Raw genomic sequence first — 144,179 nt, 5'->3', positions numbered from 1 at the left:
TAGAAATCTAACCCTGCCATCCCCAGAGCCCATCTCCAGACAGTTGGGATGGGGCTGCTCCCTGGCAGCCTGCAGCTGGGTCGTTTTCTCTTGACAAACTAAAGCGAACAAACCAAAGGGACGTGAGCAGCAGCCTTTTCCTCTGCGCCCGGCTGCTTGGGAATAGGTGGACATGAAGCAGGAGCTGCAGCTGCTCCTTCGCTGGCTGCTTTGCTCTGCACCCATCCTTCTTCCTCAGCAGCAACAAGCAGGCGCCGCCTCCGCAGGAGCATGTGGCTGTCACAGCTCAGTGGTTTCTGCTGCTTGAGCAGTAAGTTGGGCTTCACAAAGATGAATGAATCCAGGATGCATAAACAGGGGAATCTCAAGTAGGAGCAGAGAGGTCATTTGACCTCTGTTTTTGGCACCAGTGGGACTGCTGCTGGAATCCTCTGCTCACAGTTCTAGGAGGATGTTGATAAATTGGAGAAGGCTCAGAAGAGTTGTGAGCAGTGTTCCCTCTATATTTTTTTCATTCTATGCGCAGAATAAATTTTCTTATGTGCACTGAGACATGTGCAGAAGTGCACCATCATGCAGCTGGCTGTGGGTGCTCTGCTAATCAGCTGGGTGGCATCTGAATCCCACTTGGGTGGCCACCCAAGTGCTCAGTTTACAGGGAACACTGGTCATAAGACTGATTAAATTATTAGAAAACTCGCCATGTCATAGCAGAATCAAGGAGCACACACAACGTAGTCTGCAAAAGAGAAGGCTAAGGAGTGGTTTGATTAAAGTCTATGAACAGCTGGACGGGGAACATATTTAATAATCCACCCTTCAATCTAGCAGGGAAAGGTGTAACATGCTCTAACAGCTGGAAGTTGAAGATAGACAAATTCAGGGAGGAAATAGGGCATGTATTTTTATCAGTGAGGGTAATCAGATATAGGTCGAATCTCTCTGATTCAGTACCCTCAGGATCTGACCAGTGGCGGACGAGAGAATTTGCCAGACCGTGGGAGGTCAATATTATCTAGCACATTACCAGCACCTCCACTGCTTACAGGGCTCTTAGAAGACATTTAGGGGTAAATTACAGTTAAATAACAGCACAGAACACTGAAAGCCAAGACTGGTGGCTGGAAACAAACTTTATGGGACCGTGGGAAACTTGTCCATGATAAGTGGTCGTCCAGCTGACTAAAATCATGACAGATTATGGATGTTGCTAGATGACAGCGTTCCAGATTAGAGAGGTTCAACCTGTACTGGACACATTTACCGAGGGTTGTGATGGATTCCTTATCGCTACCAATTTTTAATGCAAGACCTGTTTTCCTATTTGCTCTAGGACTTCTTCTGGGGGAGATCTCTGACCTGGGCTATCCAGGAGGTCACAACCGTCCATCAGGGCCTTGGAATCTATGCCTGACACAAGGACGAGTTTGTAGCAGGGTATGAAAGAGGTATTGCTGAGGAAGCGCGAGGGGCCATGCCAGGGCCAGAGGGATTAGGGAAAAAAATCCTGGCCCGCCTATGCTACTTGATCTGTTCTGGTGGGACCCACCACTCAGAAGCTGAGGGGGTTGTTCTGCTCCATGAGTAGGCCCCAGCCTGGCTTTGCAGGGCCTGTCAGTATTGGCTGCAGTGAGATGGAGATTTCCTCTCCGTGCTAATTCAATCCTTGGCCTCCCTGCACCGATCAACCAACTGGCTCCACCCTGGTGGGTCTTCCATCTTCTGGTGACGGGGGCAGCTGGCTCCGTGTTCATTCCGTCCCGGCACTTCCCATGCGGCTCATCTGGTGACTGCTCACAGTTCGGTGGTGGTCTCATCTGATGTCCGTGTTCCTATGGCTATTGGCTGAACGCCATCTGTGGTCCTGCTGCCACGCACACTGTCTCCTTGGCAGACTAGTCAAGGCGGTTGAGCTCTAATGACTTCAATGATCATGCAAGTTTTCTCTTCTGAGTGCAATAAGAACCCCAACCCTACCCTCCCTGCTCCGTCTGGCAGATCCATGTGCTTCCGCAGATGTCTTCCTTTTAAGGGTCGGATCGTTAATTACTCATACCGCTTTTTAAGGGTGTGTAGCTCCATGCACACGCTCTGAGCTCAGAAGGGTTAACCTGGGCCTTTGAGGCGTAAAAAAGAAAGGAAGAGATTGATGATGGGAAAAGCTCATTTTCTTTCCACTGATTTCCATGTAAGCGCCTCTTGCAGCAATTTTTAATTCTTTCTTTTTTTTTTTTTCTTAAAGTAAGGCTTTGGCTGACAGCAGCTGTTCCCCTGTCAGCGATGACAAGTGGAGGGGAAGCGTTGGGATGAACTGGAGGGAGCGGTAGAAGGAACTTTAATGAAGAGCAGTGGAGTCGCAATGGCTTGTTAGTTTCAAGATCAGCTGGACTGGAAATGGGGACATGTGGGAAACAGGGTCAGGGGAAGAGAGAAGAGGAAATCAGCTATCTCAGGACCAGGGGAAGCATGAGGGAGCTTTCGGCTGCAGCACCTCGGTAGCAGTTCTGCAGACATTTGGAATCCTGTGTAAGTCGTGCCATTAGCTGGGCTATCTGTCTGCAGGAACAGGATGCACGGGTAACTTCTTGGAGGTACGTGCTCCCACCTGTACACTAGCGTAGACGGAAAGGAACCTAAGATACTGCAGACTTGCATTCACATAACTGAGTCCAGAATATAGTCCGGTGGCTGCACCTCCCACTTCAGGTGTCAGTATATTTGGGTAGGCTGTGAAATAACTGTTGACTGCGTCCATCTTGGAAGCATAGCAGATCCCAGTCATCACACCACTGGGTGCTGGTCTGGAGGGTTTGGTGGAGGGACAGTGAGATGTTTCGTGGGAGGTGCCTCAAACTTGATATGACTGAGTGCATCAGTGGACTCCTATTTTATAAACAGCATCTGTCTGCGTATTGGTTTCACCTAGTCTCTGAGAACTTAGCTGGGGAAGGTGTTCCCTTCCATTTCTTCTTTATTTCGAGTGGCGTAACCTTCAGCCCAGTGAAATCTCTCTCTCTCTCTCTCCACCCTCCTCATCCTCTTTCATGGCCAAACCTTAGTCACAAAGGCATCTATTTCACTCACCGAATCCTAGAATCACAGAATACTAGAACTTGAAGGGGCCTCAAGGGGCCATCGTCTCCAGCCCCCTCCCCTCACAGAAGGACCAAACACAATCTGTATCATCTGTGTTCAATATTTATCCAGCCTGTTCTTAAATATCGCCATGGATGGAGATTCTATAACCACCCTGGGAAATTTATTTCAGTACTTAATCACCTGACAGGAAATTTTCCTCATGTCCAACGTAAACCTCCCTTGCTGCAATTTAAGTCCATTGCTTCTCGTCCTACCCTCAGAAGCCAAAGAAAATAATTTTTCTCCCTCCTCCTTGTAACACCCTTTTAAGTACTTGAAAGCTGTTGTCATATCCCCTCTCAGCCTCCTCTTTTCCAGGCTAAACAAGCCCAATTCCTTTAATCTTCTCTCATACGTCATATTTTCTAGATCTTTAACTGAGGGCCAGCAGGCATCCTGTTGTCATGATAAATACCCCAGGGGAGGCATGTTGCATATCAATGGACAACTACTAACTCATTGATCATTCATATTCTCGTGTGATGGATGTATGAAATAAACCCAATATGGGCTGTAGAAACACATGCTGCAGCTGTGTTCTTAAAACGTAGGCCCCTGACATACCTGGTCTGGACAAAGAATGGGATTCCATCTGCTCAAATGTGTCCCCACGGGGTGACCAGAGACAAAGAAATGCACATTTGCATGGTAGGTAAACAAAGCATTTACCTGAGTAGGTGGGAAAAGACAAATACTTAATACTACTGGGGAGGGAGGAAGCTGCAGACCCAGGGACCCTTCCTGCCTCTTAGGGCTGGATCAGTGAACTTTGGGAAGATGTAAGGTGACAGAGACAGCCATTTTTATATCCATCACTTGAGGCACCAAAGAGCCCAGAGCCCTGGAAATCACAGAATGACGGGTCTTTCAGCCAAAGGGGTTGAAGTCTCTGAGTATAGGGGAGAAATTGGCTCAGGCAGTGACTGCAACGTGTATTTTTTCTTGTGTTTGCTTGTCAAACTTTCTATCTTGATTTCTCTGATTTGCTCACCTTGATCATTTTTTTCTGATTTGCCCACCTTGATTACTGTTTTTGGTTCTCTGTGCCTTAAATATGGAGTCTCTTCTGGTCTGGCTATGGGCTGAAGAAGTGGGTCTGTCTCAGGAAAGCTCATTACCTAATAAATTATTTTGTTAGTCTTTAAAGTGCTACTGGACTGCTTTTTTGTTTTGATAGTATATAGACTAGCACGGCTCCCTCTCTGTTTCTATCTTGATTTGTTATTCTTATAGCTCTTAAACATACAATTTTTGGCTTTAAAAATACCCTGTTCTACTTTCCCTAAGTGGGGACAGGGATAGCTCAGTGGTTTGAGCATTACCCTGCTAAACTCAAGGCTGTAAGCTCAGTCCCTCAGGAGACCATTTAGGGCTCTAGGGCAAATAGATTTAAAAAAGAAGCAGGGGGGTGCTTGTTTCTGCCAACTGGGCTCAGTGACCTCCTGAGGTCCTCCCCAGTACTATAAACCAATTCAGAGTCCTGATCCCATCAGGGTGCTAATTAATTAAGGTAACAAGCTGCTGGGTACAAGCGGTAATGAACATAGTAACTTTTGTAAGTGCCCAATAAAGGGGCTGGATGCTGCAAAGCAGAAGATCTGGGAGAAATTCACAACTGGGGAGCTGTTGGGGTCACACTGCAAAAAGTAATGAGGCTGGATGAGGGCTGTTGGTGTGAGGGACAGGAGCCCTGCATTTCATGCACCTTCTGTTTCAGGCCAAGTGGTGACAGCCCCAGGAGGGGGTGTGTTGAAACTCCAAAATGTCCCACTGTCTCTTATGACAGCAATGAAGCCTCCTTCCTCCCAGAGGCTGTCTCTATCACTCCACCCTCCTCTTCCTCAGATGTCAGTGTAGCTGAGTGTCTTCTATGGGGTTGGTTCTCAGGTGCCTTTCTCTCATCACTTCAGCCTGGGACTGTTAATTCCAGCTACACACCCATCTGGTCAACTGGGCCGTCAGGCTAAACTTTTCATCCCAACCTCCCTTTTCTTCCTTTGAGTAGTACACTATGAAAAAGGCCTCACTGGTGATCTGCTAAATGAACCAGTTGAGCATCCTGCTTTCATGCTGGGTTTCTGAGCTCACTCAAGTTACTGTCTCTGCTGCTGGAAAAGAGCCTCCAGGGATGGGGGTCAGCCGCTGGGCTGACCTGGAGCGGGGTATCTCTGCCCAACTGTGCATATGGCTAGAAACAAGAGAGTCTTTACTTAGCAGGAGAGCTTGGCCTGTGGCAGGTGTGCGCTAGTCTGAGTTCTCTCTACCATAGCTCTTAGTCCACCCTGCCCATCCTTATGCATTAAAAATGATTTGCCGAGTCTTGGTGACTTGGCCAGACCTACGCATCACCTGCAGCACAGAGGACAACAGGTGTTGCTTACCCAGACCTCTGCTGTGACGCAAACCACTGCGGTGCTCAGCTGGACCAGGTTTGCTTGCAGTCCTCTCTCTGCCATTCCCAAAGTGGCAGAGGAAAGAGAACACGCTGAGTAACAGAAGCCCACTCTAGACCAGAGCTCCCAGCAGCCACCACCAGACATTACAGTTCACTCATAGGAGTGGTAGAGCAGAGACTGTGGTCTGGGTCCCCTTCCATTCAGGAGATTTGTACAGGCCAGGGCCATGTGAACAGTCTTTGTCCTCTGCTACTTTCCTGTCTGGGAGCTGTGGCTAAGAAGTCTCCTCCCTACCCAGGGGTGGTTTCTCCTGCCCTGGGCCACCTGCTTCACAACCCTTCCTCAAGGCCTGAGCTGGATTCCAAGGCCAGGAGATCGCTGTGAGCATCAAGTGTGATCTCCTGTGTCACAGAGATATGCTGAGCTCATGGAGCTGGAAGGGACTTTAGAGGGCACCGAGGCTAGCCCCTTACACTCGCAACAGGACTGATCACCATCTCCAGCAGGTTTTTTTTTTTTTAAATCTATTTGCCCCAGCTCCCTAAATGGCTTCCTCAAGGATTGAGCACACAACCCTGGGATTAGCAGGCCAATGCTCAAACGCCTGAGCTCTCGCTCTGGTCTATCCCCTTCCCACACCAGAGACCAACCAACCTCCAAGCCTGGGAAGGGGAAGGGCCAAGGACAATACCTGTAGTGCTGGGCCCTCACCCCCCGTCACTCGCTCACAGCCAGGCGTAGCCATAGCAGCACTACTGTGGCCTTTCAAAGGGGCCCAGAGCTGGGCATCTGCCCCCCTTTGCCCTCCCACCCAACTGGCAGGCCTGCCCAGAGCAGATCTCTTAGGAAATGCGTCCATTTCTGATTTTAAAACAGTCAGTCATGGAGAAGCCATCACAACCCCCTGGAAATTGTTCCAAAGGCTAATCCCGTCGTTCAAAACATGCCCCTTATTATCGGTCTGAATGTGTCGAGCTTCAGCTACCAGCCACTGAAGCACGTTACACCTCTCTCTTCCTTGATGGAAGAGCTTGTTCTTAAATCTCAACAGGGGGACCAAACACGGCATCGCGTTGGAAGAAGTCATCCCTTCACCGTCTCTTTGTTATGTCAAACAGACTCAGCCCCTTGGCATACCTCGCAGGTGCAGTGGGGCAGGGCTGCTTGAGCCACAGCTGCTGTTTACCCCTTCCTGTGCGGTGTGGGATTTGCATTGCCCCCTCGCACCCCATAAGTCCTCAGTGGGAAAGTGGACAAGGGCAACGATGTGGAGTAGCATGCATGTGATAACTTCTGGGCTATCAGGCCTCCTTTGCTGGTCTCCGAGGCATTGCACCAATCGAAAATTATCCAGCCACAGGTAATGAGGAGGTCATGGAACCAATGCACGAAGGCTCATAGTCAAGTGCATTAACAATTAGGTTTTAACGATTGTGTCTGCATGTGGCCTTGGTTCTGCGAGTCTTTGCACAGCGTGAACCAAGGAGCACATGGGCTGCCATGCTCCGCTGCAACCCTGAGTGACAGCTACACTGGGGAAATGAGAACCTTAAACACAAAGCACAGCCCTACCCATGGAGGCAACGGTCCTCCTGCCATGGAAGGCAGTGGGAAATTACACAAAATGAGGGATCTAAGTTAGCTGTTACCATTCAATGAAGAGATCTTGGAGTCATTGAGGCTACCTCTCTGAAAAGGAAAAGAGTAGGTTGGGTATTAGGAAAAACTACTTCACCAGGAGGGTGGTGAAGTGCTGGAATGCGTTGCCTAGAGAGGTGGTGGATTCTCCATCCCTCGAGGTTTTAAAGTCCCAGCTTGACAAGGTCCTGGCAGGGATGACTTAGTTGGGGTTGATCCTGCTTTAGTCAGGGGGCTGGACTAGATGACCTCCTGAGGTTCCTTCCAGCCCTGTGATTCTATGAAAATACCAGCTCCCTGAGTTGCAGCAGTCCAAAAAAAGCTAATAGACTGTTCGGAGCCCTTAGGAAAAGGATAAGTAATAGGACAGTAAGTACCATAATGCCACTATATAAGTCCAAGGTGTGCACAAAGCTTGAGTATTGCGAGTAGCTGTGGTCACCCTATCTCAAAAAAGATACATTCAACTTGGAAAAGGTGCAGAGATCAGCAACAACAATGATTAGGGAGATGGAAGAGATTCCATACCAGGAGGAGAGATTAAAACAAGATTAAAAAGCTCAGAAAAGAGATGACTAAGAGGGAGATGACAAGGTCTATAAAATCATGCCTGGTGTGGAGATAGTGAATAAGGAAGTGTTATTAGCTCCTTTAGATAACACAAGAACCACGGGTCACCTGATGAAATGAAAAGCAGCACACTGAAAGCAAACAAAGTAAAGTACTTCTTTGTTCAACACCATCAGCCTGTGGCTCTCTTTGCCAGGGGATTTTGTGAAGGCCAGAAATATACCTGAGCTCAAAAAGAACGACATAAGTTCATGGAGGGTAAGTCCGTCAACGGTGCAACCTCGTCCTCCCAGTGTTCCTAATCTTCCAATTGCCAAAAGCTGGGACTCAGCTACAGGGGGTGTATCACTCAAAGAACCTGGTTTTGTTCAGTCCATCAGAAGTATGTGGCACTGGCTGTCATCAAAGGCAGGATACTGGGCTAGGTGGGCTGTTGAAGCGCTGTGATGGGTTACCTAGGAAGGTGGTAGAATCTCCATCCATAGAGGTTTTAAAGCCCGGCTTGCCAAAGCCCTAGCTGGGACCATTTCATAGGAGTTGGTCCTGCTTCAAGCAGGAGGTTAAACTAGATGGCCTCCTGACATCTCTTCCAGCCCTAATCTTCTGTGAGACACATACCTCCATGTGGTCCTCCACATATAAAAATGGCACAGAGCTTCCATCTGCTGCTGGGAATCATGTTCTCCTGGCACGTGCTAGGCTGCAGGTCAGGCCACAGAGCTTCCATCATGAAGAGACACAAGAGATGTGTTTTCTTTCAGCTACTTCAATTCACGGCCAGGTTTGGCTGTTGCCAGCGCAGGTAATAGTCATGCAGCACAGTGCCCCCCGAGCAGAACTTTGTAATACGTTTTTAGCATTCTAGCAATCTGGGCGTGAGCGACATGGTGGCAACGCTGCCGAGTTCTAATGACTGCAGAATCTGGGCCCTTGCATTTCCTGTTCTGCACATCACTCCTGGTGCCCGTTCTCACAGAAGCCTGACTGTCTGCTCACGCGCACGCACAGCCCTACTCGCCAAAGTCGTGCCATGCAACACATAAGACAACCTGGCCCAGGCCCTGTTCAGGAAACGACAGAACAGTGCAAGTGAAACGTAAGACCCAACACCAGCCTGTCTCCCCAAGCTCATTATGAATCCTGACCTAGCTTCAGAGTTAAAATAATTCAGGAGCTTCTTCCCCCAGTGCAACAAGAAGACCTGTGGCACCTTATAGACTAACAGAAATTTTGGAGCATAAGCTTTTGTGGGCAAAGACCCGCTTATGCTCCAAAATTTCTGTTAGTCTATAAGGTGCCACAGGACTTCTTGTTGTTTTTGAAGATACAGATTAACACGGCTCCCTCTCTCATACTTGTATCCCAGTACGTTGTATGTTCACAGGTCTCTGCCTCCCAGCTTCTGCAAATACTGAAAGAGAAGGGCTAGAAAGCCAAGAGGAAGCCCCTGATGGTGAGACTTTTCCATTCAGAAGAAGCAGGAGAAAGAAATCCCAACAGTTCTGGGGAAGCACCCATGAGGCTGAGGTCAGACTGTGGCACCCGGCTGTCCCTTCCTCCTCAAAAGGCCCCATTGCTTTTGGGCGGCTACTTGCAGAGTGAGCCAGGGTAAATCTTTCCATTGCTCAGAGTTGTCCGTTCAGTTGCAGGCTGTCTAAGCCTGTTCTGAAGCCCATTGAAGTCACTGGGAATCTCTGTTGAACTGAGCAGGCTTTGGCTTAGGCCCCCAGCCCCCAGCTGATTGAAGGGGAAACAATTCAGGCAGAATTATTTGCATGTGCAGCTTTGTATCAGCAAAAGTGAGAGGGCGGGCAGAGGGCGGGCTGAAGGCCAGGCCATAAATCTGCGGAGCTGCATGTAGAGCATTCAGTGAATGATACTGGCTGCTTGTTCAGGGGGCAACAGAGGGAAAGAGTCCAATGATAGAATAAAGGAGAAGCTTAAACTTGAGATTCTCTTTGCCCTGTGCTGGGAGATGCAACTTGGCAGCCTCGAAGGATTAAGATCAAGGCATTCAACAGACATCCAGAGGCCCCTAGGGTGACCAGGGGCATGAATCCGCATGAGCCTTGCACTGGTCACATCCATTTCTGGGCTCGGCGGGGTGGGGGCTCAGGAAGCCAGTGCAACACGTGCCGTAGAGCTTTTGGGCTCTGCCAGGAGCTCCGAATTGCAGCACAGCTCCCTGATGTGGCTGTGCCATGGCAGTGAGGATGGTGCCAGATGTACCTCCAAAATGGCTGGGAGAGTGTTGCCTGGCCTGGGCAGAAAGGTGTATTAGCTCCGCTCAAGCTAGCATGCCACAAATAGCAATGAGGCCCTGCAGCTCAGGCATACGGCCAGGGGCTTGGGCCGGCTGGTGCTCAGGCATCTAACCCTGTCTGCCGCTTGTACCACTGCTGTTTTTAGCACTCTGTCTTGGGCAGAGCTAGCACCATCTGTCTGCTCACACTGTCCCAACTGCAGCGTAGACGTCGTTGTAGGACGGCTGAGCTGGAACAGCTGCTTCCAAACACACAGTGGAGAGGTGCTTCCAGAACACAGCACAGCTGCGATGGACCCCACATGGTCAGGGGGAACCCGAGAGCGTTCCCTTTGGGATCGTCCGACTCAAAGGAAGCTGAATTAGATGTTTCTACCAAAGAGTATTTGCCCTTCTTGCTCGCAGTGCCACCTACGGGCATACTTAGGCCTTGTCTACGTGGCAAAGTTGCAGTGGCTTCACTGGGGTCTCGTTCACACACATTGCATAGTGATTTAAGTACATTAGGGTGACCCCATATTGTGGACACAGTTCTAGTGATCTATAAATGAATGGTGCTGTAGCTTGAGTGAAACCAGTTATGCCAGTATGATCACTTCTATATTGGGATAAGTATGTGCACCTGAGGGATTCAGTTTCTAAACCACGACAGTTCAGTCAATCCAAAAGCTGTAGAGAAGAGCCCTCCAGGTGAGACTGGAAGCCTCTTCGCTTAAACTAGTGTAAACTGCCCTGTGGATTTTCCTAGTTAGGCTCTGTTGCATTTTAGGTTCAACTCAACAGGAAGAGTGAAATCCATCACTCAAACTGAAATAGGAGCATCCAGGCTGGGGTATGTGCAGATTTAAGTGAAGCTGGTGCAATTTCCTCATGTGGCCAAGACCTTAGCTGTTTGGACTTGGTTGGCCTTCTCCTGCTTGGAACAATGACTCCTCCAGCAAATTCATCCAGCGCTTACACGCCTGAAAACCCCCTGTCTGTAGATTACCCAAATGTGACAGAGATTACCCAGCTGAAACAGGAGCAGGAGGAATAGTAGTGATTCCCACACGTCCAAATTCCTGGTGGATGCGTATGCCCATGCTGATTTCCTCTCTCTCTCTGCTGCCTGTCCCTGCTAAGGGATGGTGAGGCAAAGAGCTGATTTCCTCACGGAGACTGGTGTGGAACACCTGAGGTTTGCAATAAGAATAACTGACTCACCGGGGAAAGACAGTGCCCAGTCACCACACAGTGCATTCAGCTGATGTCCCCACAGCTGGGCTTCTGTGTTAGTCAGGCCCTTGGGGGGAGTTAAAAGTCACCTTTTCTGAAAAAAAAAGCAGTTTTTTGTGAATACTGAAGTTCCAGTCGTGGATAGGGACTGAGCAGATATTATTCTACCTTTCTCCTTCAGTTTGTCGCTCTGTCCCAGGGAAGCTCAGTACATCTGTCCGTCAACATTTCCCAAATCAACCTGCCGGGCCTTTGTGACTTCATATCCTGTCGTCAAACCAGAGAGCTCTGGCTCCACGAGTGTCCTGTGCAGTTTTGCAGCCAGCTGGATCTGAGCACTGTATGAAGACGGTGTGTTTTGAATTTAGGAGTGTGGTACCAATAGCATCCACCAAGGTCCCTGTTTGACAGCTAAAGCAGCAATGATGCTGGCCCTTGAAGGGGCCGGGCCTGTCAGCGTTCACTTGGCCAGGATTGCAGCACTACATTAAGAGTCAGATAGGGAAGAGGAGGTCACAAATGACCAAGGCACATGGTCTGTCCCCAGGCTTTCGTTTCCTCAGCTGGCAGGAACTCAGACAGATGTTCTCAGCTCCTGGCATGTCGGAAGCAAGATTTGTTGAATCTCCCAGATAGGAACCACCCTTAGAGATGTGGATCTCAGAGTATCTCAACCCCACCATGTTTAGAGGCCTTCATGTGTGATTGCAGGAACATCTTCCAGGCCTGTTGCAGCAGGCAACCACCTCCTGAAGAGTCTGCTTGCGAATCAGGGTTGGAGGTATGGTGGCCAATGAAGAGCCATCCTTGAACAAACAGCAGATTCAGACATATGCATGAAGGTCTTGAGGACTCCCTTTCTGAGGGCAGCCATAGCTAAAGAGCCTGAGCCTGTCTGGGGGAAGTAGAATCCTGTGGCCTGAGGCACATTCTGGCTTCACAGGGAAGTTCTTAGTCAAGTTTCATGTTGATAATGAAACCAGATGGCAAGGGCTGTCTCGAAGTGAGTGGGGGCACGCTAGGGAAAGCTCACACTGCCCTGGGGAGAGGCGAACAGTTTGTGGGAAGACCCCTAAAGACTGGGAAGGGCCTTGAATCCAGATGAGAAGAGGAGGTCAGTGGTGGAACAGAGATGTTGGAAGTGGTCCCCCGGGTCAGACTGCTTGTGCTTTGAACCCAGCATCCTTCCTCTGGCTGTGCTTGAGAACAAAAGCTCTATGCAAAGCCATGAGCATGTAGCAATGATATTTACTGGTACAGCGGTAGCACCTAGGAGACACAGTCATGGACTGCAGTTCCTCTTTGTGAAGTGCTGCACAAACAGCACATAGCAAAGAGACAGCCTCGGCTTGCAGTCTGGTCTGTAGCCAGATGAAATAACTATGCACATGGAATGAAGCCCAGTCGCGTGCCTTTAGTTCCTTTAAGCTCCATTACCCAGCAGAACAGGCAGCAGGGCCCGATCCTGAAGGGGGCTTAGCAATATCAGAGGGCTCGCCTCCCAGGTGAGGCTGAGAGGCAGCCTGATATTCCATCTGAGGGAAGGGGAGAGCCTTTCCCACTTTGCAGCATCGGCCCCAGGCCTCAGCACTAGCTGTACGGTGGCAAACCCCAGAGGGGACACGTTAACTCTATCGTTAGCGAGACTTGCTGCTTTCTGTCATCCCTTTACTGCTGCCATCTTCCCCTGGCTCTTAGCCCAGACCTCCATTTTGCTTACGCTCACACCCTTCTAACACCTCCCCTGCCCTCTTCTTGGTGTCCCAGGACCCCTCTCACAGACCTTCTCTGTGGGAAAGGGGTTCTCCAGAGAAGAGCTCCGAAAGTCACCTCCTCTGGCTGATGAGTCTCACCCTCAGTGAGTGAGGAAGGACGGAGCCAGCCGCTCAGCTAAATTGCCCTCTCCAGCACATTTGCTGCCCTTTTCATTTTGTTTCAGGGTGGAATTGTATTTTGCTTTTTTTGGAAGGAAAAAAATATACCCGTCAGCATGAGAACACGGCTGTGGTCATTTAAAAAGGAACTGAGCTCACATTTCCCGACATCATCAATGCCACGGAAAGGACAAGGCAAGCTCGGGGGAACCACTGGGGAATGCCAGAGGAGTATTTCAGAGGCAGGAGGAGGAGGGCTACAGGGCTGACAAATCAAGGTCAGTGTGCTCTGGAGCTAGTATTCAGCCATCCTCGTTAAGGACAGATGGAGCCCAGCAGCATCAGTGGGGTTAGGGAAGGTCCGGATCCTGGGATCCCAGGAAGTTAAATATATAAAGCTAGATTCTCAGCTGGTGTAAACTGGCATTGCTCGATGGACGGCAGTTGAGCCACAATGATCTACACCAGCAAAGGACTTGGCCCGTATGGACCGGAGTCCTGGGAAGCTGCCTAATCCGAAACACGGCGTCCAGAAGCCATGAGCAGCGTTGGGAGGGTGGGGTGTCAGGATGCCTCCTGTCCAGGAGCTGGTGAGCAGATCCTGATGTTCACCGACTTCTGCATTCTCCCAGCTCAGCTTCCACGACACTGCATGGTCCTGAACTTCTTTGGGTGGGTTACACCTGGGATGCAGTGAGGGTGCCCGGTCTCCTCAGGCTGTTGTGACATGAACAGCGTGTTCCTTGCAGGACGGAAAGCCTTTGGGTTAGGCCCCTGCTATGCAGATAACGGGGGGAGTATGGAAACATCCTTCCTGACCACAAGGCAAAGGCAGAACAGTAGCAGGTTGTCTGTGGGTGACAGGGCATGTCACTCACTGCGTGGCCGGCACCTCCTCTATTCCCTCTGGCACAAAGATCGGAGCCCCTGATGGGGCTGCGCCCCATCGCGCCGTCTCGCTCTCTGGTCGGCATTTGCTCTCACAGCTGGAGCTGCAGCATTCTCCTCACGATTCAGCGCCCCCCGCCAGCGTTTCTGCCTCCAGGGGTACAAAGTTGCCTCTTCAGCCGCCTGAGGCAGTCTGCCCCTTTGCTGCTTCAGACGCCACTCCTGCAGGGGCTGGCTGGGAACGCAGACGCACCTTCTGCTCTGGGTCCCAGTCCAAGGCAGTTCTGGGCTTTACTCTCCCAACCCTCACTTCTTCCCTGCACTGCTTCCTGCCCCACCTCGTTCTCCCTCCGCAGGCCCCAAGCCCTCTTCCCAGGGAGTCTCTGCTGCCCTTGTCTGTTGCCAGCTTCCTGGTTTTATAGGCCCCACCTTTTCCTTCTCAGCTGGCCCCCCTTGCGATCAATTGCTGCTCCCTGGCAATTCTTCCAGGTGCAGCCTGCGGAGTTAACAGGGATCACCTTAACCCCTTCCTGTCCTATGTGGGGTGGACGCCCCATCACAATGTGCCACTACGGCTCTCAACAGGTTACCAAAACCTAAGGGAGACTTTTATCTACAGAAGCTGAGACCCATGCAGCTGGAGCAAGATGCATTCAGTTGCAGATCCAGCTGGGCGTCTGGGTGTGCACCACAGCAATAGCAATGAAGTCCTAGGTGAATATGGAGCTAAGATTCAAGACCTCTAACTTCTCCCAGGTCTGCTGGGAAACCAGCCTTCCTTCGAGGCTTATGGCTGGTCTGTTTCTGAGTCCAGACACAATCCTGGAAGAGGCAGCATTATCCAAGGTTTCCTGAGACACCATATCTCAGCGGGTTTACTCACCTGAGGCTCCCATTCCTCAGCGATGGAGAACCTGCTCCCTGGGGAAGGGCCGGGGCGGGTTGATAGTCACACTCAGGTGATATTCATGTCAGAGGGCCTTGCCGCTGGATGACAGCCAGGGCTGTGAATACGACCATCACCTGGATCAGAATCTGGGGCTTGCTCCCTCTCTGCTCCCCCATCCAGAGTGGGGTGCAGCTCTGCCCAGGCAGCGAGCGCCACGCTCCCTTGCTTGGGGCTGGATCCTCACTCTTTCCTTAGGGCGCCCTTCCTTGGTGACTGCAGACTGCTTCCCTCTCCAGCCAGCACCATCCACTGTCCTTTGTCCCTGCTCCTCCCCTCATGTCCCCCCCTCCCCTGCAGCTCTTGCTCAGCTGTCCTCTCCCTGCTGGAGCTTGTCCACGCTTCCAAAAAACTGCAAACTTGCAAAGTCTGGGGGGAAAAAAGCAAAAGCAACGGAAACTGCCCAGCAGTGTCCTTCACGCTCCTGGCGGGGAAGGGGCGGGGGGAGCAGAGCTAATTAAAACCCTGCGGGCGCGAGCAAGGTGGGGGCCAGCAGTAGTTGCTGCTAATCCATAACTCCTACCTCTGGATCCAGCAGGAGGCAGCGCGTTCAGACACGTGCCTATTCAAACACACACAGGCAGCAGGTCCCTTAAGAGGCAGCCTGCAATGCCCACCTAGACGGTGACACGGCTGTGGGGGGGAAGCCAACCCTTCCCCCCTTCTGCTGTGGGGCAGGTGTGTAGCAAGAGCATCTCTGTGGAGCTAGCTCAGTGAATGCAAGACCACCCGCTCCAACAACCCCTGTAGATGTGGGTAGCATGGTTCCAGGAAGGCAAGGGGAGCTGCAGGCTAGGGCTGATAGATAAGCTGCTGTGCAGCCCCATAAGCCACCTTGCCCCTGAGCTGGTACACAGCAGACTCCATTGCACAGCAGCTTGCAGGAGAAGGTCCTTTCCCCATGGCCCAACCCCAAATGTTGATGCTTGACCTTGGCCTGGTTTGAATGGAGCTGGCCCAGGGTTGGATGAAACCAGTTCTGGTTCCCTTGTTCTATCCTGGTCCCTGGAGGCAGGGTCCTGGAGTGCAGGATGGCTCTTTGCATTACGGGTAGCAGCCTAGCTGCTCCAGCAGAATCTCAAGGGGTGACAGATGGAGGTAGGCTGGTCTTCTCCTCATAGCTAATCTGATCCCGGGCGGTGGGGGCTGGTTCTTCCATGGGCTCTGTGGTAGGTTACACTTTTGTGTCACTCCTTGGGGAGAGGGTGGCCACCAGCTGTGTGCCAGAGGTCCCTTCCTGGAGCACAGCCTTGCTGAGGATGTCCTGGAAGCTGGAGGACAGCTCTCCAACAGTGCAGGTCAGGGCAATGATCTGAGTGCTCCTGCAGCCCACAGCAGGCAGAGTCTAGGGCTTCAGAAATGCAAGAGAAAACACCAGCCCTTGTCATTTCTGAGAGCCTGGGGCTGTCAAGGCCCTCGAGCATCCCTGCCTCCTAGAGCGGGGCAGTTCTGAGTGCCAGCCCTACCCTTTCCAATTGTCATCCCAGCCGGAGCCTGCCCACTCCAGCTTTAACAACCTCAGCACCCCAGGGCTGGTTGAGCTCAACGGGTGGAGGTCATTATCTCCATCCTGACTGACGTGTAGATCAGCCCCTCCAGAATGTTTCCCTTGGGCTCTGGGCTAACTGCCTACACAGTGCAGTTCTGGCTCAGTCCAGGTGTGTGCCTATCTTCTGCAAAGCTCACACCTGGGCTGGACTCCCTGTACCTGACTACCTCATCTCAACTGCCTCTTAGACTTTTCAGCTGCAGATGTTTGCCTCTGGCAGTTTTAGTGTGATCTGCACATTTTTATCGTTTTAAGGTATGCAACACCGGTAGCAATAAAATACAGAAACCATCACTCCTGATATGTCGTGTTCTGCTGGGAGGCGAAGTACGAGAGACACCCAACCTACAGCTATAGGTGCTCTAAGTAGGTATTCAACTAAAATCATAACTATGCTATCCCAAAGTAATAGAACAATAAATTCCACGGATGCACTTCAGTGTGTCTGGAAGCCCAAAGTGGTTTGACGCCATGCCACCTGCAGGGAAGCAAGAACCTGATCCTATGAGATGCTGTATGACCTTGATCCAGAGCTCTGTGAGTTCATGGAAGTCTTTCCGTGGAAGCCTCTTTAATTCCTTCACTATGTGCGGGGGGTAAATCAGGAACATGCAGAGGCAGGGAAAGCTGGTTGGGGTCCTTTCGACAAAACCTCTTTTTTGGCCCAAAGAAGGCACGTGAGCCTGAAGGAATGCTTGTCTTTTGGTCAAACGTTGTAGGAGGTTTTATCAGGGAAACAGAAATGGCCAGTTTTTCTAACTTTAAGTAAGTATTTATGGGTTTTGGAAATGAAGTGTTGTTACTAAAGATGGGTTTTGAAAAGCCAAGAGCTGTTGGTTACTTTTTTCAATTAAAAAAAGTAAATCTGGTTTTCCACAAACCCCATAAAGCCATGTAAAAAGTCTCCCCAGATCTGCCTGACCACCTTTAGAACCAAGCCCCTTGTATTATTTTGAGGGTGCCGTGAAAGTCACAGGTTCCACAATTTTCTGTACTTCTCTGTTAAAAAGTAGTAAATCACGGATCCAATTACCTCCTCTGACAGGAACGTGCCAAGGCTCCAGCAGCAGATGTCCCCTGCTGTCCTTCTTGGCAGGGTATGAATAGCTTCTACTGCTGTCAGCATTCACCCACCATGGGGCCTGGGAAGTCTCACCAGCAGCAAAGAGTGACGGTGGTGCTGTTCAGGGAGCTACTGAAGCCAAGGAACAAGTGTACTTTGGGGGTGTGGAGCTGCTCCCTGCTGTCCCTTCAGAAGCTGGGCAGCGAATAGCACCTAAGGTGAGGGGTGGGAGTGGGGCTGTGACAACGCAGCTGAGGGGGTAACAGCTATTTGGGGAGACCTAGAAACGGGATATTTAGGAGAACTCCCCGTGGTGAAATCCATGTCACAGAATCACAGAATCACAGGGCTGGAAGGGACCTCAGGAGGTCATCTAGTCCAGCCCCCTGCTTCAAGCAGGATCAACCCCCACTAACCTTGTCCAGCTGGGACCTAAAAACCTCAAGGGATGGAGAATCCACCACCTCTCTAGGCAACGCATTCCAATGCTTCACCACCCGCCTGGTGAAGTAGTTTTTCCTAATATCTAACCTATACCTCTCCCTCTTCAATTTCAGACCATTGCTGCTTGTTCTGCCATCTGACACCACTGAGAACAATTTCTCACCCTCCTCTTTAGAGCTCCCCTTCAGGAAGTTGAAGGCTGCTATTAAATCACCTCTAAGTCTTCTCTTTTGTAAACTAAACAAGCCCAAATCCCTCAGTCTCTCCTCATAGGCCTTGTGCTCCAGACCCTTAATCATTTTTGTTGCCTTCGCTGAACCTGCCCCAGCAAATTCACATCCTTTTTATACTGGGGGGCCCAAAACTGGACACAATATTCCAGATGTGGCCTCACCAGTGCTGAAAAAAGAGGAATAACTTCTCTAGATCTGCTCGAAATGCTCCTCCTAATGCACCCCAGTATGCCGTTAGCTTTCTTGGCTGCAAGGGCACACTGTTTACTCATATCCAGCCTTTCATCCACCATAACCCCTAGGTCCCTTTCCATCGTACTGCTGCTGAGCCAGTCGGTCCCCAGCCTGTAACAATGTTTGGGATTCTTCTGCCCCAGGTGCAGGACTCTACACTTCTCCTTTTGAACTGCATTAGATTTCTTTCGGCTCAGTCCTCCAATTTATCCATGTCCTGAGCTGGCATCACAGGGAGAAAATTGGACTTACTTTTCATTTTCTTAGATTGCGTCTCAGCTGATGCCTGATTTCAGAAGGACTAAATATCGCCTCCTTGGCTAAACATTGCCTCTCTGCAGCTTCTGGGGTGGAGGCCCCCAGTTAGCAAGAACACCGTGAGTCATTTGCAGGCTTTTTGTTCAAAGTCACACTGTGTGCTAGTGGCTAGGATGGACTATGAGAACAAGAAACGAGTTCAGAAAGCCATTCTGGAGCTGGAGCGCAAGCAAAGAAAACGAGAATAATTCTACCAGAAACCGAAATCGTGACATTTTCACTCCTTCACAGCACCGCATGTGCATGATTAATTTGCTTCAGGATTTCCAAAAGTAACTCTTCCTGCGACTCAAAACTCTACTTAAAAGCTACAGGCCAAAGAAGAGGGTCTGGTTTGGGCTAAGCTAAAGAAAGAGGTTAAATTGGGGATTATTTGGGAATTTTAGTGGCGATTTGAACCACGGGGCTGTAGCTACAGTAGCATTAAACCTTTTATCTTCCTTTAGCTATTTATATTTTAACTCAGTGATGCATGATGGGATACAGTAGCATTTAAGGCCCTGTAGAAAATTGTATTCTATTGTATCAGAATACCTAAGATGTGTAGACAACCTCCTGCAGCTGGTTGCTCAGATACCAGAGAGAGAGAGAGAGAGAGAGAGATGATGCACCATTCTCCTTTATTATGTTTTAATGGCTCACAGAAAAATACCAAGCAAAATTATTTGTCTGGTTAAATATCATGACTAAAAATCCCTCCCTTTCCATGACTGTATATATTTTTTTAAATCTAAATACAGCTCTCGCTTTCTGTGCATTTCTGGAGTAAATCCACCGAAGTTCCTTTCCATTTCCACAGGAGCAGCTGAGAGCTGGCTGTAGATCCTTATTTATTTATTAAGATTGAGTGTGTTTGAGATTCGCTCTTGCGGGAGGAAACTTTGTCGATATTTTTGTGCTCAGTTAAAGAGGGGCTCATTGTTGGGCGATGAGCCTGAGAGACCAAAGGGAACAGAGCCAGCTTGCAGAGGGACGGCTGTAGTCCGTTTGCATGCTGCAATCCTGCAGCGCCTTTGCAGAGAGTGGCAGCTTCAGCTCTAGTTGACCGGGTGTCTCTGGCGTGTGCAGCCTTTGATGCAAGAGCTGCTGCCAACTCAAGAGCGGGGCCAGTGGATTAAAATAGTGTCGACATTACCAATCTTACTCATGACTGCAGCTGGAGTTAACCTCACTTGGCAGGGGAGCAGAAACCTTTGTGTTTTTTCTTTAAAGTGCCAGTTTCTGTCTCAGCTTCCCAGCTGCTTGGGCCCCAGTGACAGCTCTGTCAAAGGCTCTGCACCGCAGCTGAACCTGGCACACGCTGACGCTGCCCACTTTCGCCCAGATCTGCTGGGCCACACACAGAGATGGTGAGGCACGCTCAAGTCAATAGCCTACCAGGGTATGCCAAGCTAGGCCCCAGCCTCGCTAAGTACAGGCTGTTTTGGAACCATGCACTCCAACAGGTAGGACACGGGACTTTGCTACTGGCTTACTTTGGTGACTGTGGTTAAGTCACAGCCCTGCTCTGTGCCTCAGTTTCCCCATTTTCAGAAGGGAGCTAGTGGCACTTATTTCCCTTTGTAAAGTGATTTAAGAGCCATGGATGAGAATTAAGTATCCAAACTATTTTAAAGAGTATTCTAATCTATGAGTACATCCAGCTTAACCTTTAAGAGCAGTTACATCCCCTTTCTCTATAAGTGTCACTTTTATATTGCATGGTAAAGGAGGACTTGTGACCTCAGGAGGTTGGTCTATTCTGCGAAAAAAAGCCCATGGCATGAGCCTTGGAGTTTGGGGCAGCAGACCCAGGCCAGCCACAGGTCTTTTATTGCAATGCAGCTGTATCCAGCATTTCCAGGCCTGCACTTCAGTGTCTACACCGCATGGCAAATGCTAAGCTTACAGTTGTTTGACCCAGGTCTCACAGCTGTGTTGATGCATCCATTGTGCACTGCACACAGTTTCTAACCGGGTTTGCAGCTTCAGCTGTGTCCACACTGAAGAGTGACAAGGCTTTGACTTACATGTGCTCTGGATTCCGGTCCAGGGATCCTCAGCTCAACAGTTCTGGGCTTTTCTCTCCGCTCCTTCTCAGGGCCACTTCCTACCACACCTGGCTCCCCTTCCCGCTCTCTGGGTGCACTTACTCCAACAGCCTCCTCCCTGGGAGTGACCAGTGGCTGCCTTCTCTGGTCAGCTTCCTGGCTATAAAGCACCACACCTGCACAGGTGAGCCACCTCCACCTTATTAGCCATCTCCAGCCTAAAGCTCCCCTGTTGGAGCTTAACTAGCTGATTGAGCCCACCTGGCCCAGTTCAGGTCTCACAGGGCCAGTGCGGGGAGGACCCAGGTCCTGCGTGCTCACTGCCCTACGTCCGACTGATTTCTGTGGGGACAGAAGGGGGACTTGGGCTCAACCCTGGATCACAGCCCACGCTGCGTATGCAGAGTAGAACTCACTGGGCACTAGCAGGTTGAGAAATCATCCATCCCCACCTGACCCATTCACCTTTAAATTAACAAAGCCAACCCCCTTCCCCACCCCCTGCCTCGCGAGCGTGTTTCAGATTGACCGTCACAACCGTCACAGCCCCGCAGTGTTGCATTCTGACTCACACCACAGAGACACTTCTCTGCCGCCTTAGGAGCTCAGAGAACTTTTCTGAACATTAATAAACATCAGGCGTCAAAATCTGGGCACCTAAATTCATGTCAGTACCTAAATAAGCAGCCTGATTTTCAGCCCCTGCTGAAGAAAAGACATCTCAGCTTCACAGACATTTTACCTAGTCCCTTGAGATAGAATTTGTGTTGGATTCACAACCCCCTTAAGCACAGTTGAAGATTCCCACCCGCCATGCATAGTGCACTGTAAGGCTAGGTCTTGACGGCAGGTTTCTGCAGACAGAAGTTTTGTCAACAGAGCGCGCGTCCAGACTGCAGATCTGTAGGTAGAGATCTGCCGGTTGGGAGCATTCTGTCAACATCCCTGTACACCTCTCTCCACGAGAAAGAAGGGAAGTCTCAACAAAGGGTTTTCTTTTTTCCCAACATTTGGCCCTGCGTGGACCGGCCAAATGTTGGGAAATCCTCTCCCGATGGAACTGTCAGCAAAAGATATGCAAATGCGTTGCACAATTTGCATATCTTTTGCCGATGGTTCTCGGCAATCTAGACATAGCCTAGGCGTATGTTCTTAGTAGATAACTTGATGAAGATTCCTTGTGTATTTCTTCCTCTGAAGCTCATAGCTGAACTTCCCACCCCAGGAAGGGGGGGTGATGAACTGGGATGACTCACCCATGTCAGACCCCCTCTCCGCCTTCCCACACCAGGTCACTCCCAGCCAGTTGCGGTCAGAAGTTGGGTTTGATTCACTTGGGTTTTTTTTCCGCACTTTTTGCTGAACTCATGAAATAAAGATGACACTGAGACTGGCCAAGCTGCAGCGCTGGATAGTTTGTAGATGGAGCTCCAGTGGGAGATTGATGCGCTCTCCCTCCCCGAGCCAGGAAGGCTGACTTGGTGATGTGCTCGGCCGGGCGTGAGGAGGCCTTGTTATGGACGGAGAGGTCCTGTGGGCCCTCACGCTGCTGCTGGGAGGCAGCTCGGCTGAGAGATCATGCCCTCATCTGCCCTTTCATCTGCATTGCTAGGTACTGGGGATTTGGGGCTGCTCCTGTTGTTAACCCTGCACGACTCCTGGCCTCCTGGTCTTTGAGCTCGGTTCTGGGACCCTTCTGTGGCCTTTTAGTGGTGGTTTTCAGGCTGCTGTTGAAGGACTATGGTTTTGGTTGCGGGTAGGCCTGTGCACAGACTGAAGGTCCCACCCCTCCCCGCCTTCCGTCTCTGTTGGCTTCCTCACCCTTATTCCTTCCTACCCAGAATGCCTGCCCCCTGAGCAGGGCATCCGAGCCACTGGGGTGGGGCTAGCCAGTTACAGAGAGGTGTCTGAATTGTTTTTCCACCCTTGCAGAACACCCTTCGTGATGAGGAGTGCAGACAGAACACTGTGCCCACCTCCGTCACTGGAGGAGGTGAGCCATTCTTAAACACCAGTACCGGCCCACTGTGGAGCGGGTCAGGAGTCTTCTCCCTACTATACTGGTGAAGAAATGGAGGCACCAAACTGCCTTGCCCTATTTCGCTCTGGTGGGGTCAGGAGTAGAACAGAGGAGTCCTGACTCCTAGGCTCACACTGGATCAGCCGCCCCACTCCTAGATTTGGCCCTTGTGCAAACCCACTGGCTTCTAGGCAGTCACCCAAATTCAAATGAGACTCAAGATGAAATAAGATCTAGGGGATAGGGCACTAGCCTGAGACTTGAAAGCACCAGCTTCAATTCCCAGCTCTGCCATGGTCTTCCTGAGCCACCTTGGACCAGTCACTTAGCCACTCGGTAAGTCAGTTTCACTATCTCTAAAATGGTAATGACAGCCCTGTGGCACAGGGGATGAAAGTGGGAGGACCTCAGACACTAGGGTGATGTGGGGAGGGCTCTATAAGGACCTAAGAAAGAAGATCTCAATCCCATGGAGTTTGGAAGTTAGATGAATTTCTAGTTCTGTCCCCTTTGCATGGTTCCTCACCTCACCATCCCTTACTGCCGCCACCGGGGCACTGTCCTGCTATTGCTAATATCCTGACTATATTCCCAGCTCTCAATGCGAATCTGTTGCAGGGAAAGGAGAAAGTGGCAGTAAGGTGCATTGAATGGCCTGCACCCAACATGGCAGGAAACATTTCACTTCATTCCATGGTGCTAATGCCATACTTGTCTCTGTACTTGTCTATGGCCAATTCCTGCTCTACAACTACTACTGTATGTGACCCAAGGCACACAACTGAAGCTACGCGAATAACAACTGGAGTTGACATAACCTTGGTTGAGTTACTGAGGCATCTCCACCGTGCTGTGTCAACAGGAGACACTCACCTGCTGACTTACCGAACTCTTCTCATCCGGAATAGAGAACTGGAGTCAACTGGACAGTGACCTGTGGTTGATTTGTTAGGTCTTCACTATACCCACTAAATTGATCCCTGGTGCACTGATGTTTGGAATGCTGGTGGATGTGGACACCTAACCTTAGTCCCATTCATTACATGGGACAGCCATTAATTTTCTAGGCATAGGAGATCGCACATTGGTTTTATGTGGCTCTGCTGATGTCTTACCTATGGCTGCATGCACCAGCTTTCTGATCTCTAGGATGGGCCTTTTGGGCCATAGCCCCAAATATATATGTACGGAAAGAGATTTGGTGCAACAGAGTATTGGCACATCCATATTTCTCTATAACTCGGGGATTGAGCTGTCGAAATGTCATCCATCAGCCCTCTTGTAGGCTTGGACGGAGCCGTTCCAGCTGCTTTCCCCCAGCTTGCGCAATAGCTGCAAAAGCGTGCATGCTCTTAATCAACCCCATCTCATCAAATTAAATTCCAGAGCTGCTGGACCGAAGCTTAAGGAGTTATGTTAAGGGGGGCAAGGGGCGGGGGAAGGAGAACTCCAGCCCTTATGAAAGATTTATTCCTTCTGCCTGGAAAGCCCAGCACTTCCCCCCTGCCCAGGATCCGTGTAATTTTCCATGTCAACTTCTTCTGGGGTATTTTTCTTTCACCTTCTAATCCTTGTGCTCGTTACACCTTCCGCACGGGAAACAAAACCAAAAATAAATAAAAGCTCAAGCACCAGTGAATGCAGAGCGCTTACTCAGTCAGATCTCTGTGTTTTAATCATAATCACTCCAAACACAAAAAGCAGGAATGACAAAGCCAGCAGCCCAATCCTGCCGACTAAGTTATTTTTTCCCCCTCTCGCTCCCTCTGGTCTGAACACTTCTGTAAATTGCTGGTTTGGTTCCTTGGCCTCTAGAGACGGTCAGCTGAAAAAGGGAGCTCTTTATGCTTTACTCTTGCTCATTTTTATGTCTCCTTGCTTTGTTGAAATCTGTCGTGGGGGGTCATCTCTGCAGATGGAGCCCGACTCTGTGGCCTGGCTGATGCTCTTTTCTCTCACAGGAACCAGAGATGAGGGGTGAGCAGTAAATGTTGGAGGCAGCCAGGGGCTCCTGGACAAGGTGTGGGGGCGGGGGGGGGCGGGAGTGGCTCTGTGCTCCCAAAAGAGTCAGGGCCTCAGGTGGAAGGTGTGGGGCTGAGGGCAGCCAGCCCCTCCACTCTGGCCAGGCTGCAGAGCTCCCCTCCAGCCCTCAGAGCTGCCTGGTGTGTGCAATGCTCCACTGGGCTCCAACCACTATTGCAATAGCCATAGTGACATCCAAGAACCCCAGAACCCTTTGAACCACCAGGCCCCAGGGAAACTGCTCCCTTTGCTACACTCTTCGGTGAACGCGGGAGCAGCTCGGAGATGTGGAAACCCAGAAAACGTAAGATCCAATTAAAGCAGCTGGTTGGCCCCCGGAGAGAGAGAGCCAGACCTAAGAACTTACCTTGAGCCTCTCATTTCAAAACAAGTTATGGTCTAGAAGAGCCTGTGAGATTGGGCAGTGGAGCGTTCGCTCCATAAGTCACATTTCATAACACAACAAGGGCCGCATATCAGGTCCAGACTTTGGCAGGAAGTTTAGCCCCCAGATCAAGGACTCAGTGTTACAACTCTCACGCATTTCACAATGACTATCCCAAATGGTATTCTCCTGGTGGATGGAGCACGGGTTCCTCACTGCATCCTGGGCATGAATCGAGGAGGACATTTTAGGTCTGGGGTAATGTCAGCATTACCAGTTATCTGATGCAGATCCATCTGTGGACTGCAGACATTTGGGCTAATTCACCTTCCAGCTGGGGTTGAAATCTGGGTGTAGAGCAAAAGATAAGTGCCTTTGCTGGTTTCACGTTCTTGTCTTGGGTTGACATTTGTCTGCTTCACCAAAAAGCTCCGTGTTTGTCGTGACTGGAAGTATCCAAGAAGCAGGAGCCATTAACATGCCAACAGTGATGCTGCAGGGCAGGACCGAGATGAGAGTGATGGGAGAGGATTTCCAAATCTGGAATTGCTGAGGCGGTTGCAAGCTGGAGTTGTTGTGTGTTAGGAAACGTGGTACAACCAGAGCAGCTGGGGATGCTGCGAGTCAGGACTGAAGGGAACTAACAGAGCTGGGAAGGGTGGGGTGGGGGTTAGATACAGGAGGAGAACAATAGGAATGTGTGCACGTCATGACTGAGGACCACTAGCTCAGCGGTGTCGGGGGAGCTTGGACTCGTAAAGCTGGGGCGCCACTCATCAGTAATGAGCTGCCTTGAGGTTCAGTTGTAAGGTGAGAGAAGGGTGTGAATGAAACTGCTCTGCAGTAAGGGAAATATGAAAATCATAGCAATGAGAATTAGGGCCTGGAAGACTCCCTCTCCTGGAAGTTGTGAAGAGCAGAGTGCCTGAGACCTCAGCCCCTTGTGATGCAGAAAGTACATTCTCTGGCTTTCTCTTGAAACCTCAATGAAGAGGAAACCAGCTCCTAGGGAGACAGGGATAGGGAAGCTTCCACAACCTTGTTTGTTACTGATTACATCCTCTGTCTTCACGCTGTCTTTGGAAGAGGAACTAGAAGTTGGTCTGAAAAGTCAGGCTGTACTTTTGAGGACAGCAACCATGAAGCCCTCCAAACATTACATGGCACTCAGAAAAGCATATGCTTTACTTATTGTTCTTTCATAAATTAATTATCTTTATCTGTTGGCAACTGTTCCTTCCCTAAAAGCAATTCCTGGAAATTGAAGTGTTGTGTGTGACCACAGTCATCAAAAGGTGCCAAATACAGTAGTTTGGCCATTACTCCATTGCCAGAATGACTCTGCACTGAGTGACCAAAACTGTTCTCTCTGCAGGAGTAGATGGCAAGAGAGGCCATGGATGTCTAGCATTGATAGAATATGGGATACGAACCCATCCAGGCAGCCCCCCACAAGCTCAAATGTTGGCCCATGATGGATATGGGTGGCGCTGCTCCCACTCCTGTCCCAGCCCTACTCAACTGTGGTGCCAGAAAGAGAGATGATGACAATGATGAATTATGACGAATTGGAGGACTGGCCCAGAAGAAATCTAATGAGGTTCCACAAGGACTGAGGTCTACAGCCTGCAGCTCTGCAGCCACATGCAGCTCCTCAAGGACTTCTTTGTGGTTCCCAGCTCTATAATTGCAAAGTGAAAGGAAAAAAAACCCCACTCCTCATTATTTTGATAAACAGTGAACACCTAAAAGCCCAACAATGAACAACTCATATCTAAATACCAAACGGTATGTCATCTCAAAACGTTGGGCAACTCTCACTCTATAGCTACGTCTACACGTGAAGCCTACATCGAAATAGCTTATTTCGACGAGTAACGTCTACACGTCCTCCAGGGCTGGCAACGTCGATGTTCAACTTCGACGTTGCGCGGCACCACATCGAAATAGGCGCTGCGAGGGAACGTCTACATGCCAAAGTAGCACACATTGAAATAAGGGTGCCAGGCACAGCTGCAGACAGGGTCACAGGGCGGACTCAACAGCAAGCCGCTCCCTTAAAGGGCCCCTCCCAGACACAGTTGCACTAAACAACACAAGATACACAGAGCTGACAACTGGTTGCAGACCCTGTGCCTGCAGCATGGATCCCCAGCTGCCGCAGCAGCAGCCAGAAGCCCTGGGCTAAGGGCTGCTGCCCACGGTGACCATAGAGCCCCGCAGGGGCTCGAGAGAGAGCGTCTCTCAACCCCTCAGCTGATGGTCGCCATGGCGGACCCCGCTATTTCGAAGTTGCGGGATGCGCAACGACTACACGGTCCCTACTTCGACGTTGAACATCGAAGTAGGGCGCTATTCCTATCCCCTCATGGGGTTAGCGACTTCGACGTCTCGCCACCTAACGTCGAAGTTAACTTCGAAATAGCGCCCGGCGCGTGTAGCCGTGACGGGCGCTATTTCGAAGTTAGTGCCGCTACTTTGAAGTAGCGTGCACGTGTAGACACGGCTTATATGTACAGTGCATTGTGGGATATCACACTGTATTCATGTTTCGATCATGTTGATAATAAAGGAAAGGAAAAGGAAGCTTGCAGCATTCCTGCTGCCACAGGCAACGCGCGTTTTAAGAAAGAAAACTGAAATCAATCATGAAGTAAAATTGGCATAATTAAAATAGGTTCAGGAGTGAAAGTCAAGAAGACAGACACATAAGTAACATGCGAGGAAATAGAATATGTCAAAAGTTTGTGACCATCCTGCAGTAAACACATATCGCATTACAAATCACTGTGTGTGCACTGATCAGAGTTACAAAAAGTAGGGTTTGACATTATTTTAGAAGGACTGTCTTGTAGTCACATGCATTGTGGCTCTTGAATTATTGAGTTTTTAACTGAATTCAGAAAAAAATGGCTCTTCTTGCTATTTTGGTTGATGACCCTGAACAAGGACAAGTGCAGAGTCCTGCACGTGGGACTGAGGTATCCCAAGCATTGTTACAGGCTGAGGACGAACTGGCTAAGTAGCAGTGCAGCAGAAAAGGACGTGGGGATTACTGTGGATGAGAGGCTGGATATGAGTCAACAGTGTGCCCTTGTAGCCAAGAAGGCTAGTATCATATTGGGGTGCATAAGGAGGAGCATTTCCAGCAGATCTGGAGAAGTAGTTATTCCCCTCTATTCGGCACGGTGAGGCCACATCTGCAGCATTGCATCCAGTTCTGCCCACCCCCGCACTCCATAGAGAAAGACTGTGGATGCATTGGAGAGGGTCCAGCAGAGAGCAACAAAAATGGCTAGGGGGCTAGCGCACATGACCTACGAGGAGAGGTTGAGGGATTTGGGCTTATTTAGTTTGCAGAAGAGAAGAGTGAAGGGCGATTTGATAGCAGCCTTCAGCTTCCTGAAGGGGGGTTCTAGGGAGGAGGGAGAGTGGCGTTCTCAGTTGTGATAGATGGCAGAACAAGGAACAATGGTCTCAAGTTATAATAAGGGACGTCTAGGTTGGATATTAGGAAAAAACATTTTACTAGGAGAGTGGTGAAGCATGGGAGTGGGTTACCTAGAGTGGTGGTGGAATCTCCATCCCTAGAGGTATTAAAGTCCTGGCTTGACAAAGCCCTTGCTAGGAAGATTTAGTTGGGGTTGTTCCTGCTTTGGGAAGAGGGCTGGACTTGATGACCTCCTGAGGTCCCTTCCAGCCCAAGGATTCCATGAGTCTATGAAATACCGGCCAGGCTCATGTGAATTATTGCACGTCCTTTCCATAAAGGATAGTTCTGCTCTGCATAATGCACTGTGTTTTTTCTTTTTCAATAGGACAATGAACTAGGTGTTGGAAATAAGTCTTGCTAAGTGCTGAAGACTGCAATACCATTGAGACTGCCCAGTGCCCTGTGCTTGGAGCTCCAATGTTATTAGCACTAACAGCAAATAACACGATATGCTAATTCACGAGACCCTGATGTTACGTATAAAGACAGACCATGGGCACAGCTCAATAAATGGCTCAGTCAATACCAGGAGTCTCTGCTGTCCCCTTGCTCGCAGAAAGGGTTAAGGGGAGGTGTTCTAACATGTATAGACTGTGGCAGACAGCTGGAGTAAACAACCTACATGCCACCTACCGTGTTTCATACCATTTGTTCTCTCTCCTTCTCAAACCACCTCCTCTTGTACTGAACTGTGACGTGTCTGTGCTACCTGTTTTGGATATTTATTTATACACCTAATGCCTAGAACACTAGCAGCAACTTTGACAAGTTCATGTACTGAACAGTGAGCCCTTCCTTTAACACATGGCCTGACTTTGCAGCCTCTGGTTCCAGCAGGAATTTTTGCCCCAGACTCCCATACTCCTGGCTCTCTCTCTACTTCATGAAGGTCCCTCCTCCTCCAAGATTAGGATCTTTGTTAGTGTCATGGAGGCCAAACAGCTGGACAGACCCAACACTGATTTGATGATTTTTATACGAGCAAACACACACAGACTCCTACCACGTAAACCACTAACACAGTACGTTCTCCTGTGACATCTGCATGCTTGTTCTGGGTCTCCCACTCACATCCTTTGCAAACTGTCCTCACCAGTTACTGTGAACCAGTGAAGAGTTTGTAAAGAGCGGGCTTCATACTCCTAACTGGTGTCCCCTTGCATCTTTAATTACTGCATGCACACTTTGGATCCTTGCCTTCTATATGTCCCAAAGCTGGGTACCATCAACAGGCTTCCATTCACCCTGCCGAACAGGTCCTCAGAAGGTGGTGACAGGCTAGCAGAGGAATGGAGGAAGACACCCATTTATTCATACTAAGTGATTGATTTGGCACTTCTATTGCCACTACACTTCTATTAGATGGAAGTGCGGGCTAGTGCACAGGGAACCAGACTAGAAGCCAAGAGAGGTAGTGTGAAATCAAGGATCAAAGAAACTCAATGGCAAAAGCTGTCTTTGATGTCAGTGGAATCAAGGTTTCACCCCAGCTTCTGTTACTAACGGTGCCAACAGGTGACCTTGGTCAAATCACTTATCCTCTGTGTGGCTTCATTTTCCTTCCTGCCCATTAGCTCTCATCTATTTCGAGGGAATGCTCTTCAGAGCAGTGAGTGTCTCTCACCTGCTGTTTACACAGGGCCTAGAACAGTGGGGTCCTGTGCTCAGCTGGGGCCTCCACTTCCTACCACAGTATACAAATTAAACAACAGCAAGAATACTAACATAGCCACAAAGCGCCTTCTCATCTGGAAGCCCCAGCCACCCCTTGGCTAACCGAATGGAGGGGAAGACCCTCACCCAGGAGCTCTTTTTTCAGGGACTCTGAGACAATTATGAAGACATTAAGACGGCCGACCCGGTGTGCCAGGCATGGAATCATAGGATTGCAAGGGACCTCAGGAGGTCATCTAGTCCAGTTCCCTGCATTCATGGTAAGATTAAGCATTATCAAGACATCTTTCATAAGTGCATATTATTAACTCCTTGTTCAGTCAGGTGGGGAAGATCTCAGCAGGGTGAATCCAGTATCAGTGAAAGGTGCCAAATTCCTGTATCCACAGTACAAGCAGAGCTGGGGTAGTCAGCATGGGAGCTTTCACCCTACTTTTCCCCACCAGTGTGTCTCAGCCCTGCCTTGAAGACATTTTTTCAAATCTTTGTTGTTCAAGCCACCAAAGAGGGTGCTGCTTCACGCCAGCTGAGAATGGCACTTTTGCAGAGAGGGGAAGCTAGCAAAGAACCCAATACAGTCCCACCAACTCCCTTCCCACAGATTGGTTTGGCTGGACTAGATTTTTAATTAGTAAATATCGATAACCACCAATGGCCAAATATTTCCATCCATAACAACTGAAATTTACAGATAAGAAAAATAAGGCAAACACATGTGGGGACTTACCGAATGCTGATTTAAGGATATTAACTTTCTCTATTTTGACCTGGGAGGGGTTGACAATTTGTGTGTTGAATGTTATCGAGGTTTGAAGTTTGTCTCAACACCTGCAGCCATTAAATCATTGTTATCTGAGGGCCCCCCACCATCTGACCATATCCTCACAATTTCCCACAACTGTGAAAATTTTAATTGATCACAAATTTGAAAATGCCTAGCTATAAACATGGATGTTATCTGTCAAAGTTATGAACTAATTAAAAATCAAGGCCAACTAATGGGATATTGGTCCATCTGCAGGTGGGACTCACACAGACATTAATGAAGTCTGCATTACCTTGACTGCCATTCTTAGGTGACGGCAGAAGACTCCAGCCCCTATTTGTTTCAATCAGTTATGGTCACTGTCCTCCTTTCTTCCTGCCACGCACTTAAGAAAATTAATCATTTAATTAAAAATTGTCAAGGAAAAGCACAAGTTGGCTTACGTAATGAATTTCTTCACCAGCTTTGTCTCTAGTTGCAAAGAACTGAATCAATTACGGTCACCCGCCATCCATTCATCTACATTAGTGGGTTTATTTGTTTCCTGTTCCAGCGCAAGTTTTTTTCCTACTGTGGTTGCTAAAGTGACGCCAGGGGATTTTTTAACAGTTCAGCCGCTGTGTTCCACTGAGCTCCCTTGGCTCCAACGCTTCCTGAGCAATAAAGGATAATAGACCCTGCCTGTAACTAGTTGGTGAGTGTTTTGTGCACACACCAATGGCTGGCTCTAGCCCATGTCAAACTTCCGCTCAACACCTTGAAGGGGCAATTGTCCTTAATGTCCTTTCAGAGATTACGGACCCAATTCTCAGACCCTCTTTGGTGTCCCAAAGCTGCTGGAAAGAGGATCTCCAGAGGAGCCAGGGCTGCTGTATCAGAACAATCTCCCACCTTGGCACTGGCCGTGGGGTCACACTTGCCAGAAAGTGGACAAAATAGCCTGGAATATCCCTGGCTGCTCTACCTCGTGCCAGGGACTGACCCACCCCCCAGATGACCACAGAACTGGGAGAGGAGGAAAAGAGACACCTTTATCTCCCTCCCATCCAGTCTGTCTTTAGCTTCCATAAGCAGAGGGCTGAAAGTTGTTGAGAGGAAGGAAGGGTGGACCACAGGGGCAGGGAAGGAGAAGACTTTCAAAAAAGCCTTAAGAGAACTGGGAAAGGAAGTGGCTGGAGATTTGGGCAGAGGGCAAAGCACAGCTTTTCAGTCTGGAGGGCCTTCTTTTCAGGGACAGGAGAACAAAGCCAGGTCTCTGTGAGGAGCCCAGAGAGTGCCTTACTCCTTTGTAAGAGGCACAGTGAGGAGGCTGCTCAGGGTCTGAACCCACCCCAGTGAACTCCATAAGAACTTTGCCATGGGCTTCAATGGAGCCAGGGCTGGACCCAGCGTCCTTTAATGTTGAAAGGTCGAGTGCCCAGAAAACAAAGACTACAGAGATGTCCCCATCACCTGCGAGTAACTGGTTGTCTGTAGCCAACTCCTCTGCTAACCCTCTGTTGCACCCCAATGTTCTGTTCCCTTTCAATATTCTTTTTTTTTGTCTCTCCACGTCTCTTCCCCTCCCGTCCGGCACTGCCTCTTTAGTACAACTCTCCTTGTTTCCTCCACCTGCCTTTCCGCTGCAGGAGGGAATCTCTTTCTCTCTCTCCAGCCAGGTAGTATCCTTTTTCCTTGAGAACCTAGCCTGGCCACCCAGACCCAATGCTTCTGCGGGCTGTGTTCTCTCTGCTCCTCACAGACACCTGCAGGGAGTGAGCTGGGTTAACCACCCTGAAACTGTAGGGGATTCTCAGGTTAATTTGCAAAATTAAGTTCAGACTCAGCAGCTGCTGCTGCTCTTTCAAGGGGGAAAGAAAATGCTGACGGTAACAGCTGCCCGCGTGATTTATGAGCGCTCCGGGAGCTGCCGGCAAACTGTGGAGAGCTGCGCATGGAGAAGGGGATTTTCCTGAGGAACGGTCGCTCTGTGTGTGTTTGGGGGGAAAGACAAGGTGGAGTTTTTATTAGCGGATGTAGGGGGAAATTCCCTGAGCACTGAGAAACTCCATCTGCCCTCCTGTCTGTCTGCTCCTCCTCCACTGTTGACTTAGAAGGGGATGCAGCCAGGAGGAGAAATCCCTGGGGCCGGTGTGACATCTTTTGAGAGCTTGGAACAATGCTGACCCACAAAGCAGTGTCCCCCACCTCTCAATGCTGCAGAGAAGATGGAGGGTTAAATGGGGGGTTTCAGACCCCCCCCCGCACACAAAGTGACTGTGTAGGCAGTCAGCACAGGAAGGGTGAATACCAGGGACTCTCCCATTCCTTCCATCACCTCAGTGCTCCAACCTGCTTCATAGATAACCCATTAAATCGACTGAATTCTATTCACATCGCATTCAGATGGCAACACCAGCTGGCAGCCTTGTTCCAGGACAGCTCTGGAAGGTTTTTCTTCAAGCTCAGGAGCAGTGAGTGTGCTGCAGAGGCTGATTTGGCCGGGCAGGTTCATTAGCAGGTGTGATGGGTTTGTGGGACTATAGTTCTTTGGACTTCCCCTCCTTTTGTGTCATCTGTGGGATAGGAGCAGCCCTAGAAGACGTGTGCTAGGAATGTGCCTTGTGTGCAGACTGCCTGGTGTGCCTTCCCTGTGCATGTGCCGAGGTTGGGCCCTGCTACTTTGCCTGCTGCCATCTAATAGGCTAAAGCGTCCAGTGAATTGCTCCAGGAATCAGAAGACTTGGGTTTGAGGCCCCTCTCTGCTTCCTTTCTTGTCTGTTGAGAGTGTAAGCGCTCTGACTCTATGTATGCACAGCACATTGAGGCCTCTGCTGTCCTATGAACAGTATTGTCAGTTGAAACTAACTGAAAATTTCAGCGTGTGCACTTACAAAATGGAGACTTCCAGCTCTGTGATCTTTTGTTCAGTTAACAATTACACTTCTTCATTCATTGATTGGTCTGGAGGCTTGTCCCCTGTGAGCTTTCAAATGTAATGATCAGCTCTTCCTGTATAATACACAGGTGAATAGGGGAAGGAAGCTCATGGTCATACCCTGGTTGCAGCAGCAGCAGCATCTACAGCCATTGAAAAATTAATAGTCCTGCCCATTGTTGGCATATTGCTACCTCAGGAGTACCTGTCCCGTTGCCTGGGGCGGCTCTGTAGCAGTTCTGCCTCAGAGTTTCCCCTCAGTGTGCTTTTCCAGCCACCATGTCTTGCTGCAGTGAGTTGGCCCTCAGCTAATTCATTAAATAAACACCCACCCCTTCCAGAGTACCCAGCTCCAAAAATGAACTCAGAATCAAGGCTCTTCTACCCACCTCTGGCTGGACCCAGATCCTCCTACGTCAGACCTACCCTCTCTTGTTCACTGCAGTCTTTTCCACCTGGCAGAGGATACTACCTAGCTGCGATAGTTGAGGCAGCTCCTCAGTGATTGCTGTCCCACACTGCTTTCTCAGAACTCTCTCACCTACAGACAGTTTCTCTTTTAGCCTCGTGACACAAGTTACCCTGAATTGCTCATTGTGACTCATTCTCCCCTTGAGAGAAGATGAGTTAATTTTGCCCTAGGTAGACTGGGCCCACCTCCTCTTAAGGGAGTCAGCTACCCCCTGCCATCCTCCATAAATTATTAATTTTGTCTTAAAAACCATGAGAGGATTACAAATTAATAAACGTTGGGTCTTTTTTTTTTTTTTTTGCTGTCTCATGTTTGAGCCTTTAGGCATCACATTTTCCAAGTGAGGGCTAGAAATGTACTCTTTTGTTTCTAAATGGAACCTGAGACTCTGATGTCTCCAAATGACTCCAGGAGCTGGGGCTTTAAGAGCATTTAAATTAATGTGAGCACCATGCTAAAGTCACAAGAACTGGCAGCATTGATTTAGAATCATAGACTCATAGAAATCTGGGGCTGGAAGGGACCTCAGGAGGTCAGTGAGTCCAGCCCCCTGCCTAAAGCAGGATCAACCCCATCTAAATCATCCCAGCCAGGGCTTTATCAAGCCAGGACTTAAAAACCTCTAGGGATGGAGGTTCTACTACCTCCCTAGGTAACGCATTCCAGTGCGTCACCACCCCTCTGGGGAAATAGTTTTTCCTAATACCCAACCTACAACTCTCCTTCTGTAACTTCAGACCATTGCTCCTTGTTTAAAGGTGGCTGTTTTCACTTCTGCATAATGGCTGAACGAATTTTGCTCAAACTTTGCAGAAAAAGCAAAAATATCTTTAGGTTGAGCAATGAAAACGAGACAATGTTGGCCCCTAAGGAGAATTCTTAGCGGATGTCTCAGTAAAATCATAACAACCGTGTTTTGCTCCCAAAGTAAACAGCATCATAGTGTCCTCATGATCTGTCTGTTCCCAGCTGTGTCCTAGCATCCTGCTCTGTAACTCAGGGTTCAGCAGATGGAGCCAGCCAACAGGGGCTCCCTTGGTAGTTGCAGGCTGGAAAAGGAACATCTTTCGAATGTGGTTTGTGAAGGACATCCAGGTGCAATAGGGAAGATGTTCCACATCAGAAGTGGATGTGGCAGTATCATCAGATTGCTGGCTTTCTACCTCCTCTGACTGTCTGTGAATCAACCAGAGAATAAATAATAAACAGAGAAACTGCCTGTGGTTTGATGAGCCCAGCTCTTTTGATGAAATATGCACCCCTTTGCAACAATTGTATCCTGCATATGAAAAGCGATCCATTGGAATTGTTGTCAGAATTCACCGATCTCTAGAAAGCGAGGATTCTGGGGGGGAAATGTGTGCAAATACTCCTCTCTATTCTGCGCTGATTAGGTCTCGACTGGAGTACTGTACCCAGTTCTGGGTGCCACATTTCAAGAAAGATGCAGAGAAATTGGAGGACCAGAGAAGAGCAACACGAATGATGAAAGGTCTAGAGAACATGAGCTATGAGGGAAGACTGAAAGAACTGGGCTTGTTTAGTTTGGAAAAGAGAAGGCTGACAGGGGATGTGATAGCAGTTTTCAAGTACTTAAAAGAGGGTTACAAGAAGGAAGGAGAAAATTGTTCTCCTGGGCCTTTGAGGACAGGACAAGGAGCAATGGGCTTAAACTCCAGCAAGGGAGGTTTAGGCTGGACATTAGGAAAAACTTCCTAACTGTCAGGGTGTTTAAACACTGGAATAAATTAGCTAGAGAGGTTGTGGAATCTCCATCTCTGGAAATTTTTAAGAGCAGATTAGCTAGATACCGATTGGTGATAGTCTAGACAGTGCTTGGTCCTGCTGAGAGGGCAGGGAAATGGACTCGATGAACTCTCAAGGTCCCTTCCAGTGCTAGTGTTGTATGATTCTATAGCTGCATCTACACATGCACGCTACTTCGAAGTAGCGGCACCAACTTCGAAATAGCGCCCGTCACGGCTACACGCGTCGGGCGCTATTTCGAAGTTAACTTCGACGTTAGGCGGCGAGACGTCGAAGTCGCTAACCTCATGAGGAGATAGGAATAGCGCCCTACTTCGACGTTCAACGTCGAAGTAGGGACCGTGTAGACGATCCGCGTCCCGCAACGTCGAAATTGCTGGGTCCTCCATGGCGGCCATCAGCTGGGGGGTTGAGAGATGCTCTCACTCCAGCCCCTGCGGGGCTCTATGGTCACCGGGGGCAGCAGCCCTTAGCCCAGGGCTTCTGGCTGCTTCTGCGGCAGCTGGGGATCTATGCTGCAGGCACAGGGTCTGCAACCAGTTGTTGGCTCTGTGTATCTTGTGTTGTTTAGTGCAACTGTGTCTGGGAGGGGCCCTTTAAGGGAGCGGCTTGCTGTTGAGTCCGCCCTGTGACCCTGTCTGCAGCTGTGCCTGGCATCCCTATTTCGATGTGTGCTACTTTGACGTGTAGACGTTCCCTCGCTGCGCCTATTTTGATGTTGGGCTGAGCAACGTCGAAGTTGAACATCGACGTTGCCGGCCCTGGAGGACGTGTAGATGTTATTCATCGAAATAGACTATTTCGATGTTGGCTGCACGTGTAGACGTAGCCTATGTGTTTGTGTTTGAGGGTGGAGACCACAGTGCTACACTATTGGATCTACCCCAGCTGATGTCTTCTCTGGATCTACCCCATCATTGACATGAGCTGGGGTGGTTGCAAAGCACACAAATACACTGGCGTGTTATGCAGGTCATTCTAAAACAAGGCCGGTGAATGCTTCACTCCACACCTGTGACAATTCCCACCCCCCACCATGCTCTATGAAAATAGGCTTATGAATATAAACATGCATCACTTGGAGGTGCTTTGGACCAAATACCTTACGTAAGCTATCAGCTTTAATCTTATAACCTGCTCGATCTGAATGTCCTATTGTCGTGCATATATCATTCTTTTATGTGAAGTTTGAAGTTGGAAATACGAAATGTAAATCTGTTCATCTGTGCTAATGAGGGTCGTTACTGCCCCCCGCCCCACCGAACTCTCATGATGGAGTGATCAGCTCAACAACTTGTAAACAGCTTTGCTTGTCCTGTAAGTCTGGAAGGTGGCTCGTGCTAGACAGATGTATGACCATACCACCTGGCCCAAGCCATTTTCATCCAGTGTTTTTTCTTGGGGGTGGGAGGTCAGCGGGGGACTGCAGATTATAGATCAAGTTTCTTGCCCTACGGGGAAGTCTATTTAAGCAATGGGAAGCTATCAGTTTGATCTTCAGCCTGCTGTGGAATTTGCCTGACACACCTGAAGAGGAAACAAAGAACTATGAGAGCCTGTTGACCCAAATCAGAGAAAACAGCTCCGGTTTGAAGATTTTACCTGACATGAGAACAGCTCTTTAGGGTAAGAACCTGAATGCAATCAGTCCCGCAGGGAAGTTTAGTAAATTGCATCACATGCTTTATTATCCGGCAGCCCTAAGGAACGGGGATCATAGAATCACAGAATCATAGAACACTAGGACTGGAAGGGATCTTGAGAGGCGATGGAGTCCAGCCCCTTGCCCCAATGGCAGGACCAAGTACTATCTAAACCATCCCTGATAGATGTCTGTCTAACCTGTTCTTAAATATCTCCAGCCATGGAGATTCCACAACCTCCCTTGGCAATTTATTCCACTGTTTGACCGCCCTGACAGTCAGGAACTTTTTCCTAATGTCCAACCTAAACCTCCCTTGCTGCAGTTTAAGCCCGTTGCCTCTTGTTCTATCCTCAGAGGCTAAGGAGAACAAGTTTCCTCCTTCCTCATTATGACACCCTTTTAGATACCTGAAAACCGCTATCATGTCTCCCCTCAATCTTCTCTTTTCCAAACTAAACAAGCCCAATTCTTTCAACCTTTTTTCGTTGGTCACATTCTCTAGACCTTTAATCATTCTTGTTGCTCTTTTCTGGACCCTCTCTAGTTTCTCCACATCTTTTTTGAACTGCGGTGCCCAGAACTGGACACAATACTCCAGCTGAGGCCTAACCAGCGCAGGATAGAGCGGGAGAATGACTTCTCGTGTCTTGTTCACAACACACCTGTTAATGCATCGCAGAATCATGTTTGCTTGTTTTGCAACAGCATCACACTGTTGACTCATATTTAGCTTGTGGTCCACTATAATCCCTAGATCCCTTTCTGCTGTAGTCACTCCTAGACAGTCTCTCCCCATTCTGTATGTGTGAAACTGATTGTTCCTTCCTAAGTCGAGCACTTTGCATTTGTCCTTATTAAACTTCATCCCGTTTGCCTCAGACCATTTCTCCAATTTATCCAGATGTTGGATAATAAAATGTGCTGGTTGTTGGAGCTGGGGCTGGCATCTGGCTCTGCTCTATTCCCTTCCAGCCCAGGGAAGCAGGCATCTAGTCCTGCTCCACTGGCCCCAGCCCACCTGCTTTGCTGACCCTGCCTGGGTAACCGGCTTTATGGCAGTCACAGCAGCTGTTCCCAGCCAGGTAATGTGCTGCTTAACCGAATGCGCCTGTTATCCAGCTGCCGGATAACTTGTCTTTTACTGTACTTTGATCTGTCTGTTTTCACTCATAATCACTTAAATCCTACTGTTTATGCTTAATAAAAACTCTTTTTTGGTTTATGATCAAGCCCAATGTAAGTAATTGTTACCTGATGGGGCGGGGGGAGGGGGGACCACTGTGCGTATGTCCCTGTCAGTGCTACATGAATGGGGCCTCCCTGATGAGCCCTCTCTATGGAAAACGTTTGCACATACAGACAAATTGATGAAGGATATTTGGTTTCCTGGGTGCTGTGCCTTAGCACTGCCTCCTTTCAGTGTCTGGAAGTGGGCCAATGCCTGCAGTGCTCTGCAGGAGGGTGGTAGCCTCAACACTGTGCCATCTCAGGGGGAGACCAGAGGAGATGGCCCAGCAAGACAGAGTGATGGGGAGTCTTAGAGAACATGGTGGGTGTCTGTGGCTTGATCAGCACAATGGAGAACATCACAAGGGCTCTTCTGTTATCCCACTTCATCACACCACCACATGGGCTACGTCTACACGTGAAGCCAACATCGAAATAGCTTATTTTGATGTAGCAACATCGAAATAGGCTATTTCGATGAATAACGTCTACACGTCCTCCAGGGCTGGCAACGTCGATGTTCAACTTCGACGTTGCGCGGCACCACATCGAAATAGGCGCAGCGAGGGAACGTCTACATGCCACAGTAGCACACATCGAAATAAGGGTGCCAGGCACAGCTGCAGACAGGGTCACAGGGCGGACTCAACAGCCAGCCGCTCCCTTAAAGGGCCCCTCCCAGACACACTTGCACTAAACAACACAAGATACACAGAGCCAACAACTGGTTGCAGACCCTGTGCCTGCAGCATGGATCCCCCGCTGCCGCAGAAGCAGCCAGAAGCCCTGGGCTAAGGGCTGCTGCCCACGGTGACCATAGAGCCCCGCAGGGGCTGGAGAGAGAGCATCTCTCAACCCCCCAGCTGATGGCCGCCATGGAGGACCTGGCAATTTCGACGTTGCGGGACGCGGATCGTCTACACGGTCCCTACTTCGACGTTGAACGTCGAAGTAGGGCACTATTCCGATCCCCTCATGAGGTTAGCGACTTCGACGTCACGCCACCTAAGGTCGAAGTTAACTTCGAAATAGCGCCCGAAGCGTGTAGCCGCGACGGGCGCTATTTCGAAGTTAGTGCCGCTACTTCGAAGTAGTGTGCACATGTAGACACAGCTATGGTGTTCTGCTCAGACCAGGATTCTGAACTCATATGGGCAGTGTCCATTTTTCCTGAGTGTGTGTACAGCCCCTGACACAGTGCCTGTCCCTCCTTCTGTGTGCCTGGGACCTTTGAGCACTACTACACTGTACATTAGAAAAAGTTATTCTTAAAAGGCATTTGTGGAGTGTTTGAATATTATCAGTATTTTGTTTCACAGAGCTCCCACTGGAATGCCAGATGAGAAGACAAATAAGGCAAGAAAAGTTTTAGACCAAGATGTAAACCAGAAAAGGACTGACTGGTTTCTTTGAGCGAGTTGTGCCTGTAACTTCCAGGAAGGTGGAGGTGTCTGGGCACAAGGAACTTGCTCTTCAATCTATTCTAATCCATGGCTGCTAATAAAGTGTTAGCTCTTTTATCAGAGCAGGAATGCATGCATTTCTGAAACCCATTGGGTGACGCTGGTGAACCAGTCTGGACTCTGTTGGCTCCAGCCAGACATTTGGTAAAGTAAGACCCAAAGGGGCACTAGAAAGTATGTGTGAGACTGTATGAAATAATGGTACGTGCATTCAGCCCGAAATGTAGGAGGTTGACCCATCCCCAAACTAGCCTGAATGCATCACGTCCATCTTCTATCCAACTCTAAGGAAGGAGTTAAGATGAGACGTGTGTTGTCATGCTGACTGTACCACCGCAATGCAGAATCCCTACAGGATCCAGGTGGGGCACGGAATGACCCAAGGCGTGGTGGTTTTAATCATCTACAACGATGACAATTGTTCTGAGACAGCGCTGGGTGTTGTGGTCATCATGAGGGCCCTGGATTATCCCGGGTGGTTGCTGGTGAACTTCGTCCAGCTGTCTGCTTTCTAGATTTATTGTGTGAGTTGGGATTGGAGCTGGGGTAATGGGTCATTTTCCTCCAGCCCTAGACAGAGGATTATGATGGTCTCATCGCCTGTTTGTTATCTGTAGATCCAGAGACCATTGAGAACGTGGCTTGGACAATATTGATATGATGAAGTAGACACACCTAGAGGAAAAGGCCACCATTTTTCCCACCATTTGAGTTTGCAAACATAGAGCAACGCTGGGCCTGAAGCTGCCACTGGATGATGATAAAAGCAGCAGTGGCAAGGAAGGCTTTTTTGTCTCTGTCTGGCTCAGAGATGGGTTTCTTTTGGAAGTGGGCCTTGCTTCCGCCTTTGTCACTGCAATGTGCTGAATGCGGGGCTGCCCCTTAAATCAATCCATTAACCAAAGCTGGCATGGAAGGCAATCTCGTTATAGGTGAGTGGCAAATGTTTCTGAAAGCATGTGACCCCAGTGGCCTGGGACCCGCACTGGGGTTCACAGCGTCAATGGTATTCAGATGCTTAACTCCCATTGATTTCAAGTCTACGTGCCTAAATGCCTTGGAAGATCGCAGGCCGGTTGCCTGTAAGTGGAATTATGAATCATAGAATGCTAGGACTGGAAGGGACCTTGAGTGGTCACTGAGTCCAGCCCTCTTTCCACATGGCAGGACCAAGTACTGTCTAGACCATCCCTGATAGACACTTTCCTAGCCTGTTCTTAAATATCTCCAGAGATGGAGATTCCAAAACCTCCCTAGGCAATTTATTCTAGTGTTTGACCTCCCTGACAGTTAGGAACTTTTTCCTAATGTCCAACCTAAACCTCTCTTGCTGCAGTTTAAGCCCATTGCTTCTTGTTCTATCCTCAGAGGCCAAGAAGAACAACTTTTCTCCGTCCTCCTTATGACATCCTTTTAGATACCTGAAAAGCACTATCATGTCCCCCCTTAATCTTCTTTTTTCCAAACTAAACAAGACCAAGTCTTTCAGTCTTTCTTCATAGGTCATGTTCTCTAGACCTTTGATCACTCTTTTTGCTCTTTCTGGACCCTTTCCAATTTCTCCACATCTTTCTTGAAATGTGGTGCCCAGAACTGGACACAATACTCCAACTGAGGCCGAAGCAGCGCAGAGTAGAGTGGAAGAATGACTTTTCATGTCTTGTTCAAGCTGGAAGAGGCCTGGAATCTGATTCTTTAGGAGAAGCCTGTCGCCTGTGCTGATTTCTGTAGAAGTGGGTCTGTGGAGATCTCTAAGCTGAAGACTCGTGTTACAAAAAACAGGGAACCATCAGCAGCTGTTTCCTTCAATGGGCTCTCACCTAGAATTCGTCCTTCCCTTGGCCTGAAATAGCCTAGACATGCTGGCTTTCAGGGCATGCGGCAAAGGGAAGGAGGGGTGAAATAAGGCCTGACACTGTGTCTGCGGAGGGGAGGGAGATTACCCTGATGGGCTGTGTGCCAAAAGTTGTCAGTCCCTGTGTTAGTGAAGAAAAGAAACATATCCAGAATGTAGGTTCTTCTTCAGCTTAGCCAATAATAAGATTTATCCCACTTTCCAATAAGTGTGGGGCATAAACTTCTTTACTTGTGTATCAATTTCTCAGCCACAGCTGCTCTTCCAACCACCATTCTGGGAATGGGAAATGTGACAGTCTGCAGGATTTTGCCTGTTGCAGACACGAAGAAGGAAGGGAAAGAAGTAGGGCCAAACTGTTAAAAGCCGCAGCCCGGGCTGCCTATGCAAATCTCTTGTGCGTGCATGCAAATTGACTCGTATGTGCACAGAGCAGGTAATAACTGGTCTGGTGTGTGTCTGTAAGTGCAGGGAGCCCAGACACAGCTTAGGCAGCATCTTCTAAGGAATGGAATTTGGCTGTGTAATGCTTTTGTTCCTTCTTGAAGAACAAAGGGCTGCTGTGAGAATAAGGTGTTGACTGATGGCAAAATCTTTGTGTGGGTCTGGCATAATCTATCATGCTTTGCCTGATAAGCTCCTACTGACTCACCACCCACTGGGTGAGAGCCAGCCGCTAGCCTTCCCTCTGGGTGAAGAGCTAAATTAAATAAATAATGACATAGATAGTGAAGGGTTTGAGAGCCCTTTACAAACGAAAAATAGATTTAGATATAGAGGAACGCATGAAAGGGCACAAAGCTTTGCAGTGTGCCCGGCTTCCAATGAAAGTCACTGGAATCAGGCGACAAAGCCTGATTTCTGCCTTTGAAAATCTCCCCTGTAAAGGACTCACAAAAGAGTCACTTCATCTGCCACCGACATGCAGTAACATCGGGGAGAGGGAGGCGCCCGCTGTTTGAGCGATGTATGGTGAGTTTCTGTTACGGTTAAAAGACCGAAAATGAAGACAGATCCTATATCCAAGACAAAGTGGAAGGGGATGATGGCTAACACTACAGCTGTCCAAACAGATTTAGGGAGAAGAGTTTTTCACTGGAAAATGCTGTTATGTCAAAATCAAAGTGTTTCACAAGACAGTGTCAGTTTCATTTTAGAAGCATTGAATCATTTTGACGTTCTCATTTCATTCCAGTAATGTCAACATGCTTTGGTTCGATAAGGTAAAAAGCATTTTGTTCCAGCTTCATCATTTCCATTCATTGCGTTCTGACTTTTTGTCATATTGAAATATTTGAATATTACATAACTAATTTTTGTTTTTTATATTAAGCCCTGCTATTATCAGAACAAAACATTTTACCTTATGAAAATAACACAATCTGACATTATTAAAATGAGGTGTTTTGATGTTTCTGATTTTTTTTTTTTTAATTTCAATTCCGTGGTACGTTTTTGAAATTTCAGCTTTTTCCTTCCGATTAAGAATCAGAACAAATTTTGAAGCATCCAGGATGGAAATTTCATTTTACCACCAACTCTAGACGGGTTAGAAAGTTTGGTTGCAACGAGACGAGAGCACTGGTGCTAATCCCTTTACTCTTTACGATCATAGCCGAGTGGGAAACTGATTTTAAACTCCCTCCAAAAACTTAACCACTCTCTCCTCTTTCTGAAATGAAAATTAGCTACTTTCCTCTCTCCTCCACCTCATATTTCTCCTCTGTGTAATCGATTGGTCCCAACCTTTTCCACATCATTGCCTCACATTACAACCCAAAATGCTATGGGATCCCCGTTGCATTAGCCACAAGTAAGGAGACCCTTGAAATTTACCTGAAGACCCAGAAGTGTCAGCCTATCCAGCTGAGAAGCCATGTATCAAAATCTGTCCAATCTATATATCTGATGTTCTTTACTGCTATATTAAAGCCTTATATCCTGCAATGAGTTCTGCATCGTTGTGGTGCACTGATGGTGTATCCCATGTGGAGCTCATGATAAGACCAGGACCAGTTTGCCCACAATCCCATTACACCTCCATGAAATGCGATCATCATACTTAAGGGCTGGTGTGAACTTTCCACCACTTGGCACCCAGAATTGACCCAGGACCCAGGAGACAATAAACTTCAAAGCATTGGAGGGGGCCAAAGGGACTAAAGAGACTATGGTGTTTCCTATGAAAAACTTTCCACTGGGGTTAGATGCTCATAGACCTCCCTGTCTAGATACCCCACACACCTCAGTCTCCCCTGGCTAGTGACTGTCCAGAATCTGATGGCAACCCCATGAGATGTGATCCCTGTGAAAGTAGGAAAGCATGATTTTGAATACTGAGCAGTCGAGAGAGCTGAAAGAAGAGGGGTTGGCCAACAGTTAAACTCAGGCAAATTTCTCTCTCTAAAATAACCTGAAGGCAGGATGAGAAGACAGAGCTTTCCAGGGAGTCTAAGGAGTGACGAGGTGGCAGGAATCATAACTGAAATTCAAAGCAACCGGGGGTTTAATGGCTACTCTGGTTTCCTCTCCCTGTTTTCCTCCAATGTTGGCAATGAGGCCATCTTCTTCTGGCAGCTGCTACGCAGTTGCCATTTTTAAAGGCAACCAAATATCTCCTTATCTTTCTGATCCTCCACTGGGCTGCAACTATCCCTTTAGCTTGAATCAGTCTTCCAGCGCATCTACCAGAGAGTCCTGTAGGGACGAGACTTTTGATGAAGACTAAAATGTTTGGATGACAAATTTTCCATTCAATTTAAGGGGAACTGGAAAGCTAGGTCTCCTGGATGGCTTTGAAAAATCTCAGTCTCAGGTGACAACGTTGTGGGTGTGTCAGGGTGTTGGCGTGTGCAGGAGGCAGAGAAAAAAAGAGAAGGAGGAACAAAAAAAGAGAGGCGCCAGGAGAACATGTAACATAAACAAGTCTGTCACACCGACCTTAGCACAGTAGATGGCATTTCCATTCAGCCGCAAATTACTCTCCCAGCAAAGAGCAGGATTTTGATGCCTTGAAATATGGGGATTTTCGAAGAGCTCATGAAGAAATGCAAAAGTTTAATTGTCACATTTGAAAAAAATAAGGTAATGACTATATTACAGTATTTGTACGCAGTGAAAAATCCAACCAAGGGGTGGGGAATGACCCCCCAAAACCTCCCCCCCAAAAGAATTATACACACCGTTAGCTGAATGAAAAAGCATTTCCAAGTAGCAGTCAGTGCTTAACAGAAGAGCAAGAATTGTGTTTTACATTGTGTGGCTTGACTATAGCTTCAAATGTGATTCTTCCTCAGCTTTAACTGGGTCCACTCAGAGCATGACCAAGGACAGCATCCTCAGTGACCTGGTGTCTCCCTGATCCCGAAGCGGGTTATAAATAGCAAACATTTCTTGCTCTGCCAGTCTGGCCTTTAACCTGTGGCCTTCAAATCTCTAAGCTGCCCAGAAGTGAGGGCTGTATCTCCAGCTAAAGAACCTCAATCTCCCAAGTGCTCTGACAGCCTCTTTCCAAACCTGTAGTCACTGGTGGCATCTGCTTTCCTCTTTTCACTGTTTCTGATGCTTCACAATGGTCACTCAGGGCTGACATTATGGTTCCTAGTGCCCCGAGCTGCCAGTAGGACACAGCAAGAAATCAGGCTGTAAGAGGCCTCCTCATCCAGGCCCGCAGCTGCCACAGATGAAGGGCTGGGGGTAATTCTGGTAGTCTGAGTGACTTAGAACCGCTACAGAAACTGAACCCTGAATGCTTAAGAAGACCCCACTCCCACAAAAGCGCAAGGTCGTAGGGTCTTAGATATGTAGTTGGCCATGAGTCAGATCTTCTGGGTGACTTACAGAGACAAGCAACCCTCTTTGTCTCCCTAACTTTGCTCTCTAAGTTATGCTGCAATATCCCTTCCTCCTGCACCACAGCGGTTCCCTCCTCAGCTACCTCTCTCTGCTAGACTTGGGCTCAAAGGCAACTTTTCCAAAAGAGCCCGAAGATAGGTGGGAACCATCAGTCCCATTGGCTGTCAGTGTGAACTAACCACTTGAATACCTTTGAAAATCTGGGCCTTAGTTCTAGTCACTTTTGAAAATACAACATGAGTCCCTGATGGCCTGCCCCAAAAGCCAATGTTAGTATCTCACAAGCTATAGTGGAAGAATTGGGCCCTAGGTTTTACTCTACTCATGTTTCTCCTTCATGCTAGGGCAATTTAGAAATCCTATGTTCTCCCAATCTGCATTTTCCACTTCTGGACTCTGACTCCAATTCAACAAAGCATTTAAGCATATGTATACCTTTAAGAATGTGTTTAAATCCCAGTTAAGTCAGTGGGAGTTACACACCTGGTTAAAGATATGTTAATGGAATGTGCTTAAAGTTAAGCATGTGCTTAAGAGCCTGCTGAATAGAGATGGTTTGCTGAACTGATGCTGCTATTGCAAATCTAGCCTAAAGACAGAGCCTGTAAACTGAAACCTGTTTCAAACCAATGGGTGGGGAAAATGAAACATTTCTCCTTATCAGGCTATACTTTAAAAGTATTATTTCTGGTCTGGGTAAGAAAAAAAAATGAGAAAGAGTCCTAACCAATTAATAATTAACAACTTTCAAGTACAGTTATGTCCACATACATTGTCATTTGTTAAAAAAAGAATAATTTTTTTAGTGTTTTAACACTTTTTTTTCCAAAAAGAGAAGAAATTGATGTACACATTACATAATTTTGGCACTGTTATGATCATTTTTAAAAACACTTTTTGTTAATATTTATCATGGTTTGTACAAAACTGTAAACTATTTTCAAGTTTTTTTTTTCACTTTTTTCCGTCAACTTTCAAAAACTGTCACTTTAGAAGAAAAAAAGGGAACAAAGTAAAAACCAAACACAACCCATCCGCCCTGGGGAAAAAACAAAACGAAATGGAGACAGTTTTTGAAAGGACACACGGCGTGATTGGTGAGTGAGCCCTCCCTGACAAAGTCATTTCATGCTGCAAAATGTTTATTCTCAATGGCACTCCAAACAGGAAATGCATTCCTGAAGACAGGAAGTGCCCGCCTACCAATCACGCTGTCTCACCTGTAGAGTAGACAAAGATGGCTCTTTAGGTCATTTTATTTTATTTCTGTGTTGTTGTTTTTCCTTTTTTTTTCTCCTTTTTCCCCACTTTTATTACAAAATTTTCTACATCTAAATCGTTTTGCTAGAAACATTATTTTCTTTTTCCATTTGTTTCGTTTACATTTGTTAAAGCAGAATTCACTTTTGTGAAAAAAAGACAAGGATCAAGGTCTCATTTCATGCAGAAAATGCAAATTAAAGGTAATAAAATGGGTGTGGAGTTTCCTTTTTCATTGTTTTGTTAGGTTGGGTTTTATTTTTTTGGTTTTTTTGTTTTCTTTTTTTAAAGGGTTTTTTTTTTCAACACTGTACAGGATGCAATGCAGCCACGCAGAGTAGGTATTGATGGTCCATAGCAGTCCCTGCGATAATATACACTGATATGTCATGACTACACCATTGGTCTCCCTGTCTTTTTGTTGGTGGTGGTGGTAGGTGGTTTGCCTGAATTTCTGACCACACAGGATGTTCCCCAGTTACGCATGATGTTGCCGCTTCTCTAGCTTTGAGAAGAAGTTGGATGGGTGGAGTCTGAAAGAGAAACACATTGGCATGCGAGTCCTATAGAGTCCTCGGAAGGATGTCCTGGCCTCTTACAGTCCAAAGACCAACTGGTGCCACCACTGTGGCAAATCTTTCCATTTTCTGCTTGTATATCCTGGAGGAAGGTCTCTCCACACAGCGAGCTCAGCCCCGACTGGACTTTTGTCCTCATTTAGAAGCTCTGGGCCCCTGGGGCCAATGGGAGTAGCGACCCATTTTAACGTCTGCAAAATGGTGTGATTCTACACAATGATACAATATCATGACGTGCCAGGCAATGGAAAGTTGTTACCATGGAGTGTGCAATGCCCTCCAACAAGCACACCAGGAGAGTCACATGTACTTGCCAATGGGGTCTGATTTTCCTGGCATTTTCCTGACCCTAACTTTTGGCCCGAGTCGCTCAGACACCAGGGCTTAACAGTTTTGACTACAGTTTTTTCCTTCTAGCCTCTCTGTCTTGCTGTACATTTGCACTGCACCCACCACTGGGAACCCTGATCAGGGCCATTGTGATGGTTGTGGGGTTGCTCATAAATGCCTCTCTTGGATTTTGATCCTGCAGTACGCTGAGTGCTCTGGCCCCGAGCCAGCAAAATGCTTTAGCCCATATAAATTTTAAGCACGCAAGTAGCATCAGAAATTTTAAGCAGGCGAGTAGCATTAGTGATGCTTGCAGCTAAGCATGTGCTTACGTGGTTTGCTCGATCAGGGACAGAGCGCTGTGCGCCCCGCAGGATGCAGTGCTCGCTGCTTCTAGAGTCTCCCATCAGTTCCCCTTGCTGAGTCCTTTTCTGCCGCAGGATGCGGCAGGGAGCAGCCTCAGGGAACAGAAATTGCTGGGAGGAAAAGGCGACAACCCCCATCACAGCAGCCACCTCATTGCCCCTTTTCCCTCACCATCATCAAAGGTGGTTGCTTTCCCAGGCAGGGGGGGGAGAGAGAGAGAGAGAGAGAGAGAGAGAGAGAGAGAGAGAGCGCGCGAGGAGGCATGTGGGGAAGGAGGGTAAGGGAAACAAGGGGAAATGGCACAGAGTGGGGTTAGCATAGGAATGAGATGACCTGGCTCCTGCTGGGCAGAAGAAGAAGAGACACCCTGGGGCAGAGGAAGGTGGAGGCATGGTGAAAGATGGCAGAGAAGGTGGACATAAGGTCCCAGGCAAGGACTGACAGGAGGAAGAAGGAAAATAAGTGACTTGTGGAGTTTTCAGGGAGGGATCTACTCTGCTTCTGCTCCATGAAGATGTCAGCAGGCAGGAGCAGCGTCCTCGACCTTCCCCAACACACAGAACAGGGCTGGATATGCTCTTAGAGTGCCCCCGCCCCCAGTACAACATGGACAGCTAGGGAGAAGCCAGGATAGACTGCACAATGGCTGACTGTGCAGGAGACGGTCCAAAGACCTGCTGCAAGACTCTTGGTTCAGAGATGTACTCACGGTAAAGTCCAACACCACTCTTAGACTCATCCAAAATCTGAAGCCCAGGCCCTGGTTTGGCAGAGGTACTACTTTGGCTTGGTAGCCTCATGCCCTAGTGAGGACATTTCATTATGTACTGGTGCAGTGTTGTTATGATGGAACAGCCGGTTGGAGCTTAAGCAGGTAGAAAGAGAAATGAGGAGAGGTCCCTCTACTTCCAGCAGAAGAGGACCAGATTGAGTGTCTCCCTGCCCCATATTTGAACCCCTCGATTCAGGGCATCCTTGACGAAGAGGATACCCGGTGGCTTAGGAAATGCTGTCTCAGTTTTCAGGCCCTGATGACAAAGATATCCCTCTAAAAAGGAACTAGGAGCCACACAAGTGTCCTGCTGCTGGTGGCCCCGTGCTTTCCAAAGTGCCAGCTCTGCTGGACTCTTGTCCCAGGGAAAATGTTCGCAGTGTTGGCAACTATGTCAGCACTTCGGGTCTGGACCAGATGCACCTCGTTACTGTGGCCGCACAGCTCCTGCGTGACACGTCATGATGTGGCGTGAGGCTCTCAATGAGGCAGTCGGACATGAACTCATGTCACTAGGGCTGGTCATCTTTACAGACAAGGGGGTTTCTGTTTGCACCCTCACCCTCAGCACTTTAGCACGGGAGTACCCTCCTTAGGAACAGCCATTCTTTCAGCAACTGTCAGCTCTGCACATGCAAGGACTGCGCAGCTCTGCTAACAGCAAGAGGACAAGGATGGCAAAGAGAGACGACAAAATCCACGGAACCCCAATGGACCGCTCCCGCCTAGGGCATTGCCACAGAGGGTGTGCTGGGGGGCGCCCTGCAGGGTGGACAGGGATGGGGGCACCATGTCTGGGTGTGAGAAGGACAGAGCCAGCCCCTCCCAATGTGGGGCAGAGAAGAGCTTAGAGATCAGAGAGAGGAACGTCTCTGGCTAGTGGAAGAAGTTGGTGAATTTCCTTAACAACTCCCACCAAGAGTGGGTGAGCCCCCTCTCCAGCACCCAGGCAATATCTGCATGTTAGCACGTCAAGCCATGTTGTTTTCTCCTTGATTAATAACTCTCCAGGCTCCAGTGCCAAGCACAAGCTATGTTTAATCTGCTTTTCACACCTGCTCAGGCTCCCAACAGCCCAGGAGAGCCAGCCCTTGGCTCACCCTCTGCCTGACTACAGTCAGTGCTAGCAAAATGCACCTGAACCCAACAGCCGACCCAGTGGGGCAGCCAGCAGACCTGGTGCAGCGAATGATGGAACCTGCTAGGGTACTTGGGACAGGGAAGCCAACATCAGTTCTTCTGCTTGGGTGGGCTGCCCCTGAACAGGGGCACCAGATAGAGCCTGGAAATAAAATGCGAACGGGGCTATTATTTAACCCTTGGGCTGCCACACATCATCCGTCTGGCTGGCTGGCTGGAATGGCCTAGCTAACAGGGGGAGGAGCCTCAGTGAAGGGTAACCCCTGAAGCTGCAGCAAAATTAGGGCAAAAAATGGTATTCCAAAGGGAATACTCAGGACATATAGAGATGGGAGAGGGCAGAGAAAATTGCCGTCATGGTTGCTCAGTGGTAATCAAAAGGCAACATGACACTGCCAGTAGATTTTTCAATAACACTTTCCAGGACAGTGGCTTGCCCAATATAAATTCCAACTCCATCTCATGCAAACATGAATTCAACTCTATCATAGAGTTTCCTCTGTCTCCCTGTACACACACTCAGTATCATTTGACAAGCACCTTCTACACAAGGCATATGCAACCAGCAGGCAGCCAATCAAGCTACAAGAGTGGCAGCGGGAGTATGAAGGTTTGGTGCACTCAGTGTGGGATTTCAGAAGTACCCAGCTGATTTATATTGTAATACCTTTGGGGCACAGCCTGTCTTTTTGGTCTGGGATGGTCATAGCACCTAGCACAACAGAGACCTAGTCCATGACCGGGGCTTGTCAGTTCTACTGCTTTATAAAGGACGACTGCTAACCACAACAATTCAGGCACAAAAGCCTTGTTGACTTTCAATAGCATGTTTGCTCCTAAATCATATGGGCCCTTCTGAAAATGCTACCGTCAGTTTCTGATGTGCGTTGGACTAAAGTGTCTGCAGATAGGTGGGTGCAAACTTCTCAAGGCAGTTTTGCTATTGCATCTTCCTGCTAGATAGAACAACCCCTCCTAGCTCAGTTTTGCCAGTGATTGGGAGCAGAGCACCCTGTCTGCCCTGCTAGTCAATTTTGGGCCTATTGTGAGCAGAACCAGACGCCTGTCCCGTGATGTTTGAGGGCTGTGTGAGAGGGGCAAATATGAGCCCACCCTATGCTGAGTGGATGCCACAGCCACTACAGAAGAGAGAGATTTTGCTGTTAAAGAATGACCATTCCTAAGAGCCTGGGATCAAGATTTCTCCCCTTTGCAAATTTTTCATCACTGCTGCACACATAATGCAACATTCATTGGCCAACTGGTGAGCCTACTTTCCACAAGTTCTCTGCCAGTTCTCCACTCCCAGCTAGATTGCCGACTATGACCCAAAAGCACAGCAATGCCTTAGACCAGGATTTTGTAATTTTCAGCCACCAAACCTCCCCCACACAAAGAAAGATGTGGCTGTAGCTTGGGTGGTTGCATTTATTGGCCATTGTCTTCCAACATGATGCAGAAAAATGCCAAGGTTCTTATGCCTTCTTCTACCACCCTAGCCCCCAGCCCATCATCTGTGCCCCCAACATTACTGTACCAGGATGGAAACCAGCAGAGAAATTATATTCACTGTGTCTGAAAGCCAACAATTCCCAGCACTTGAACCCATTTGCCTACACTGCTGGCTTAGCTGGTCTCATAAAAGCAAGCCTTGCATGGTGTTTTACAAGCCGTGCAGTGACGCCTACAGCCACTAGAAGAGACAACCAACTTGGGTAGGAGGTACTTGCTCTTTCCACATCTCCAGAGCCACAGGAAACAAACCTACAGGTGAAGGTGAATTCTATTTGTAAAGCAGAGGTCATCAGCAGGTGGGACTGAACCTGCAAGGCTAAAGTCACGTGCCTCTGCTGCATGAGCCAGCTGGCTCTCACCTGCATGAGCTAGCAGCTTCACTCCCCCTTGCTAGTGGGCTCAATGCCTCTGGGTTACACCTTAGAGAGGTTTATGCCCGGGGAAACAGGTTTATGTAGGTGGTTCCTTTCATATTCTGTCCCCTGCCCCTCTACCTGGCATCCTAAGAGATGCTATGGGAGAGCTTCCCCTAGTGGAATCAACAATGGTGGACCCCCGCTTTGAAAAGCCACCTCACCCTTCTCTTCCTTCCACCCACCTCACATTTATTCTGGCTCAGAGAAATCAGATGCTGCCAGCCACTCAACTGATCACCACAGGCAGCTGTGTCTCTATATGCCACCCCAGCTGCCTCCTTGGAAAGGTTTTGGGAGGGTGCCAGAAAGTAGAACCGCAGAACACTCGTCACCTTTCAGCTGTTTCACCTCCCCTCTCCATGCATGGAAATCGCTTTTATTTGGTTTACAACAAGACATTAGAAATCAAACATTTTCTTTTTTAAAAAAACACTATATACAACCCTCCCCCCCCACCCCACAGTATCTGCAGTAGGACCCGTTTTCAAGGCCTCTGCTGGAATTCTTGCCTTTGGTCCACACCCAATCTTTTCAGACTCCTAAATGTTTCCCCCTTGGTAGCCCCCCCACCCCCCGCACCCTCATCTCCACAGAAGCATTTGGCAACTCTTGGTTGGGAGCTGGGTTGAGCTCATTCTTTGATCTTGGCTTGGACCGACTCCTCCCTCCCCAGTCACTTATCCAAGCTCGGCTCCTGCAAATTGTCAGGCTGCAAATGACTGTCCCAGTCTGAAGAAACTGAGCCAGCACAGGGGCCAGATCACCTCTCAGGCTCCAGCTATGTTTGAGCAGGGAGGCCTGACTCCCAGCTCACATAAACATACCCATGCAAGCTGTGCTGGGGGCAAATATGTAACCATGGCTATATGGCCAGGGTAGCAGGTGCAACAACTCGGGTTAGCTGCATGAATCCTCCCCCAGGGGATATGTACTCCGCTGGCCCAAGCTGCCATTCGTGCCAACTTGGCATTCCAGCTAGTGTGCGTGTGTCTATGTGACCCGGCTCACGCCTTCCAGCTGTAATGTGGAGAGTGCCCTAGTCCATTCCCTTCCCTCTCTCCTGAGCCAACTGTGGTCCTTAATCCAGGTCCTGCAGCTGTACCCCACCTGTTTGGATCAACGCAAATCTTCAGCGTCCCTCCGAACCCTTTAGAACTGCACATATTTACTCACGCCCTCACTCCTGGCTGCCCAGCTGAGGATTCACAACCCTTTCCCAGATACCACCTTTCCCTCAGCCCAGCTCCCCACAAACTTTTCAGCAACTGGCTTCTCTCTGAAAGCAGGGACTCTTGGCCTGTCACTCCAGAGGTTGCTCCAACTTGGCCAGATAATAAGAGGCAAAGTCTCCCTTCTTTCCAGGCCCCAGCCCCAGGCCTCTGGAAGGAACCTAGTCGAACAGACCGGCTCAGTCGGTGACCCAAAAGGTTCTGTTTCTGGGAAGTGTATAGCACTGCCCCTTGGCAGAGGATGTGCCAAGCTCTGGCAGATTCCCTGCATATTTGCAAGACATAAGCTGCTGGTGCGGTGTCAGATGTGCATGCGTTAGCAAGAAAGCTGGATGCCGCTTAAGACCTACAGTCCTGTTTGTTTCATGCACTGTGAACTTATCCTATATACACTATGGGCAGGGTTGTGGTTGAAAACACGAATACAAAGGCATCTATTTCCCTGTTCTCTCAGTAACCAAGGCTTTAGAGTCTCCTATGGAATAGCAGGGGCTTGCGACACGGTCTTTTGTTTTAACTCTCTCTGCCAACTCCCACCTCTTATGTCTCTTGGTTGAAGGAGTGGGATGGGTGGAGGATGGGTAGGATATACTTCCAAAGTCTCCAGCCCAAAGGTCCCTGAGTGAAAGCCCTGTACCAGTGTCAGAAAATGAAACAATTGGGGCAAATTGGCCATGTTTCTCCTGAGACAATTTCCAGGTCGATTTCTCTTCCTTTTCCTCCTCCTTGTCCCCCCTCTCTTACACTTTCTGGGAAAGGACAAGCACTTTTTTTGTTTGTTTGTTTGTCACTGTTGGTGACCACATGCAATATGGGGTTTCTCTCCTGCTGGAAATCACCACCAGGTATGTAATGCAATGGACAGCAACCCTGGCCTAATCTGAGGGGCCTGGAACACATTTACCTCTGCTGCAAAGAGGAAACACGGGAGGTTATGCCAGAAGCTTTGACAAAGGGGAGTACGGTCTGTTCCTTTCTTTCCCATTGCCCTAGCTTCACCCAAACAGAATGGGTGGCTGCAGCTGTGGCCGATACTGCATCCCTAAAGAGTATCTTCAGAGTCCACTGTTGTAAATGAAAAGTTTGTGAATGGTTGTGGTTTACTCAACGGGGGAAGCTCCTCCAGGAATGAAACAGGGCGGATGGTGATATTCAGGCTAATCAGCCAGGCTAACCCTCTGCCCCAGAGAGGAATGACCCCCAGGGGAGAGTCACATATACTACTTTGACTGGATTCTCCAAAGGCCAGCAGACAAAGAAAGGAATTTGGATTAAATAGTGCATGTTTAAATTGACTCAGGGCCTTTGTTGTGAGGACGGGTGAACTTGTAACCAGGCAGAAAGCCCAGTTTTGGGTTCTGAAGGACTAAGATCCACCAGGACCCAAGGCTGGAGCTTGGGTGACCTCTGGGAAACTTTTTGGCACATGTGCCAGTTCTTTTATTGTTTCTACTGTGGTTTCTCTGTAAAGCTTTCACCGTATGAATAAATGTGCTTCTTTAAAAAGAACTGGTTGGTAACTCATGACTGCAAACCATGCTCTGCACATAGCCTTCAGAGAGAAGGCAAAATGCAGGTGCTGGCAGACAGTAGTATCCCTGGTGAACCAGATTGTGTAAATTAAGGAGCTGCACAGCCTTAAAACCAATGAGAAGGCAGCAAGATTTTGCTCAACAGAGGCAGGGCTGGGAGTTCTGGAGCCTAAGTTGGACGCCCTTGGTGGGGAAGACAGGTGCAGTCACCCAGACACTCCAACATGAGTGATGGGGTCTATGACAGCCTGATTGCCTTAAGGGCCACCAGCCTGGAAAGCAAGTGTTATAGATGGGAAACGCTCACTGTCTTCTTGGGAAAAGAACAGCAAAAAGCGGGATGGGGAAAATGAGATAGGAGCCGCTGAAGAGACAGCAGCTGTTGAACTTGTCTAAGCGGCAACACTTGCCTGCTGCTGATCTGAAGACAGCGGCGGCAGGGCTGGGACAGCAGCCATGAAGACGGAGTGATGCTTTCGCCCCACACCTCCAATGGAACTTGCCTTGTGTTTACTTTTCTATGGGTGCATGTTGCCCTTTCCCCCCTTTGACTCTTAAGGGAGTTTCCCAAGCCTGCAAGTTGTAAGAACATTGTATGCAGTGTGGTAAACCCGGTGGTAGACCCTTACCTGGAAGCTTCCAGAGCCTTCCAGAAGGACAGTGTACTGGGTGGTGGGCCAATGCATTTCTGTTCCCTGTCTAGGCCAAGACCTTCATTGGTCATATAGGCCCTGTGCTCCCTATAAAGGGCTCACCATCTCGTAGCGGGGGGAAGGTTTTGGGAGGTGCGCCAGAGGAGCAGGAGCAGGAGCAGGAGCAGGAGCAGGAGCAGAGCGAAAAGGTACCACGGGGAAGTGGGGGGCGAAGCGGCCCAGGGTGAGGCTACGGGTGAGGCAGGGGTAAAGGTCCTGCCGGTTGCCTCTTGTTCTCATAGGGACTCTGGGCCGGAGTCCAGGGTAGAGGGTGGGTCTGGACTCCCCCCACCCTTCCTCCGAGGGATCACTTTACTGGAGCAGGCGCGGGCCTGCAAGGGGGCTGGTATTATTCTCCCTGTACTGGTCCTGCCTAAGATGAGGTTGGCTCGCTAAGCGGAGACCCCTGCCTTTGGAAGGGCCTGGGCAAAAGGGGGGCCTCCGTGAGTCTCTGAGGCAGCACAGATCCGCCAGGACCAACAGAGGCTGACAAGGGACTTTGTCACAGCAGATTTAAGTTTCTTCCTCCTATCAGCAGTTTCCTTCAAAAGATGTTCCTAGAATCACTGGTTCCCCAGGTAACATCTCTTTCTCTAAACAGCTGTGGAGTAGAAAGAGTAGAGCTTTTGCCTGGCAGGGAGGTGTTTTCAGGGTTCTCCTGCATTTATCCTGCATTTAACACCTGTCAGTCATTTGACATACAGGGCTTTTTTATTCTCCAACAGTCTATACTGTCCCCAGACACTAGGAAGCAGTCCCTGGAAGGCGTGAAAAGTCCTGATTTTTGCACATTTTGCAAAAAGTGTGACCCACACTTTGGCAAGATCATAAGCCAGAACCCAGTAGTCAGAGTGTTTGGACATACTAAGCCTGATTCTCTCAAGCAAACCTGACCCAGTAATGGCATGTCAGAAATATTCAAAGAAAGAAAGTAGGACAACTCCTGATAAGAAAGAGAACCCAGCCAATAGCACAGGAGGCTGAATCAAATGCCCAGGTGGCTGCATCACCGGTGGACCATGGCTTAATCCCTGACTGCTGGAGCCTCTGAACAGAGCTATGGCACGGTGGGCTCAATCCCTGATTAGACTTTGAATAGTAAGTATGAGACTCTGTGTTCATGCTCCAGCTGCAAAAGGCTATCGAGAGTAATTATGGAGCCTGGATTTAGTCAGTAGCTGGTAGGAGCCCCAGTCAATTTAGGGATGAGAGCCCAGGTGGTGATTAACTTTCATTAGAGTTCCATCCGCTCAACATAGCCAAGTGTCTCTATCGCTGCCGGGTATCAGTGCTGGCTGAGAGATCTAAACATTTAGTCCCGGAGGCTGAGGCTCCCCCAGCCAGTGAGGACTATTAGCCACTCTTCCCATCCCTGAAGAATTAATGACAGCAGCTCCTGAACAATATTCCACAGCGTCATCTCCTCTCTAACTCGGCCATTGCCTTGTTCCTTATCTACCGCATGAAGGCATCACGGCGTGTAGCTGCCTTTTGTGTATTTTGGCCAAACTTCATATTGAGGGTCCACAGTCATGGGATTCATAAACAGTAATTTGATATTTTAGTAAATGGCCAATCAAGCGTTATAGACACTTATGAAAATTCCACACGTCAGCAGGTAGCACGTGACCATGGCTTATAACTACCAGTAACACCTTCTGATGTGTTTCTATTTATAAGACATGACATGGCTGTCTGGACCATGCTATACTTCTCCTAAATGTTTGTAACTCTTTTAAAACCATTCATCAATGGAAACTTGCTACCAAGTGCAAATTACTTTCTTGCATACTGCCTGAGCGCGACTACGCACTGTACCATATGCACACGACTCACCAGAGCAGGTCTAATAGCGCACTCAGCCTGAGCTCAAACATCAGCCCTTCGCTCTCGCTACAGGAAAGTAGTTCCACTAAAATCCCACCTGCACTGCAAAGGCGACAGCATTGGCGAAACTTTTTTACTACAGCATTGTCCTCTGACATGAATAAAACACAAATCCTCTTTTGCAAGCGTAATTGGAAACGTGAGCACGACTGAAGAATTGCGGAGGCGGTGTACCTGTGCACAGGCAATTGTATTAGTGCAAGAGAGATACATTGGTGGCAAATGAGATGCGTGGATCCCCTTTCTGTGTGTCTAGGATCCTACAAGTAGAAAATGTATAAGACACATTGCTCATATGAAAATAACAATATTCATTACTCCTGTAGGACCAGATCCTGTAACCCCCAATGTCAACAGCAAAATTCTCCTTGCCTTCCGCAGTGCCAGGTCTGGTCTATAGTGCTTGACATTTTCCAAGCACTGTATGGACACAAATTAGTGAATAAATCAATACATAACCAGTGCATGGATCACTGAGAATATGGTCTCAGAAGCTCTGAGTTTTGCTAGCCAGTGGGAACCAAGGATGGAGGGGGGAGAAAGGAAGAGGAGGCTCGTGCGCAATAACAGGGAGGTTTACACTATCAGCAATGAATGCCTGGTTCCCATATAACCTCAAGTGCATAAAAGCAAAGTTCTCTAGGACTGCCCATATATGGCAGGCGTGCAGGAGAACAAGCCTCTGGTTAAAATTTTGCACTTGTGAATGTATTTTGTCATGGCTTTTATTGATGTCCAATTGTACTGGACATACTCTAGGCCAACTTTTTTTTCAAAACGGCGGAACCCAAAATCACCAGCTTCTTTGGAAAACGTTGGTTTTAACATCCCAGGACAAGTTATTTTTGTGCACCATTAACAAGTGCTAATGGTGGAAGCCGCTGACAACTTAGGGCTTCCTCAAACACCGACAGGGCCAGTGTTTCCTACCCAGTCTTGGGAGATCATCGCTTTCCAGAGTGATGCTTCTCCTAGCTCAGTGGAACTCTGATGAATAGTTAATTACGCCTTCCGCAAGAGGGGAAGTGGTGGGTGCCTGTCCACTTACTAGCTGCATTTGTGGATTTGCAGACAGGCCTGGCTTAAGACGTGTGTGTCAGCGGGCAGCCGATCCCATCCCTTGCCTCTAAGGAAAGGGGACAGCTGCCACTTACATGTTTGTCCACCTAGAAGTCTAGAAAGAAAAAAAAAAACAGTAGTGTGGAAACCAGAATGCTGTGCACTGAGAGGGGGGTTCAGCACACCACGATGGAGGGTGGGGAATGTTAGCAACACCCATCGCTGTCCCTCTCATTATAGGGTTGACTCAAGCTTGGTCAACAAGAGCTCCCATGCCACTTCCAGACAGCTGTGCTCGTTTCCTGGCCAATCTCAGCCCCATCCTCTGAATGTTTGTGTCTCTCACTGTGTGCCTAGTTTAGGCTGGGACTCCCCCTCCCCAACATTTTCTGCCATTGTAATTCACGCACAAAACCCTGCTATTCCCCTGGAAACGCCGCCGGTTAAACATGACCTGTGTCCTCCTTCTACAAAAGAAATTACAAAACCCCCCCTCCCGACCCCAGAAAACATGCACGCACGCACGCACGCACGCTCGCTCGCATGCTCACACCGGAAAAACAGCTTGCAAACCCCTGAAGGTGGAAAAAGGCAACTTGCAAATGTGCCTTTGCTTATGAGATGTGCCCCACCGCCCTACCCCGCCCCACCGCCCTAGCTCTCCCCTCCCCCAATAGCTCCCAATGCCCCCCCCACCCCGCTGTTCCAAAATAAATAATCTGTTTGTTTAAAAGATTCTTTGACACCTGTAAGCAAGAGACAGAGAGAGAGAGAGAGAAAAGAAAGACCATGCAGTGCAAGAATGGAACTCCCCGCTCTCAGTGAATCCACAGGGGCATTGATGAAAAAGGGCTCAGAGTGAAAATGAGTGAAAGGTTAAAAAAATTAGATGATCAAGAACACAGAGATGAGACTTCAGTGGTAAAATGGAGGCGTGGGCAGCACATCACTGAGCACATTCAAAGATAGCTTATTTCTCCAGCCCCGTTTTGGACTTAGTTCCTTTCAAACTTTTCTTTTCTTCTTTTTCTTTTTTTAAACCTTTCTTTGTTTTTGATTTTGGGTTGGTTTCTTTTTGACAAGGGTGAAGTTCTTCAGCAAAAAAACTGAAATCAAGACAAGGCCCACCCCTCCTGAAACCCAAGACCCCTTCCTGACTCCCCGCCCCACCTGCCCCACGCTCCGTGTTTCTAATGTGCCGAAAACAGAAAGTAAGCTTAGAATAAACCTACCAACTGAAGGAGGAAATAATAATAAGAGAAAAGAGAAAACCCAAACCAAAAAGACCACAGCGCTCCTGTGTTGTCATTGTCTGAGTGTCTGTCCCTATCGCTCCTGGAGGCTGCAGGCATCAATTTACATAGTACAACCAGTAAATGAGGTTGAAGAATCCAAAGGTGATTGGAAAAATGATCCGTGACCACTTGTCAATGGTGCTGACATCTGTCAGGTCCGGGATTTTGAGCTTCAGCTTAGAGGACCGCCGGCGGAGACGGCAGTTGGCACGGTTGCGGGCAGCAGTGTGGTGGGTCAGTGGGACATGCCGGTCTAAGGTAGGGTGGTGGCCAAAGCCATCACGAGAGGCCAGCTGCTTGCGGAACTGGACTCCTGAGCCTTCGAAGGACATGGCAGAGTTTCGAGAGTCGCCGACGCTGCCCATCATGTCCGTGGCCAGCAGCTCGTTGTTCATCTCCAGGGTGCTGAGGAGAATGTTGCCATAAGGGTCAACCTGGAATGGGGAAGACAGAGAGACATCAGTGATGTTCTGAGCAGAGCACACATGGGGCCAGATTGATCCCTTGCTTCGTTCCACCAGCCTCAGGGATTGTTCTGGGCTATTGGCTGGGGAACAATAATGCCCTGGCTTGGCTTTTCTATGCAGGTTAAGCATTGGTCCTCTGTTGTTAAAAACAAGGGATGCTACTGCAATGGCTGAAGAACTCGCTCCATCATCGTAAAGGCAGGGGCTGACTCCTAAAGCACGGCACGTCCTTCCCCCAGAAGAAGAGGACAAAGTGCAACTCTGGTAGTGCAGAATACACTTGTAGCAACACCCTCGTCCTCTCAGAAGAGGATTGACTGAATGGGTCAGTGTGGAGAGGGAGGACTGAAGGAGCACTCGAATCTCAGGAGTGTTTGGACCTCATGGACCTCTGTTTGCTGAGGATGTACACTTCAGCCTCGTATACAGAGGACACGGGTGGTGGTTTCATCTGTTACAAAGGGGACAGTCCCTCACGGGCACTCCAGGACTGAACAAAAGTGAAGAATTCTGAACTGTCCTGCTAGAAAAGTAGGAAAGGGACAAACCTGCTCCCTCACCCTCTTCTCCTCGTATCGGTGGCGCTCGTTGTTTGCCTTGCTGAGCCGCTCGCTCTGCTTTTTCTGCTGGCGAGGGCCCCGCCCGAAGAAGATGTAATTGACAAAGGCATATTCCAGCAGTGCCAGGAACACGAAGACAAAGCAGCCCATGAGATACACGTCGATGGCCTTGACGTAGGGGATCTTTGGGAGGGTCTCTCGCAGGTGAGTGTTGATAGTGGTCATGGTGAGCACTGTGGTGACTCCTGCAATGAGAAGGCCCCATGTTCCGTTAGCAAGACGTGGCGGTGCCATCACGTGGAACTCACTCACGCTCACCTCTGCCAGAGCAGTGCAGGGCTGGGCAGAGGGGGCCAGGCCTCTCGGGTGCTCCAGCCCCTTTCTTTCCCAGCAGGTGTTGCTGAAGAGGGAGATAAACTGGATGGCTGAGAGATCGACGAGAGAGGTTCTAATTGCCAGCTCCCAACGGGGGGCTAACACAGGACCATCTCGTACCCCCTAACCCTACAGTGAACTGCCAGGGCCACGGTGGGTGTGGTGAGAGAGGAGGGTACAAGATGGTCCTCTATTAGCCCCCTCTCACTTGCCTCCATCTCTTCGCTCCTTTCCTCCTCCACTCAGCATGAGAGAAAACACCCCGTTGTGCTCTCTGCTCGTCACACTCACTCTCTTCTCTGCCCCTCCTTCACTTGGCCCCTGGACTCCATTTCTTCCTCTCCTGCTGCCTCACTAATCCTGCCCCCCCCGCCCACATTCTCTCTCTTTAACCACTCGCTTCCTCATTTCCCTCCCCCGCCAGCCCACTCATGTTCCACCCATCTTGATGTAAACTTCCCTCAGACCCATGACCGCCTTCCTTCCCTCACCCACTCTGCCTCCGGAATCACAAAGTGTCTTGTTCATTCTCACAGCTTTGATTCTCTCTCCTCCAGCTCCTTTCACTGCCCTGCCGCTCTGTCTTCCCCATGCTTCAGCCTCTCAGCTCCTCACAAGGTTGCCGACAGCCTTCTCACAGCTAACGGGCTCTCCTTGACCACTCTTCTTCCTTTGAGGCAGGGAAGCACTCTACCCACCCCCTCAGCTTTCTCCTTTCTTGGCTTTCACTGCTCAGCTCTCCATGTACCATGTGGATCACCCTGTCAGTGTCTCTTCTAATGATCCTCAACGTCCTCGCCTGGCTGTTGGCAATCCCAAAGATCCCGTCCTCTGCTCACTCATTCTCATTTTCTCTGTGACCTTCACTGTGCCTGTTGTGTCAAAAACAACCTCGATGAGGGTTCCAAGCCCTTCACTGTGCCCCTCTCTGATCTTTAAACCCCTCTCTGAGCTTTTCTGCTGTGTGTCCAGCAGCCACTGTCCTTCCTCTCACCAGTCTGGTCCCATTGGGCACATTTGTCTCCTTCTCCAAAATCCAGTCTTTTGCTTTGCCCCGTATAACACCCATGTCCATCCTTCCCTCACTGCTAAAACTCTTGTCTGTGCACTGGTTACCTCTTGTTACAGCAGCCTTCTTCCTTCTGGTCTATGAACTCCACCCTAAAGTTGGCCACTGCCAAACTCACCTGCTCTCCCATGGCCCTGTCTGCATCGCCCCTCTTTTGACTCACCCTCTTGGCCTCCTTTCTTCTACTGCAGCAAATCCAAACAACTTCTTCTCCTGTGAAAGATCCAGCCTACGTTTCAGCTCCCCTGAACATCTAACCCGCCTCTAACTCCCTGCACTGAACTCAGTTCCCTCACCTGACCGTCCCTGCTCTCCTTAGATCCATTTATTGTGCTGCTTGCCCCTGTTCCAGTGCATCCCTCCTTCAACTCCTCTTTCAAACCCACCTCTTCAGTCAACCCACCGCTTTTCTCCTCAGCCTCACCTTTCCCGCACACAGGATCTGATTTAAGAAAACATCCCTGTGAGGGCTTTCCTAAATTTGTTCTCCTGAATTTGTCTTATGTTAATTAGAGGGCAAGTTATTCAGGGCAGACAATATGTTTTTATTAGTAATAGTAAAGTAGCATGGGAATTTTTAACACTGCGCACATTCACTGTGTCCATAGACATTTGTTCATCGCCTTTTTGTCTATCCAGTGTCCTGAGCTGTTTTGTCTGCCTCCCATTCAACTGATAGATAGTCACACACTGACATGCCCCTGAGTGAAAAATGCCATCTAGGTAGTCACATAGTTATGACAAAGGAAGCCTGCTCATTTAGCCCATTGTTTTAGAGTCTAATTTTGACGCTGCTGAAGTTTATCGGAAAGCACAGTGAGTGCAGGTACGATCGAGGGAGATCTTAGGAAGCAGCCCAAGGGAATCAGAGTGCAGCCCAACTGTGGATCTCCGCATGACACACGGAGAGGTACTGTTGGCGTGTTGTGGAATCCCACTGACCCAGAGACACGCCTCTCTCGTGCTCGTAGGGCCCTGGGCCGGGGCATAGAGTCCGGTGGGCCCACACCCTCCTACCACCCATCTCTGGGGTGGCAGTACTTCCCCCACAGCAACTGTTAAGTCTGAACACTGTGTTATCACCGCCTAGACTGCTGGGGCCAGAGGCGTGTGCCTGGGTCCTGCATTACCCCCCATGCCCCAGACAGTTGAGCTGGAGATGCTAATTCCCCACTTTTGAATTGTTTACAGAACAGGTTAGCAAAATGAATGACAGAGAATGACAGTGCAAAAGGGCCAGCAGACAACTTGCAACAAGGGCTGGGATGCCCATTCTCAGCTGCACCTCTGTGAAAGAACAGGCCATGTTCCACCATTAAAAGATATTCAAGTGCACTTATGTACTGGGGTGGCTCATCAGAACTGAATTCTGAAACTTCAGATGTTCTGTGGACTTAGTCTTTTGGCAACAAGTCTCCCTGACAGATCTGAAGAACCGAATTCAGGTGATAAGCAGGTTACAGGCATTTTGAAAATAGCATCATAAACATGCACAGCAACTCCCGAGAGTCCTTCTTCCTTCGCTGCATAGGTTACCCACATTGCTGAGACGTACGAAGGAAAGGAGCAGCTGCAACTGGCCATACAGGCAGAGACTGGGTTTGCAGGAGTGGGGAGTGGATGGAGATTTACCTCCATCCTCCACGATATTCTGAGGTGCGCAGCTGACCCTCTTGGCAAGGGAAGTAAGGTACACCGGGAAAAGGGGTGGCAGAGTGCAGCAGGCCCTGGTCCGTGATTCAGAGACTTGTTACTTTCAAAACACCGCAACCTCCGTCTTGGGGCAGCATCGCTGAGCACTGCCTCTGATTTGGAGGGTGGCGGGGAGGGGGCTGAAGAGGCCACTTCACTTTTCAGATAGAACACCTGCATGGTCTGTATGGGGTGACTGCCTCGTGGAAAAGCTCCAGCGTGTAGGGATTCCACCTGTTAGATGCATCACCTGTGCATTTGTCTGCATGTCTGTCTGACTGCTGCATCACACACAGCTGATCAGTCCAATAACTGCAGCTGTGGGGTCCCATACGCCACGCATACAGAGGTCTGTACACCTGGATAGCTGCATGCTCGAACTGCATCTCACCAGCTGCATTGGGGTATTTTCACATTTGACCTTCTCAGAAGATGACAGAAGGTGCCATGTACCTTTGTTCTGCTGTGCAATCTCTATCACTTTTAATCAGAGTGTTCTTTTCTTTTCCAAACAACCCCAGAGCGCGCCCTGCCCCAAAGAAAGCTCTTATTGAGTGTAGAGTGAAAAGGGACCTACCCAATGCCACCCGGGCAGCCGAGGCATCATAATTGATCCAGAAGGAGACCCAGGACAGGATGGTGATGAGGATGGAAGGCATATAAGTCTGGAGGATGAAGTAACCGATGTTCCTCTTGATCCGAAAACTCAGGGATAAGCGGAGATAAGAGCCTGACAATCAGATACCAAAAGGAGATGTCATTTGCAGAAGGTAACGGCTGCAGGTGTGACCAAGGGCAAGAACAGGAATGGAAATAATCTGGGAGTCACTCATCTCTCTCCCTCTTTAGAAGCAATAGTGTGTAGGGACAGGGGAGGTAATCTGGCTAGTCTGCCTTTCCATGGATAGCATAGGCATATCACCTTCAGGAAGAGCCTTTCTGGAGTCTGGTCATGTGACACCACTGCCTTGAGTCTTTAAACACCATGAATGGAAAGGAGATCGGGCTTTCTGGGTATTAAATGGGAGCAGATTCTTCCATAAACAGTTGGAGAAGGTAGAGGGTCTCTTCTGCTAGACACCACGTGGTTATTCACACAAGGGTGTCACCACTCAGATAAAGCTCCCAGTTTCATGTGCAAGAGCATCCATAAGACGTACATGCCATTGTGAATCTTATTTTCCCCATGCAATTGCCATAAATGGCAATGCAAATAGATAGCGGCAACCCTAGAGTCATTTGTTTAAACTTGTTGCCATTGCTTGCCTCCCTTCTTAAAAATCAGATCTTCATCATCATCATCATCTACAGTTGTACTATGCCTTCCATGTGAGCTCTGATGGAGAGTAATCACATTGAAGGATACCAGTGAGATGCTGTGGAGATGAGAAGACAGGTGATCATCCTGCCTCAAAAGCTACCTTAATAGCCCAGGAAGGGAATGATGTGTTATTACAGAGAGGACCCTTGAGGCTGGCAACCCACCTAACTGGGGTGGAAGTCTTGTGTAATGGTTAGCGTACTATACTGGAAAGAAAAAGACCTGGGTCTGTCTTTAGTTTTCCTTTTTTGTGTAATCTACAAGCCACTTCAACTCTCATTGCCTTTGTGCCTCTTCCACACTTTGACCGTGTGATACTGTAGGCTCTTCGGGGCAGAGACTGCCTCACTGTGTGACAACTCAGTGTCCAGACCACTGGGAACCCAGTGTGGCTGGAGAGCCTAGGCTCCACTGTAATAATATCAACTGACGATCTGGACAGTGGTCTCATGTAATTCAGAAGGTCATAAGAGCCAATGTCTGCCAAAATCCAACCACAGCAAATTCTCGAGCTGGCAACAAATAAACCATCAGATGTGCAGTCTTTCCAGCTCCTTCCCCTGTGACATGCAGACAGCTTTGCATCTCATAAAATCATAGAATTCTGGGTCTGGAAGGTGACCTCAGGAGTTCTTCTAGTCCATCCCCTTGCCTAAAGCAGGATCAACCCCAACTAAGTCATCCCAGCCAAGACTATGTCAAGCCGGGACATACAAGCCTCTAGGGATGGAGATTCTACCAGTGCTTCACCACCCTCTGGGAGAAATAGTTTTTCCTAATATCCAACCTCTGTCTCTGTAACTTCAGACCATTGCTCCTTGTTCTGCTGTCTGTCACCACTGAGAACTGCCTCTCTCCATCCTCTTCAGAGCCCCCCTTTCAGGAGGTTGAAGGCTGCTATCAAATTGCCATTCAGTCTTCTCTTCTGCAAACTAAATAAGCCCAAATCTCTCAGCCTCACCTCATAGGTTTTGTGCTCCAGCCCCTTAATCATTTTCATTGCCCTCCGCTGAACCCTCTCCAGTGTGTCCACATACTGGGGGTCCCAGAACTGGATGCAGTACTTCAGATGTGGCCTCACCAGTGCTGAACAGAAGGGAATAATAACTTCTCTAGATGTGCTGGAAATGCTTCTCCTAATGCACCCTAGTATGCTGTTAGTCTTGGCTACAAGGGCACACGGTTGACTCATATCCAGACTCTCATCCACTATAACCCCTAGGTCGTTTTCTGCTGCACTGCTTCTTATCCATAGGCTGACAGCTTGGTTTTATGAAAATGTTATTCTTCCTATTGTTTTTTATTGGTGTTTCAAGGGCCACTTGGAAATCACATAGAAAGAGTGGTAAAGTTGGGAACCTACCAATGAGGCCCTGTTTGAGGGAAGTCAGCATTTTGGCCTGGCAATCTTGAGAGTATTTGCAAAAAATGGCACCATTCATCTACTGCTGCCTGGGGTCATAGATCTGAAAAAGCAGTGCTGGCAGGAATGGAAGACACCAATTTTCCACAGGGGTGCTCTAAGATTAGAACCCAGGTTCTCAAACATCCTCGGCAAGTGCAGCTATAGCTACCTTAGAAAAACAGCTGCATGACTTTTGCCCAGAGCATCGTTTAAGTATTCCCCAAACCCCTTTGCACCGCACCCCACCTGTGGTGAAGACCACTTCTCTGGTGACCAGTCTCTGCTCAATGATGGTGAACTGGGGCAACTCCAGCATCTCCATCCCTGTGACAGCTGAGTCGTTTCCTTGCCAGAAGAACACAATGTCGTCCACTGTGTAGCCATCTGTGAGTGGGGAAACACCGTACACACAAAGTTAATGAGTCCTGGCTAACAGTGCTTCCATTTCTATACAGACTTTTCCCATGGGATCCCAATGGAGTCCACTTATCAGTGCACACCAAACACACCCCACCTCTTCCTGCATCTTTGCTCCTTAGCTCAACTTGTAGAACAGCTACCTGGAGAAAGGAACAAGTGGCCAGAACTCCTTATGAAGCCTAAGAAGCGGAAGGTGAAAGAGGGAGGTGACATGATCCTTGGTCCGCTTAGCAGAGGAATGGGGAGAATCTATACATCAGAAACCTCTGTTCTAAACAATAGTCACAAGTTCTCCATGAGGAAACTATTTCTGTACACCGCCCTGGGGAGCTCACACAATGCTTTTCTGGTGTGGCCCATGAAACTGGTGCCTGTCTGCTTACAAAATACAAGAGCAACAAGGTGGTGGATTATGAATAGCAGCAATAATGAGGGGAAAAAACCCACAACATTTGGGCATTTCTCTTCCAGACTCAACAATTTCACCTAGGTCAAAACGTTAGCTGGGAATAGTTGGACAGTCCCTCTTGGATAGGGGAATGCCTTCATTAGGCAGCTATTTTAAAGAGTTTTAGTGGGGGAGAGGCCTGGATCATTGGCTCTGGGAAACAGTAATGAACTACCAAATGTTTCACTTCAGTGTAACTGGTTTGAATGCACGCCTTGTCTGTCATGACCTTTGGGTCTGGTCTTGTACAGCATGCACAAGGGAATCTGCATGCATCATCACAAGGTAACTATTGCTGGGCAGGCCTAGGTGTGCAGGGGAACCCAATCCAGCATTAACGAGAGCAGCTGCTAAACTATTCCTGCCCACTAGCAGGAGTGGGGCTGATAACAGATGTAGGCAGCTAGGTGCTTCCTTGGCATGATGATCACACACCCATTCCTTGGCCTGTTTTCACCTTGCACCCTGGAGAGTAAGAGTCTAAGGGCTTTATTGCAGAAGTCTCTGCCAGGTGCTTCAAACCTTACTTGCATCTGTGAATATCCTCCGTTCAGAGCCAACGCACTGCAGCGTATCAGCCCTGCATCAAATGTGAGTCCTTGCAGCATCAAGGCGTTTTTATAGACTGTATGAAAGGGAGTGGGAATTCTTACTGGGAAAGCGTCAACAGCATATAGCCACCACCACAACTGACACCGATTGTAGTGTCCACAGAGAGGCCAAGAATGAGATGGACCAGGAAGCCTCCTAGGGCCTAGAGGTATGAAGTCCCTCCAGAATGGAGTTGAGACAAAGGATGGAGGTAAAACTCGCACTGTCTCTGCACTTGCCTTGCAGAAAAATAGTGAGTCACTCAGCCTTAGACATCATCACATTTATTCAAAGCTGCTTTGAAACATTAGACCAGATCTACAACTGGTTTAAACTGCCTAGCAACACTGACTTCAAACCCAGGTTCAACCAGCCGAGCGTCCAGCCCATGAAAGCTCTTTGGTAGGTTGGTGCTTTGGGCTTGGGGTCCTGCTGAATCCTTTATTCTCTCTTTTGGGAGGAGAAGATCTGCACCACACTTGAGGTGTAGCTGACGCTCCTGCTCCCACTAAAGTCAGTAGCAAAACTGCCATTGACTAAAATGACAGTCAGGTCCGAAGCCCAGAGGCTACGGTTGCATTTGCGAGTTTTTCTGACAAAATCCTGGTTTTGTCGACAAAGTGGTGGAACGTCCACGTGCAAACTGTCAACAAAACTCAGCACTTTCGCTGGCAGCATTCTGCCTCTCAGCCATGAGGCACAACGCAGCGGTGGACAGATTCTGTAAAAAAAAAAACAACTTGTGTGGACATTCTGGGGAGCCCTCTTTCAACAGACAGGGCATCCAGAACAAGGGGCAGCCCAGTCTGCTGTGCTTCAGGGTGCCTGTTTTGTCAAGAGAGTGGCCAGGTGGTCTGGTGCTATGTTCACAGAGCAGAGCACTCTTCCGATTGGCTTTTGTGTGTGGCTGAACTCTGTGGACAGAAGTTTTGCCAGGAAATCTCTTCCAACAGTGTCTTCTGTCAACAGAGCGCTGTAGTGTAACCAGAGCCACACAGAGCCATAGAGCTTAAGGCCAAAAGGGACCATTAGATCTTCTAGTCAGAGCTCCTGTAAATCACAGGCCATGAAAGTTCACTCACTAACCCCTGTACTGGGCTCAATGCCTTGTGTGTGTTTGCCTAAAACATCTTTTCCAAACAGGTAGGCAGCCTTGATTTGAAGGCATCAAGAAATGGAGACTCCACCACTCCCCTTGGGAGTTTCTTCCAATGGTTAATCACCCTCACTTAAAAAAATGGCTTAATCTCTAAATTGAATTTGTCTGACTTCAGCTACCAGCTGTTGGCTCTTGTTCTGCCTTTCTCCATTAGGTTAAAGAGGCCAGTATTTTCGCCTCATCAAGATACTTATAGACCTTAATCAAGTCAACTCTTAATCTTCTTTTTGATAAGCTTTACAGATCAAGCTCTTTAAGTCTCTCTCTGGATGGAATTTTCTCCAGCTTTTGAATCATTTCCGAGACTCTTTTCTGCATCCTCTGCACTTTAATGGCAGGCACCAGACCAGAGGCAGTACCCTAATATGAGCCTCACCAATACCACATGCAGATAAAATTCCCTCCTCCCCCGCACTGACTCACTGTCTCCCTGCCCAGACTGTCAAAGATCACATTAGCCCTTTTTGCCATCGTATTGGACTGGGAGCTGATGTTCAGTTGCTTTCCCACTACGACCCTTCAGCCCTTGTCAGAGTCACTACTTTCCAGGGTCCAGTCCCACTTCTGCACATCTGGCCTATATTCCTTATTCCCAGATGCATACCTAAGCACTTGGCTACACATGACTTTTGTAGGGGCCCAAATTATGAAGCAGCCCACATGGCTTTGTACGAGTTCCTTGTCCTTCCGATTATTTACCATCCTGACACTCTTTGTTGTCAAGGACTGATTTGCCCAGCAGTGATTTATATTTCCCCCACGAACACTGATGCAAATGTTGAATGGTGTTGGTCCCAGTGCAGATCTCTAAGGAATTCTATCAGAAATCCCCTCCTTCAGTGATGACTAGCAACTGGCAGCTACTTTTTGAGATCCGTCAGTTAGCCAGTTTTTACCTATTTAGCATGTGCTCTGTGGACACCAGGTAGGACAATTTCTTTTCAATCCGAATGTCACGGGGCACTAAGTCAAAATGCCTCCCGAAAGTCTCAGTCTCTGACCTCAAACAACCACAACTGTTATCCCTCGAAGAATGAAATCAAGCCCGTGTGACTATTTCCCAGGAAGACATATTAACTGCATTGGTTATATTCCAATTCTTTATCGATCGAATGTTAGATCAGTTTTCCCATTACTTTGCTGAGGACTGATGTCAGGCAACTGGCTGCTAGTTAAAATATCATCCCACTTCCCTTCTTGAATATCGGTACAACTGTCAGGAGGGGAGTGTGTAGAAGCAGCTGCATTGCAGGAGGCAAGCTCTCAGCTCACAAGGGTATAAAAGTGTAGCCTCCTCTCTGCTGTGATTCTTATGATGCCACTCCCCTCATCCAGCTTGATCTTCCCATACCATGCGGTATTCATCATTTCGGTAGTCCTCGCTTGGGGCTTGCATAGACAGACAGCTGGGGGTAAACCTACAGGGCCCGGTGCATGCAGCCCTGCTGCCGCAGCCATGCTCTGAAAGTTCCAGAGCGGATTTTGACCCATCCCCATTTCAAAGTGGAGTAGGTTAATGTATACGAGGTAACTTCTTGCACAGAGATGCACATGGACAGATAGCACTTCGCAGGCTACAGTGGGTTAGATTTCCATCCCAGCCTGCCACAAACTAACTGTTCAACTACACGAGCTCTTTCTTAATCAATTCCTGCCATTGCAGAGGCCTCGGGCACCTGGGTTCCTTCTATTCCCTGCCTGTGGCACACACCATTTTATTCCCTTCAGAACTGTAATACTTCATTCCTAATTCTGGTGGTTGGTTCAGGGTGGAGATGGTTGTGTGGTCTTCAGCGGGCTGTGATACACTGCGGCTGAGACCAGATGCTCTAGGGGTTTCTTTTGGCTTCAGCTGCGTGACTCTGCAACGGGCCTCTACTATTGCTATTTGGAGCAGAAAAGAGGAGCTAACAGTGCTGCAGTCATGGGATGGGATTCAGGCCAGAACGACTCATTCCCCCTTCTCAGAAGACTCCCGAGAGCAGTACAGCACAGAGATGTACTATCACGCTGTTGCTCCGCATAGTTACTTTGAGCCTCCTTACTCCTTTGTATCCAAGAGTGGGGCAATTTTTTGGATTCACACGAATACCCCACAACTTGTGCCCCACATTTGACCCCTCATGCAACTCTCATAAGCTGTTGTGCTGGAGGAGAATGGCTTCTGGATTCCACATGCTCATGGCTGTTTCATAAATCCACAACCCTGTAGCTGTGAAAGGGGTGCTCTGGTGTTTTTTGTAAACACTGTTTAGGTAGCACTGAAGCCAAAACCCACCCAGTGTTTCTATTCCAAGATGTGCTGCTGGCATGCAAAGGAGGAAGGAAACAAAATGGAGCTGTGCTAGTTTCAGGTGCACCAAAAAAGACAAAAGCATTAAGGTAATAAACCTCCCGCTGCATGGATCTTTTGCACACTGTAAGGAAATGTAGCTCAGATGCTAACACTTTGGTTTGAGAGGGTCCCATTATGAACCCAGTCACAAGATGGGGAGCTGTGGGCAATTCCCTGCCTTCTGTTTTCTGGGTTCTACTGTAAACTACTCTCAGTAAAGGGAGAGACACCGGCTATGACATGTCACTACTGCCTCCATCAGGACCTAATTTGCATTCTATTATGTACCATGCTAAGTGCTGCAATTTGCAGTTCACCCTAACCAAATCACAACTATTGCTGGAATCACGGCTCTCGCAGGCCCCTGGGCTGCCTGGCCCAGGAGCATTACGAAGGCAACATGGACCCTGCAGACTGTGGGCGTAGAGGGAACCTCCCTTATGAAATTGGCAAAGCTCCCGAGGTGGTGTCCTCACGACTGTGGGAGCCCTTGCTCTGCACCATTCCCGCAGGATACTGGGGTGCATTTTCATCTCCCCTCCTGCAAATATTCTGGAGATAAGGGCACCTTCTAACCCCTTTGCCCTGGCCTCCTCTTTCCGGTCTCTCCATTGCTGGGGATTCACCTGAATGTCTCCCACCCTTCACAAGGGAGACCCAGAGACCAGGCTGTTCCTCCATACACCCCAACTCAGCCACAACAGAGATGAATGTGTGGGAAAGTCACAGCACTCAGTGCGGGGCAGGTGGAGGAAGAAGCCCCCCACATTCTTCCTTGACAAGCAATACAGAGTGGAAGGGGAAATTGCATTCAGGGACCCTCGGCTTCCCCTCCTCTCATGACACATCCAACCCTACTCCTAGGGGAGCCGGAAAAGCACGAGGCATACGCACAGCTCTCGATTTCTAGCGTGCAGTTCTGTTGGTCCAGAGGGTACCTCCTCAGATCCATCATGCAAGCAGCTGTGGTGGTGATTCTGGAGAGGAAGAGAAAATGTTAAAGGAAGACATGAAAGTCAGGCAGCATGAGGGGCCGCTGTTTCTATGGTAACCAGGGAGAGCCATGGTGGGGAGGGAGGGCTGTGAGGAGGGGAAGTGAATGAAGCTCACCCTCCACTGCATGGCTTAAATCTTCATGACCCACGTCCGCCAGGCGGCATTTTTATTAAAGGTGGGGGATGAGGGGGAGCCTCGTTCCCTCTGTATGTACATGAGAGAGACAAAGAGGCTGAGAGTCGGCAGGGCTGTAGAAACGAGGGAGGGAGAGAGACATTTCTGTTTGTGAAAGAGCGAGGACACCCATGCCTATAAAAGAGAAAATGTGCCTCGATTAAATTGCTCTGCATTGGGGCATGAGGAAGAATCACTTAGCTGATTAGCCATCTATTTAGCCAGCCAGCCAGCCTCTCCCAGTCACCATGACATCTATCTATCACCACCTGTACTCCTCTGTCCATGCTCTGTATCTTTGAACCTGACTGTCCTAATCCCACTTCTTTGAATCTCCTTTGCTAAAGAATTGCACGTCTGGCAACTCCCAGTTTTGTTCCCGTATTGGGCACAGCACAGATAGGTCGGGTTTCGATAGGTGTGTGTGTGTGTGTGTGTGTGTGTGTGTGTGTGTTCACACACATGTATCACACACTGTTCTGATGCTGGAATATGCGAGTGCAAGGATGGGGCTGTGCACATTTGTAGGTGACGTGCTCTGTGTGTGTGTGGGTGAATGCAAAGAATGTGCCTTTATGTTTGTAGGGAGCGGGACAGCATGTGTCATGTGCGAAGGGGGGAGCGGCAGGTGAAAGACAGATGTTGGGGGGGGGCGGATTTTTCACTCCGCTGCACTCTGCATGGGGCTGCTATGCACTCCAGAAGGCAGGGGGACAACAACAGAGGTGGGGATAGAGCAAATCGGTGTCTCGTTAACCAGTCTGGTAATGAAGTGCTGTTCTCAGAACGCTCAGACATGCGAGAACGGCTTCCCCTCACTTGACTCCCCAATCTCCTCTGAATGCAATCTCCTGTCTGTGCCGTGTGTATGTATATGGAGGTTAGTGGGGGAAGAGTGGCCCATCTGCGCCCCTGTCAATTAAATATCTGGAAGGCATTAATCAAGCAATACATATTTTTGGATGCAGGCGTAACCAGTGAACTATTAACAGGGAAGCTTTGTTATCTTCCCAGCCCTGTGGCCTGGGAGGTGGAGAGAGAGAAAGAAAGGGTGATAAAGGATGAGGAGAGAGAAAGCCAGGGAGAATTAGGCTCAGCTCAAGCAAAAGAACCAAGGAGGAAGGGAAGAAAGAGGAAGGCGGGGGTGGGGGAAAGTGAAATTAAAGTCAGGGGCAGGGGGGTGAGGCAAGAGAAAAGAGAGAGAGAAGGAGAGCACCCAATTGAGCCAGAGATGCACTCAAGAGCGAGAAAGCCCATCACTGAGCAGCTGTCTCTTTAAGGAATCTTGCGTGCTAAATTTATCCCTCTGCTGTCTGTGGAGCCTGTTTGTAGGAGACGAAGCCTTGAGGAGAGCCTTTGCCACTGCCTGCCATGCTATAAATAGATCTGGAGCGAAGGAGGGAATTTATATATATCCTCACGGGGTCTAGATACAACACTGCAACTGCCCTTTCTCAGATGAAAGGGCCGAGGTAGGAAGAGAAAATTAACCCATTAATCTGAGTGCTGTATTTGGTAGAGGGGGGAAATGAGCTGCTTGTCCTGTCCCTTCTCTGCAGTCTCACTGAGGTCAGGAGACTTCACACAGGGGCAGAGATGATTTTTCCACCCCTCAAGACAGACCTCGGGGGGTCAAGACAGTGGCTAAAACGAGTATGCACCAGGACCGAGGCATTGCAAATATGTGTGACTCATCCCCCATACGGCACATGGCGTACTCTGTCCATACCATGCCACACCAGTGAGAAACACCATTCTTCAATTTCCCCCTTCAGTGTGAGGTGCAAAAATGGATTAAATGAACATTTCCTGCCCACATGTGGGCTAAAACCTTCCCAGGGTGTCGGTCTGAGCTTTGTTGGAACAAGGGCAATTTGGGGAGCTGCCCTGATTTTCAAGTGACCCTCCAGCTTGCCAGTAGGACTTTGCCATCGCTTGCAGCATTGGCTTCGGACACAGAGCACGACACGGCATGAGACAGATGCAACATGCCAAGGACCAGGTTCATTCCAGACATAAATCTGGCTTGCAGTGGGTTTATTCCATGTCACAGCAAGATAACAAAGAGGAGCCCACTGCTCCATGCATTTTGGAGAACAAACCATGACCAGTTAGGGATGACCATCCTTGGGCAATAAATATGATTGTGAAATTATATTGGCACCAAGAATCAAATAAACTGTCTCCTTCTGCTCCAAATTAAACTACAGCCCTCTTGCCAGGCCAGCAGCATGCACCATGAATGCCTGGTTACATGCCCTCTTCCTTTCACGTGTTGTGGTGTTTACCCAAGGGACCACCTGGAATGACTGAACCTGCTCCAGCAGCTGGTGGTGACCCTGCTGCTTTCTGAACATTCGTGTGCCGAGATCCCCTCTAGCTGTACTCCCTGGAGTATTCTGCCTGACTCCTCTTCTGGATGAAACAAAAAGCAGTCATGTAGCACTAACACGGCCACCTCTCTGTTCCTCCTATGGATGAAAGAGAGCAATGGCGTGGGGAGAAAGGCGAGTGTCTCCACCAGCTGCTCTGATGCCTCATGAAGGGCATGGATAAGAGCCGCCTTGTGTCTTCTGCTGCCCAGGGACAAGGCAGATGTCTGGTTGAACGCTACTCTTTGGAATTGTGTTTATGCTGGTGGGACTTGATCCAACACACCTTTAAATCAACACCCCTTCTGTAGGCGCTTCGGTGATGACGACAGTGGGCTTTGGCAGCCAGTGGTCTCTGCCTAGGTGCCTACAGAAGGAGCCCAATTGGGCTCAAGCCTCTGCTGTGACTGCTCTAGTGCATGACATGTTCAAGGAGACGGTTCATCCGACAGTGACTGAAAGCTAAACTCATTGACCAGCTGGTCGAACTCAGTCTAGCTGGTGCCGACATCACAAAACACTGAGCTGTCCAGATGGCCCAGTGCTGAGGCCCTCTGGTGAGGGGTTTGCGCTGCCACTGGCCAAGCCACGCCTCCGCTGTGCAGCCAGCACATTAGTCTCCAAGGTGGCCAGGTCATGCACTATGGAGACAAGTAAAGTGGCATATTCACTGGGGGCATGTAACAGATCTGCCCGGGAGCACAGACAGACAGAGCTGTTCGTTATATCATAAGGACTGCCAGACAGCCGACCTTTATTCAAAGAGCGATTAGGGAAGAGAGGGTGCAAGGAGAACATGGGGAGAAGGGCAGGAGAGCTGAGAATAAGAATGATGGGGCTGATAGAGGACAGGCAAGACAACAGAGTGGATGGTAAAGCACGGAAGGCAACTGGCAGAAGAGGAGACAGAAACTGAGGCCAGGTCTACACTAGGCAGCGAAGTCGACTGTGGAGACGCAATTCTATCTATGCCAAGTGTGTAGCTAGAATCAACTTATCTGCAATCGACTTACTTCCTTCACTAAGGGAGGCTGATGGAAGAAACTCTCCCATCGACCTCCCTTACTCCTTGCGATATTGAGGAGTACGAGAGACAACTGTCCATAGTTCGATAGTTCGATTTCGTGCATCCCTACCAGGCGCGTGCAACGGAACCCCGGAAGGTTGACCCTGTGCGGGTCGATCTTCCACACCGTATAGACATACCCTGAGAGGGGCCCAGAGCAGCAGTGAGGGGAAGGTGATGGGAGAGGGATGGCAGGAGAGGAACAAGAGGTTAAGAGGCAGAATGCAGAGGAGGAGTGGAGTCTTGCCCTGCGAGAAGGGAGGTGAAGAGATGGAACAAACCATGCCAGGCACAGATCTGCAGGCACAGTGTCCTGCCTCCAGGAGAAAAGACAGAAGAGAAAGGGAGAGATGGGGGAGAAGATGGAGGGACCAATAGGGAAGGATGTCCCACTCTCTCTGACACTAGAACTAGACACTGGAACGCCGCCAGACCCAATCTTTTATCTATTTATTTTGTAATTCAAGACGTGTGTGGTGTGAAATGTTGCTGGCTTTGAGGGGAATTCATGGCAGCGCTGTCCGTCAGAGGGAGGGACGCACCTGAGTCTGGTGCGCAGCGTTCAGTGGAGGGACCTGATTTCACAGCCGCCCCTGGACTGCAGATACTGGCTAGCTCCCTGCTGTTTAGACCCAATCACCCCAACTCCCTTCACCCCATTCCCCTTTCCTGGAAACACAATTTGCTCCCCCCACAACCCCTTCCCAGTAAGGATTCTGCCCCCCAGTGTAGCTCATTTTCACTCAGCTCCCGCCGGCAGAGGAAGTTACACTAAGCTGCTGTTCCTCTGCACAGGCCCACCGATGGTGGGACAAAGGAGACAATTGCCTCAGGGCTTGGCAATTCAAAGGGGCAGTTTTAAGGACTGGTGGAGGGCAGCATGGTACACCCCGGACAACGCTGAGGGCTGGCTGTTCACGTGCCCACCCCTTCTTCCCTCAGCCTCACCCCTTCCAGGTGTGCAGAACCACCTCCTGCCTTGCCCAGGAGCCCATGGAAGCCGTTGGCTCCCCTGTATTGTTGATGAACAAGTCACTTCTTATGGTGGGAGATGGAAGCTAGGGCAACTCTGGAAATCTTTTAGAAGGAGCAATCTAGCCCAAGAATACACAAAACACTTTGGATAAAATTCTGAGGCTGGTATATGTTTCCCCGCTGCCATCTAGGAGATGGAAACAGCTGATTCTGCATCATAGATACCGCACTGCTAGAAGCTAATGGGGATTCTCCTTCTGCACAGGTAGTAGAGGCATGTGCCTTTGCAGATGCCACTGTGACGCATTGAGTTGTAGTGAAACGCCAGGTTGTGACAGCAGTGATGTTCTGAGCTGGTGTTCGATTTGTTACAGCATGAAAGGATCCCAAGCGTGAACCAATCCCCACAAGAGAAGCCCCTTAACACTATCTTCTCTTTGCCATGTCTGGGTGGCAGCAGCAGCAGAAGAAGCAGCAGGAAGGTGTTCTCTTGGCACGAGTTGCCAGGCCCCCTTTCTTGTCCTGAACTTAGAGACACTTCTCAGGCTATTCCTGGCAGTGGGAAAGGGGAGCACATCCTGATGAGATGGGAAGCCTCATCAGAAATCTTTCCCTCCCGAATGGCCAGAAGCATCTGCATGACTGAGAAGCCCCAGGCGGAATGCTGAGGGCTTTGCCATTGGTGACATGTGCCACGAATTATTAGGCTCTGTGTGTGCGCGAGGAGGAGGGGGACAGGATAAGCCAATGAAACCTCTTAATCCTTCTACTTCAGCTCATCTTCATGAGTTGAGCGGGACCAGGGGTGGGTAGAGGATACAGCCTCACCTTGCTCCTTGCTCCAGGACTCCTGAATCTTACCCTGTCTCATGCTAGACCCTGCCCCCCGACAAACGCCCCCCACAGAATCTTTTGCCCCTGCCTAAGTTCTTTAGTACAAGAAGACACAATACCAGCCATTTTGTTTCCTTCTCTGATCCTCCTCATTGCTGTTTGTTTATTAATGGCTTCTTCTGTCTTATGTAGAGTGATTACATAAGATCGCAGACAGGAGGGAAAGAGCTCAGAGCTGCTATTAAAAACCTGCCATATTAAAGTCTCTGCCTGTGCTAAGCCATGCTGTGAAGCCTGTACATCAGTTCCAACATCCTGAGATGCCTGGTCCTGATAACGGCACTGGTTGGACCCGCTCTTGGGTTCATATTTCCCTTCATCCTGCCTTTTCCCAGTTGTCTGTCTCATTTGTTATCCCAGAGTCTTGACAGCAGCTCTCTGTATCAAACTTCTCCATTCAGTTCATTCAAGCTCTTTTATAGCCACCCATGATCCATGTGCCCTCAGTCCCTTCATCAAGGGACCAGGGGAAGAACATGCATCAGCTGGCACAGTAAAGTGGTAAAGTTCTTCATCAAAACTGGTGAAAAAAATAAGGACATGGGGAAGTCAATGGATGTGATATACCTTGACTTTAGCTAAGCTTTTTATACAGTTTCCCACAACATTCTTGCCCATAAGTTAGGGAAGTATGGATTGGATACATAGGTTGTAAGATGGATAAAAAGCTGGCTTGATGGACGGGCCCAATGGGTAGTGGTCAATGGCTCAATGTCTGGCTGGTGATTGGTTTCAAGTGGAGTGCCCCAAGGGGCAGTTCCAAGGCCAGTACTGTTCAACAATTTTATTAATGACCTGGATGAGGGGAAGGATTACACCCTCAGCAAATTTGTAGATAACACTAAGCTAGGGAGTCAGGTAGATATACTGGAGGGTAGGGATATGGTCCAGAGTGACCTAGACAAATTGGAGGATTGGACCAAAAGAAATCTGATGAGATTCAACAAGGAGAAGTGCAGAATCCTGCACTTGGGACGGAAGAATCCCAAGCATTGTTACAGGCTGGGGAATGACTGGCAGTGCAGCTGAAAAGGACCTGGGGATTACAGTGGATGAGAGGCTGGATATGAGTCAACAGTGTGCCCTTGTAGTCAAGAAGGGTAATGGCATATTGGGGTGCATTAGGAGAAGCATTTCCAGCACATCTAGAGAAGTTATTATTCCCCTCCACTTGGCACTGGTGAGGCCATATGTGGAGTATTGCATCCAGTTATGAGCCCGCCAGTATAGAAAGGATGTGGAGGCATTGGAGTGGGTTCAGCAGAGGGCAATGAAAATGATTAAAGGGCTGGAGCCCATGACCTATGAGAAGATGCTGAGAGATTTGGCCTTATTTAGTTTGCAGAAGAGAAGACTGAGGGGCAATTTGATAGCAGCCTTCAGCTTCCCGAAAGTGGACTCTAAAGGGGATGGAGAGAGACTGTTCTCAGTGGTGACAGATAGCAGAACAAGGAGCAATGGTCTGAAGTTACAAAGAGAGGTGTAGGTTAGATATTAGGAAAAACTATTTCACCAGGAGGGTGGTGAAGCACCAGAATGCATTACCAAGAGAGGTGGTAGAATCTCCATCCCTATAGGTTTTTAAATCCCAGCTTGACATAGTCATGGCTGGAATGATTTAGTTGGGATCAATCCTGCTTTGGGCAGGGGGCTGGACTTGATGACCTCCTGAGGTCCCTTCCAGCCCTAGAATTCTATGGTTCTATGAAAAGGTCCTTTGCCTCCAAAAGGAGTAGGGAAAGACTCTTAATACGGGGGTGGGGGTGTTTGCACATGCATAAGCCAGGGAAATTTCCCTCTTTTGATGACTTCTCAAGCAGAATGAGGTCTCTCTCCTCCAAAGATTTCCTCATCATGGCAAAATCAGACACTGGGGCACCATGAATTCTGCCTTATCTTCAGAAAGCCCTTCTGTCCCTGTGAAAGAGAGAGGAACCCTGTCCATAGTTGCATGTTCCGACACGTGAGTGGAGATGGAATCAAGTCTTGGTTTGCTGATTTTACTCAATGTGTGAAATAAGGCTTTGTACCATTGGCTACTAAAACATGCATGGTCGATATTAAGAAAAAAATCATGTTTTGTCTTGTGACCTGGTGATAGCAATTTCTTAGATTTAAATTTTCTCAAGAAGCCAAAAAAAAAAAAGAAAAGATAAAATCCATCAAGGCAAAGACTCCAGAAGTGAAGGAAACTTAGCAAGGCCAGCCTCAGAATGGATAGCGCAGGACCAGTGAGTTGTGAGGTAACCCTACAGTTCTGAGCACAGCAGAGCGAGTTCACCTCAGAAGGCGTCTAAGCTGTGGATGGACCTGCATATTTCAGCCCAGTCAGACAGACCCAGACCAGCAAGCCTTGATTAGCATGCTGAAAATAGCAGCGTGATGGGCTTTGTGGCTCTAGGGCAGACTCGGATTAGTTAAGCCAGCTCAGACCTCATGAATCAGGTGGGTCACCACCCAAACCACAATGTCCACACTGCGGGTTTTAGCACACTAGCCCAAGCCCCGCTAGCTGAAGTCTGTGTCTCCTGGCTGTCTCTCCCACAGGAGTGCAGACATATCCTTTAGGATGTCTATTGACTTGAATGGAACTTATAGAGGCAAAATTGTCCTAATGGCTCAGTGGGAAAAATCTCAAACCTTTAACCTTTCAAAGCCTCTCAGAAAATACACTGACAAATGTGTCTGCCTGGCAACAAACACAACTTGTAAAGGCCCTGACTGGTTTACAGATCCCTGACTGCACCCCTACTCTTCCCAGACTGTGGCAGTGTAACAAGCAAATGCAAGCTGCTGTTCATGGCTGGAGTGCATCACCCAAACATCTCTGTCCAAAAAGCTCAAAGTTTGCGTTTGCTACTCAGTTGCCACGTGATGAGCAACCATATCCCAGGATGCAGGGGCATTGCAAAGGTCTGAAAAGGGAGGGGCACAGGCAAAGATTGAGGTGAGATGACAAGATTGTTGAGGGGGAGTCAAGATTTAAATCCTTGGGACGTAACAGAACTAAACCGAAGTCCACTGTCAGATCTGTGCAGTAGCTGGGACTAGAACAGCACAGGCCCAAATGCAGGGACTAAGGAGCAGTGTCAGATCTACTGTTTATGGTGGAAAGTGGCATACGTAGTATTGGCCTTTACAGTGCCTGGCAGGAAGTTACAGTTGCTTTCCCACACTTGTGGCTTGGTTAAATTTCTACTTTGCTTATTATCTCTGACTATTTCATTGGGGCAACTGAAGTATACCCAACGGCTCTTGCACCCTAAGGGTAAGGGCCTTGTACATGGCAGCTCATAAAGGCAGAAGACCTGTGTCAGGCTACTCTTTCCAGACAAGTTTTTTGGGCTTTGCCCTTTTTCATGGAACCGTGGCCATCTGAGATGTCACCACCATATTACTGCCTGCAGAGCAGCTTCCCAGACTCCTCACCCCAGAGTTTGGGGTTGATCTTCCTACATATTTGCCCTTTTCCCTCTAAACTGAATCAGGTCTGGTTATTTCCTACTGTGGTGTATGATTCCTCCAGGGTTCCTGGCATCCCAGAATATCTCCCCGCCTCGCTGCTGTTTGCAACTCCTCCCAATTTGGCATCATCTGTGCACTTTATTGCACTGCTTCTTAAGTCTTCTCCTAGATAACTGATGCAGACCATCCCAATGCTGATCCTAGTGGCACACCCAAAGACCACCTCTCCTGATTTAATACATTACCCTTTAGAGGCCCCATTTTTATGGCCCTCCAACTAGTTCTCTGTCCAAGCCAATATGAATTAGTTGTGGCTTAAGCTTTTATGAGACATTGTATACGAAATACTTCCCTGAGATGAAGCTATATTACATCTGCTGCATTTCCTTCAGCCACTTATCTGCTAATGCTATCAAAAACCAGCCTATCTGCTTCTCTCCAACAGACAGACTGTCACAACAGAGCAAAGGGGAAGAAGGAAAAGGCCTCATTTGCCCATGAAAACAAATTACTTGGAGATCGATCTTGTTCTCATTGACGTTAACTGCAAATCTCCCATTGATTTCAGTGAGCCTAAATAGACCCTGGGGGCTGTATCCTGAAAGGTGTTGAGCTTCTGGCCCTGGTACAACAAAGCACTTGTAAGTGCGTGCTGAAAGCTTTGGGTTTGTAACTTGCTGAATTCCCACTCCTGTGTTGTAAGGTATTTGTCCCAGCTCCATGCCTGCCCTGCTGCGCCTTCTGTAGTAACCATCTAAATAGGTCCTTGTATTTCCTACATGATGGTCTGTTGCAAAGAAAAGACTGAGATGCCACAGCAGAAGTGTGTAACTTCACTGTAAGATCAACAAGAAAGAGAGGATGGGACTGGAAGAAAGGTACCATGTGAAAAACCAAACAGAGAAACAAAGAAAAACACAGGACGGAAGCAAAAATCCCCTGAATTAGCACTGTGTATTGATTTTCTCCACTTGGAAGCTCTGTTTGAAAGACTGCCCTTTAAGAGAAACCTCCTAATGTTACAGAAATCAACAGACCTAGCACCAAAACACAGAATGGACCTGAAGTTCAACAGAACCCTGGGATTTTGCTCCCCTGTGTTTTGCAGATGCAAATAACTGTAGGTGCATTTTTGGGGATCTAAATAACTGCAAACATATTTTATAGCACTTCAGCATTTAGCTACCTAATTGCAACTGCCATTCAGGTGTCTACATGCTATTGAATGTGCTAGACATTATCTGTGGCTGAAAAATTACACCTTGTGGTTATTGGTGTCAGAAAGAACGCAGGTGCAGAATCAAAGACCCCTCTGAAAATGTTGCCTCAAACCTCTGTGCACGTGATGGCTGGATTTTTTAAAGTGTCCCTCAGAGTACTGCTGCTTCCTCATGCTAAAAGCTGTGTCTCCACGCAAGACATCTGACCTGTGATGACCATCGGGAACTCCCACAGAAAGCAACAGGACTTGAGGATACTCTGAACTTTTTGTGGTAGATTTCATTGTGATCTGCCAAATCAAGGGAGCAGCCTTCAGACAACCCAACTGCCAGTGTTTTATTTAAACAGAAATTTTAACAGGAGCCTGTAGGTAACACAGGCAAAGGTTTCAGCCACCTTTTTCCTCCTTAGCCCAAATGCTAGGCTCCTTGTCTCCCCCTGCAGATGGCCTGACCAGTTGACTTCTGAGCTTCTTTCAGCTGAAATCCCAGCAATTAAGTAGAAAGGAATTATGAGATATGTATGAGATGGAAATTCCTTCAAAATATGCAGCATCAAAGGTTCTGGTGTCATGTATGGTAAATACCGGTGTAGTCCATTCCAAATGGAGATGTCACCATCCCTTTTGCTGGGCAGGGATTAAGCCCAAGGTGGTTCTCTCATTTATATGCCACTGTAGGAGGCAGGTCTAAAAGCTGTATGTGAACTCGGGCAAAAAGAAGCCTGAGAGGAAAACAACTGAGGCAACAAGGGGTGAAACAGGAAAACTGTCCCCCAGATTTCAGCTATGGCACCTCAGAACACATTTTCGGCCTTGGCTGTGGGTGTTCATTTAGCTGGTCCATATGCTGAGCTCTTCCTGACACCATTCTGTGTGCGTATGCATGCATGCATGCCACGAAGTTACAGAAATCTACAGCAGTTGTACTGAACATGCACAGAGTAAGGTTTTCAAAGGCTCATACTCAGCTAAATGAAAACTAGCTCTTTCTGGATACCACACAGGCATACTGTTCACGGCACCGCTTCCCTGGGAAGTATCAAATTTTCTATCCTCAATCATCTGGCACCAGTGCCAGCCATAAAGGAAAAAGATGCAAAAAAGTTATTTATTTTAAACTGGAAAAAAGTATATATTTACACTGTCTTGTGTTAAGGAACAGCTGCTCCAATTTCCTGAAACTTTCCATGAAAAATCACCCTTAAGCAGAGAGCAGACCTGGAAAATTTCATCTCCATGAGTCAAACTTGCAGAAAGTTTTCTTTATTGAATTATTAAAATACTGAGCTGTTATATGGTGCTTTTATCAATAGCACTCAAAGAACTTTACAGAGAAGGTATGTATCATTATCCCCATTTGACAGATGGAGAAATTGAGGCACAAAGAGGGAAAGTGACTTGCCCTAGGTCACCAACAGCAGAGCTGGGAATCAGCTCCTGGTCTCCTGAGTCCCAGCTCAGTTCTTTATCTTTTAGGACACACTAGGAACTTTTGCAAGGAGCATTTCAAGTGGAAACATTATGTAACTTGAACTCCAGCTACCTGAAACAGTATGGACCCTCAATTATTCCTCTGCTCCTAATACTGGTCTATCACAGTTCAGGGATCACTTTACCCACTATTGAAAATGCTGGCACTTCTGGAGTGGGATGCAACATTAGACCACTCAGAAGCGAACAATACTTGGACAAGTCTTTCTTGACTTGGCTGTGCTTTCCTTAAAGATGGATTTTGGGAGCTGCTCTACGCGTGGCCACAGGTTTGCATGAGGCAATAGCAATGTCATTCATGATCATACAACTAATGAAAACAACTCCTACACTCACCTCAAGCCATACAGCACAGTTCCATCTGGATGGAGCCGGATCATGCGGTTCTTCACTGTCACCCCATGCAGGAAGGACTTTTTGTCATTCAGGAAATAGGTGTCAGGAAGCCACAATTGGTCAGCCACACGGTTGTCCAGGGTCAGGTTCAGAGGAAGGTCACTGTACGCTAGGCGTTTGTCCCGCCAACTCTGCTGGAAATACATGGTGATGGTGTAGTCCTGGGAGAGAAAATGCACAACTGTTAGGCTGTCCAGTGTCCCTGGTCTCACTCCTGCTGCCACCGAGACACCTGACATGTCTCCCAGGCTTTTGCACCCATGGGTCTGCATTCCACACATGATCTATTATGGGACCTGTGTCTTCTTTTAGAAGACTAAAACTACAGGTCATTGGAGTGAGCTGTCTAAGGGCAGGAACTGGCTGGACTTGTCACTCATACCACACACAAAGGAGAGAGCTTGTGGCAGTTCATCCACCACTTCCCTGTTCCATGTTCTACCCACTGCTTCTGAACACCAGAGTTGCAAGGTGGTGGTGCCCAGCTGAGATCAGAGATACAACAAAACATGCACAAAATTTGGCTGAACATCTGTGAATATTGGTGGCTCCATCAGGAGAACTGGTCAGTAAAGCCCCCAGGGAGGGAAAGCTAAAGCAGGGGTTCTCAACCTTTTTCTTTGTGAGCCCCCCCCCATGCTACCCCCACCAATATGCTACAAAAGTGCCCTCACCCCAACTGTTTTTCTGCATATAAAACCAGGGCCTGCACGAGGGAATAGCAGGTAGAACAACTGCCTAAGGCCCCACGCCACTGCCCCCCCCAGTCTCGAACCTACATTTCTTAGGGTTTAGCATTGGCCCCATGCACTGTGGGGTGGGTTTCTACCCTGGCCCCAGCAAGTCTAATGTTGCACTTATTTGTCAGGCCCCCTGAAACCTGCTAGCAGCTCGCCTCTCACCAGTGACCCTGAACCCCTAGGAGAAAATCATTGATCTAAGGGAAAAAGAGTTCAGGGAAGCTGAAAGTTTCTCAAAGAGACATGATTAAAGGAAACTGCAATCTAGGAAAGATAGGAAGAATAGTAAGAGGCCAGCGTGGCTCCATCTGGACCTCTTGAATGACCTGAAAATCCAAAAGGAACCCTACAGAAAGTAGAAACAGGGAAGAACTGCTCAGGTGGAGAACAGAAGAGCAGCATTAACACGCAGAGACAAACCGAGAAGGCTGAGGCACAAAATGGGTTAGACCTACAGTGACAGACCCAGGCCAGTTGGCTACAGGAGCAAGTCCTACTGGGATCTGGGATGTGGGGAGGCCCAAAGCTAAAGGGTCCCCCTGCAGACTATGGGGAGAAACTGCTGAGCCAGGGAAAACAAATAGCAAATAAAACAAGTAATTATGGAAGACAAATAAAAAGAAAACGGAAAGACTTGAAGGTCAAAGGGCTAAAATGAGGGAACTGATAGGGGACACAAAACAACCAGCCCTGGACAATGCCTGCTACCCCCCAAACAGCAGACACATCCAGGGAGCCTGCAGATGCTGCCCAGAGGAATTCTGCCCAGACGCATGAATGAACAAAGGAACAGAAATAGGCTGCATGGTTGCAGGCCCCTCTCTCAGCCAACCTCTGCTCTCTGGTTGTGTGAGTGGTCACCTTAGCTATAGCCAGGAGGAAGCTGACCAGGAGGTCCCATGGCTTTGTGGGGCCATGGATGGGGTGTGCGTAAATCAATAGGTAAGGGGAGAAGTGCAGCCATAGCCTCCACAGGAGGTTCTAAAGGAGATGGAGAGAGGCTGTAGCCTGGCACACTCAAGATAGATGTGCACCAGGGTCTCCCTGATATCACAGAAGGTGCAATTGTCAGGGACGGGGTGAATTGTGCTAAGCACATGCCTATGCTCTCCATGCCATGGAGGACCATCCAACTGATGTCCCAGGCAGGCCCCAGGATCAAGGTGGAATACAGACTGGCCCACTGGAGCTCCCCACCTGTTGCGGCTGGTGAGAGGAAGAGCTTGGTCTAAGTGGGATCTGAGTAGTGGCTTGGCCGCCTCGGGGGAGGGCGGAGGTGTGGAATCCAATGGGCTCCGTAGCCAAAGTAATTAGAGGGGACAACTGAAAAGAAGACAGGGACAGGTGTGGAGGTCATAGGGTTAAAATGAGGGAGCCAGAAGGGGACACCAAGCAGAGAGCCTCAGACAGCGCCCGCTGCTCCCTGAAGTCGTCAAGGGAGCCAGAGGACACTGTCCAGAGGAATGCTGCCCAGAAGGGCGAAAACAGGTGGAGGAATGAAAGTAGGGGCCCACAGTTGCAGGCTTCCTGCTCAGCCAGCCTCTCCCTGGTCTTATAAATGGCCATCTTGGTCCCACCCAAGGAGGAGGCTGGCGAGGAGTTCCAGCAACTTTGTGGGGCTGCAGGTGGCGTGTGAAAAGATCAGTCGATGTCAGAAGCGCAGCCACAACTTCAGCTGGAGGTTCTGAAGGAGCTGGAAGAGGGGCCATAGTCTGGCCCGTTCAAGATAGGTGTCCGCCACGGTCTCCATCACGCCACGAGTGTCAGGGATGGGGTAAACCAGGCTAAATACATGCCCATTCTCACTGCACCATGGATGGCCCTCCATCCATCATCCACAGGGGGATGCAGGACCAAGGTGAAATACAAAGTGGACCCCTGGCACTCCCCACATGATGCTGCTGTTAAGAGGTCCCACCTACAGGAGCTTGGTGAAAGGCTGAGTGTATAGTTTCCTGTTCCCTAAGTGACTAGGGCAGGGGATGTTGAGCACAATCAGGTAGGCACCTGGAGGCAATTAAGAGCATGCCTAAAGCCAGGGAGAAACAGACAAATCAAAGACCCTGCAGCCCACCAAGAACCCACTGAGGCTAGGTTAAAAGGCTCCCTTTAGAGAGGGCAGAGGGCGCTAAGGATTGGGAGTGAAGATGTGTGTTAGAAGCAGGAAGCATGGATTTAGGTACCAGAATGAAGCTACATTAGTAAGTGGGTGCCACTGCAACCCTTCCCCTGTGCCCCTATAGTCCCCCGAGAGGGGAGATGGGGACTAAGGAGGGATTTTACCCCAAATCCATGGGTTGATCTGTGATGAAGGCAACTCACTAGGCTGTGACCCTTGCCTCTAGTAAAGGGCAAGAGGCTTTGAGGGCCACAGTGAGCCTCTGAGACAAGCACCCAGAAGTGCAGAACCCCCAAGGCAAAGCTGGAGCTTTGCCACACTAGCAGTAGACACCAAAGGCAATAAGAAGAATTTCTTTAAATATATGAGCAGCAAGAGAAGATGAAGCATAGTGTAGGCCCTGCACATAGTGGGGAAAGAGCGATAAGTGATGACATAAAAAAGAGTGAGGTGTTTAATGTCTGTTTTGATTCTGCCTTCACTGAAAAAGTCAACAGTGAATAGATACTCAACATAACTGGTATTAACTGCAAGGAGGCAGGAATTCAAGCCAAGATAGAATGAGTTAATGAATATTTAGATAAGTCAGATTGGGGTGGGCAAATTCATGCCTGATAGCTGGATTCATTCTGCCAGAGTTAATCCCTGCCAAGGTCTTACCTCCCCATTTACCTGGAGAGGTGCAGGTATTGGGTGAATGCAGTTCTCATTGGCTGTTGGTCACCACTCATGGCCAATAGGAGTGGTGAGAAGAGGTGTCCCCATCCGCACTGCTTCCTTCCACTCCCATTGGCTGTGAATGGCAATCCCCGGCCAATGAGAGCTGTGATCACCCAATACCTGTGGAGATGCAGGTAAATATCGTGATGGCGGCCTGCCATGGACTAACTCTGGTGTGGTGCTGCTAGTTTATTGCCCACCCCTGAGTTAGATGTATTCAAATGGCCGGTCCTGATGAAATTCACCCTCGGGTACTTAAAGAACTAAATGAAACAATCTTGGAACCTGAGTAATGATCTTTGAGAGAACTCATGGAGGACAAACATGGTCCAACGTGACTGGAGAAGAGCAAACATAAAACTTATCTTTAAAAGGGGAGCAAAGGGGATCCAGGGAATTCTGCACCTGTCTGCTTGCATGGATGGATATCACAAGCTACAGATGCCTGAGGTACATGCTCCACATCAAATGGCAAGACTTGGTCACAAATGAGGTGCTTTGGAACAGAGCAGGGCAAGAACCACATGCCGTTGAAATCAAGGGAAGAAAGTGGGGATGGCTAGGCCCCATGCTCCAAAAAACATCATCCAGCACAGTCCATCAGGCTCTTACATGGAACCAGCAAGGAAAATGCAAAAGCGGAAGACCTCAAACAACGTGGAAAAGATCTACTGAGACTGAATGACAACAACCGGGGTACTCCTGGAGTCAGAAGTTTTGTCTCAATACAGAGCGAAGTGGAGTAGATTTGTAGATGACCTATGCTCCATTTGGAGTACAAGAGTTTAAGTCAAAGATTGAAGTAAGTCAGCCTTACTTCAATGCCTGGAAAGATATCGGGACACATTATTAAACAATGAGTTTGTAAACAGACAGAGGACAACAGAGCTATAAGGAATAGCCAGCATGGATTTGTCGAGAATAAATCATGCCGATCCAACCTAACTGCCTTCTTTAGTGGGCTTAATGGCCTAGTGAATAGATGGAAAGCAGTAGATGTGATGTAGCTTGATTTTAGTAAGGCTTTTCACACAGTCCCACACCACAGTCTTCTAAGCAAACTAGGGAAATATGGTCCAGATGAAATTACTATATGGTAGTGCACTTCTAGTTGAAAGACAATACTGAAAGAGGCATTATGAATGATTTGCTGTCAAACTGGGAGTCTCGAGTGGGGTCTGATTGGGATCAGTCCTGGGCCAGGCACTAGCCAATATTTTCATTAACTAATGACTTCAGCAATGGAGTGGAGAATATGCTTTTACAATTTGCAGATGACACTAAGCTGGAAAGGTTGCAAGCACTTTCGGGGACAGGCTTAGAATCCAAAACAATCTTGATAAACTAGAGAATTGATATGAAACAAACAAAATGAAATTCAATGCAGGCAAGTGCAAAGTACTATCAAATGCACAACTACTTTATTTAACAAGTGGTGTGGCGGTTGTTTCCCTGAAAAGAAGACTACAAAAAATCACAGACTGATTTGCTTCCCCTGGGATTAGCTTTGGCTCCTCCTCTGAAAGCAGCAGCTGAGACACAAGTGGGTCTAATAACTCCAAACACCTGCGTGCAGTGGTGAGGTGAGATAGGACCCTTGCTCCATTCAATTTATAAGGCTCCAAGTGCCAGGCCCTTAAAGAAACAATAACTCCCTGCTCCCCAAGAACAATTTTCTATCTCCAAATGACTGCTCCACTATGTTAGGCAGCATCCTACAACAGGGAAAACGATCAGTATGGACCACAATAAGAGAAAGCAGAACTCATGGCCTTAGTGAACTGCTAGATGGCTGTGGGATTTGCCTAATCCCCGTTCTGCACACCAAAACCAGCAGGGAAATCAGCAGTTTCTGGAAGGAGGTGAGAAACCACCTGTGCCTTGGGACTGAACAAACCTTGAAGCCCTGGAGTTGTTCCCGCCCCCAGGTCAGTGTCAGTGGAACAGTGTGGCCTACAGGTTGCCAACCCACCACCTGGGCTGTAGCAGTGCTGGGAACAAACAGAAGAACTTGTCTCTGTGGGGAGGCTCAGATGGCAAGTGATTTTCTGCAGCAATGCAGCTTCCCGGCGCTGCTACCCACAATGGGAGCTGCACTGCAGGCACAGCGATGGGCATTTTAACCTCCTTGTTTGCAGCCAGGTTGCACAGCACAGTGGTACACCACTCCACCCTTCCTATGGGGGAACACTGGTGGATAGATGTCCATGCAAAACTGCGTGGGACTTGAGATCTCACTTCTGTGCCTTGCAGCAGCATACGCTCATTCGGGGCCGGGAGAGCCTCCTGCCCCAGGTGCTTACGTGGGTGTGCAATGGGAGGGGAGGGTTGCCTGGCTCCTCCGCACTAAAGAGGGGTCACAGACAGTTCCCTGCCCACTCCCTTGGGGAGGGAAGGGGTTAAAACTAAAGTCTACCCCCGCCCCCGGGTAAAGCACAGTAACTATAAGTAACCTTAACGCCTAGTCTCTGGGCAGTTACCCGACCGGCACGCCCTGATACTGGCATTCTGCAGGCGCAGGGGTGGTGCATTTCTGCTCTTTCCTTTAAAGCTTTGCCATCAGGCCCAAACCTAGGTTCTCCTGGAGCCAATGGAACTTTTGCCATTGACCCCATTGGGTGCAGACCAGCAATCATGCAGCTGCCGGCCAGACACCGCCGAATGGGATTGGGATTGCCCTGATTTTAGGCACATGCTCCCTGGGACACTCTGCACGCCCAAAGACGCACACGCTTACACGGGCCGCAGCCTGGCTGCAGCTGATCTCGGCTGCCACAGCGAGACTTTCCGTGACTTAGCTGTGCATGGTGTGCCTGCCGCCCCATCCCCCAGCAAGAGGAGCTGAAATAGTCGATGTGCAACAGGCAGCAGGAAGAAGAGCTCCTTCTGGCCCAAGCAGGAGCAGCTGGAAGACACTTGCACGTCTATGACAGTAACGGAAGGAGAAACGTGTTCTGGGTGCTCCCTCGAAGGTGGTGTTTTCCCCTCTCCAAATCCCGCGCCAGGGACCCTTCACCTGGCAGCGACTGGCTGCCTCAGGCGACAAGTGGAGGTCGTGCTGGCTGGCTGGTCTCTGGCTCTCCAGCTGCCGCTCTAGGGCTGTTGATTTTTTTTTTAAACCGACTGTACTCTTTGTTTCATGGAAGAGGCAGTGCTGGGAGCCCAGCTGAGTGACAGGCCCTGCTTAGCGCTGTGACTCCTGTTCATCCCCTCCCTGAGCAGAGACAGCACCTGAGCCCGCTGGAAGGCTTTCTGAGCATGAGCGTCCCCTTGGGATCCCCTTATGTTGCTGCCATTCTGTTTGCATCACTAAGCCACAGGATCCCAAGCGGTCAGCTACAATCGCATTCTCCTCACCTGCCCCCAAGTTGCGGGAGGGGTTTTCTACTCTGTCCCCTCCCCATCTTTTCACTGCGTGAGATGTACACACACAAGAATGGTGAGAATCCCCCTCAGGTCACCCCACAGCTGCCCCTCTCCACTTACAGGGGCTTAAGAGGTTAGCAACTGCCCGCTGTGCCTCTGAAATCAGGAGTCTTCTTGCAGGCTGCCTGTGCCTTCTCCCAGTAGCTGAGAGCTGCACTAACCACCTCCTGTATTCACCAGCCAAAATGGTGCGTGGGGAAGTCCAGCCATTGGGGACCCCATTGACCCCATAACAGTGTCTGGGGAAACTCAGCAGTGATCCCTTTTCACACCCTCTAAGGAAGTGACCCATGGAGAATGGTGAAGCATTCCAGCACTGGGCTAGGGTTGCACTAAGGGGATTGCTGCCCTGCACAACGACAGAGGCAGTGGGCTTAGGTAGAAAAAGGATATACCAGGGTGCCCTTCAAGAACCCCCAATGTCCCTGCTGGATAAACCGGAGGGAACAGCTTCCCCGGCAACGCACACATGTGAAAAAGAAATCCTAAATTTCACCGTCCATCAGGAGCAAACCTGAGCGGCTCCATTATCAGTCATGATGTGTGCTGGGTTGGTTGGTTACATAAGCCATCCAGTCAGGGAAGAGAAACAATGGCACGTGACTCATGTAAGTAACCCACAGGACACAAGGGGTGAGCACTCAGAAGGTACTGCAGATGGAGAACTCTTCACTCAGCACGTTGGTTCAACTCCCCGAAGAATAAGAACAAGCTGGATGTGGTTCTCTTTCTTCTGCCTTTGCTGAGCCCATTTTTTTGTTTAAACTGACTCAGAGACTTTTTTCTTTTCTTTCCCTCTGATGAGACAGTTATTCTTGGCCCCATGTAGATGTTATATTTCACAAAGCACGTGGAAGCTACTGGGAGTGATGACTTTTTTGGCAGAGAGACAGAGAGCTCATGCTGCTGCACTACTTAAAATACGAAGGACAACGGACATTTTATAGCTTACCTGCCACACCAGCTGTTCTACTTCCACTTGATTCTATGGACTTGGATAAAGCACCTCTCTATTGAGGGGAAAGTGACCGAAAAAAAAAATCCCATCCAAAGTAAGCAAATAACTCTATGCCACTCTAAACCACTGTCCCAAAGAACATCAAGGAAACTGCTGCTTTGGATGATGGGAGAGAGACTGGAGCATTTCCTAGCTGGTGAGATCTCAGCTGCTAGTGCATGAGACCAAACAATAGCTTGTTGGCTTCAAACGAAACACCAGCTTCTGTTCCTGTCCTGTCTGAGTGAGAACCCAAAGGACAAAATACTACTCAGTTGGGTGTCATGTTAATTCTTGTTTTGAAGGGGAAAGATGGGTTATGCCTACAGCCAGCTGACTAGAGCAGGAGTTAAGTGAATGCAACACTTACAAGAAGACATGGAAGGAAAGAGGGGAAATAAGAGGAAGGCAATTTTTATGTGAGTTTTCTAAATAAGAAATCTGGGTTAGCCCTGCCGTCGGATCACTTGCTCATTCCAGAGACCATGAAGAAGAGGTTCTGGAATAGCCAGGGCTTAAAGTGGGCTCGGGATTGGATTTAGGGAGCTGTCATGATCTGGGAGCAGCAACTTTGGTAGGACAGTAATGAGATTTCAGCCATCAGCAACCTGGCTCAATTTTTATTTTATTTTTTTTTCACTGAGCCTGCCATGTTCCAAACCTGTGTCTGTTCCAAAAGCCACAGAGAACAGTGCTTCCTCTCACATAGAAAAGGCAGGGAAAGGGCTTTTTCAGCTCTCCATGGCCTACCAACTTACACACAGGCACCCAATGGGACAGAAGGAAGCAGTGGGGTTTCTGAGTGCTTCTCAGAGGGAGTTGCTCACACCAGTGTAGACTTCTTATGACTTACACGGTCCTGCATGGCTCCTGCACTGCTGTTTTACTGAGTCCTCCTCTCCCTCAGCTCAGCCCAGCCCAAAAGCTGAGATGAACTAGGCCCCTCTCACTCAGTTTGAGTTTTGGGGCATGGACCGGAGGCAGAACAGTCCCGGCTTAAGCTCCTTGCCGTGTTCCATTCCCAGCTGTGTCCCAAGGGGATGAGAAGTGACCAACCTCCAGGCCACACCACCAGATCACTGTGCAGCTCAGCTTTGCTGTGAGAGCCGTGAGTGCATCCTGTCACCTGGGGAGTAGTTTTCCTGGAGAACGTCCCTCATTGATTTATTGTCAGTCTAGGCTTGTTTTAATCTGCAAGTTTGTAACTGCTTTGCCTGTGCCCAGTGCTGAGATCAGATAAATCAGCCATCTCCACACCAGGGCCTGAAGGATGAAATTCACTCTCACTCTTATCCTCTCTCTTGCCCCAGGATGCACCTATGCTACACCAGTGGGACTGGCACCGACCAAGAGAAGGTGCCCTAATGGAACTGACTCCATTCTCTGCTCCCTCTGGGCTCAGCCCTTGGACGATACATCTGACCAGAGGACAGGGCAAAGTGGCTCTTGCTTTAACCCTTAGCCCCAGTGGGGTGAGGAGAGGGGAGGAACAGCCTATTTAATGTGAACCGATATGTAGAATCTTAGAATCCCAGGGCTGGAAGGGACCTCAGGAGGTTATCGAGTCCAGTCCCCACCCAAAGCAGGAACAGCCCCAACTACATCTTCCCAGCCAGGACTATGTCAAGGCAGGGGATTAAAACTCTAGGGATGGAGATTCCACCACCTCTCTAGGTAACGCATTCCAGTGCTTCATCACCCACCTGGGGAACCAGATGCAATACTCCAGATGTGGCCTCAGCAGTGCCGATTAATGTAACGGTACACGATTAATGTAATGGTACATATAATGGTGGCCGGGCCCATGGAATTCACTTTCCAGAATCAACGGGTGGTCTTCCTGGAGCCTCAAAGGGAACTTAGGAAAACAACACAAACCAGCTTCTGTTGACCTCCCTGGGTCACTGAACTGGCTGTATGCAGAGAGAGGCTCCAAGAGCCACTGCATGGATGGTTCAGTGTGATCTCCTCCCACCACCTGCCATTCGAAGGCACTGTCCTTCCCAGTGCTGCTTCTGGGGGCAGTGTCTCTCTGCACTGCCTCTGTGTTTAGGGCCACAAACAAGGCCTGGGTGGCTCAACACCAGGCCAGGCAGAGAGGGAGTTCTATCCTATCAGGGTCAGTAGGGGAAGGTCGTTTCCACAGATTTCCCAGGATGCTCTGAGTGCATTTTTGACTTGTAAAAAGGCTTCAACCAACACTTCAAACCTAACAGGCCAATTCCTGCCTTGTTTGCAGTGGGGAATCTCTATTAAATCAGTTTCTTCCTCCCACCCCTTATCTTTGCTTCCCCCAAAATTGCTACACTGAGCCAATATCACATGCAGTTGCTTAATTAAGCTATGACATCTGTGTCCTCTATAAGGGTTTTGTCCAGGGTGTGAACACATCTTAGTGCTCCTGTTTACATCCCAGCCCATTCTCCAGAGCTTCCCTCTCTAGGCTTATGGCTACACTAGAACCCCACAATGTTTTTCTTCCGATTCACATTTACCAATATCCCACTGTATACGTAAGAGATACGTCCCCTATTACACAGCTGTTAAACCACAAAAAATATGTTTGTAATAATCACTTTGTATTTAATTAACATGCAACAACTCTTCTGTTAAATCTCAATTAAATCTGAATATGAGACACTTAAAGTGTGACCGCCGCAGCTCCTGGTGCTCCACAGCCTCTCTTACGGTGATGGGGGGAGGAGAGAACATGGGATCTTACCAGGGCCCAGGATAACTTTGTGGTTTTTCCATATGGCCCCATCCAAAGGGGATTCTCAACAAGGCTACCGTCTCCTGTCCCAAACACAGTTGCACCACACCAGAGAAGCTTGTTGTGGAATCCTGCTCATATGCATTACCCAATGGAACGAACTAAAACCCACAAGAGCTGGAGTAACATGCTCAGAAGGACCTAAGTGACTTAGGACATAGGACCTAGGTACCCATAGGTGTTAATGAGCCTAATGTCCATTGAAATCAATGAGCACTAGCACCTAATTTCCTCTGGGATCTGAGCCTATGCTTCTAAGTCACACAGAGCATGCCTACATGCAGTGCCTCTCAGATCCTAGATCTACAGTCTCAGGTTTGCAGGGCTCACACTACGGCACTAAAAACAGCCAGGTAAATGTGCCAGATCGGGCCAGAGATTGGGCTCGGAGACCCACACCCCTCCCCATGCCATAGTGTGGGCCTGAGTCTGTTGACCTGGCTGCTAAGAATTGCTGCTGTGAGTTTGCCTATTAGCTGCAGTGCAGAAATGCCCTTACATGTCTTGAAACAGTTTGCCCCAGAAACTTACTCCCTTCCCATCTCATCTGCAGCTAACTCGCTGTGTGAATACGGGCATGTCATGTAAAACTTATTACCGCCTTCCCCCAGCCCCCTGGTCTATCACATGGAGATAATGATACCAACTTGCTTTCATAAAGCACTTGGAGGTCCTTGGAGCCATAGGCATGTGGTATATTACATATGGGTCAGAAAATTAAATAGAGTTGGCACTTATTGTGACAGTCCAACAGGACAATGCCCCTGGCCTTCACAGGTAGTGGTGCCATGTCACACACTAGGGCAGTGACAGTATTTCTCTGCTCAGCGGAATCCTGCATGCGCTGTTCTGCACACCAAAACCATTAGCACTTTTCCAGCAACAAAAATATTCCTGGTGCTGCACAATATCCCTAACATGTGCTTTCAGGAGAGTCTTTAAGGAGGGGAGAAGAGTGGGTGATGAGCCAGTTCAGGAAGATAGCAGAAGGATGTTAATAAACTGGGAGAGTTCAAGGGAAAAGTAGCAAAACTGATCAATGGCATTAAAAGGGATTGGTGTGCGGTAAGCAGGACGTTAAAAGAACCAAATAGGCACAGCATTGCTTTGGCAAACGAATACCAAGGAAAGCTGCTAGTGTGCATAAAGACCTAAGGGGATATTTTCGATGGCTTAGGGTGCAAGGTGAAGGGGGTGAAATTAGGAACAGAAAAGTTTGAATGAATGTCAGGGTGGTGGCACAACATCACAGGTACAGACTACCTCAGGTTTTAATCACGGACTCAGTTGCACCAGCGACAACCTTTGAAAATCTCTATTAAAGCCAATGGAACCACTTCAGATTTACTTGAGCATTAAATGAGTTCAGATTATATCCTATGGCTTCCTCCCACTTGAAAAATTCAAGTTTCAGCTTCATAAGTATCACTGACAAGTGTAAGACAACTGACCAACAATCATGCTGAGGACAGATCAATAAGAGGTTCTCCCTGATTCTTCCAGCTTAGTACAGCGTGCATGCAAAAATGGAGATGTCAGCAAACCTACAAAGTCCACAGGCAGATGTCAAATGCTTTTAATTTATGGGCACCCGAATGCAACTCCAAGCTGAAGGAAGAGATACTGATCTGCAGTGCCCATCCATGGAGAGCAAGTTCTCTCTGCAGTGCTCTGGAGCTGGCTGAAAGTTATTGGCAAAGAGCCCATGTAAATAAAGTATGCGGATAATAAACAATACCCAAAGGCACTGTGTGATTTTTGATACAACTGACAATACAGAAAGGCGACAAGAGCCTGTGGAGGGATAGGCGCAGGAGCAGCCCCTGGCACAGTGCTGCAGCGAAAGGCAGGGTTGTTACAGAAGAATGCTATGACCAGAAGCTCCCAGCCCCTCTTCCTAACTGCTCTGCTTCATGCAGGTCCACCATTGTGACTGTGCCAACAGATGGACAAGAGGAAGGATGGACTTAGTCTTCAAGTATTGGATGGGATTGAGAAGATCTAGGATTACTTTCCTGCTCTAACACAGTGCACGCATGTGAGCACGTGCACACACACACACACACACACACACACACACACATATGATCCTAGACAGCGAGGCTCCAAATAACAGTGGGAGTGGGGGGAAGCCAAGACACAATCCCTGCCCCCTTCCAGTCCTGTTATGGGGAGCTTCACCTGGTGGCAAGCTGTTTCCTCCCTTGTGGCTGGAAGAAGAGACAGGGTCAAGACTATAAACTGGTGAGCTGGTGAGAGCCGTGTCCCTCACCCTCCCCGCACTCCTATGTCACCTGGCATGCAAAATGGCTTCTCTGAGCTGTGCAGTTTGTAGACTGGCTCAAATGCAGCAAAATGAGTGTCTGATGAGGAGAGAACATAGGAAGGGCTCTCTTATGCCCTATGCCAGTGAGTGAGCACACAGGGCATCCCTACCCCTGCTGAAGATTCTCCTCCTTTGCTCTTTTGGGGGGGACTCAGGATCTGGCCCACTATCCCACTGTCTCCCCTTTAATCTATGGTAGCTGGCTGAGAGCTCTTACTCAGAGCAGAGCAGCGGGGTTTGCCTAATCCCCGTTCTGTGTGTGTGTGCGCACGCGCGCGCACACACACACAAACACACACTATCCCACAACACAATTCACTGCGACCCCTTTTATCTGACCAGAGGGCTTTTCTGGACCTTAAACATCTCATTCGTTCCTCTCTCTTTCCTACCATTCTTCTGACTGGAACAGTCATTCTTCTCTGTTGCTTAGCAATGCGGCACAGCCTCAGAATATTAACTACTCCCCCTCCTTCAGAGGCCTGCAAATGTGATAGGAGAAGACAGGAAGACCAGGAAATGTGGGAGCTTCATTCCGGCCTTCATTGTTTAGCATGTACATGACATATAGAACTATATATATCCTTATTTATTTACACATTCAAATTGCAACCTCACAGGCAGTCACTTGGATTCCGAACCGGTTTCTATACTGAGATGCTTACAAGCACACCCACATCCCATTGCTGTACGCTTTCGGTCTACAGATATCTGGGATATCTATAGGCCAGAGACCAGAGATCTTACTCAGTTTTAAGACAGTCCATATCCAGGGGAAGCTTTCACCCAAGTCAGGAAAACACTTGAGCATTCTACCGTGTTCCTCCAGAACCCTCTGGCATTGCTGTTGAAAGAAGTAGAGATGTGGAATGTTGCTTTAGAATTTAGCAATTTTTTTTTTTTTGGTAAAAAGGCATTAGGAGCTTTGTCTGTGTAAATACTAGGAACAAACAAAATAGAGCTTGTGACCCAGGCACCTACAGCACTCGGCAACATTTCCAAATACTGTAGGAATGCTATGGAATACAGGACAGCACAAGTGCCCATCTCAAGGTTAGCCAGGTAGGACAGAAGCAGAAAGATAACCGTCGAATTTTACATAACCCAGTTCATCCCAAATCACTTGGCCCTTTCCTGTAGCACCCCTGAAATGCAGCACACAGCAAGGAGAAGGAAAATCTTGGCCAAGGAAACCTAGATAAACTCTCACTGTGAGGGTCATGGAACAGTGTAACGTGAACTAAGAATGATCTCATGTGGGAAGCCACCCTATCAGGAAGATGCACGAAACACAGGTTATCAGCACTGGAACGAACAAGGGCTGAGTCAATCCTTCTAGTGCTTGGACTTGTGGTTCCAGGCAATCTGGGCATGTCAAAGGCAAAGCTCCAAGAAAAGAGCTGGACGGAGGATGCCATTTGAAATATGCGACACCACCTATTTTATTGAGCCTACACAACATGGGAATGGTGCAACAAATTCTTGAGCACACGCTCCACAAACTATTTACAGCTATACCTAGGGAGATTTCTGGTGTCATGGAGAGCATTAAGACATCCCCTGTACGACAGACAATCTTGGGCCACCTTCATGCCCAGGGATGTGGGCAGATAGAAGCAGTTTAACAGAAGACTGGGGGGCTGGGGGAAGAAACCCTTGGGACTTCTGTCACTCACCCCCCCTAAGTGCCTGGTGGGAGGAGGGTGCCTGGTAGGGGTGCTGAACCAGTGCCCCCTTCCCGGGCCAATCCTGCCCATTTGGGTGCTGTAACAACTGCCTTTGGGGTTCTGGGTCTCTTGCACAGCTGCAATCCCACTCCAGGCAGACCGATCTGAGTCCAGGTAGCCCAGGGTGGTTATGCAGTTGCTATAGACATGCAATGGAGTGGAATTATCTCATATGATACACAACCAACTAAGTCCTGCACCGGGCTTCTCCTCTACCAGGTATCCCTGGCTATTTCTGGGGCCTAGAATGGGGACCAGGGACCAGAAGCTACGGTCTCACACCAGGGTTATTGGTGTTTCCAGCACAGCAGAGGGGGCTGAGAGGATGGCCACTGTGTGTCTAATATAAACGTGTACCTTACTGAGACCGAGAGGCATATGGAACTCCCCTACAGGACGGGGGAGCAAAGAGGTGGGTTTGGACATCTTCCAGAGCAGTGTCCCCTTTGCTTAAACTTGGAGCAAGGCAGCACGGCTAGTCCAAGAACAATGAAAACCCTGCTGGAAATTTCCCAGTGCCCACAGGGAGAAGCTGCATGGCTTTCTATTGGGAATCAGGTGTTCTTATCCCTGACTTGCTGAGCTCAGTCTCTCCGGGACCTCTGACATCCAGCGGCGACTTTAAAAGTCCTGATCCTCATCTCCAGCCCCCAGATCACGCTCCCAGAGGGCTGCTGCGGAATGCCAGGGTGGTACCAATCAAATGATGCAGTTTTCTCTCTTCCTCACTAACAGTCCTTGATCACCAGCCTGCCCCCGCCCCCCCAGCTTTTGGTTTAGTCCACCTATTCATGCAGCTTCTTGTACTTTGTCTCCCTCTCATGCCAGTCTCCCACTTCTTGTTTCCCAAACCCAGCTCTTCTTCCACGCATTATTTCCTAGGTCCTACCATGGGCTTCTTCCCATTGGTCTCTCCAGACCCTTCTCCATTTGACTTATTGCACTGTGCTTTCTCTGGTTTGCAGTGTAAGATTGTCGGGCCAGTCCTCCTCTGTGTTCTGTAGCACATCATACATGAGTGTACGGCGACAATCATATTCTAATCCAAAGACCCAACCTGGGCTCTTTGCAATCAATTCCTGTGGAAGCACACACCCAACACGTGTGATGAATTTCCAATTTGTGGAAAAATATAGGGCCATATGTTTTCTTCATTGCATCCTCTCTTCTGATCCAACACAGACAGAACACAGAGAGCTGGCAAGTTTGTGATACACAGTATAGAGGATATAAGGCATTTTGAATGAAATATGATGCTCCCCTGAACTCTTATCTGGAATTTGAACCAACTTATTAAAGACTTCAGAAAAGTTCCAGTAACTTTCACCCCTACTCATTTTCTCACAAGTTGGTTTTTCCTGATTCCAGCTGGGATCACATGGATAAGGAACAAAATAATGTGCTATCCATGACAGAAGTCCAGTCAAAGAGCCTGATCATGGGAGCATGAGAAATACGGACCACCAGCCACTCCCAATGACATAAAAGCTAACTCCTTAATTTTACAGACCAACTTTGTGGGAGCTTCTTCCAGCCAAACCAAAATGTTGGATATTTGGAGGAATCTAAAGAGACACAGGAGGGCAATATCTGGGCAGTTTTACACAGGTACTATGGTGAGATGTATTGTGTAAGAACCTAGGGGTTAGACAGCCAAGCAGATGACAAATAATTAAAGAAATTAAATATTCAGAGAGAGCAGAAAACTGAAATACAGAAGAAAACAAACTCTTGATGGAGTTGACCTACTCTGAAAATCTGTTACTGATAACTGACTCTTTTTCTGACCTTTTCAAATGACCATGAATATGGCAACGCTCACTTGGTCTCTGTTGTCACTGAGTAACACTGACCTATTTTCCGATTTGCAAACCAGGGATACAATCAACATGTTTGTGGGTGATAATCAATTTCAAGCCAGTGAAGCGGGAGCACCGCAGAATGTCACACATCTATTTGCTTTATTAATGAGGAACACACTATCACCCTGCTCCATCCAAATGCCCCTAATTGTAGTACAGAAGGATCCCTCTGTCCCCAAGGTGGAGAAGGCAGTTCAGTCACCATGTTTGTTCAAACGTGAGCTTCCTCCACATTGCTTCAACAATGGACTTACGCTGCATTCAACTCTCATTAGGCCAGATTCTTTACTTGTATTGCATAGCAGCTTATCCCCTAGCAAACTGCTCTAAGATGCTACATCTAGAAATGAGTTCCATATTTTCCTCATCCCTTATTTGTCCAGCCTTACTTTTGATTTGGGGAAACCATATAAATTCCATTTTTCCTAGATGACAGGGGCCCTGTTGATATTATCCACCATGCGTTGGCTGTTCCTTACTGCTGGAGAATCATAGAACACTAGAACTGAAAGGGACCTCAAGAGGTCATTGAGTCCAGTCCCCTGCCCTCAGGGCAGTACAAAGCACAGTCTAAACCATCCCCAGCAGATGTCTATCTAAACTGCCCTTAAATATCTCCAGTGATGGAGATTCCACAACCTCCTTAGGCAATTCATTCCAGTGTTCAATCACCCTGGCAGTTAGGGAGTTTTTCCTAATATCCCACCTAAACCTCCTTTGCTTCTGTTTAAGCCCATTGCTTCTTGTCCTACTCTTAGAGGTCAAGGAGAACAAGTTTTCTCCCTCCTCCTTCTAACACTCTTTTAGGTACTTGAAAAGTGCTATCACATTCCCTCTCAACCTTCTCTTTTCCAAACTAAACAAGCCCAATTCGTTCAGTCTTCCCTCATAGCTCATGTTCTTTAGTCCTTTAATTACTCTTGTTGCTCTTCTCTGGGAAGATGTGCACTGGGGATCTTTAATTAGTCATCACAGTCCAGGAGAAGCGAAATAAACTAAGCTGCACGAAGGATGGCAGGTGTGTACGCATGCTGTTAGCGTGGCAGTGTAGTGTGCGGGGCTGGCAATTGTACACAAAGGAAGCAAGCTTTGTACAGGATCAGCCTTTTCATTCTCTGTTAGCCCTCTCTTTTGGGAGAGATATGGCTGCATGTATGTAAAATAGCCACTTCACAAGTAAACATCGACGAGTGAATGGTAAAAGCAGCTGGGAATTCCCTAGCAACACATCTGCATTACCATCCCCAGCCCCAAGACAGAGCAGCGTCCTCTGCTATATGGCAACCCTACCACTTCCAGGGACCTGCAGCATTGTGACACGACTACTCAACGTGCAGTACATTACAGCTTGTCACTTCTAGCATATGACTGCATTCGCTGGCCCACACTCCAGCAGTGCTTAATATTCTGAGCAAGAAGTTCCCAGATGCTGTGCTAGAATATACTGCAGGTAATGCAGTCCTGTCACAGAGCCAGAGATTCCTGAATGCTATGAGAGCACATTAAATAACTTCAGTGGGCATTACTTGTTCCCTGGAATAGAATAGTGGGTCATTAAGAACTTCTAACACCAAGACATAAATGCTTCAGCGCTTCTATATTCTAAAACCTTTGGGCATCAAGCAGGAGTGAGCAGAGAGACTAACACACATTACTTCTACCAAGGTATTTGTATGTAATTTCCCTAGTTGAGCTTTTCAAAAGAAAAGCCTGTCTAAAGATGTTGCTTAAAGACGTGAATTAAAAACCAGAAACATGTATGTGAAAAGGACAGAGAGGACTACAGACTCTCTAATGAAACATACTCCTCAGTCTTTGATAGGTCATCACTATCACTGCTGAATCCTTGTACAGGTTGAGCCTCTCTAATCTGGCACCCTCTCGTCCGGCAACAACTGTAATCTGGCATGATTGTAGTGAGATGGCTGTCCTCTTATCATGGATGTAGCCAAGTGTCCTGTGGTCCCATAAAGTTTATTTCCAACAACTAGTCCTGGCTTTCAGTGTTCTGTGTTGCAATTTACCCCTAAAGGCCTTCTAAGAGCCAGTGAGCAGAGTAAGTGTTGGTAATGCTGCTAGACAGTATTGATCTCCTGTGGGTCAGCAAATTCTCTCATCCAGCACCGGTCAGGTCCCAAGGTTGCCAGATGAGAGAGGTTCAACCTGTAGCAACCTGTTTTTCATTAATGGTAACTTGAAATCCTGCCTCCAGTGAGGTCAATTTCAAAAGTCACATAGACAACAATGGGGACAGGATTTCATCCAGAAAGTTTGTCTATTAAGAGCACAAGTTTGTGAGAGACCTTCCTTCCTTCCTTCCACTCTGCACAGCCACAGGACTCAGCCTATGCCATTGCCTTTTTGTGCATGGACCAAATACCTCTCAGCCATAGAGTCTAATATCTCCATTCCTTATAGCGTTCACTTCTCTCCAGCCTCATCCTGCACAGCAGTGGTAACCCACATACAAAAATTAAAGTGAAAATAATAATAGAGAACCAAAGAGGAAGAATAGGAAACCATAGAATCATAGAATCCTAGGGCTGGAAGGGCTCTTAGGAGGTCGTTGAGTCCAGCTTGTTGCCAAAAGCAGGATTGACTCCAACTAAATCATGCCAGCCAGGACTGTCAAGCCGTGACATAAAAACCTCTAGGGAGGGAGATTCCAGCACCTTTCTTGGTAAGGCATTCCAATGCTTCACCATCCTCCCGGTGAAAAAGTGTTTCCTAATATCCAGCCTACACTTCTCCCCTGTAACTTCTGACCATTGCTCCTTGTTCTGCCAACTGTCACTACTGAGAACATCCTCTCTCCATCCTCTTTAGAGAACTCTTTCAGGAAGTTGAAGGCTGTTATCAAATTACCCCTCAGTCTTCTCTTCTGCAAACTAAATAAGCCCAGATCCCTTAGCCTCTCCTCGTAGGTCATGTGCTCCAGCCCCCTAATCATTTTCTTTGCCCGCTGCTGGACCCACTCCAATGCACCCACATCCTTTCTGTACTGGGGGACCCACAACTGGATGCAATACTCCAGATGAGGCTTCACTAGTGCCAAACAGAGGGGAATATTAACTTCTCTAGATCTGCTAGAAATACTTCTTCTAATGTACCCCTTTCTTGGCTACAAGGGCACACTGTTGACTCACATCGAGCCACTCATCCACTGTAATCCCTAGGTCCTTTTCTGCTGTACTGCTACTTAGCCAGTCGGCACCCAGCCTGTAACAATGCTTGGGATTCTTCTGTCCCACGTGCAGGACTCTGCAGTTGTCCTTGTTGAAGCTCATCAGACTTCTTTTGGCCCAATCCTCCAATTTGTCTAGGTCACTCTGGACCCTACCCCTTCCCTCCAATGTATCTACCTGTCCATGTGCACATTCCTTGTGAGAATACAAAATACTGGTCAGCCTAATATGGGCAGATACCACCAGTGGGCTAGGCACATTTGAAACAGAGATAGACTGATAAATCCTCATAAAAAATAAAGGACAATCCCTGGTTTTGAATAATCAAGGAACCATAGCCCTGGTCCTTCAAGGTCCTGAGAACCCTCACCTCCTACACGTACCCTCAGCTCCCATGTTACAATACAGGCCTAGTAACGTGAAATCAGCTATCGCAACAGCAGCTCTGTTTATAACTTCTACTGGGCATGCACTGAATGTTGCCTGCATGAAGACTGTTGCTTTTGCCTCATAGGAAGAAACCTGGCTTTCAAATAAGTTTCTAGAGACTGGAAAATAGCAGGCACAATATGTTACCTTCTTAGTTCAGACAGACGAAGGACAGCGTACTCACAAGAATATGCACACAGTTCAGGGTAGCATAAAGCCATTACAAGAGGAGACGGTCAGCCTTCAGGTTCAGTCCTGCAAGGTACCTTGATCCTCCCACTCCCTGCCCCTGCATTCTAATTGATTTCACTGCAAACCTTCGTCAAGCAACTGTACTGTGAATATCCTGCACAACTCACCATCTCCATGCACAATGCTAGGAAATTTTTCCACCAGGAAGCTCTGGGCTGCCCCTCTCTGTTGCAACAATAACCCTCCTCTAACTTTTCAACTTGTCACCTGCGCCTAGGTTTATAAAATTTTAAAGGTAATGGTATGACAAACTCAGACAATGATAGTGCCGATGTACAAGTGCATCCGAGGATGAATAAATTTATGAGTTACCAGAAGTTACAAAAGCAGGAAGAGCAGGTGGATCCTGACATTCTGCTGTCCACAGCACTTGTATATTGCTTTTGAGTTTGTTGTGTTATTAAGCTTCACACATTTATGTACAACAGAGAGGCAGACCAGTGAAAAATTAAAGGGAGGCAATTGTCTTTTCTTTATTTCAAGCACAGATGGTTGGTTTGGGATTCCCCGTCCTTCCCAATTTACATGCTCAGGTAACACAAACAGCTGAAGGCATGTTACGTTTATGAACTTCCTGATTAACTGAATTGCAGCATGAAAACACATGGGAGGAATTTCATCTCCAAAACTAATCTTAGGAGAAAGAGCTGACACCAGCTTCTAAAGGATGGGCGTTAGGAAAGAAGTTTTACTCTGGGCCAGGTTATTCCGTAGCTGACCACATCCTCTGAAGCACGTGGTACTGTTAGGTGTACCAGACTAGATGGACTCATGGACTAATCCAGTCTGGTGACATCTAGTTTTCTAACCACCTTGGTTCCCCTCTGCCACACTCCACAGAAATTGCATGATGGCTCCCCATATTTATTGTCTTGCCTCCACAGCTGGTTATGTAACACCTGCGAAATAGTTTATGCAGCAGATTTCTTTTACCAATATTCACAGGCATTTCCATTGTTTGCCCATCTCTGTACTCAATGATTTCTAGATCAAGTGCAGTAAGTTTACACAATTTTATTTTTCAGTCTGGGATCTGAGAGGAGTCAAGCTATACTCCTCCTTTGCATTGTCACCCACAATGAAGGATGTATTTGGTTAGCAGAACTTTAATCAATACGCCTGGCTGGTTTGGTACATGACATTCAGCACTGGTGTTTCTATCAGTGTAACTGGTTGGAACTTAGCAAACAACCCTGTTAAATGTCACAGAAACCTTAGCAGTGTTGGCTCTGCAAGTCTAGAGGGGGAATATAGGAATAACACATTATTTTGAGGAGTAAAGTCAGAGGATGGGAGTCTGAGCACACACAGCCAGCCATTCTGGTGAGCAGGAAGGGGTTATTTTTCCCACAGTCATTTTTCTGAGAAGGGCACTTTAATTATAATGTCACTGAAAAGATATTACAATTCCACCCAGGCACCTGTTGCATTAAAACATGACTGTATCACTTCTGCAGCAACACAGCACAGCATCTGGGAACCTCCAGCACCGAGACACAACTGCATCTGCTCTATTACATCACGGGAGAGCATCTGGGGAACCTCCAGCACCGACACACAACACAAGCTGCTCTACCACATCACAGCTCAGCATCTGGGAACGTGGAACCCTGACACACAATTGTTTTGCCTGTGCTACATTACTGCACATAGGATACCTTCCGCTCCTCATGCTCCCCTCCACCCCTCTTTATTCTGAGATATTACAGCATCATCTCCTCAGCGTAACAGTGCTCAGAAAACTACTGTTGCTTGGGTTGCATCACCTTGCAGCATTGTATCTGGCTGGAATCTTGATGGAAACTAATTTATTGTGGAATACAGCACAGCAGCCAGTAACCTCCAGCATTCACCACCATTCTCTCTGTGCCCAAGCTGCTGCAACCCGCAGCCCTGAGACAGAAGAAACACAGCAAAGGGGCCTGGCAGGTGAGGGGCTCTCTGATCGCAGCAGCACCCATTGTGCCAGAAAGGGATATTTGCAGATTAATTAATCATCCTGCAAGGGGCAGTAAGGAACAGGGCTGGTTGTGTAACAATAGAAGCTATCTGGTTTCCATGGCAACGCAGCTCCACTTGTGCACCTTTAATTTATTCCTTGAACGGTTACATCCTGCTCTCTCATGGTGCTGAGAAATGCCTTGTTTTTCTTGCAGATATCCCTGTGCCCAGAGCAGGGGCAAGGCAGAGACATTTCCCCAGGGAGATTCGCTCCCTAGCATGGGGAGCAAAAAGTCAAAACTTGCTCCATGCAGAAGCTCACACCATACTGTGAATAAAACTATCCTTGCTCCCTTCTCATTCTGTATGTTACTGTGGCACTTCAAGGTCCTCAAATCAATTAGGGTCCCATCATGCCAGACCTTTTACAGAAACATAGGTACAAGATGAAGCTCCTTCCCCTTCCCATCTTGCTTAGTCTGTATTAACAAGACAGACAAAGGATGGCACGGGAAAAGAGCAGTACAGGGAAGTGACTTGACCAAGGTTACCCCGCAGTTGAGTGGCAGAGACAGGAAGAACACCAAAGTCTCCTGACTCCCAGTCTAGTGGCCTGTCCATTGGACCAGTGTATCATGCTGAACCCAGAAAGAACTGGAGGATTCAGCTTAGCCGGGGAAAAATCAGCCCCATTGAGACGTTGACATAACAGATACAGCTCGGAAGAACAGCCGTCTAGTTAGTCCCATAGAGCCAGCACCGGGAGGAAGAAATCTCTGCCAATGAGTTTCCCAAGCAGAACCAGATATCCCCAGCAAGGGCTGACAAAGTACCTCTCAGCAAGTGCCCTCTCCCCCGCACCCCCATATACACGTATGAGAAGTGATCACAAGAGAAAGCCACGCTCCCCCAGTAAGAGCCTGAGTGGTCTGTGAGGCACAGGCAGGAAATGGATGCTGCAGGGTACCATGCACAGGCAGGCAGGATGCGCTCCTAGCAGAAGTCACGTGTCCCATGAGGAACGGCAAAAGGACCCAGCTGTTGTCATCCTCCATGTGGGAGACAGAAATGCCCTTCCAGTGAGGACACAGGTAGAACAGTTCTCCTAAGAAAGACTCTGTGTAGCCAAAAGGGAAGCAGACAGCTGACTCTCATGCCGACATGGACTAGCCATAGCTAAAGCAGAGAGGTGAAGCGCCCTCTTCTATGGATGCAGTACAGACGTGCTCAGCGCCAGCCAGGCGGGAGGATGGACCAAAGGCATGAGCCTCCCTGTGCCTCCCTAGCCCAGGTGCATGAGCCAGAAGTGAAGTCCAAGGACTTCAGCACCTGGCAGAGGACCTGTAACCTGAGCCCTGGCACAAATGTTCCCTTTAATCTTTTCCTTCCATGTGCAGATTTTTTCCCACCCATGTGCAGAGTAACTTTTTATGTGTACCGAGGCCTGTGCCAATGTGCACCACCAATTAAAACTCAAAACCCTAGCTATAGGCGCTCTGCTGTCAACCAGGTGGCAATGACAAATGCACAGCTTACAAGGAGCACTGCCTGACACCTTGGGTGGAAGCTTTTGGGCTTTCCCATCAGCCCCAGACTGTGAGGCTCAAACATCAGATCTGGCCCTGGGCAGTGGCGCTGAGGCTTCAGGTTTGCTCCCAGACCTCAGCAAGTGTAAGCCAGCCCCAGAGACCACTTTGGGGTCCTAACCCACAGTCTGAGAACCACTGGCCTAGATTTAATCTCCTGCCACAGATGTTGAGCAAAACCATGCAAGCAAATCATTCACCCTAACTTCCAGTGCCCTAGGGGAGTACAAGCACCCAAATACACACATGCATTAAAGACTGTGAGGTGCTCACATGCTACAGCAATGGCAGCCAGAAAGCTATACTGGAGTTACAAGTTTGTCCCACAAGACAAGTCATCAGAAGCAGCAGTGCAAAGCACATGTACCACCTGGTAAGCTGAGGGTTGAACTGCAGGGAAATCCAACTTGTCCATGGTAAAGGCAAGCCTCAGGACAGCATTCCCAGGGTTGTCTGTGCAGGACCGTGCAGTGCAAATGGTTTAATCTGAGAACATGGATGCATCATTAAAGAATTAAAGAAATCATCTGCAAGCACTTGGAAAGTGGTAAGGTAATAGGAAACAGCCAGCATGGGTTTGTAAAGAATAAATCTTGTCGAACTAATCTGATAGCTTTCTTTGATAGGATAACAAGCCTTGTGGATAGGGGAGAAGCAGTGGATGTGGTATACCTAGACTTTAGTAAAGCATTTGATATGGTCTCTCATGATATTCTTATCAAAAAAACTAGACAAATACAATTTAGATGAGGCTACTATAAGGTGGGTGCATAACTGGCTGGATAACCGTACCCAGAGAGTCGTTCTTAAAGGTTCTCAATCCTGCTGGAAAAGTATAACAAGTCGGGTTCCGCAGGGGTCTGTGTTAGGACCAATTCTGTTCAATGTCTTCATCAATGATTTAGATATTGGCATAGAAAGTACGCTTATTAAGTTTGCAGGTGATACCAAGCTGGGAGGGGCTGCAACAGCTTTGGAGGATAGGGTCATAATTCAAAGTGATCTGCATAAATTGGAGAAGTGGTCTGAGGTAAACAGGATGAAGTTTAATAAGGACAAATGCAAAGTGCTCCACTTGGGAAGGAACAATCAGTTTCACACATATAGAATGGGGAGAGACTGTCTAGGAACAATTACAGCAGATAGGGATCTCGGGACTATAGTGGACCACAAGCTAAATATGAGTCAACAGTGTGATGCTGTTGCAAAAAAAGCAAACATGATTCTGCGATGCATTAACAGGTGTGTTGTGAACAAGACACGAGAAGTCATTCTTCCGCTCTATCCTGTGCTGGTTAGGCCTCAGCTGGAGTATTGTGTCCAGTTCTGGGCACCACAGTTCAAAAAAGACGTGGAGAAACTAGAGAGGGTCCAGAAAAGAGCGACAAGAATGATTAAAGGTCTAGAGAATGCGACTTATGAAAAAAGGTTGAAAGAATTGGGCTTGTTTAGTTTGGAAAAGAGAAGATTGAGGAGAGACATGATAGCGGTTTTCAGGTATCTAAAAGGGAGTCATAAGGAGGAAGGAGAGAACTTGTTCTTCTTGGCCTCTGAGGATAGAACAAGACGCAATGGGCTTAAACTGCAGCAAGGGAGGTTTAGGTCGGACATTAGGAAAAAGTTCCTAACTGTCAGGGTAGTCAAACAGTGGAATAAATTGCCAAGGGAAGTTGTGGAATCTCCATGGCTGGAGATATTTAAGAACAGGTTAGATAGCTGTCTATCGGTGATGGTTTAGACAGTACTTGGTCCTGCCATTGGGGCAGGGGGCTGGACTCGATGGCCTCTCGAGGTCCCTTCCAGTCCTAGTGTTCTATGATTCTATGATTCTATCATGAGATAAATCCAGTCCAGGTGTGGATTGCTTTAAATCACAGTGATTTAAATCACCTAAAAACATCATTGATTTAAATCAAGTTATCGAGAAAGATAAGACTGACTGTGCTTAGAGTCCACTCGATTTTGGAGTGAGCTCATGGAGCACAGGGACACTTTGGTTTTTTGAGAAAGTACAATTAACCCTCGAGTTACGCGGGAGTTGTGTTCTTTCAACTCCCGCGTAACTCAAATTTTCACTCAAGTCGGGGGAGTGAGGTGAGAACCAGGCTGCCGTTTGGTTCCCAGATCCTCTCAGCTCTGCTCTAGGACCTGGGAAACTGACCAGCCCACCAGAGCCAGTCAGTTTCCTGGCCGCTTCTTCTTGCCTTCCCCCAGGGGCGCAGCTGTCAGGCTGACAGCCATGCGACTGGCGGGAGGCAGGGAGAAGGGGCTGCAGAGCAGCATCAAGTTGTGCTTAACTCACGTTAAAGCGAGTTACATGCAACCTGAAGCTGCGTATGTTGAGGGTTTACTGTATAGAATGGAGTTCCCTTGCAAAAGCTGAGTTATGCTGAAGTAAAACAGGGAATAGACTTAGGGCATCACCATTATGGTCTGTGGCTAGGATGTTCCAAAATAAGGGCCGTATGCAGTGCTTTTTTTTTTTTCAGACAAACGGTGCTGGAACTCAAGTCTGATGACTCTTCAGAGAGTTTAGGGTGGTCAATTTTAATGAAAATACAGTAAACCTTCGATTTAATGGACTAATGGGGGGGCGGAGGGGTGTCTGTTAAAGCTGAAAGTCCATTAAATAGAGGGTTTATTGCCCACACCTCTGCCAGGCTCCCCCAGCCCCAGTCCTCCCGCACCCCCCAAAAGCCCACAACTCACCAAAAGAGCCTCCAGTGCTGGAAGAGCCACCTGAGCCTACTGCCACCGGAAGAGCGGCCGGAGCCCACCGCTGCATGGCTGGGGGAACCCCGCTGCAGCTGGGGGGACCCCACCCTGCATGGCTGGAGCTGCCCCGCCACGTACGGCTGGAAAAAAAGGTGCCAGAACTCCATTCCGGTGAGTTGCACCAGAAAAAAAGCCCTGGCCATACCTTAGGTAACATGACACTCAGCGGCAACTGACAACTCTAGACTTCTCTAATTGCTGCTCTCTGTACTGCATACATAAGGGGCTCACCTGCATCACCACCTCCCCCTTGTAGGTGTTGGCTTTGCTGCTCTACTGGCGACAGAACTTGGTGCCAGGAGGTGGTGACCCTGGGCTGTGTGGCATTAATGGGTGGCAGCGGTAGCATCCTGCACTGCCCCCTCGCCCCCTGGGCGGCACCACTCGCTCCTCACTAACATCTCGGGAGGCGGGCTGGAGGGTCCTGGGTGGCAGCATGCTGTGGGGACTGGACTGGCTGCCTTACCAAGCTGGGAGACCGCTGGAAGCTCCAGCCCAGAGGATCCAGCCAAGGCCAGGGGAAGCCGAGCAGCCTCAGCCCTACGGATCTGACTGGGGCCAGCAGACCACTGGCAGCCCTGGGGCTAGACGCCGACTGGAATCTGTGGGTCAGGAGAAGCCTGGCAGCCCTGGAGCTGGGAGCTGGCCAGGGCATGGAGCCCTACCGGCAGTTCCAGCTAAGGGGACTGGGTTGGGGTAAGCCTGGCAGCCCTGGGGCTGGGGATCCAGCTGGAGTGCAGAGCTCCTCTGGCAGCTCCAGTCCTGGGGATCCAGTGCCAGGTGAAGCCTGGCAGCCCTGCGGCTGGGATGCCAGAGTGGGGAGTCCCACCAGCAGCTCCAACAAATGGAACTGGGCTAGGGGAAGCCTAGCAGCCCTGGGGCTGGGAGCCGGCAGCTTCAACGCTGGGGACCTGGCAGGGTGTCTATTGGGAGGGGTAGTGGGAGGGGCACAGAGGAGGGTGGGAGCACAGAGGTGTAGCAAGAAGAGTTTTAAGGAAAGAGGGCTTTAGTTGAAGGCGACTGCAGTCGGGGGGCAGTGGGAGGGTCTGGGGACAGGAGGAGTGAGGACAGAGGGGTAGCCGGGAGAGACGAAAGCGGGAGGGTCTGCAGTGACTGCAATGGGGTGGGGGTGGAGAATGCTCATGGTTACATTTGCACAGGTGGATGGACAGACAGCCGGCTCTCCTTTTATAATAGAATAGATTCTTGTAGCTAGGCCCTGTATCACCTTCCCGCGCTGCTTACACTTGACACGTTTTCCTTTTTTACCCAGGGAACAAATTCCTTCAAAATATTCCCAGCAAGGGTCTCTCTTCCGCTCAGAAGCCAGGACAGTTTTTGTGGCAAAAGGATGGGGGAATATAGGAAGCTGTGTGTGTGTGCTGAGTAATGTCTTCCCTTTTCCTTTCAGTCCACTCCATTTTTACTCTCTGTCCTGCCTCTGTCCTTTCCTATCTATTGTATCTCTGTCTTTAAGACAATGTCTTAATTAATTTCTCTGCTGTGTTTGGCCAACATCCACCGCCACATAAGCACAGAACAAAAACAATGCAATCCAGTTTGTGTCTTTCTTTGCACATGTCACTTTTTAGTCTGCAGAGAAACAGAAAGTGTGAGCCCAGAGCTTTCAAGAAGCAAGAGCTGGTAGGTAGGCTGGCCAGGCTAGGGCCATTAATTCATGTTTATGAGACCGTCAATGTACGGGTAGGATGTTGTGATGAAATTTAACTGTAATTGTTATTTTTAAATGAGAAATTTAGTATTTTATGGATGATTTTAAAACATCAGATTAAAATAAAAAAAGCCGATTTAAAAAAAAATCAGATATTTCAATTTCTTTTTAAAAAGCCATCTATTTTTATCCACCCTGCTCAACACTGATGCACATGGATGCAATTTACACTCCATTCAATAGGGCTGAATTTGGCCCAATCCATTCCATGTGGAGAGAATATTTGAAACCAAAAGATCCCCCTTCTACTCACCTCCCCACACGCACCTCAGGAGCAGGAGCCCTACTACGACTACTTAATCCTTTTACGCCATGTGGAGCGTGTAGTGGCACTGAAATCAGACAGGAGTGTCCAGCCCCAGAGATATGGGACAGGAACATTGAGACACAAAAGTTTTCAGCTCTCTGCACTGGCAAGGCAGCTCTAGGTAAGACTGGAATTCTTCTACATAGCTCAAAAATGAGATAACAGAGGATCAACTGCTAGCCAATGTCTCCTTCACCTTCCCACCAAACACAGCCTTTCGAAAGCAGCAGTTCCTGAAGAAAAGTTGCTGTGGGGGTGACCCCAGGGCTGAGGGAGAAACAGTTAGGTGTCCTTTGTTGAATGCTAATGCAACGGCCCCAACTTCCAGCATATGGGGAAGGAAACATGGGAGAGGCACATAGCCCCGAAACCCAAGGGACTGACCCCCTGGATCAGCTTGTTGGAGTCAGGAATCTCTTTCCTGAACAGGGAGAGAAGCACCAACCCAGTAGTCCAAAGCTAAACCTGCCCAGCCTGTCTCAGCACAGGCACCTCCATCTCTGACAACACAGCTTTTTTTCCCAGACAGCCTCTGAAACACAATAAAGCAAGTGTTCGAAGCAGCAGTCACCGGACACATGCTGTTTTGCAATGCCACTGCTAGCCCTGTGATTGAGGAAAAGCGCAATGGATGTATGCATATGCTCTTTAGAGGTCTAACCACTAAAGGAGAGGAGAAAGGTCTACAATGCCCAGAAAGATCTCCTGCTGTGGTCCCAAAGGAGTGTTTGATACAATTAAACCAGCAGCCATTCTCAAAGATTCCCTATGCAGTGTGATTCTCCATCTAAAGGCATAATGGATTGTGATAAGGTATGCAGAGAGTTTTAAATCAAGTCTGCACTACAGAATTAAGTCAACCCAAGTTACCCCAATGCACAGCCACCACAGTAACTGAATCATGTTGTATGTCCACACTGCACTCCTTGTGTCAGTGGTGCAGCCTCACCAGGACCACTAACACTGATTTAATTGTCAGTGTGGGAAGCTGGGGGACAGCTTCCAAAAGGCAGCAACAGTTAATACAGGTTGAACCTCTCCAATCCGGAACTCTGTTTCCCAGCAACATCTGTAACCTGGCATGATTTTAGTTAGCTGGATGACCACTTATCATGGGTGTGACCAAGTTTCCCGTGGTCCCATAAAGTTTGCTTCCAGCAACCAGGCCTGTCTCTCGGTGTTCTGTGCTGTTATTTAGCTGTAATTTACCCCTAAACATCTCCTAAGAGCCCAGTGAGCAGTGGGAGTGTTGGTAATGCTGCTAGACAATAAAGACCTCCTGTGGTCCAGCAAATTCTCTCATCTGGCATTGGTCAGGTCCTTAGGATGCCGTATTAGAGAGGTCCACCCTGTATAAGGGATGCAGCATCTCTGCCGACACTGCTTCAACCTAATTACATCAACCTATGTGCTATGCTTCTTGCGGAGGTGAAGTTAAGTCAGTGTAGTGAGTGAATTACATCAATGGGAGCTGCCTTTTACTGTAGATGCTTGCAGAGTCAGGTCAATGTAAGTTGCCTTCCATCTACCTAAATCGCTAGTGTAGACAAGGGCTTAGTTGGTGCTGCACACACATCCAGCCAAAGCAGAGACTCAGTATAGGTAACAGAACTATAGCAGAAAGCTAGCAGCATCACCTGCAGCCACCCGATCAGCTTTGCTGCACCAAGGCAAATTCCATCATCAAACATAGGCGAGGCATCCCTCAAGTGGGAACATGGGGTTAGTTCTGCAGCATCCTGCACTCTGGCTAATGACATTCTCAATGGCACAGGGCTGCTGGAATCATGTATTGAGGCAACGAGGAGGAAAGTGCACAGAACCAGACGAAGACATGGATCATACTGTGCTAGGAACACAACCCTTTGGAGGATAGGAAGACGGCATGTTAAATATTCTCAACCTCATCTGCCACGCCCCACTCCATTCTCATTCTTTGTTTTGGGCCTGTTTCGTGCACAGCATTGACACCAGAACACTTACATTTTATCCAGGAAGAAGCTTGGTCAATTTCTATCACTGTATATATCACTGTACATCCCTCACCTGGCACAGAAATGCAGCTATCTCTGGAGGAGGACACAAAACTTATTCTGCGCCACCAACTGTACTACATAATTTGGGGAGAAGTAATGAAAAATAAGTGCCAGGAAGCAGAACTTAATTATACACACTGGAATTTAGCTACCCCTCCTGTGTTAGCTCCCAAAATCTTGCAAAAAGCAAAATACTCCAATAGCGCTAGTGATTCTGAGCAGAAGATGGATAAGCATTTTGTTGGCTTTTCACTTCTTTTTGGACTTACCATGTTGACTTCTGAAATCTGGTCAATGCTGGAGATGTGGATGCTCATTCCCACTGTAACAGGGTTACCTGAAAACACAAAGTGTCCTGGTGAGAACAGTACACAAGCAATAGCTCAGCTCCCTGGGCAAAGCAGCTCCACCAGCGGAAAGTGCTGGAGATGCGAGGTTCATAGGCCTTCCACCTCAGGAGTTCTGAACTGACTATGGAAAATGGGGACTTCTCTAACTCCCAGCCCTAGGAACTGAGAGAGAAGCTGGATTTTCTTCCTTCATTACTAATTTCTGCAAGCCAAATGAGGCCCTCACTGAAATGTGTGTAGCCCACTGCCTACCAGTGCTATCCCCGGTGAAATTGTACAATCCCATCTCTTTGGTGGGCTTGCACAGGTGTAACTGATTGGCCACGTCATGGAAATGTAGCAAACAATCCTGCCGCTGTGACACCAGATAGACGACACTCCAGTTCATTCCCTCTTTGCCGCGTTGGCTCTTCTGTGCTCTAACCATTTTCAATGGTAGTTAGGCGCTGGACACACGCTGGGGGCAGATCTGGGGAGGAAGCCGATGCCATATTTCCCAGTCTCTTCTCCATGAAGAACTGCTCTTCCGTTCACCGTCAGACTTAATCTGCTTGGCAACAAGGTACCGTCTTGCTCTGCCCTGATGGCCAGCGAGCTGTGTGGATACCTTTTGCTGTAAGTTACCTGGCTAAACAGTTCACGTGGCCATCCCCTTTCACAGGAGGCTTCAGTGGCTGAGCCACTCTCGCCTGTAGGTAAAAAGCCAACACCTGACCAGAGGGTGTGGAAGGGGATGTGACAAGAGCATCACTTTCCCAGGATTTCAAAGGGGGCCCCTTCCCCTTGCCCATAAGCCCCTGTTACCATTAATTAAAAAAAGCCCTAGTACGTTCTAAACCCACGTGGCAGAGTTTCGAGCTGCAGTGCTTCAGCTCAGCACCAATAGTGCTCTCTGTAAGGACAGTGCTGTTCGGATGGGTTTGTGGGAAGAAGTGATTAAATGTGATCTCGGTAGATCTGATCCCCTCACTGTGGCCCATTAGAAAAGTCTGCCTCTCTGTGAGGTGATTAAAGGCTCCATCCGAATGGGCACCATCCGCCAGGAGCCAAGCACCTCTTCTTGTATGTGTTTCATCGAGCGGTTTGTTGCACAATTCCAAAAGAGGAGGGGGTCAGACATTTTACCACCCAGGGTGTTGACTTTTCTTCAAGTAATTAGTTACTCCAAGTGCTGAAATATTTACAGGTAATCACAAAATGGCTAAAAAAGTAAATGAAGCAAATGGAGGGGAACCCATATAAACTGGAAGTGAAAAGATGTATTAATTGTGTGTTACCAGCAGTCACGTTAAAGCTTCCTTGTGATTGGGTATGCTGTAACTGAGACCCCGTGCCTGCAAATTAGACATTATCCTTTAATGGGACATGAATAACACTTAAAACATAAGAATCAATAACTACTGTAATGAGGCCCTCCTATCCAAATCTTCTTAAAGAGACATAGCATGGTCGCTCTTTATTCTCCGGCTCTGCGAGCTCGCCGGACTTTCTGCAGCAGGAAGCAGTCTGTCACGCTGCAGTGCTGGGCTTTAAAGAATACAACCAGAGGTCTGACGGCTGTGTGTCTGAAATGAGACGGGGACTTCTCAGCCTGCCGTCTGGCTGGCTCAGAAAACCAAGAGCCCAAGGGGGCACTAACCGGCCGCCGCCTGCTTGGCGAACACTGAGTGCCCTCACCTTTCAAGTGGAGTGAGGTGTGAAAGGTGTAGCCTGCCTCAGCAGAGACAAGCCATGTGAATTTTTAAAACTGTGTGGATCTTAATCACATCTGAAGCTATTAGGAGCACAAGGAAAGGCTTTATAAGAAAAAAAAATCTCTTGTTAGGTTTCTGACACTGTTTTTATTGTGGGACCACCAGTTAAATCAGGGCCTTATTACACTAGTGGCTGTTCATTTGCTTAGTAAGATGCATTTTCTGCCCCTTCAACTTACAGAATAGTGTGGGAGGAGACAACAGAGACTTGCCCAAGGTCATACCCCAGGTGTGTAGTACAGTTAGGAATACAAGGCCAGGTTTTCTGAGTCCTCATCTCCTGTGCCCGCCAGTGGATTATTCTGCAGAAATCTAGCAAAGCAGTTTTACACAATCGAAAGCCTGGAAGGTGAAGCTAGACAAATTCATATGGGAACGCTGGTGCCAATTTTTAACAGTGAGCGTCATTAACCATTTACCAAGAGTCAAGATGGATACTCCAGCACTGGCAACTTTTAAACCAAGATGTTTTTGTTGTTGTTCTAAAAGCTCTAAGAATTATTCCAGGGGATTTCTATGGCCTGAGTAATACCAGATGAGCACAGTGGTCCCTCTTGGCCTTGGAAACCCAGTGTCTCTGCTTCTCCCTTCAAAGATCTGACTGCTGCCTCCAAGCACTCCCTCTTCCTTGCTCTTCCCCACTCTCCCTCTACGCACACGCTGATCATTTTTGTGGTTTTACAATCGAGTTTTTACCAATTAAAAAAAATATGTTTCTCTCCCTTGTTGCCACGTGAAAGACCCACAGAAATAACAAAGGCAATTGGGGGACCCTAAGAGGAAATGGACACTGACGATACACAAAGAGCCATCAAACGCACAAAGTCTATCTAATCTAATCTATCTGTCTCGGCATTTATGCCACACTCATCCCTATGGTATCTGAGCGCCGGAGGTCATGCAGTGATTCAGTGTCGAAGCCATGAATAGAATCCAGGACTCCTGACTCCTAAATCCCTGCTCTAAGAAAGATGTGTGATAGATTTAAGATCCACAAAGCACTACTTCCAGCTGAGCTTAAGACAGCTTCCGTGGGCTCAGCCAGAGAGAGGGGCTCACAGGAGCGCAAAGCTACAGAGACTCTCTCGGCTCTAATTGGGTGTGCTCAGACTGCGGTACCAAGTGGGAGACCTCACTAATTGCTGGAGGCCAGCAGCTTGCAGATCCATCAGTGTGAGAAGGCTGTGTCCTTTGAAAACACAAACCAGGAGGTTGAAGGGTTTTGTTTCCCAGGGGGCTGGGAAGCAAGTGTGAGTGAAGTCTTTGCATGGAGACCAGGGAAGGAGAGGAGCTGTCAGAAGTGAGGGATTCTGAAATGGCTAACAGCCTGATCCTGATACCCTTGCTTTGCTTCTGTAGCCCCTTTACCCATGTGACAACCCATTGCCTGGTCACACACCCAGGTAAAGTCCATAGGGGATTACTCAGGTGCTTACTGTTAAGTGGATGTACACCTGGGCAGGACAATGAGAATCCCTCTCGCATCTCCAAATGAGCTGCCTGCACTTTTAAGGCTGAGTCCACACGGCATAAGTCCACTCCTTATGCAGGAATGGGGTGGGAGGGGTGCATCCTTCCCTTGCCCCCACCCCCCGCATCAAAATGCACCACCCAGCACAGCTGAGCTCATCTGAGGGTAATGAGCGGTTGGTAAAGTCCAGCGACAAATTACTCCCTGCAACACCAAGCCATGGAAGACGCCAGCAGGGACTGGTGCATCAGCAAGGTAGCAGAGCCATAGGGTTACCATATTTGAAGTCTCAAAAAAGAGGACTCCTCTGGAAGGGGAGGTGTCGGTACCAGTATCCACCAACTCTTATTGTATTAATGTATGATAGCGATATACTAGTGTATATTAACTACAACATAGAGGTAGTTCAGAAATACTGGACATGCCCCCCAAAAAGTTGTATGGCCCAGTATTTGGGGCCGAGGTACCTGAGCATCAGAAGGGGTTGCTACTAGTTGCAGAGCAGCGATTGCTGATCATATGCCAGGAAAGCAGAAGCAAAGTGTTTTGGGAATTGATTTCATCCCGGGTCTCTCTGATTTGTGGTGACGTTCAGAAGCAATGAGTTCAGCTAGGTCACTCAAGCACCTGCTTAAGCCTTGCCAACACAATCAAACTTTAAATACACATTAAGCATCCCAACCCCTTTTCAACCTGTCTTTATTCCCTCTGTATTTACGTGACTCACAGCCAGCCTCACCACCATCCCCCCCCAGCCTATTGCAAAGAACACAGGTCACTTGTCGTACCCAGGGCCAGAGCCAGAAACACCAAACATGTACAGAGGATGATAACAAAACACACCCCACCAGCATTCCTGTCGCTGTCTGTCCCTGTTCCGAGCAGGGCAGGGCAGGCCTTACACCTCGCTGCACTGTTCTGGGCATGGGGTTGGCCCTGTCCCACGTTGCTGGGGTGGGTGTGGGAAGGCCCAGAGCTGGATGCTCGGTGGGGTAAGGAAGCTGGTTGTGATATCCTAGTTGTGGGTGTGCAGGATGAGTGAGTGTTATTTTGCCTTCAGGTGGCTGTGGGCAGAGACAGGATAGGGAACTTGCTACTGCAACTACTTGAGGAAATTCTCCTTTCGCTCGAGTGCGAAACAAATGCATTTTTGGAGCAGAAGGAGCATCCTGGCCCACACGTGGGGCTGACCATGGTCGGGGTTCACAGTCAGATTTCTGGGCCAAAGTCAATAGCAGAGACCAGAACTTCGGTTGGGGTTCTAAGCTCAGGTCAGAATCCAAGTCAGAGCCAACGTCAATGTCTCCACACTCATGCTCCAAGCAACAGAACTCCAGCCTTGACAGCGGTGGTGCAAACACCACGCATTTCAGGCAGGGCAGGGTAATGAATGCACGTGTTGCAGAAAAGCATGCCTTATTGCTGTATAACTCCTACCCCTTCCTGGAGGGCCAGGCCTAGATGCCTACTCATTCAGTTCCAAAAACACAGGCTTTTAGTCCCGTAGATGAAGGTGAATTTCCTAAGGTAGTGGCAGGTCCATTGTCCTGTCTCTGTCCCCAGTAAAAATCCCAAGTCTTTGGAAGCAGAGTCAATCGTAGCCGCTCACTAGGGATCTTCATTGTTGAGAGACACTTCCTCGTTCACCCCGGGGGCTTACCTGGGTCAAAGGCAGCATTCCCTGGAAGCTGAGAGCTGGTACGGCCAGACAGCAGAGATTCAGGTTCTGCCCGGCTGCTTAGCAGAGCACCCACAGCCACCCACTGTTTCTGTTGGCGGTGCACATCCACATACACTTTGGTGCACATAACAAAATTTATTCTGACCATAGATGGTAAAAATAGGGAGAACGCTGTTCCAAGGGCCAAATGGGAGCCTCCAAGGAATTTCCCGTGCAGCACTTTTCATAGTCTATGTCTGCTGTTGTTTGCAGCATGTGAGGAGCGGCTGGGTTTATTGCCTGCTGGCTCTGCTGACCGGGGTTTCAGTTCTTATTAAGACGGGGGACAGAAAGTCTCTCTCCGTGCATCCCCCATCACTCCCCCTCCCGTCCAGCCGCACTCCTGGCAGGTGAAACACAATATAACCCTAAGCGATGAGGCTACTGATGAGCTCCAACCGATGCTATTCTACTCTCTTAACAGCCTGGCTTTTGGCCAGTAGCCAATCAGATTGCTCAATTTGCACAACTCATTTAATAAAGAGGAATATTAGGGCTGTCCCGTGGGAAATGGAAAGTTAGAGTGAGCTGTTTCCAAGACACAGTGGAGTACACTGCGTGGGGTTTGAGGGAGTAATTAGGACTCACATCACAAAACGGCATCTCAGTCTTACAGATATAATCATGCCATGGTTTTGCTGCAGTCCTCGCTGCTCTCACAAGCTAAAAGAGGCTTGAGCTAGCTGTGCCCTGAAGATGTCTGTGGATCTCTGTGCATTGAACCAATCACCCAGCATGGAGACGAGTAGGCGCGGCACTGATGGCTGTGCCACCGTTGAGCTCAGACGTAAAACTGACCGTTCGTGCTTATTAATATCCCTTCACTCTCTTTCCAAGAGTACAGGTGTTAACCTTGTTGTGATGGCCACATTCCAACAAGCTGCTGACCTAAATTTGCCCTGCCATTTTGAATGGATACAGTATTTTTCATTTCCTGCCCTCAACTGTTGCAGAAGCTTCCTGTGCGCTGTTGAACAGCTGATGTGTTTCAGCCCAGGGAGGGCAGCGTCGTGGTTGTGGGAGAAGTGAGCCCATAACTGTTTGCAAGGCATGGCTGTGGGACCCTTCAGAAGGTGGTACAACTACAACAATCATTATTTTGTGACTATTCCAGGGAAAGCCGGGAACTAGGGAATGCCATCCATGAGACGCAAAGGCTTACTGAGGTTATCCCATGGGCCTTTTTAAGGGATTAGCAGGGATTAATGTGGGATATTGTGACAATCCCATGGAAATTTGGAAGCTAGAGAGAACAATCAATTGGCTGCAATACACTACACAAGCCGACCCATGAGTATTGATGGATTAGAGGGGAAGCTAGATCGACGCTGATTTTAAAAGATGGTGGTAGACAAACACCTGCACAGAATAAAAACAAGGTATCATTGTGAAGGCTTAAACCGAGAACGAAAAGCAGGAGAAAGCAAATTAACTCTGGGGCTTTTCTTTGCAAGACACACTTTCCCCCTCCGCTGGTCACTCAGGCACTTGTTTGGCAGGGTGTCTAAGCACATTGAGGTTGACTCCCTCGCGCCCAGTGCTCCGGTCCAGCAACATCTGCCATCTGACATGGGTGTGGCCAAGTTTCCCATGGTCCCATAAAGTTTGTTTCCAGCCACCAGCCTTGGCTCTCAGTGTTCTGTGCTGTTATTTAGCTGTAATTTACCCCTAAATGCCTTCCAAGAGCCCAGTGAGCAGTGGCAGTGTTGGTAATATGCTAGACAATATTGACCTCCCATCGTACGACAAATTCTCTGGTTCAGTAGCCAGCAAATCCAGAGGATGTTCAACTTGTACTTCATTTTAAGAGTGCCAATCCATTGTCTTCACTGGGGCGAGTCACATGCTTGAAGGTAGGCGTGTGCCTAAGTACCTGTGGCCAGGTTTACAAAGGTATGTGGACACCTAAAGAAGCAGAGAGGCACACAGGAGGATTTTCAAAAGGACCCAAGCTGTTCACATACCTGCCTCCCATTGACAGTCATGCTGTACTACACTGGGAGAGGTTGTTGTCCCTCTGATTTGGAATAAGGTCCCAGGCTTCAGCTATAAACTCCCTCTCTCCCTCCAGTCAGGCAAATATACCATCGGTCTCATACATTTCCTAGGGCTGAATTCACTTTACTGGCATTAGGGGAGTAGGTAGCAGGCCCAACTGTGATTCATAATTTACCCTCTGAATAATCCCAGTTTATTCCTTCCGGCCCCTTGAAGTATTTGCAATTAATAATGCAATGGGGGTGGGGAGTAGAGATGGGGAGGTGTAGAAGCCATGTCCCCACATGCTCCTCCACTGCTGGAATAGGAAGACTGCAAAAGGCTGGTAGGGACAGTGGCACTGGCCTCCCAATAGGCACTGGAAAGGGGAAAGAACTGGTGACAACTGTGCTGCACCCCTGCACCAGCCAGCAGAGTTCAGTCAGGCTTCCCCAGAACACCCAGTGCCACTGCAGCTGTTCCCAGGACAATGCCCCCTGTAAGCAGCCGCTGGGGCAGTTAGTCACTGCTGCCCCTCTGCAGTCAAATTCCTCTGGTTTCAGAAGCTGCTTGAAGCACTTTTTGCTTGAGTGTTTATCCTTCAACCCCCGCGATGTCCTCTGCATCAGAGGGTGACTTCTAGTAACTTTATTTCTTCCCAGTTACACCCAGTTTAGCCACCTGCCAGCATTGCATTCTAAAGGCTCCCCCTCGGGCAGCCATAGAGAGAGAATGGAGGGCAGGTGACAGGGCTTCTTGGGGGCTGAGAGCGTACTTTACAGCCTGGGATGTAAATCCAAGGGCGTTCTTTTCCAATGTGCGAAAACAGAATGAAACTGACAAAACGTCCACTACCACAGACGTAAGTGTATGGGAAAAACAAAACAACAGCAATTCACAGGGAACTGTTCCCACGTCCTTCTCCCAGGGCCACCAAGAGGCTGGTAACCATGTAGGAGCCCTGCACGGGCACAGCATTACAATTCCTTCCTGTAATCTGCACTCCTTTGCTTCCTTAGACACCCAGAACTCGTTTGCTCTGCACCCACTGGAAGTCAGACAACCTTTGCTACTAGAGTCCTGAGCATCCTTCCATGCTTCCGCCATTGACCTTCCAGCATTTGGAGGACTGGGGAGATTTCCCTTTGGATTCCAAGGTGCTGGTGATCAATTGGATCACTAGCACCTGTCTGTTATGTTATGCACCCTTTGCTGAGCTCTGTCAATGCCACCGGGTGGAAGTAGCTAGGTGCTTAAATGGGAGCAGAACGCTCTGCCAATCTGGCCTCAGCTGTGAGCGTTGAGCTGAGTTCCTTTGGAACACTGGCCCTGCTCCACCATGACTAACTCTGCCATGCTCCCAAGCAGGAGCAGGTGAGGGCAACTCCCCCCGCCCCTCCAGGCTCTTCTCTCCTCCTTTATAGCAGCCACAGAATTGTACCATCATAGGGTCAGAAGGGACCATACGAAGTCAATGAGGCCAACTAGGACCAATCCCAACTAAATCATTCCAGCTAGGGATTTGTCCAGCCAGGACTTAATGGCTTCTAGAGAAGGAGAGTCTATTAACCCTCTACATAAGTCATCCTAGTGCTTCACCACCCTCCTGGTGAAATAGTTTTTCCTAATAGTCAACCTACACTTCCCCCGCTGCAACTTGAGACCATTGTTCCTTGAGCTGTCATCTGTCACCACTGAGAAGAGCATCTCTCCATCCTCTTTGGAGCCCCCACTTCAGGTAGTTGAAGGCTGCTATCAAATCCCCCATTACTCCCGTCTTCTGCAGCCAAAATAAGACCAAATCCCTCAGCTTCTCCTTATAAGTCATGTGCTCCAGCCCCCTCATCATTTTTCTTACCCTGTTTTGGACTCTCTCCAATGGGTCCACATCCTTTCTGTAATGGGGAGCGGGCGCAGAACTGGACACCATACTCCAGATGCAGCCTCACCAAATAAAGGGGAATAATCACCTCCCTAAATCTGCTGGCAATGCTCCCACTAAGGCACCCCAGTGTTCCATTAGCCTTCTTGGCTACAAGGGCACACTGCTGGTTCATATACAGCTTCTAATCTACTATAATCCCCAGGATCTTTTCTGCAGAACTGCTGTTTAGCCAGTCAGTTCACAGCCTGCAGCAGGGCTGGGGATTCCTCTGTCCTAAGAGCATTTGTCCTCGTTGAACCTCATCAGCTATCCCAAGTCATTAAAAACAGGGACCTGTGTTACTACTCCATGGATAGATGAAGATGGTGGATGCTCGTATGACAACCCAAACCCAGAGGATGAGATAAGGGAAAGAAGACGACACTTGCCCCATGTCCACCTCTGGTCAGTTGGGGAAGACAGCAATACCAGCAGCTTTGAACCTCTGTATCCATCATTGATTTGCACCTCACCTCTCAGTTGGATGCTGGGGTTATTTTCAGGCTTATTTTCAGGGTTATTTATGTAACTATGGAGCCCAACCGGCCAGAAGGAGAGAATGTCACCAACCAGCAAGGTAGCAGTTGCATTCACCAGCTGAAATAAGTTTTAGATTTAGAAAATCTTCAGCTTAAAAGACCAAACTACAAATGTTTCGCTCAAATGTTACTTCCCTCTTCCCATGTGGCTGGCACACAGACAGACCTCTAAAAGTCTTCAGAAGCAAATGCCTTAGAACCCAACATCTGGTCCCAGCTGTGGGTGTTAGGCTGAGTTTTTTTTAGAAGATCTATCAAATAATTCAACAACCTCATTCTCTCCTAAATTCTTCAGAAAAAAAGGTGGAAATGTCTGGGACACACATTAAGAATGAAGCCAGAGCCTAGGCGTGCCATAGGGCAGCAGTGGGGGTGCACAACAGCCCAAAAGAATCCCTCTGCTGAACTGTGCCCAGAGAGGGAAATGTCTTCTATGAGCCCAGTAAGCAGTGGGAGTATTAGTAATGCTGCTGGACAATACAGACCTCCCAAAGTTTGGCAAATTCTCTCGACCAGCACCAATCAGGTCCCAAGGGTATGGGACTAGAGAGGTTCAACCTGTATGGCCAAGGCCAAACATTTACAAATCATGAACCAAGCCTGAAAAAAAACCACGTGACTGGTTTAAAAGTAATGAGATTATTTTAGGAATAATCAGATTAGAAAAAAAAATTGGAATCATTTTTCCTTTACTGTTAGATGTCTGAACCTTTAGGGTGCACTCAGCTCATACTTTCCACCTGATCACCGCTATCTATAAACCTTTTCTTTTAACGAATGCCGAGGTTCACTCCTAATCACTTGACTGCAGGAGCTGGGGCTTTCAGAAAAACTCCAAAGATTATGTGACTTGATAAAATCACAAAGGTGAAGGGGATTCTAGACTGGCTCCCAGAATCTCTAACTGTTTTTGAAAGTGTCCACTCCCAGGGTGCTGATATTATGATCCTTTCAGCAAAGAATTGCCTCGTGTAAGGGTCCTGAAAGTTGACCAGCCTTTTAACAAAATCCACTTGCCCAGATTTTGGCACCGCAACTGATTATAAGAAAAACAAGCAATGGTATGTCACGTCCCCATCTAAAGATTTACTTGTCTGGGGTGGATGGGTGAATAGGATTTTGTAAGGCTGTTATATGCACAGGCATGTTCTACAATTCATCAAAGTTATTAGCACTCATTATTAATCCAGGTGCCTGTCAACTTCTGCTCCAAACTCAAACAATGAGGTTAAGTTAACTGTTGGCAAAACCCAGGAACACATACAGAAAATTCCTGCTTTATGATTTCTCCCATCAAACCTCCCCAACGCTCCCTTTCTCAAAACTTTCTTCCCAGGCTCATACAGTTCTGCTGAGCTCTTCTCATTCACTTCAGGGATTAACTGTATCCCTTCGGAGAGCTCTGCTAACATCAGACTTCAAAGTTAAAGGAAATCAGGCTCAGTTTCCGGATGGCAACAGACAATATTAGTGCTCCCCTGCCTCCTTTTGTTCTCACCCATCATTTGATTGAGAGCTCACAGAAGACAATAGGCAGCTTTCAGTTGGTTTCTATGGGCTCCTAGTCTCAAGCTAACAGGAGGTGCCTGTGTTTCTCCTTTCTCCAAACCACTATCAACACTTTTCTAGCACATTGCAGAGAGGTAATAGAAGAATATGTTCTACCAGGACTTGGGCAAGCAGATTTGCAGGACTGATCCCATATAGGATGAGGTTATTAAAAGTATTCTGAATTGGCCTAGCTCTGCTGACACTGAAGCCAATGGGAATTTTACCCCTGACTCCAATGGGATCTGAATTAGGCCAATGTTGAATGCTTTGGAAAGTCCCTTCCAGAGCCATCTGCAGTCTGAGATCTACTGGTATTGTGACTCACACCCTGGGCTACACCACACACCCGAAAAGGGGGCCGCAATTTCCAGTAGGAAAAGGGGAATTCACTATGTTCAATCAGTCCTGAGCTTCAATGCACATTGATCCCTCAATAGACTCATCGCCAGAACTGTGAGGGCTCACCCAGCTTCTGGAGTTACATAGAAATTCAGAACCCAAACTGGGACATCCGGAACTGTAATGGATGCAGGACTTAGACTTCGTTCTTCATGTTTTGTTCATGAAATTCCCCTTGTACTGTCTCATCTATGAACCTCCTCAGCATGGGGAATCTATGCTCTTTTCAGTCCTGGCCTTCCCCCTTTCATTGCCTCATTAATGGAGTCCTCAGTATGACCAGGAGAAATCACCTTTCCCTGGATGCAGACAGGAATTCAGTCTAACCAACACCCAGCAAACCTCCTTAAAGAAAGAGTTTTAAAGAAGGATTTCCTCACTGGGGCAAACTTATAAACAAGGACACCATTTAAATGAACAGCAATGGACTGGCTAATAATTCACTTTGCTGCTACTGAAGAGATGTGCATTTCAGTAAAGATTTTCTTCCCAGACCTGCTCTGAGCTGGGCCTATGGCATAGCTGAAGTTATGACATCATAGTCTGGAAATTAAAATGACAATTCAGCACAATCATTTCTCAGCTGGGTAGAACAGGGAGGCCTTGACAGGAAGCCTTCCTTTAAATCCAAGTGTTTTTCAGTAATACTATATCATGGAAAGGACAAGTGACATACTACCTAAATGCCGTGTCTCCCTCTAGTGGCTGCTCCATAAAAGTGGATAAACGTCTAGTAGTGCTGCTGACAACTGAAGCTGCCGTATTACCTCAAGCCTGTGCTGTGGTGCTGAAGGACCTACGTTCAGCATCTGCTGACAGCTCGTGGTGGGATTTATTATAGATGCTTATGCAAAGCTGGTGGAGAGGTACATTCTGACCAGTCTTCCTATTGCATTATCTACATATTCAGCGTTTCATTATGCAGCCGGCTCCGGGATAGTCCAATAATATTTGTGAGTTCAATTATTATCAGTTCAAATCTGCCTCCCATAAATCAGACAATAAATTACTGGCAGATAAACTTGTGACACTGTGTATTTTAAAGCTGTGTTAGGAAGGCAACTATCTGCCCACTTGCTGAGTACACTAATCCAGACTAGAGAAGGAGTATGTTTTTGGCTTAGAACTTGAAAGCGCCAGGGCTCTACTCTCACAGTTGTGGAAAGCAGATCTCCTTTTGTCAAATCCTCGCTCTACCACTGATTTTGAACAAAACTCTTAATGTCTGTGCACCCCAGCATCCCCAGGATCAAACGCCATCATAGGACAATCGAGAGGGACCATTAGTCAATGTCTGCACAGCACAGAATCTTTTCTCCTCTCCGTTACACAGAAGCAAGAATGCTACAGAAGAGCCAATCACACTCACACAACCAAAAAATCATTCCCAATGAGGCCCTGATCACAGAATCTTTTTGCTTGGTGATGGCATCCAAAGCAGGGAGAGCACAGCTTGATTTCCAGATCCTAGGCTGAGCTTGCTGTATTGGCAGGTAGAAATATGTGGTTTTGACTGATTAACTGGGCAAATATGAGATGGAAGTTGCTGAGGGAGAATAAATATGAAACAACAAAAAGCAATTTTTTACAGAGGTTCTTTTCCCACCTAACCACACGTCCAGCCTTCCCAGACTGGAACTAAGAGGTCCTGAGATCTGTTCAGGTCAACTGGGACTCACCCCTGCCGAGAGCACAGGTATCTCTGATTCTGCAACCAGTTAACAGCAGTATTCTAGTGTCAGTGTGAGGAAAAAGGGACCAAGTATGGGGGGCAGGAAAGGGTAAGGAAAAGGAAGAAAAAAGGAAGAAAGAGATTTCTAAGCTCCTCCACACAACAATGGGAAAGAAAAATGCTGGAGATAGAAGAATAACCCTTTCTGTATCTGAATAATGCTATAATGACATCTGAACCATCATGAAGCACATAACCTGCATAGAGCACATTCTGATTCCCTTGCAGACCAGTACAGAGGACTGCCATGAAGAATTATGTTGACTTGTGTGCAATGGGAACAAGAACAATGGGTTTGAGATATGGAAACCCTATCCACTGAACAGGTCTATTCTTGCTTACAGGGTTCTTCTGCTTTCTGGTGCATTTCACCTTTTACACACATGGACTTCATTCCTTTAATGAGTTGCATGCTACTGTCAAGTGCAGCCGTCACACAAACTGTTTCTGTGCATGCACCTAGCTAATACAGCCCACCATGGTTTATCAAGACTATAATAGGATTTACAAAAGAACTAGACACATTCATGGAGCATAGGTCCATCAATAGCTATTAGCCAGGATGAACAAAGATGGTGTTCCTAGCCTCTGTTTATCATAAGCTAGGAATGACTTACAGGAGACCAGTTCTATTCATCCCCTCTGGGGTATCTTGCACTGGCCACCGTTGGAAGACGGGATGCTGGGCTAGACTGACCTTTGGTCTCACCCAGCACGACTTTTCTTATTTTATCAGCAAAGACAGAACCTCTGACCTTCCATCTCAAACTTTACCCCTGGACCTAAGGGAACTACATTACATGAGTACACTGCATTACACTAGTACGTTCTGATTCCGTATTTGTAACAGAGGAATGACATAATTAGCCAATGTGTTACACATATATAGTCTCAGTTCTGCACTTTTCCCAGCAAATGAATGGAGATAAAAATATTGACCTACCTCCTAGGAGTGTTGTGAGGTTTTGGTAAATTAAGGATTGCACAGTGCTCTGAGATACTCTGATTAAGAGGCGGGTGAATATTTTTCATGAACACTTTTCAATTTTTAAATTAATTCACTTTAGTTATTTTTGCACTCCTTCTGCATTGGCTGTCTGGGAATGTTCTGGTAAGTGAGCTTGCTGGCAAGAATGTTTACGAAAACAGTGACTTTTAAGCAGATATTAGAGACTATTTGTGGAATGTGAATTTAAAATTCATCATTGCAATCATTCAAAACAGAAATCTGAGTCTAAGAATGTCCCTACACCAATCAGGGAACATGACACAACCATGTGACCCATGAGGCCATTCAAAACAGCTCATGTTTTGCATACTGAATAATCACAACAAACTGCTTATGACCAATCTACAGACCAAGAATCAGCCAAGAACCTTTAGTAATGAATAAATGTGATTAAATCACAAATTGTTCATCAATAATTTGTGAACAGAAAAAAAGGCAAAAATTATGGAAGAAATGCTGTGTTAAAAATTATTCAGCCTGCTCTGAATGGAGCTATATATTCAATATAGACAAAGGGTTATGCTTCAAAATTATGAGTCAGGTGACACAAAGAAAACTAATTATAATACTGTCCTACACATTTAGTGACAGCCATCTACCCAAAAAGATCCAAAAGGCCCTGTATAAATAACATCACAGGTAAAAAAGAATCAATGAAACCACCCTTGAAATGCAGCCATCCAGAGCAGTAGCGGTAGAACAGAAGAAAGCCCTGACACCCAATAGTTTCAGACAGGAAGAGAAGAAGAAAGCATCTGTGCAGACTGGATAGAAAGTAATTCCTCAAAATAAAATTTGGCCAGAGCACGAAACCAAACATCCTTTCCTGTGGCTGTGAATTGGACCAATTGGTGACCACGAGCATTCGAGTTCAGAAATGGCACCATTCACCATGCCCCCTAGCCTCATGGTAGGGAACTGTCAGCTACTGAATCTCCAAGCCAACTTCCTCAATCTCCAGGGCTCCCCTGGTACATCACCCAACATGCTCTCCAGAGCATGTACGGCTTTGCATGAGAAACCCCCAACAAAGGCCTGGCTACAGTCAGTGGTGGTGTAACAGTACGTACATGTGTGACCTGAAACACCATTCTTCTGGTCAAGACCTACTAGTTTAACAGTCAGTCTGGGAGGCAGGAGCCAGGGCTCTACCTGGGTATGTGACTTTGGGCAAGCCACCTAAAATCCCTTTTCCCTCTCTGTGATCAAGCTTCCTGCTAACTCATGGAGATAATAATATTTACCTCCTAAGGGAACTCAGTGCATGACCATTTACCTCATGCTACAGAAATCACAAGCCTCACAATGGACAAAGGGAATGGTCTGAGGTACTTTCACAATAAGATACAACAATGAGCCTAACCCCTTTCATTACAACACCGCCCCAAGGAAGCATTTTACAGCTGTCAAACACTGGGCCATGAGGGCTACAGCTTGGGCTCCCTGCCCGCTCTTGCTGCTTTCTCTTCAGCCAACTTGGTGTCCCAGCCTTCCAGCACGGTCACTTCAGGAGCCTGGACCACTGACAATGTTTTGCTACAACATATTATACATCAGCCATCATTTATTTTTCCTATTTGAGATTTCAAATGTGGATGTCACACAGCTTCTAATGGCTGAGGTTCGCATTCCACTGACCTCCATCCTTCCCACTCGCCAACAGCGGAGAAAGTACAAGCAGACCCGGAGGGGAGTTTGGGGCTGAAATGAGGGGCAGGCAAGAGGGAGGTTGAGGGGGTGAGGGCAGGGGATGTGTGGGAGCAGTGACAGGTGACAAGGAATGGTGAGGGGATGAGAAATGAGATGGAGGGAAATTGGGATCTGTCCTGAGGGGCAGAGAGGAGGTAAAAGTGTGTGGGGGGGGATGTGACGGTGGAGAATTTGGGTCCGTACTAGGAGTGGGTTAGCACAAGTATGAAATGGTGTCGAGGGAAGAAAATTTGTTTGTAGTGAGATGGGGAAGAGGTGTGTGTGTCTGCACGTGTAGGAAATCTGGGTCTCTGACAAGAGGGATGGGGACAAGTGTGTGTCTGAGGGGAACAGGAGGCCTGCGTGGATCGAGAACAGGTGTGTGTGTCTGACGAAGGGGGCTATGTGAGGAGAAGGGAGAGGACAGGTGTGGGTGTTTGTGTTGGGGGAAGGGGTTCCACGAGGAAAGGCAAGAGGACAGATGTGTGTGTTGGGGTGAGGGGAATCCACGAGGAGAGGGGAGAAGACACGTATCTGTGAGCCTGAGGGAAGCGAAGGAGGATTCATGAGGAAGGGACGAGGATGTGTGTGTGGGAGGGAGGGAGGGCAGGATGGGGAGGGGAATCTGTGAGGAGAAGGGGGAGGACAGAAGTGTGGAAGTGGCTGCAGCAGGGCAGTTTACATCCATAAGGAGGCACAGGTGAAAGTGAGCATAGACGGGGCATTCTGAAATTTTTGAAAAACCGGACGCCATAAACTGTAGCTTAGTCTCCCCAGGAAAAGCTGTAGAGAGAAGGGAGCAGGACAGGCTGTTGGACCTCAGAGCTTCGCAATAGAAGGACTTGTATTAGCTCTTTTAGGATCCCACATCATTCCCTCTTCCCTGACACACAATGCACAAAACCCCTGGAGCGCAGAGACCTAGAGCCCCTGCTTTATCGGTGGGAGGAAGACACGGAGAAAATCTTGTTCCCCCTGGCTACACCTACCAAAACATAACTGATGTGGGGAAAGCCGGCTCTCTGGAAGCAGGGCAGTCTGCTTGAAACTCTTGTGAAGTTTTGGGCAGCGACACACCAACTGGGAGCAGCTGAGTCACTGCGCTGAGCAGGATTCTTGCGCCGATTCCTGCATCTCCTTCTCTGATCTGGGGCAATTCCTTCTTAATTTGCCCCTTTTTCTCTCTCTTTTTTTTTAAACATTGCAGTGGATGCTTCCCCAAAGTGAGAGGCTTCAGAGCCCTTACTAAAGCCAGACACTGTGGCGCAGGGTGCTGCTGTGACACCTTCCTGCACTCCCTTCGTCTGGCCCCCATCATAGCTTCTCTCCTAAGACATGAGGCCTGTGCACCTCTCTGCCAATGCACCCCTGGTGTAGCCTGCTGGATCCCACACAACCAGGGCTGACAACTGTCAAACTACCCAGACCCAAACACCACTGCCCTGCTGCTGCCCCATCCCTTCTCCAAGGACCTGCGCTCCTCGCGGCATCCCCCTCTCTCTGTCACTTGCTGCTCCCCACCCCACTCACTTTTGTTAGGTTGGAGCAGGGGGGTAGCGTGTGCGGGCTCTGGGAGGGTGTTTGGGTGCAGGAGGGGGATCCAGGCTGGGCAAGGGAGGGAGGGTGGGGTGTGGCCGACGGCAGGGTGTTTGGGTGAGGGGAGGGGCTCAGGACTGGGGCAGGGGGTTGGAGTGCAGAAGGGCGTGAGGGGCCCGGATTCTGGTCAGGCAATATTTATCTCAGTTGGCTCCTGGTCAATGGCACAGTGGCTCCCTGCATGCCCGAGCCTTGCACCGCTCCTGGAGGCACCTGACGTATCCCTATGGACCCAGGGGAGGCCGGAAGCCTCCACCTGCTGCCTGTGCCCACAGACACTGCCCCCACAGCTCCCATTGACCATAGTTCCCAGCCAGTGGGAGTTACGGAATCAGTGCTCAGGGTTGGGGCAGCCTGAGGAGCCTCTCTCCCCTCACCAGGACCCGCAGGGACATGCCAGCTGGTTCCAGAAGCGGCACAGGGCCAGGGCAGGCAGGGAGCGTGCTGGGAACCTGCTCTTCTCCCTCAGCTCAGCCAAAGCCCCTCAGTCTCTGGCCCTCTCCCCGCCCCTGTTCTTCCTCTACCAGTACTGAGATCTGAGTTGTCCCCTGTAGCACCCCCTTGTATTCAAGTACGGGGACCCCCCACAGTTCTGACAAGGTCTCTCAGGCTGCTCTTGTACAGCCCTCGTCTATTCCAGTCAGAGCCCATCTCCAAGTCCTACTGGGCACACGAACACCCACACCCAGAGGAAGCCCATTGTTAGCTGGGAGCTAGGCACCGACTGTCCAACGCAACAAATCTGTCACTCAGGCTAGTGAGATTTAACACCTGAGCTCCTCAGAGGCGAGCCACAGATGAGTCAATCCCCTGAATTACCTCCATGCTCCCCATCACTCAAGATCTACCTCCCCAGCTAGCAACTTGTGGACAGCCAGGTCTGAGTCCGGCTGTCTGTCTGGGGAAGGTGGGCCAAGATTCGCCAGGCGCCTCCTTCCACTCCACTCCCGGTGCAGCTGAACCACTGAATACCGCACTCCTGCCGTGTCCCAGCCCTGAGAGCCAACCTTCTCATCAGTCCAATGGGCTTCAAAGTGGCAGGGGAGGGAAGTGAGCGGCTGACGCCTCTCATCCGCTCAGCTTGGCCTGGAGCTAACGAGGCATCTCAAAATTAAAAAGTGAACTGCAATCCCCAGCAGGCCTGTCCTCCTTTTGGCATTAGTTGGAGTTCTCTTTCTCGCTTGGAGAGAGCTGGGGAGCAGTGAACAGCATTCAGCTCTGCCAAGGCCCCGTGTCTGGGCAGTGCACAGGGATGCTGGGATGGAGAGAGCCTTGGAGAAGGAGTGTGCATGCATGTGAGGTCAGAAGCCCTGGAGAGATTCCCTTTGTTCAGTGTTTTCTACGGGGGAGGCAGGGGTAGAAGGGAACTATCATTGCTGGGTTGGATTCCACCCTCTCTGGCCACTCACTCACCTTCTAGCAATAGGCAGCGAAGACAGAAAATGGGATACAGGCAGCAGGGAGAGGCAGAAACAATGAGAATGGGGTGGGGGCAATTTGGGCTTGTAGTGAGCAAGTGTGTGGAGGAGGGAGAGGGAGTTGGATCTGTAACTTGGGCCTGGCAAGAAGACAGGTGGCGTGCACAGCAGCACACTGGGATGGATGGGGAGATGGAGGTTTGCTTGGGGTGGAGGGAGGGGTAAAGTAGGGTAAGACTGTGCATGTGAGAAAAAGAGGCAGCAGGAGCTTGGAGTCTGGACCATAGTAAGGGGAGGGCAGAACACTACCAGGCCAGAAAAAGACCCTGGGATTCCTTGGAAAGGCTGAGGCTGCTCGGGCAGCTCCCCATTGGTGGCTCAAGGTGCAGCAATGATGCACGGCAGCCAAGCAATGAGGGGCACGCGCTAAGAGATGATACCTCACGGGTGACAAACTGGCGCCGCTGAGAGCTCTGGAGAGCAGCTCGGCCCGCCCCAGCAGCTCTGCGAGTGCAGAGTTGGCTGTGAGGAGGAACTCTGCTTTGGGACAGAGCCTCAAAGGTGCAAGGTGCCTAAATATGGTGGAGGGTGTAGGCCTTTGTGCCTCCCTCACCGTGGCCTGGGACTGGGGCATAGAAGCAGCGTAGGGACAAGTCAATCCCAGCTGGGAGCCAGCGTAACCCCCTCTGGCGGCTTGTGGGCCTGAGCTCTCAGTTACTTCCCTGGCTTCCACACATCCCTGGGAGAGGGGAGACATGGTCCCCCACAGCCTCCACAGCATTACCCGAGTTGTCATAAATGAGCTAGAAAACACCGTGAGCCGTAGTCATCCAGTGCTGTGACAGGATGGCTGCTGCCACAGATGCAGCCCAATGTCCCAGGAAGCCAGACAGTTCTGGGTGCTGGTTCACACAGACTTTCATGTTCCCTCACTAGGTCAACAGTGACTGAAATGTGTCACCCTCTCCTGACTGGTGGGGACCCTTCTGTGGTCCTGGGGCTCAGTCCAACTCCTACTGCTCCATGTAGTTCTCTGTTTCAGGCTCTGCCAGGGAGGCTCCACACCCCTTTCCGTCTCAGAGTGCCAAGGCTGTTGAAAGGGGCTGTGTGGGAGAAGCGGGCTCTGCTGGCTCAGACTGTAAGCCTGGTGGGGCTATTGAGCCCTTCAGAATGGAAAGGAAAGGAACAGAGCCTTTTATAATAAAGTTTGGAAACCCACAACTAAACACAATCCTGGGGGGGGAGGGCTCCCTCTCCACTCTTATTCTGGAGATACAGTGAGCACTTTCAAACACAGCTTGGAAAATCAGAGACCTTCTCCTTGATTTTCAGGCCAGGAGAGGCTGCTGTGACCACCTGCTCCAGCCCTGGTCATAGGTCCTCACCCGGCACAAGGGTGACCATATGTCCCATTTTGGCCACTCTTTTTTAACCCTCTCCTGGCCGCCCTGGCTTTTTGGCAAAACGGCATCTCTCCCATTTACTTCTGCCAACTGACCATGCGTTGGCAGGAGCCTTGGGCCAGAGCTGGATCACTTATTGCCTTTTACTTATCCCCCCAAAGAGGGGGGTGCCCCCTAGCAACGCATGGAGGACTGTGCGGGGAAGAAGAGGACAAGCAGTAATGCTGAACCTTCGTGAGTGGGCAGCAGAGAGGAACCTCAGGCTGGCCCCGTGCATAGAGGTAGGGAGAGGAAGGCCTGAAACCAGCCCCATGGGCAGGAAGGCTACGCACGCAGGGTGGGAAGGGAGGAGGGGGCCTTCAGCCAGCCCCTTATGGGGAGGTTAGGGGAGCGGAGCTCAGGACCTCACAGGGGTGGAGGACCTCAGGCCAGACCCCTTCAATGTCCCTTTTTCTATTTGGAAAAATATGGTCACCTTGCCAGCAACTCTGGCCTCAGTCCCAGGAGCAGTGTCCCCGTAAGCTGTGCACTTGGGCAGCCATGCAGAAGAGATTCCCATGCCACCCCACTGGTAAGCAGAGTGCCCCTGGCTAGGTTTTTGTTTCTGCTGGTGGTGCACCACCGCACGTTACCTGGCACACACAAAAATTATTCCGCACAAGGATGGAAAAAATCTGTGCATGGCTGGAAAAGATTAGCGGGAACGTTGCCCAGGACAAGGCTTTCAAACCACTTAAAGAGAGACAGTGTGCATCATGGGGCTGCTCTGCTGGGTGGGCACTCAAGTGGGACAACCAACCAGCGACAGATCAGTCTTTCAACACACCATGCACGACTACCTGCCCCCTCTAGGTCCCTGAGCCTTGCTCTCTGGGGAGACAGGAGAGTCACTCCTCCACAAGCACTACTGCCCTCACCCTCCCTACGTCCATGCTGGCCCTGCACAGAGCTGGCTCACCTACCGTGTTTTGCTGTATCCTAATAATACTTACTAAGTGGTTTCCTTGCCTTTTTTTATGGCACCTCTGCAGTTCTCCCCTCATAAAACGTGACTGCACCAACCTCTGCGAGGGGGGACAGCCAGCTGATAAGGAGATTTTGTGTTTTCCCAATACACCCTTTCCAGCTAGCTCTCCTGATTCAAAGACAGTCCATCACCTCCCGCTTCTTTGCTGACTGCTGCTTCCTGCCGGTGAAGTGAATTTCCATGGTGCACGACTTTGCACCATGAAGGAGTCATTTTATATGGGAGAGTCTCATCCTCTCCACCTCTCCCTTAGTCCCCCCACTTCCTCCCCACTCCCCAGTCCTCCTTAGAATTTGCATTTCAGCAGCTGATTATACTGTTCTTGCCTTTCTGAAAACCCGACTCCACCAGCAGTGATGGGAGATGTGCCTGAGAGCTGGGTGGGGAACGGTGGGGGAAGTGCCTGGACTGTGAGTGCATAAGGGCAGCTCTGTATGGGGCGGAGGGAAGTCTGAGATGATTGATTAGGGACAATGGCTGCTCTATGGAGCAGAGAGAAACTAGGGTGCTTAAGGATGGACCCAGCACTCCTGGAACCCAGTGGGAATCTTGCCATCCACTTCAGTGGGCTTTGAATCAGGCCCCTCATGAGAGACCTTTGTCCTACACCGTCACTAGCACATTTCCTCCTTGAAGCCAAGGATAGGAATCTGCTTTTCAGCCACTCAGTCTCCTGCAACTCCCAGGGCTTCTGAGAGAAATTCCGACTTGCCGGGAAGGGAAAGCACCACAAGAAAGGCCAAAAATAATCCAGCCGAGCTAAGTCCAAGCAAAAGTGTCTCCACATTCACATCATCACGCAGCCCCTCCTTTTGGGTTTCCATAGTTCAATCACCACTACTTTGTGGGTGCCACTAAACATCAACTCATGGGGTTTCACAGCCCTGTAATTATTTCCCCGATCCCCCAAAAGGAAAAGAAGCCCCCCTTTTCTCTCTTCCTCTGCTTTGGTGCCCAGGAGGCTGGAAATCCCTGCCAGCCGGGACAAGCAGACGGCCATGTTCCCCCTATGGAGGGACGGAGCATTCCACAGAGATGACCACAAACTTCACCTTACCCCTTGGTCCACCTCATCAGCTGGGATCCTGGCAGACAACCCAACAGCTTGGTCAGCCCACATTCTGACCAACCGGGCAGACAGCGAGACTCTCTGCCCAAGAAAAAGAGGGTGTGGGAAGAGGAAGGCTAGCTACCTCATTGTACTAGGCTGGGAAGGGGGCAGAAGGAGATACTCAGCGAGCCAATGTCACCGTGTAGCCACCACAGAAATGCCAAAGTCCGTGAGATCCACGCTGCAGGACTGTGGCAGGGCAGTGGAGGAGGTTAAGCTTTTGGCAGCCAGTGAGTGAGGTTAAACCCAGAGCAACACAGTTTATCTGACTGCTGAATGGCATGTTGCAGGGATCGGCCGCCAGCGAACGATCCCAGAATGCCAAACACCGGGCCACAGACACTGTAGAGAAAGGGCAAGGGAGAGAGCAGAGGAGAGACAGGTGCGGTGGGAGCAGAGATCAGAGAGAAAGGAAATAGGGAGGAGGCCGGGGAGAGCAAAAGAAGGAGCTATGGAGAGTGACAAGCAGAGAGAGAAAACTGAGGGGAGATGGCAAAGGAAGCAAAAGGAGAGAGTGCAGGAATGGGGGACGAGGGCAGAGGAAGAGAGAGGAGAGAAATAGAACCTGGAGAAGGGGAAAGCTCAGGCTGATGCATGTTGCTAGCAGTGGAACAGGTAGCACTGACATATGGAGCTGGAACTGCAAAGTACCCCAGCGCCCGCTGCGTGCAGGACCCCAGCTCACCGTACCTCCGAAGTCGGGCCTAAGGCGGACGTCATACCCCTTCAGCAACTTGTCCACAATCTCTTTCACCACAGAAATGTTCCCAGTGGAGGGGCTGAAAGAGAAGAAGAAGCAGCAGCTCTCGTCATTGTCCCCACGCTGGAGAGGCACAGGGTGGAGACGCTCCCTGGCTGGCAGGCGGAAGCCCGGTGCGCAGGCAGAGACACACACGTGCTGCCCGCCTCACACACTGGCGTGAGCTCTTCCTCTCACAGACGCCCTCTCCTTGTCTGTCGTACGGCCATTGTCGGCCTCTCTCACACGCGCATGTTCACACTCTTGCGTACACACCCACAACTGTCCTCACCCTGCACACACCCTGTCAAACACAAGGCCATGCTTCTGGGACACCCTTGCAGTGTGCCTGTTCCTTAGAGGGGGTGGTACACTGGGGCCCTTACTTGGGCCCTGGAGACCCTCCTTCTCTTTCTCCCACTGCACAGTCTTCCCTCATCTGCTGTTCCTGCAACATATATCTGCACTATAAAAACACAGCCTCCGTCTCTGTCACACACTACAGCCTCTCAACTTCCTTCTCGCTGCCTTGTGTTCCCTCATACTGCGCGCGCACACACACACACACACACACACACAGCGTACACAGATCTGTCTTCTCCTGTGCCCACATACAAAGCTTCCACTGATTCACACACTCTGTGTCTCTCTCACCCGCGCGCAGAGTACACACAAATTTTCCCTGTGACACACCTCCATGTACCCCGCCCTCTCACACTGCACCCACTTCATCTATAACACACTCAGCACATGCTACCTCTCATACACACACACGTGATACAAACCCAGGCTCATCACGCATCATGCTCACTGCACCCTCCATGATATTCATCCCCTGCCCAAACATTCATCTGGACAAGCTCCCTGTCACATTCTGTGCACCCAGGCATCCTCTCAGGTTAGCCACGCACCAAAGGAGTCGCTCTCCTCTCCTACACACCCCATGGATCTATGATCTTTGGTCACTGAAAATAAATATATTACCATGCTGTATCACAGCAGCTTCTAAAATGCTCTTAGCAACACAGTCCTAGAGAGAGAAAAGAGTCCATCTTTGCCTAGATCATTATATTGTCCCTACCAAGCCCTGTGTTTTCCTTCTTGAGATTGGGTAACATCCATTGCTACTGGCATTTCAATTCCTTCCAGTTCTATGAACGGGAGGGTTCTCCTGCATTAAACAATCCTAGAGGCAAAGGAAGTGCTGGTGGAACATTGAGAAGCAAGAAGCCGCTACAATGGCCCTCCAAAATACATGTAAGTGCATATGTTTCCACTCGAGTGACTCCCCACCTTCCTCCAAACTCAACCATCGTCCCAGCTCTGTCCATAGAATTACCCATTTTCCACGGAGCTTGGGTACACATGTCCTCATCAAACAACATTCTTTGCAATCACAAGTTAAACTCAAAATCTCATGAAAAGGACACTTCTCCTGGGCCATCCTTCCTTCCACAGCAAATCATTCTAGGATTTAAAGGTGCAACACAGCTCTACCCCTTCCATCTTGCATTGACATAGCCTCATGCCCCATGTGGGTATCCTTGCACACGTGGCTGTGATTATGTTTATGGATTTACTGGATGTGCATGAGTCCTCTTGAACCACTATGTGTGAGAGACATATGCGCAGAGATCTGTATACACAAGTGTGTGTACAGACCTGGATCCTCATGCAAGTTGATTCTAGTGCATGCCCCAGTGTGTGAATGGCTATGTAAAAATATAGATCTGTGGGTGTACACTATACATCTGGATGCACAGATATGTGTGCATGTCGTAAACGTAAAGGTGTACAAATCCATGGCTACAGGTGTGTGGATACTAGAGCATGAGTATAGCGTGGGGACATGGGCAAATTGATCAGTTCGTGCTGGATTCATCTGTATGCATGAGCTGGTGTGTGCCTGGATTTTCAATGCATATACCTTCCCTCACAATCTGTAAGTGTACACATAAACCAGCATACTTAGCTTGACACAGTCTAGGCACGCAGATGAACTTGTCAGTGAATATCAGCTGGGTGCCTATACATGTGCCCTTTTCATTTAGTTATGTCTGTACCCAAGTGCACAGGGAAATGCAGGTATGTATATAAATGCGTTTGTACAGCCTCACACACTAGTTTCTGTGCATGCACAGGTTACGTCAACTTGTGTAAATAAGCCTGAACTACACAAACGTGGCTTTATGTAGCTCTGTACATGTATTTCCATGTGCATGTGTATATGCATTTGAGGTATCTGTGTAGGTACATATATGTGCACATTCTAGACACGTGCACAATTATCTGTACATGTGAATGTGTGTGCAAAATGAGGTGCATGGATTTTCATATACGTGTATAACAATCAAAATGCTCTGAAGTTATAGAATGCTTTCCTTAATGGAATTTGAAAATGTGTATTTATCCCCACAACCAGCCATGAGGTCAGAAAGTATCATTACCTCCATTTTAGAGACAGGAAAACTGAGGCCAGGAGGGAGTACGCAACGTACCCAAAATCTCACAGGAAGTCTGTGGGAGAACTGGGACTAGAACCATGGTGCCCTATTCTTTCCTACCAGCTACAAACACCTCCCACTGAAGTCCATGGGAGTTTGTTCTATTCTAGGGAAGAGAAAAGTAGGGGCAAAGCCTTCTGCCTCTCAGTTCTGTGCCTATACTGTAAAGCCATTTTCCTCCCCTCCGAATAAACAAAATAACAATCTGTCATGTGTCTGGAGCTAAGCCTCAAATCTTCCTGCATGTGAGTGTGTATCCGGGCAGGATACAATTCACACTCTGACAACATGTGCACTTGAAGCCAAGCAGGTATGCACAACCACTGCACAGGTATACAAACATCCAAATTCATAGAGCCTATATGTGTGTGCAAGATGCTTGAGTGAGCCTGGGTGTGTGTGTGTGTGTGTGTGTGTGTGTACATTTAGATTCATGCACGTGAGGAGGACATGTGTTTACAGGATGTCAACTAGAGCCTGTGCAGTACAGGTGTCAAACACGTGCCTGAGCGTACACGAGTGGGCAGGAGCCACACGCGCATATGCAATCGCATGAATATGTGTTTATTTTTCAGTGTGTGTGTGTCACGCGTTAAACAGTAGGAGTGAAGGCTCATGTGTGGCCATGAATCTGCATATGTGCATATGTGGTTGCTTTGTGCCTTTGTGTAAATAGGGAACACAGATCTGTGTATATATCTATAGCTATCTACTATCGGTGCCTGGACTTGTGTAGCTTTTAATATAATGTAATATTATATAGGCAAGGCAGTGTGAGTCCATACCCAAAGCATAATTACCGTTCCTATTAATGTTCTGATGAGTGCATCCCTTGCAAATGCGCATGTGTGAACTGAAAATGAGTGTAGACACTGTAGGTGTGTGATCAGTGGATAAATATTTATGCAGACATGGATAGATGCACTCTGCCTACGTTGTCCACTCTGTTTCTGTATACATGTGTGAATGCATGTCTCGTCATATGGCCGCGTGTGTGTATGCAGAACGTTAGTAAGTAGGTATCCGTGGACACATGCATTGAATTGCACAGCTAGTATGCTGTCCCCTGTATAAGTGATATGATTTGGCACAGGACTCTACACTTGTGAATATATATCAGTGCACTCATGCACAGATGTGCACACACTGCACAGGTATACAGATGGTTATATTTACAAGTGTGCAAGCTCTGAATAAATCTGCATTCACAAAGGATGGATGGGTTCCATGTGTCATGCACAGTGCATATGAATACACACACACAGACGTGCGTGAGTGTGGATGCGTGTGCCTTCTGTGTCTGCAGCCACATTGTATGGCCATATCAGGCAGCGTGTGGTTTTCCATGTATCACTGATCTATACAGACCCCAGCTTGCATTCAGTTCCATCTCTGCTTGCTGTACACCATGTTCCCCAGCACAAGGCTTCATGTTATCATTTCCCCCAAATTCACGTCAGTTTCCCTTACAGTAGGAGACTCTGAAGCAAAGGAGCTGTGAGGTGAGCTCCATCTGCAGAGAGCTTGCTCCAGTTCCCAGTCATGAGCACCCTTCCTCCCACTAGCATGCAACTGACTAGGAAATAACAAACAGCAGCTACCAGGAAAGCAGTCAGGAGAAGAGACCCCCCACCACCACCACCACAAACCCCCCCCCCAGTTCACTCCTACAAGCCCCCCCCACATTCTGTCCCTGCATCCTGGAAACCAAATTCTTACCTTTGCGCACAGCAGGCGAGACAAAGCGCTGCTACAGCAGAGACAATTGCACTCAATCTGTCTGCCTGAAATCTCCACATTTCCACAAACACGATGGAGGGGAAAAAATATGTTGGGAGGGGAGGGGAAGATCTTCTGAAATCCCCCTCCAAAAAAAAAAGAAAAGAAAAGAAAAGAAAAGAAAAAGAAAAGAAAAGAAGGCAACAAACAATTTCCTTTATGTTTTTAAAAAGCACAAGACAGTAAAAAAAAAAAAAGTGGGGGAAATATGTATTCCCCCCTCCCTTCAG

General features: G+C 48.6%; 1 protein-coding gene across 3 annotated transcripts; it reads right to left on the bottom strand.

The window, feature by feature from the left end:
* Nucleotides 1-60,487: 60,487 nt before the first annotated feature.
* GABRQ (gamma-aminobutyric acid type A receptor subunit theta) lies at nucleotides 60,488-143,969 on the bottom strand. 3 transcript variants are annotated; one of them, XM_075007644.1, is made up of 9 exons: nucleotides 143,890-143,969; nucleotides 139,618-139,706; nucleotides 116,527-116,594; nucleotides 85,265-85,485; nucleotides 73,168-73,250; nucleotides 67,567-67,704; nucleotides 65,172-65,324; nucleotides 61,447-61,703; nucleotides 60,488-60,865 (listed from the first exon to the last, which is right to left on the bottom strand). In XM_075007644.1, exons 1-9 carry the CDS (start codon nucleotides 143,967-143,969, stop codon nucleotides 60,488-60,490), a joined length of 1,467 nt encoding a protein of 488 aa, XP_074863745.1. The 3 variants fall into 3 exon arrangements, with proteins under 3 accessions (XP_074863745.1, XP_074863746.1, XP_074863747.1); XM_075007645.1 differs by having other exon boundaries at nucleotides 61,459-61,703; XM_075007646.1 differs by lacking the exon at nucleotides 143,890-143,969 and adding an exon at nucleotides 143,296-143,309 and having other exon boundaries at nucleotides 61,459-61,703.
* Nucleotides 143,970-144,179: the final 210 nt, after the last annotated feature.

The sequence above is a fragment of the Carettochelys insculpta genome, chromosome 13, assembly GCF_033958435.1.
Source record: "Carettochelys insculpta isolate YL-2023 chromosome 13, ASM3395843v1, whole genome shotgun sequence".
NCBI lineage: Eukaryota > Metazoa > Chordata > Testudines > Carettochelyidae > Carettochelys > Carettochelys insculpta.
This window is presented reverse-complemented; position numbering and strand designations above follow the sequence as displayed.

Coding starts and splice junctions, on each gene's coding strand:
- GABRQ (XM_075007644.1), bottom strand. CDS start 143,969: ATGTGGAGATTTCAGGCAGACAGATTGAGTGCAATTGTCTCTGCTGTA. Junction 67,705..73,167: donor CACGCTAGAAATCGAGAGCT/GTGCGTATGCCT, acceptor CCCCACTCACAG/ATGGCTACACAGTGGACGAC. Junction 60,866..61,446: donor AGAAGAGGGTGAGGGAGCAG/GTTTGTCCCTTT, acceptor TCCCCATTCCAG/GTTGACCCTTATGGCAACAT.